Source organism: Phalacrocorax carbo, chromosome 15, assembly GCF_963921805.1.
Source record: "Phalacrocorax carbo chromosome 15, bPhaCar2.1, whole genome shotgun sequence".
Taxonomy (NCBI): domain Eukaryota; kingdom Metazoa; phylum Chordata; class Aves; order Suliformes; family Phalacrocoracidae; genus Phalacrocorax; species Phalacrocorax carbo.
The window spans coordinates 12,064,307-12,208,485 of NC_087527.1; the positions used below are offsets into that span (position 1 = coordinate 12,064,307).

The 144,179-nt window shown below is 41.5% G+C and overlaps 3 protein-coding genes across 4 annotated transcripts in view; 1 reads left to right on the plus strand and 2 right to left on the minus strand.

Moving 5' to 3' along the window:
• Positions 1 to 23,112: 23,112 nt before the first annotated feature.
• SLC15A4 (solute carrier family 15 member 4) lies at positions 23,113 to 53,784 on the minus strand. Its single transcript, XM_009507959.2, has 8 exons — positions 53,114 to 53,784; positions 44,731 to 45,026; positions 43,707 to 43,875; positions 42,588 to 42,665; positions 37,752 to 37,920; positions 33,309 to 33,464; positions 27,872 to 28,030; positions 23,113 to 24,505 (listed from the first exon to the last, which is right to left on the minus strand). Exons 1-8 carry the CDS (start codon positions 53,681 to 53,683, stop codon positions 24,357 to 24,359), a joined length of 1,746 nt encoding a protein of 581 aa, XP_009506254.2. The 5' UTR covers positions 53,684 to 53,784; the 3' UTR covers positions 23,113 to 24,356.
• Positions 53,785 to 53,965: 181 nt separating this feature from the next.
• GLT1D1 (glycosyltransferase 1 domain containing 1) lies at positions 53,966 to 113,501 on the plus strand. 2 transcript variants are annotated; one of them, XM_064466400.1, is made up of 12 exons: positions 53,966 to 54,597; positions 65,397 to 65,545; positions 69,065 to 69,170; positions 74,061 to 74,112; positions 78,981 to 79,017; positions 80,207 to 80,263; positions 88,194 to 88,289; positions 89,364 to 89,413; positions 96,307 to 96,350; positions 97,875 to 97,995; positions 104,923 to 105,021; positions 112,020 to 113,501. In XM_064466400.1, exons 1-12 carry the CDS (start codon positions 54,521 to 54,523, stop codon positions 112,164 to 112,166), a joined length of 1,035 nt encoding a protein of 344 aa, XP_064322470.1. In that variant the 5' UTR covers positions 53,966 to 54,520; the 3' UTR covers positions 112,167 to 113,501. The 2 variants fall into 2 exon arrangements, with proteins under 2 accessions (XP_064322470.1, XP_064322471.1); XM_064466401.1 differs by lacking the exon at positions 53,966 to 54,597 and adding an exon at positions 57,618 to 57,792.
• A 29,199-nt stretch (positions 113,502 to 142,700) lies between these two features.
• TMEM132D (transmembrane protein 132D) overlaps positions 142,701 to 144,179 on the minus strand; it is a 274,171-nt gene continuing 272,692 nt past the window's right edge. Inside the window, exon 9 of the mRNA XM_064466406.1 lies at positions 142,701 to 144,179. This exon is cut by the window's right edge and continues 1,417 nt beyond it. The gene's annotated coding sequence lies outside the window, so the exon portion shown is untranslated.

Below are 144,179 nucleotides of genomic sequence, written 5' to 3' on the forward strand. Positions count from 1 at the left end.
AGCTTTAGGTTAGAGAAGAGCATGAGCTTCTACCAATCTTCTGCTTGGTGGAAGGGCAAGAGTGGTTGAAGGCAGAGCGCTCTACTCTGTCATTACAGCTTAGGCTTTAACTGTGTCACTGATGACCCATGACTTGCCTGTGGGTTCACAGCTACTTAGTCCTTCTTAAACATCCATTTTGTCTAATGGATAGATTTACTTTTTTTGCGAGAGAGCATATGTGACCGTGTGCAATGATTTTCCTACAAATAATCCCAGTATCTGAGTGGGCTTTTTCTTTTGGGTACTCTGGCAGGATTCAAGCCTTCATGGTCCATACCAAGCAAACCTTGGAAAAAGCGTAGTGATGTGCTGTTACAGAGAATGGTAAGGGAAGATCCAAAAAAGAGGCAAATTAGAGCTGGGGCGGGGGAAAAACCTAAAATGTAAAACAACCCACCATGACTTTTTCAGGAAAGCTGAAATGTGATCAGTCTTCTGAATTTTGATTGCCGCTTCTGATACTCGATTGCGTATCCTCTTCCTGACTTCACGTATTTCCATCATCTGATCTCTGCCCCAGCTGCTAGAGTATCTTTTCCTCCTTTTTCCTCACTGTGCTCTGAATAATTTTACATTTTTATTCTTTCTTCCATTCAAAAATTTGGTTTTTGAATATAGATGTTGGTCAAAACACTCAGATGCTGAACGCCTCCGTGCCAGTCTCGTGACATTTGGTCACCGTCTGAAGCTCGCTATGCCACTCTATCCCCATACTTGGCTCTTAGTTCGATCTTGTCCGTGGCATCTCTTGGGGTGTTTCAAGGGCCTCGTTGTAGGCAGGGTTATTCAGCCAGTGCCTGTAGATAAAGGAACGTGAAGGCTGGGCCCTGAGCACGGACACATTTGTCTGCCTCCTTCCTCCTGCTCTCACCAGGCTCTGTTCAATTGCCCTTGTCGCCGTGTCAGTCTCTTCTGTGTACCTCTGCCCTGGACGCTGGCTGTAATTACTTTCACCCAGGGTCCTAATTCTACATCTCTGCTGTGTTCAGAGAGCTTGCGGCAGCGTAAATGAGACCTATCTACTTCTAGTGCCCTGTTACATGGATGCTTAACTCGCCTGAGCTCCAAGGGTGGCATATGCTAAGTGCATCTGCAGTGTGTGTACGAGGTCTGTTAATTCCAGGAGAAAGCCATGCGTGATGTAAGAGACGAGGCAATAATTTAAAGCGATCCAGGAGGCCATGTAGCAAAAAATTTGACATGTTTTAGAAATATTCTAAACTTCCATAGCTTTCCCAGGAATGATTCTGAAATCTTGCTCTGTCCATATTGTTGTATAAGAAGTATTATTAGAATATGGTTTCAATCACTCTTGCAAGCAGAAATTAGAGTCCTAAATCACTCATCACTTCCAGATTTTACTTGGAAATACGAGAAACCTTTCTTTCCAACTTCAGGATTACAGCTACAAAACTGCATTGTGCCACTGATGTGGTTTGGTAAGCAGGGAGAGTTTTCCCTAAGTCTTGCATGTGACTTTTATGGATGAATACTATCGCTTATTTAATTTGGCACTGATTTTTAACGTCATGTATAATAAATACTGAATTCTGCTATCGCCTTCGCTGCTCGGACTGTCAAAGGGAAGCCTTAGCCTGAACATGCAGGAAGCGTAGTGGGGTTCCCTCTTTCCTCACTCATAAAAGCTGAAAACTTGGCAAAACTTAGTAGCAGAGTGCTGCAGGTGTAGAGGAAGGGCTGCTCTTGGAGAACGATTCTGTTGCATTTAGTAATCAAGACAGGAAGGGAAGAGTCAGATACTTAGTCCCTCAAATCCCCAAGGTAAATCTGCTGCAGAAAGGTTTGTTCTACAATTTGTTGCCGCAAATCTGTGTGTGCATACATAAATATACTGGGCTTTGTTTCATTTTATGTTATAAGGAGTTGCAAAATGAAATCGGAAAATATTGGCCGTTAAAAGAGAAACAACTTTATGGATAAAATAGATGGTGTGTTGTTGGTCATGTAGGTATTAGCTTAATTATTGTGCAAGTGCTTTCTGAAAAGAATCATAGAGCAATCTGCTATCATAAAGTAGATTAATTTCCATACTGGAAGTTCCACGCTGTCTTTCTTAAATCACTTGTGGTGCATTAGGTAATAGAAGTAAAGCAATGGTTTGTCTAAAGGTATAATTCTCCTTGATGAAGCTTCCTCAGTAAGTGCCTTCTTGAATCTTGTCTGGCTTGCATTTAAAATCTTTGTGAATAAAAAATGCCTGCCTCAGACCAAAACTTTGAATAAAACAACAGCTTTTGGGGAAAGTTTGGGGTTTTGTAAAACTGGAGGGTTTGAACCTCTTCAATGTTTAGCAAGTGGCTGGAATGACAGAGCAAGTTTCTGGAGAGGTTCCGTGCAGCAGGTGAATGCTTTAGGGTTGACTCCGGTTTTATTGCTCTGTTATTTATTATTTTTTGTTTAGTCTTTAGAGATCTCTGATGCATCAGGCAGTGGATGCGATTGTAGGGTCCTTGGGCTACTCCGGCTCGCGCTGTTCTGGTCTAGCACGACTGCGGTACCCAGGAACCGCTTCCTCGGAAAGGATGCTGGTGGATGGTCAGGGGTGCGCGTGGGGGGAAAGCTTTTCCTGGAGAGCTTGCTGAGAAGTAGGAAAGCTTGAGGGGAGGCAGTGCTTGTGTCGTGCTCAGCTTAGTCTGAGTTTTAATTCCTGCTAGCCGGAAACACTTGTATTAAACAGCATAAAAAGCTGACTGCCATCTTTAAAATGAAGGGAAGCTGAGGCTAAGGTACAGAGTTAGTTTCCTCGGCAGCAGATGGTCCGGAGCTGCTCCAGGGTGAGGGTGTTTGCCTGGTCCCTGTGCTGTCTCCGTAGGCCTTGAGCAACGCTGCCTCTCGCCGCAAAAACGTGTTTGGATTCCTATGGCTGATCTAGAGCAGAATGACTTTACAGAATGTGCAGGCGGTACCTACCGAATATATTTTCACTGCGAAATACTCCCAGGTTCAGCTGCTGAACAGCCCCATCTAATCAGAACCTCTCCCTTCTCCTCCCCACCTGAGAGTGTCTTCAGAAAGATTACTGCCACAATAATTCCGCTCTCTGTCACAGAGGCTTCTCCACGCCGTAAAAATGACACCTTCTGTTGTACGTGTGGGCTTCTCTGACACAGGTACTCAGCCCCACAGGGCCAGCCTTGTTTCCCAGCCTCGAAGCATCGTCTTCTGTCCCTTTCGTACATCATCACCAGCAATGCACAGATGTTAATAGAATTCAGACAGAGAGGACAATTATTGTTGGTTATGACAAGGAAATTTAAATGGTTTTCCCTCTTTGGTAAATCACACGCGGCGGTCTTATGAAATAAGTTACGCCAACTCCCTGGGACCGGAAGGTTGTGACTAACAGCTGTTGTTTTTACAGAGAGACTTGCTTTGGCTGGAGGAAAACAAAGGCAGATAAATGTAATGCGATTTGCAGAGTTGCTTAGTGGAGCCTTGTCAAACGTGACCACCTAAAGCCCAGTGATAAACGTGGGCCCTTTGCTGGTTTGTGACCAACAGCAGCTATTTGTACTGTCAAGTTCAGCTCCTGCTTTGGAGAAAGCAGCAGCCTCTCATCTGGGAGCACCCTGTGTTCTCCCTGCAAGCAGCATCAGATGCTCATATTGAATTATATCCCACAGCTTTGATTTTGGAGGTAGCTGTGTCTTCGGGACATAGAAAGCAGATTGCAAGTGGTTTGCAGAAGGCTGCCTGGTACCGAGTGAGGAAAGGCCTTGTTTGGTACTTGCCTGGGGTCCTCGGGAGGACAAGGAGAGCTGCCGCTCACTGCTCTCCGAGACCGTGGCGGGGCCCAGCCTCCCCAGGCACGGTGGCTCCGCAGTGTTCTCAGTCGGGTGGAGTGTTTGCAGTTTTATTCAAGTCTAGGTTGCGTCTTTAAAAAAATACCTAGTGGGCATCTAGGACCACCGAATGTAAGACAACCTTCTTCATTCAAATATGCTGCCTGGCCCTGAGTTGTTCTGAATTCCCAGGAGGTTATTTCTGTTGTGAAGTATTGAACAAAAGAAAATGCAAATTACAATAAAACCAGGGATAGGAGCTTCCAGGCACTTTTGTCAAACAATCGCTTCACCTGTTGCCTGGGCATTAAACAAGGCACCCTTTCCTCCCAGCAGCCGCCTGCCCTTCCCTGTTCCCCCTCGCAGCCCTTCTTGTGTGCATCGACCCCTGCTTTGCCCAGCTAATATTTATTTTTAACCCTCTGTGCCTGGCATAATGTGCAACAGCCTTCACTGAGGTCAGATGCTGACAAGCGCAGAGTACCTTTTGGCCTCTGAACTCGAGGGAGCTCTTGTGGCCGGCTCCCTGCTCGCCGCCCGGGGAACGCTGCTGGCGCTGGGAAGCGTGGACCTGGGTGCTCATCTCGCTGCCGGTACTCCAGGCTCCGGTGAGCTCTGGGAGAAGCTGGTGATCCGTGCTGCTTGCTCCAGGCTTCTCTCTTTCACGCTTATTTGCCACAAGCAGCTCTAACAGCACCTTTTGCTCCCCGCCCCGTCGTTTCATTAGGTAGTGACAAGTCATCCAGGCACTTGACTTGGAGACTTTGACACTCAAATTGTTTCAGTGGTAAACTTGTTCCTGCGCAAGAGGCTTGGTGCCATCAAAGCTTCTTGTAAACAGTCTTGGTAATTACAGCTCTCTACAGCTGACTGAATTTTCTGCTTGACACGCTGATGGCCTTAAAAATTAGGAAAGGAAACAATTGCTAAATAACTAAAAGGCTGCTTTCTAAAGCTTTAGCATGTCTTATAGCTTGTTGATAGGGTTGTATTAGTAATTCAGTTTTGTTTTTCACTCACTGACCAGACTGAATAGTCAGGTGGCTGGCCAAGGGATTGTATCTGGGGTGAATCAAAACCTACTTCATCCTCCCCTCATCCATCCCACTAAAACATGTCCTCTATAGGTTCATTGTTTGGCTGGCCTCTTCTGAGGTGAAATAAACTATTAAAATTCTTCTTCTTTAAACCAAGACCATTCCTAAGCACACCTAGTGTTTTGATAGGGATTTTTATCCCCCAGTCCTCAGTTCAAATGGCTTTAGATATTTTTTGTTTTGTTTTGTTTTAAAATGGTATCTGTCAGATGGTGGCTTTTCAGAAGAGAGGTCTCAGACCACTTGTACAGAGGCTGATTTGCAGAATGTGACCCGGCAGATTTATAGCTTGTGCAAGACCCTTCTCCATTTGTTTCCCAAGTGAAGCTGGACTTACCCTTTTGCTTAAAAAGAAAAAAAAAATTCCCTTCTCTCTCCCAGGTCTTAACTTAATATCCCATTGGACTGTTTGGTCTCAGCAAGCAGGACCACCTCAAGCTTTGTCACATTTAACGTAGGGTTAGCGTGACTTGCAGGAAGGGAATTTCATGGCGCATACGGTGCATACGGTCACCGCTGCTCTCCTCGAGCACGCGGGCTCCAGCGTGTGCCGCTGCTGACCTTGCAGGGGGATTGCATTAGGGCATGTTACTTCCATACTGAATACTGTTTTGACAGAAGCATCCCCCAAAATCAGACGATAGCTGTGCTAAAATATTCAGGCTTGTAAAATGGCAGAGGAGGTAAAGAACTCATAAATCTTGTGACTGGGCTGATGGGGAAAGGCGTGCACCTCAGGACTGCTCCTGATTAACTGCTCAAACCCAAAGGACCCACTCAAAACGTTACGGTGGCTCCCCTTGTATTTCAGCAGCAGCTCCGAGCAGCAGCAATGCAGTCAGCCAAGTGGAAGAACGAACTGAGCTTTCATTTCTGAACTGCTCCCCAAGAGGAGGGGAGTCGCTCGGCAAGGTGACAGCAGAATGGGAGCTCGTAGTGCGGCTGCACATCTCCATGATTAATAGTGCACTGCAATTTCAAGAGCTGTCAAGCAGGCACCTCTTGCCTCTGCTAAAAACCAGTGTTTAAACAGGGCTTCTTGCTGTCAGTGTTCCTGAGCCTATTTGGTATTCAAGGATGCAAAGAGGAACATAAATAATTTGATATTCATACTGACAACTCCAGGCGCTGCCATAGCCCCAATTTCAACAATGTAATGGACAGTATGTTATCTCATAATGTGTTTTGAGATCGGAGCTGATTTAAAGGTTATTCATCGTGGGAGAAATTATGCTGTAATTGAATTTATCTTGCATTTATCTATTCAAGGAAACATAACTACAGTTTAAGGGAGAAAAATACATCGAGGAGCTAAATTTTTATTATCAGTTTGTGTAAGAGATAGAAATTATTCCAGCAACCTTCCTCCACTGAGCTGTGTTATTTGTTGCATAGTCAAAGTCCAGACTGGAAAATAGAGACTTCTTTCAGCAGATAAAGCTCTACACCTTTAACTCAAAGGATGGCTGAAGACGATGGCAGGGCGAAGCAGCACAGAGCGTGGAAATAATCAGGTTTATGTAAAATGAATTAGCAAGTAGCTGTCTAGGGTTTAAGGGAAAAATAAATGTTCGGCTGTGAAACGCAGAAACTGAGCTATAGCATCTGCAGCTTGTGAAACGGGACCTAATGCACTTGGTGGAGGAAATGAGTAGATGGTGCCTCCCGCCCGTTAGCTGGCCAGGACTAGGAGCCCTTACTCAGGTGAACAGATGGGGAAAGAGCGTGTGAGAAGCCACCGAGTTCTGAGAGTCGTGTCTCAGGGCTGCTCGTACCCAGCCTGGTCTCCCTCTGGGGCACGCACAGTCTCCCAAGCGCGGTGGCCTGGAAATGGAGCAAGAAGTGAGGTTTGAGCATTGTTGCCCACCCTTGGCAAGTACCGCAGCACGCGGCAGCAGTGGAGCGAAGCTCTCCCTCTCGGGCACCTCTGAGCACTTGACCAAAGTCAATGCGATGAGTGTAGTGGGGTGAAGGGACAGGACCAGGGACGCGTAGCAAACCTGGGGCGAAGCTGAAGCTGGGGTAGGACCAGGCCGCACGTGCACTGCAGGCTGCACAGGGCTTCACTAGCTTCGAGTTGCCGAAGTGGCGCGGGGTGCCCGTGGCACCCGTCTTTCCAGAAGCTCCCCGAGCCCTGGCTGTACTGTTTTCCCACAGTGGCCAGGCCTGGCCTTGAATCACGGGGCTTTTGCTTGTGAGCCCTGGCAAGTGGCTCAGGGGAAATGTGAGGGTGCTCCTCTGGGCGCAGCACTGTCCTGGCAGTTTCCTGGGGGGCTGTTTAAGCACATCTAGCTTTGAGGTTTCACACATGGGAGACTCGGAGCTCATACAGACAATGTTGAAAAATACTGTGGAAGAACTGGGCATCGTTCCCGTGACCGTATTATCTCAACAAGCTATTTTTAAAAGGAAGATTGCCCTTAGCTGATCAAAACACTCCTGAATGTGGGTGTCTATATCTTGGTTTCCTTGCCCAAATACTGCAATTTTGATAAGGGGGAAAGAATTCATTTACCTCTGAGAGAACAAATTTTATGCTAAATTTCAGCCAGATGGTACAGAAAACAGCTGAGAGATTATAGCCCCCAAACCAGGCTTTAAATAGAAATGATAAGTTGCTATAAAGCTGCCACTAGCACTGTTCTAACAATGGAAGAGTTATTTCCCTCATTCACTTTCCCATTATTTATCTTCCTGTTCTTCATTATCCATGTTATTTCACTTCTCCTACAGCTCGTTACATCAGAGGGAAGGACTCTAGCCTTACAGAGCCTCAGGAGCAGCAGAATTTTATGCTTTGCTTTAAAGTTTTCTTCAAAACTCATCTTTTACTGAACAAAAATATTCTGAAAGATGCAGAAGCCTGGGACGTTGTGCATCAGATTTGCTCTGGTACCAGGGAAGAAGTTGCTTGGATGGTCTTGGTGGCACTAGCCCCACTCATTGCTTCAGGAGTTACTTGTTTCTGGAAACCTGCAGCCTTTTGGGTTTGCTCTGGCCTCTGAAACTCTCCCTTCCTGGGAGACTGGCTGTGAGTTGCTGGACACAGAGCGTGCTGGGGACTGCAGCCCCCCGAGAGGGCATCTGCTTTTGGGGCTCCCTCTTCTCTGCCCTCACGCTCCCTCTAACCCAGACTCTTTCCAGGACCGCACACGAGCACAGTCTGACACCCTGCCCTTCATGGGGCCTCTCCTGTCCTGGCCCCATCCCGCCGCTGCTGCCGGGCGCCGGCTACTCAGGCTTAGCTCTCCTCGGGTGTCCCCTGCCCCAGCGCAGGCTGCCCAGCCCCTCTGAGGTGCCAGGCTATAATGCTGCGGGGTTCCTCACTTGCTTCCCTCCTTTCCTTCATCCTGCTGAGGATTATTTGTAGGCCAACCTGTGCTTCGTGTTCTCAAGTCCTGCTCTAACACTGACGGTGGGACAATAACGCTCTTCTCAAAGTGCCTTTTTTCTTTTTTAAAAGCAGCACTCCAGCAAAATATTTATTCTCTCAGAGAGCTTCCACAGCCTGAAGTGATTGCACAAGCACTGAATGTTATTTTAGTGGCACTTGAGCACAGTCAATATTTGGACAGTACCAAGAAAAATCCAGCAGCCTGAGCGATGCTTACATGCCGAGCGGGCAGAGCAAGGCTGCTGTTTGTCCTCTGTGTTCGGGGGTGCTCCCTGGTGAGGCTTTTGCCTTTGTGAAGACAGTCACTATGAAAATGAAGTGTCCTGAAAAATCCCGGCTCCGAGAGGTTTTCACCTCCATAGAGATAATAAAAAAGGAAATAGATGGCAGAGCAGCCAGCAGTCCTGTGAGAAACCTGCCTCTCCTCCAGTGCCTGGGGCTGAGCCCTCAGAGACACACTCAGAGTTAAGGAGACCCCAGGCATAGGCGTGGGGATGTGCGGGGGAAGAGGAAGGGCAGGGAGCACTAACCAGAGGTCTAGGAGAGCTGACTTGAATTGCCCGTTTTCCTCCAAGCTTTCTGGGTGATCTGGACAAATTATTTACCCCTTGGGTTCCTAACATGGGATGGAGATATGGTATGTGCTCTCTGACTTGCCTGTCTGATGAGAAGTGACTGATGAGGTTATATGCTTGTAGAAGGTCAAGCACGATGAGACCTTTTATTCCTAATCTTAGGCTTGAAACTGGGGCGTGGGATGGAGCTGAGTCTTGCCAAACTGCCCGACCAAGCCCTGTTACCTGCTTGGAGGTGGTGGTACTCTGCTTCTACCTGGTTTTCCTTGCCAGCTTAGGTTACCCCACGCTCATATCCTCCACTCCTGCTCTTGAGCCTTGCCCCTCTTAGTGCAGAGAAAGCAGGGTGAGGGTGATGAAATGCAGAGATGGTCTGACCTTGTGTTAGCAGAAGCATAGGGCGATTCTTTTGAATGTTTAAATTAATTTCTTCCCAAGAGAGAACAGTTTAGGCTTCTGCTTCAGAAGGTCTCTCCCCGTTCCCTGGGGGATAAGCGACAGAGAGGATCGTGCCCACCCAGATTTCTTGGAGCAAAATGGGATGCTGTGACCCCCAGATCTACACAAGCATCCCCGATCAGGCCGCTTGTCTCTGTTTTACTTGTGATACAGGCTGTGATTGCGGTGTCACGGCTATGAATGATGCAAGTGAAGTACGCGTGGGTGAAGCCTAGGCTTTGTTTGAACTGGGGGAAAACCGTTCATCTACCTCTTTACTTGAATGCATCGGAACAGTTAAAAATTCCAGGATACTGGAAGTTAATGAATTGGCTGAACTGACTTGTGCCGCTGGTGGAGCTCAATAGTCCCCCAACCTTTTTTTTTTTTTTTGCAACCAACCTTTCCAATATTATTCAATAAAACAGCTTTCCAATTTAATTTATCATTGCCTCTGGGTGACCATAAACTCTGAAAGTACCCCCAAAGCCCACAATGATTTTTTTAATATTTTAACACATGTATTTTCATGCCTTGGTTCCATGAGTTTTGCCTTGTCTGTGTCCCTTCAGGTGACAGCAGCACTTGGCTTTGCTTCATGGTTCTTGCACCTTCACACAAAGCACAGTGTACCATGGCTGACAAGCAAGAAATAGAGAAGCAAATGCACTGACTGATACAGAATACAGCTGGAAAATCAGCTTGATGGAAAACAAAAGGACAACACCTCTCAGTATAATAATATTTGCTAGTGGATAAGCAGTTATCACCTGAGCTGTCCTGGGGGAAAAATGAAGTTTGATTTCCCAGCTGGAAAATTTCACTATGATGTTAGTGAAGGGTTTAGGTGGAAACAACTGGGAGGAGGGAGAACATATTTCCTCCAAATGCTTCCTAATGTACAGACAGTGGACTGATAGCAGAGACTCTTACTCATTTTCTTTTCTTGAATTTCATGAAGTCTGAGAAGACTCCTCCTGGGAGCAGAAGCTGCTTTTGCTGTGCAGAAAGCAGTGTTTTGGCCCTGGGAATCAAATAGCAAATGCAATAGGTAGGATGGTGCAATTGGTGCAAATCTGTAATTTAAGTATGACTGTTAAGGGAAAGCTGGATTCCCCCTTCCTTATCACTAAAAGAAGGCAGGAGAGGAGCACTGCACTACTTGGGAGCAGTTCAGGAGGCCCCTGAAGATGCTGCGCTTCTCACGGCAGTTGATCCAGGACCTACAAGTTGGGTGCTACTCCTGCAAGTGCTTAACCGAGGGGCATTCACAGCATGCAGGATTGAAGTCCAAAGAAAGTCCTGCCGCAAACAAAACCAGATGATGTCCTATAGCTGGTGTTTCTAGAGGGCCTGACACATCCGAAACACAAACAGGGTTCCCTGCAAAAGCCAGCAGCTGCCACCATCGCTGCGCCCAGGGGAGGGTGGGACCACCTTACCCGGTGAAGCGCTCCGAGCTGGTTCCACGCACGCTCCAACGGCAGTTAAGGTGCCAGGAGGGCGAGCGCTAGATGCGAGCAGGGGGGCGGTCACAGTCCCTCCCTGACGCCGGCTCGTCAGAGTGCGTTACTGGAAACCGGCTTGGTGTTTGGGAAGAATGATGCAAAAGCAGACCATCACGCAGGGCGTACTGAAGCAGAGCCAGAAAGGTCACGCGAATGTGCGATTCGCAAGTGGGAAAGTGTATTGACTGTCAGAAGTTAACACCGGGCCAGGCTTTGCCTTACGTTTATTCACAAAGGTAAAGCTTTTCTCCCTACCAAATCTGGCCAAGGACCGTTGACGCGTGGGCTACGTGGAGGGTTTTGGACTGGATTCCCTGGCACAAAGAAAGTTAGAGCATGTGTGCTCTGGACTTGCCTGTTTGGTGTGGAAATCCTAAAAACTCGTGTGTTGCTACACCATGGCCTTATCCCTATTTCTAATCTACTAAACCGTACAATAATCTAGTACTTGTTACTCAGTCTTGCCTCTTTGCGGCTGAAGGTTGAAATGCTCGCGGCTGAGACACATCTGATACACGACGGATGGTGCTGAGTGTACGTAACGCGTGTCGTGTGGTACGCAGTTGTAAGCTGCGGACTGGAGAGTGCAGAGACTTCTGTACTCTAGTTTTGGATGAGAAGAGAGTATAGAAGAGGTTTTGGTGGCTAGTGAGGTGCTGGGCTCCATGGTTAGACTTCAATTTCCAACAGGGGTATGAAAAAGCTTTAGTTGCTAGAAGAGTTTCACCTGTAGTTATGCTAATTATTTATTTGTCTGTTATTTTGCCACACTTCGAAAAGAAACACATTAATTACTTAGACCTGTGATTACAGTTTACGTGAAGAAGTCTTGAATCTGACAAGATGTTGATTCTATTCTTAGTTTAATCCCTTAAAACAAACACTCGAGGTGTTAACACATCAGTGAATTGAACAGAGCCTCAAAATGCCCCATCAGATAAATCAGAATCATTATCCTCATTATACAAATGAGGGGAGCTGAGGCACAGATAATTGCAACGGACTTGTTGTCTGACCTTGACAAAGTAATGTCAGGTATCAAATTGAGGTCTTCCCCATCCCTGCGGCTCGCCCGAGGCACGCGGTGGCCTCAGACGATGCTGCAGTGCGAGGGCCCCTCCGTCAGGCTCTGCACAGCCTGTGCTTTCATGCCTTGGCAGGTAAGCCTCGGTGGGTTGCGGAGGGACTCCCGCAATCCGGGCTAATAACACAAGGCCACTCATTTCCGTAGTCACAGCACTATTTCCACGGTGACAGCAAGAGTAACAGTAGAAGGGAGCAAAAAGCTGGACCTCGTGATAGTAAGTAAAGGAAAGGATGTTGCTGAAACTCACTGTGGAGCCGCATCCTGGGCTACAGCTGCCGCCAACCCTGCAAGGACGGAGAGGCAGTGAGAAAAGTGTTGCTTTCTGAATTGCAGTCGAGGTGAATGGCGAATCGCTCGGTGGCTCATCATGGAGGAGTTGCAAGACGGGTGTGAGTAGGTGGAGACCATTCTGCGGTGGGAATTGGGGGAAGGGGGATGTTCAGCTCATGCTGAGCACAAGCTTTTGTGCCGTTGTACCACACTGGTACGGGGACGCGAGGCCGCTCGCTGCCGCTCCAACACGTAGGAGTCTGCTAAGCTGGAAACAAGACAAAATGCGAATAAACCAGTAGGACTGGTCGGTCTCAAATGCAGCCTCGGGCTCGAGACTCCCCCATCAGCGGTACCGTTGTTTTGAGGAGATCCCTAACAGGCACGTCAGGAACGTGCTAAGCACTGAACAGGCAGAAATCCTGAACTGAAGGGTCTGTATTTCTCTCTAGATGCACACTTGGCTAACAGAAACGCGAGTGCTGGGGAAGAGAGAAGCAATGCCACTTAACAGCTGAACTGGTTGCCAGTTTTGGGTTTACAGGTATCACAGGGATAAGGCGTGAACTAGCAGAGAGGCTGATTTCTGGGAAAATATAAATGAGCGCCATGTTTTAACTGTGAGCAACTGACAGACCCAAAAGAGAGGGGATGGATGGGGAAAAGGCAGTGGTTCACTTCTGTCCTGAAAAGCTTCATCCCTCAGTGCCACTTAAAATGGCTTGGAAGCAACGGCCGGGGACAGCTGCAGGCAGCCCGGCGGTGTTACTGCACAGCAGTAAGAGCTGTGAAGCAGGACCCTGCTGGGTGGCAACATCCAGTTCAAATGCAGTAGATAGGAGTCGGTGGCAATGAGTTAAACCTCTCTTGCAGAGGCGCCGGCAGGGCCTCGGGCCCGTTCCCCTCCCGCGCTGCGGTGCTGAGGGGCTGGGAAGCTGAGCTTGAAATAACGCCACTGCTGGCACGGGAATCGGCGTTCAAAGGCCGACTTGCCCAACGACAAGGTGTTGGCCTGAGTAGGTGTTACTTTATCTCAGTTCGTACGTGAACAGAATTCAGTTGCTTTTTTTTAAGGAAAAGCAGCCGTGGAACAAATGGGCATTTTCTAATACCATTTGAACCTACTGTCTATTTTAATTTGTACCGCACGCCAACAATGATGGCTTAATTGTACCTGTCAGCCCCTCGGTGCGTAGTCGCTTTACTATGCTCACTATAAACAAATCGATTTTAAATCCTGGCAACTAGGGGCAAACATCTCTATAAAATATCTAGAGCTGGGCAAATGCCTCAGCTGGTCTTTTCCTCCCCTCAGTAAATTGCACTCGAGCACCGCTCCGGCTACGCTCACATCGCTGTTGTGTTCTCTTCCCACGGATGCTCTAGTTTTGGTTTTTTGCTGGCACGAACAGGGCTCTTAAGTGGGCGTAAGGAAATGTTAATATGAAGTGAAGTGTTTTTCTTCCATGCCTGTCCCTGAGCTCCCAGCCTCCATCAGAACTGGATGAAAAATGACTAAAAATGTTCAGCTGCCTTCCTCCTCCCCATGTGCTTCCCCACAGTAAATATGAGGCATTACCAAACCTGCTGTAATTTCAACAAAGCTTAAGGGAAAGCAAATCACCGTATTTCTCCAACACAACCTCGTTTCCCACATGAAAAAGAAAAAGAACCCCAAACCCACCCCAAAACAGCTTCCTCATCCCCAAACACTTTTTTTTTTTTTTCTTTTTTTTTTTCCTTAAGGAAGCTCAAGAGCTCTGGCTACAGCAGACAACTGCAGGGACTGCAGGCTGAGCTCCTGTGACTGAGAGAGTGCCTCGGCTCCTTAGAGTCTAGCACTTGACATCTGGATGGGTTTCAGCAGTAATAACCTTTTTTTTTTTTTTTTTTCCCCTCCTTTTTTTTTTCCTGGGCAGACCTTTTTCTTTTCAGGTACATGGGCCGTCAGGCAGGCTTGGTTTCCCCTCTGCAAAAAACCCTTTTCGACAAAGACTCTGTCACCTCTCGCGTAAAATTGGATTGTATAAAAGATGACTCAAAACAATACGAAGTGCCTCTCGTTCATAATAGCCAGTAGCATCCTACTCCTACTAGAGATGGAAAAGACTAGGAGCAGGTCTGGCGCTCTGTTAATTGAGACTTGCTTTAACCGTCCCAGGCGCGTGGATCTCTCGGGAGCCCACGTCGTTCTGGCAGAGGCGGGGGCGAGTCCCGTCTCGGTGCTCTGCCTCACCGCGTGCCCTCACCCCGATGTCGTTCTGCGGCCAGATGCTCTCTCTCGCTAGACGTGCGTCGTGCTTGGTGCACACGGAAGAGGCTCCTTTCTTGGCGAGCCCGTGGCTGGTCTCTGCAGGGGAGCGGGACGAACGCTAAGCAAACACAACGAGGTACACCCGTTGGCGCAGCGCTGCTGCCCGCCTGGAGGATTGTGAACGCGGGGTCTGTCCAAAGGGATGACGCCGTTGGCAGGGGCTGGGGGCTGTGCCCCCTTCTCCAGCACTGCTCCTCTTCCTTTGCAAGGCACGGCGTCGCTTGAAGCAGTTTCCATGTGCCCCTTCACAGAATGAGGAGAAGGGAGGGCTCACGAGCTCGGTGGGCACGCAGGGGAGCTAGGGACCATCAATACCACCTGTCCCTGACTGCTTGTATCTGGAGCCCGGCTGCAGCTCTAAATTTGATTTCATAGGCATGTTTTAAATTGCTACATGTATATGAAACGCAGACAATAGGGTTCTCTGCCTGCCAGGGACACAAATGAGGTCAGGGAAGTGAGAATAATAAAATTTTGTTTAATATACTGCAACAGGCGCAGCAGATGTTTAACTTACTTTCAATAAAAATGACCTCATGTCATTTTATTAACTTCAGGGATGCTTTAGTCTCTTCTTCAGAAGGCAGAAGAAAATACATCTATTGTACCAAAAATTAAAGAGGAAATTGAAGAGGATGTTATCGTGGCATATTTCCCCACTACACAGTCTGTAGGGCTGAGTGATGCAGCAGCACAATTTTAATTAGAGGCAGCTCTTGTCAAGTCTTACTCATATGTGCAAAACTAAACAAAATTAATTTGAACCCTGAATTAGCCATCTTTTCCAAGAAACCTGAAAACCAGGCAGCTGGATTCAGCATACATTAACTGCCGAGAAATCATGTAAAGTTTCTTAAGGCTCTTTTGGTGGCGGCGCGGGCAGGCACGCTACGTGTATGGACGTAAGACATGGTAAGACCATGTAGTTTGGTGACAGCGAAGGGTGGATAGGTGTCCATTGACAGCCAGCTGCTGTACCGGGTATGGAGAGTTGTCAGAATTAGGACCATGCAGAATCTGCAGATTATGTCATATTTTCTTTCACTGCAGCAGAAGGAGATACCAGGCTGCGTCGTTCGGTGCTTGAGAGTGCTCCCCTGCGCAGCTGGGCTGACTGTGAGCATGAACTCCCACTAACGTCAACTTTCCGTGGCTTGTTGGAAGAACTGATTAGGCTGGCAGCCCCCAGCAAGCCACAAAACATGCTGGCTTTGGGGTCACAATTACCCCAATAATGAAGCAAACGCTTGTCTGCAGGATCAGGACCCAAACTCCGAAACGCGTCCTTAAGGGACAAATCTCTTGCTTTAACTGCATCAACGTACAGACTTTTGCTTCAGAAAGCTGCGAGCTGGAGACAAGCTGAAATTATTATTTTTTCAAGATGCTCCAAGTGCTTTTCTTGCTCTGTGGAGTGTGTTTTGATGTCTTCAGCTTTTACTTCAAAAGGCTATTTGACCGCATTCCAGTTTGACATCCCTATAAAAATATTTCAAGTGTTCCAGCCACACGAGAGTGCTTTGCAAAGCGCCCGGCTATTTTAAATTGTTGTAGCACTTCATGCTTTTATTGGTACTTGATTTTGGTCCATTCTGTATCATGTAGAACAATTTCATAACATTAGAGATCATCAAATTTGATGAGTTATAATTTAGAAATGATGAAGATTGTGGACATGCACAATATAATTTTTGAACTTATTAAACTTTTGGAAAACTGTATGGCATCAGGGACAGGCTTTACCCACCATCCTCCACTGTTCCTGGGCTGGGTTCACAGCCGTAGATGGCTCTAGACCACTACACAACTGAAGTGTAGGCTAAAGTGTAGGCTATCATAAGACAGTAAAGAGGGGAAAAAAAATGTAAACACTAAACTACCAAGATTCAGGTCTGTTGAAACAGGACTTAAGTCCTTTAGACTTTTAGTGTCTGTTTGGCCGCTCTACACTGCAAAAATGCTTTAAAATTCACAATTTTGCTTATTTTCTGGTGTAATCACTTGTCTATGCTGACTTGCTACGTTGACCCTTTAGGTTCAGAGACAAGACTGGATTGCAGCACTTAAACAAGTTATCATATGTCTGTTGAGGTGTCATCAGTAGTTACAGGAGGGCTCTTACCCTGCCCTCTGCGTGATTCGACACGAGGAGGATCCTTGTAATACAAGGGAGAGGGTTGTGTTCTGTTACATTGCTTCATAATCAGGAGATTAAAATGACATGCAATTGGCAGGGGCTCAGCTGGTGACCACTGAGTGTCAGAGACGACTCGTGTCTCTGAGCTCTCCTTCGTACTATAAATGCGTTTCTCATTTAAATTAATCCAGATAAAAATGGCTAAAACTGGTAAGAGTGGTAGTCATACAGAATGAGTATCGATATGAGGAGTTAACATAGAACAGCTATTGATGGACTAACCTTTTAGATGCGTTTCTAGATACCTGCCATTGCAGACAATCCCCAACATAAGCTATTTAGACTTTTACTCTATGCCTATTCCCTCTACTTCTTTCTCCTGGTCTGATTTAGAGTAACTCTTCAAGCATCGATTTTTAAGATCTGAGCACTGTGCTCAAATCTACTGCTAAATCACAGCAGAGACCTCCTGCACCATCATATCCAAACAACCTCCTAAGTAATTATTTTCATAATAGCTCCACCTTTGACGGATGGGACAGAGCAGAGGTGTAGTCCAATGGCCCATGATTCCCGTCACTACTTAACTTACAAATCTATGGGTTTGTATTTGAATAAAATTTACTTTTATAATCTGTGTAGCGCAGGGTGTTCACTAGTAATTACCCTAACGAGGGGCTGTGTAATCTACAGCGGTAAGAGAAGGCAGGTATAACTAATCATGTAACATGACCACTACTGGCTCATACCTCATTGTAACTGTAGGGAAAAAAAGCCCAAATACTATCTTTATCTGGTAGCACCAATGTCAAACTAAACCAAAGCATGGCGGGTGATCTGTGCGTCTTCTGCAGCGCAGCTCTGACAGCCCTCTGGAAGTATCTCTATAGGATTTTTCGCGTAGCAACAGCGAAGAAATCAGAAGCTGCAGTACTAATTCATACGCTCTAAAGCTACTCAAGTTTTAAATATATATGATATTGTAAAAGCTTGGGTTACAGGAGAGATCCCTTCTGCTGCTTTTATTCTCCTTTTTTTCTGCCATTTTAGGTAATTTACCTCTTACAGTGCTTGTGCTGTATTTACAAGCAGAAGAACACCTGGTTCATGTTTCCGAGTTATGCCTTTGAGGTGAAATTGTCTGCTGTTTGACAGAAATCATCTGCCTCCCTTTAGTCCTTCAGGCTTTTAAGTAGAAATGTTTGGGTTGCTTTTAATTCATTTCTGGAAGAATCAAGATGAAATTTATCAACTCTTAAATTGCAGGTTGCGGCATCTAGAAGGTTCTTTTTCATGCCGAACAGACAAAATGCACAACCAGCTCGCTTCATCCGGGCCAGTCTGCAGGGTTTCAGACCTTCTGAAATTCAACCTTTTGAAACATCATCGTCAGGCTTTTTTGCCTCAAGACAGACATCTCAAGACATATTTGCACAAGCTGCCGTAGAAGTTGAAAGCGTTTGTCTGCAGCGAGCCCAAATGACATGGTCCCATCCCTCGGGTCTTGTTCTACCTAAACCTACAAACAGAGCCCCCCCAGAGGATCACCTGTCCATTTATTTAATTTCTTGGAGGAGAAGGGGAAGGGCACATTCCCCCTCTTACCCCAGGAACTCTAGTCTCAAACCCAGACTGTCACCTCCCTGAGAACCCGTCTGCCATGACGCTGCGCCGCCGCTCAGGCCGCCCGTGCCAGCTGGTGGACAGAGGCAGCAGGAACAACAAAAATCGCCACCACCGATGAGTTTTGTAAGTAAGTGTTAATTGAGTTCCTCCCATCAGTGACATCTAATACAGTATTAAATTCTGCATTAAAAACGTAGGAAATTTTGGGACACCTACCAAACCCCGCATTTGTTTTGTGATGAGCTGACAGATTATTTAGATGGTACGGAGGTTATCAACCAGTAACGTCGTAAGAATCAAGCAGAAAAATTCTTCATGTTTAACATATAAGCAATACTGGAATTTGCTGAAGCCAGTGAGGGCACTCACATTTACCCAGCCAAGAGCTCAGAGAGAAAATAGCTTCACAATTGGAAATGCTTTATTAGCGTAGCTTGATTTTTTTAAGCCTCCAAACAAGAGAGCCAAGCCAGTGCCCTGCAGTCATCCCAAGGCTTTAGACAATCTTCTAACGTGACAGAAAAAAAGCACCTCCCCCGAAGGAGGCAGAAAGAGAAGCATCGTACCTGTCGTAACGTCACGTGAAGGTGTGCATCTCTACCTCTGCTGAACGCCCTCCTTTGACCAACTGCTTTCCAGTTTCTGTTACTCCCCAGAGGCAGCAGTGTGTCAGGAACTGAGGGGACAGAGCTTATCAAACGCCTGGGACATCTTTCAAAGGAAAGAACAAGAATTTAAATGTGAAGTTCCACTTCGCAGGCGTCACCAGGATCTCACTTACGTTCCTTGGCTCCAGAACTACTGCAATAGCGTTATCCTCCGCCTAGCTACGAGCGGGGTGAAAACTCACTTCAAAGTCTGCCAACGTGTCATCTTAATTATTTCACTCTAGGAACTTAATCCAGCTTTTCCAGTGCAGGATATTAATTTGCCAGACGACATTAGGAAGTTGTGCTTTAACTCTGGATCACTTTGACAAAGCTCTAAAACATGAAATTAATTAATGGGAACCCTTCCCCACAATTTAATTATTGCAGTGCCTGCATAGCAATCTGCCTAAAACTTGGAGCTATCCGCCAGCCCTTAGCATCTTCTCCCTCAAGCCCCTTCATCCTAACGCTGAGCAGAACACCGCTCGGCACAGCTGTTCAGCGCGCAGACTTGTAGCTTACGGCATCTTGCCTGGCAGCAACGCCATTTGTCATTATGATCAAGTTAATAGTCATTATTACTTTAATATGCTCTAGTCATTTTGTGTCGATACACGGTATTAACCAGTTTCCATAGCTACAGCAGACAGAACAATTCAAGACCTGAGGGTCTCCTGAGAGTTCAGAGCCAGGAGAAAACTACTCTTGAAAAGGCGACGGGGTAGGTGGGAGGAGGTTGCAATGCACAGCATCGGATGTGCAGGCAGGGAAGTGTATCTCACAGCTTCCAGAAAGCATGCTGTCTGTCTGCAGTTCCATCTTCAAAGGCTGAGCAATATTTACCTTGGTTTCCCTTGCTCATTAAGGTGTTCCATTCCCTGTCAAAAGTGATCTATGGACTTTGTGGTAGCATTAAATCTCATTACCGACTAACGCTTCCTAGTGAGGGGGATGAGAAGCCTTGTCAGCAGAATACTGCGCGGTAGCTTCGCACGAAGGGAGGAGTACGGCGCTGGGGTGTGCCTACGCCGCAGCCTCGCTGCGCCCGCAGTTTGTGTGGACGAGACCTACGACTGCTGCTTGGCCGCTGCGGACGTGCACCTCTTAGGCAGCAGAGCCAGCCAAGGTCCGTCCCAACCTGTGCTGTAGCTCTTCCCATCGGGAGCCAGCTAGCTCAGGCCTGGCTACGTAAACTGCAGCCACAGCTCAGCCGAGCGCAGAGATTCCCTCCACTAAAGGGCGTCCATTAACATGACACACGTGTTTGGAACTTACTGTAGGAGAATGTCCTGATAAAAGAAGCATGTTTAAGAAAGATAATAAAAAAGACATATAATGGGGTATGGAATTAATCAAAGCCTGGCAAGAAAAGCAAGCTTTCATCCTTCAGGCGATGAAGTAGCCACTTAAACTTCCTCGTTCTTTCTGTTCTGCTCATTCCTCAATACGCTAGGTTATTTTAACCTCCTTTTTCAAGCCTTGCTACAGCCCCTGGCAGAATGAAGGTAGTGGGATGGAGTGTAATTAATTCCCAATTCAGTGCTTTAGAAGTGTAATGTTTTTCATCCTTCATTATGATCTTTTAAGTCCAACAGACGGTAGGTTAGAGATTACTAGTCACGTAGTAAGGCTCGTTTGAAAACCACTGTAAGTGGATCCTATTACTGCACAACTAGGTTTTGACAAAAACTATTCTTTCCACTGACTTAGAGAACAAAATTTATGCTGTGAATACTGTAATGGAAAAATTAATTCCAAGACGGAAAGGACTATTAAAGCATATTGTGTACATGACATGAAAAAACAGCCAACAGCCAGACTTGTGTTAACTGCCGCTAGGCAATGCTGGCTGAAAGCACCGTTCATTGCTATTCTGGACTCGGTGCTACCTGGAGCAAAGTGTCTATTTACATACTTATCATTTAATAGCTTCTGACCTTAGGTCTCTTCTCTGTTCTCTCACTGCAGTTACATCCTTGCTCTGGGGCCAGCAGGTACCATGCTCTCAGGTATGTGCATTATCCCACCAGCAGTGCCGAGCGTTGGTCTACACATTCTCTGTTTCCTCAGAGATTAATTTGTACCTCAAACTATTGACTCTTCAAATGGAAAGCATTGTAATCTGTTTCCCCAGAGGCCTTGTCTGCACTAAAGTATAGCTTGCCCTGAATATATATAAATATAAAAAAAAAAAAATCACTAGGATAACATTTTTCAAAAAGCCATTCAAACGCACACACAAAAATGGTAAGAACTCCACGCACCTTTTAATACAGGTTTATTGTTAAGCTGAAACATTGTCTGATGAGCGTCAGCCCTGAGCGACTTTTGTTAAAAAAAGACACAAAGAAACCAAAAACAACTCACAGAGCTGACTACAGCCTTTTAAGGGAAATACTGATGGACGCCCCAAATACTGTAATTAAACTCACTCTGGAGGTTTATATAAGCAGTAGAAATGAAAAAAACCCTCCCCTTTTCTGTGGAGGGACAGTCAGTACAGACTGTAGCCTCAAAGGCACGAGAAAACCGGTCTTGAAAGATCCACAATTGGAGGAGCAAGGTATCCACCTTACACCCGCCAGTGAAAGACAGGGGCCAAGGCAGCTATTCTTCGTACAAGACTAGATGATAGCTTGCACAGGCGTTGTAAGGTACACGCTTATTCTCTTCATAAGTCTTTGAGTAAAAGTAATGAACTTTAATAGATACCTGCTCTCATGTAGAACAAGCCCTTACTTTCCAGTGTTGTGCTTTGACTCTAAGACACCTGGAAAGTCAGAAGCTTAGAAATGTCCATTGGGGTGAATCCTGGCAGACCTTCCCATTGCGCTGGAACAATCTATGAAGTGAATGTAACTAAATTTAAACTGTACACTTCAAGGTATTTCATTAATGAGGTGCAGCGCTCAGTCACAGAGCTAATTGATTAGTCTTATTTCTGTGACTGGAGTGGAAACATTAAAAGATAAGATGGGGAGGACGAATCAGCTAAGCTTTTGAGTCACAAAAAGGCCTCATCCTTTTGATGAGAAATGTCAGATTAATCTTCGTAAATGGTCATAATTACTTGTGCCTGGAGCTCAGCCAAGTCATTCCAAATAAAAATTAAATTATACAACTGATTGCATGTTCAGCCTCATCTTTAGAGTGTTAGAACAACCACAGCCCTTGAGAAACAAGCATTTACTGTATGCTTGTAACAGGGTAAAAGACATTTGCCTAAATAGTGAGCAGGCTAACCTAGTATTTATTGATTATATTTTTCCTTAAATAATAGTTTCAGTAAAGCTCGCCTACACGGACTGTCACGGGTACTGTTAGATACCCAGTTTCTTTGGTAATCTGCAGATGACTCTTCATTCTTCATTAACCTCAGTTTTCACTGTCATCGTCAGACCCATGTCAGATGGGAAATTTATGAATTCTGTTGAAAAATTTCAGATCTTTGGGAAAAAATAGTGACCTTAATGAAGTTCACTTACAGGAAAAGGGTTAAGTATAGAGACACCAAAGCTGATGACATCTATCACGAGAAGCAACGCTTGTCTTGGAGGTTCTGAGAATAGCTAGTCCTTCAGAAGGAGGAACACTTCTAAAAGCAAAATCTTTAAAAGTCTAGTAGAATGCTGCTCAGTGGGTACAAGCCAGGTCTCTCCTGTGATTATATATGCTTGGGAAATTAATGCAGTAAACATAAAACACCACAGATGCATCCCCGTATCGGAAGCCTGTGACTAAACCAGTCTGCAATTCAGGAAAGAAATTACTTGGTCCCTGTATGCTCCTTGTGCAGCTCATACCATCTTCATATTAGGTCTTTTTAGCTGGTTGTAAATAAGATATTCCAGACACATGGCACGTGGAGCTTTTAAAACAAAGTTAGAAAGGGAAACTAGCTTGTCCGCATACGAGGTGTTGCTTCCTTATTGTCTGTAGTTATTCCAATTCCGTGTCACACTAAGTAATGCAATAACTGAAGCATCTCCACTGATTTATCTTGGCAAAGACAGGACAGCTTGCTTACTGCGATAGTCTCTGGCAAAACTAATAGGATGCCAGTGTACATTTACAGACCTAATAGAATTCCACTGTATATTTAGAAAATAAAGGCTTAAGAACAAAATATTTGTAGTATAATGTTATTCACCTAGAAACAAAGGGTGGAAAGTCACAGCATGGAAGTTCATTTTATTTTGTAAACTCATTAAAAAGATGTCCATGTACAAAAGAAGGACATTTTAACAACGTAAATGCAGACAAAGGAAACTATAAAAATTCAACACATAAAAAGTTGAGTTTTTAATTTTCTTTCTGCAAAATTCCTTGCATCTTCCATACCAGTTTGGGCACAATCTTAAATACAGTTGTTAGAATCGTTAAAATTCAAGAGGCTGAACATAAAACCATTTGCTCTGCTATAGGAATGTGTCACTGAAAGATACAAACCCTGTAGCATGTTAGCTAGAAGTAAGACACAAGACTGAAGGAACTCGCTGAAAGGCTTCTAAATTGTTATTGCGCATTCATCGTCTGAGAATTCAACCTCAGTTCTCTTTCTGCAAATATTTAGAACATTCCTCAGGGAAGTAACAGCATTAGACTGAACAGTGCTTTGTCAAAAGGTGGAAGTTTCCATATTGCCCTAATACATCTAATGCAGATTAAAAAATAAAAACAATTCTGAAGTAAAACAATTTCAGTCCCAATAAGTGTTTATTGCGCACCAAAACTTACAGCAGCTACATGACAAGCTACTGTGACATGTAACGCAGTCTTCAGGATTGGATAATCCTGACTGCAAGTCTGGACTTAAATCCTTGAGACACTGCTGGCGCAAGGTCAGTTATAAAACTACATTTCTTTTTCATCTCAGCTAATCTGCAGTTTAATTTGCCCCTGTTTCTCCCCCAGAAATGACTCTCAGGATCGAAAATTTCATTCTTGTAACCATTACTTGAGGCTTCTGTGAAACGTTTTCCTTCTGGTGTCCTCAGGGTAGGCTTGAGACTGTCGAGTGTGTCCCTAGATCCACTGTTCTTCACTAAGCAGAGTTCTTCAGTCAGGAACAAGCCGGGTCACGTGTGACTCATTCTCAATTTCCAAGCGTAAGTGTCCCAACTTTCAAGAGTTCAGTAAACATCTCACGATTATTAACAAAGAGCAACTTGAATGCCTAGAGTTAACACACTTCCGAGATTTGTGTTTGTCCTCCGCCTGGACGTAGTGCAAGAAATGAGCCCCGCCAACATAAGGCACTTACCTACGTTACACGAGAGGGGGCAGGGGCGAGAGCTCTTGTAACATGCAAGTCTAGTGAGAGTCTCGCTGGAGAAAACGTAAGATCTCGCGGAGTCAGGGTGCGCTGCCACTTCATTGCGTGCTGCTCTAACAAAGGCTGCTCTGTAACAGGTATCAGATCCGCCCGTTGGCTGCCACTTCATTTATCTTCGATTTTTGATGATCGTATTTCACAGAAACAATAAGGAAAAGCAAGAGGGTTGCTCCTTGGATAGCAGCCAGCAAAAAAAAATAATAGTTTAATTGGCAGCCGTTAATATTACCTAGAAAGAATTAGGGAGAAAAAACCACCATTAATAAATCAATATACAAATAGCAATGTCAATCCCTTCAAGCTTAAAGCAGTGCAGACTTTTCTGCAAAACACGGGCAAAACCGAACCAAATCACACTTCCATCCGACAGCATGGTTTTGTCTTTAGTTATCCAGAGCAAAAAACGGAACTTCCAGGGAAGCTGCGCACAGTACAAGGATCGCTTTCTTTTGTGCTTCAGTGACTTAAACCAAGTCACGTCCCTGAAGAAGCTGAGGCGCAGTTACCGCAGGATTTCTTAGTTATAAAAAATTGCCGGAAGCTCCTCCTACCACTGTAAGAGCTTTGTGCAAAGACCACACACTTATAGCAGTGGGCATGTTTCATGAAAGTCAAAGCAATTTTAAGAGGCTAACAGGCTAGCAATCTTCCGCCCCCCTCTGCTCCCCTCCCCCCTTTGGTTTTTTTTTCTTAAGTCTGGTTGCTATAATGCAAAATTGCAATGCTTTGCTGACCTCAGATAAAACAGCTAGAAATGTCGGTGTGTATTTCCATATATGATTTACTTTCTTCATAATGTAAGTAATAGAGATCACTTCTCAGTTTTTGAGGAGACAACTCATTTCAAAAGCAAAAAAAGAAAACATCGCTGTGCTGTGGCCACTAAATGGGCTTGAAAAAGAAATTTCTGCAATAAAGGCCTGGACTGTTCAGAAACAGCTCCCAGTGGAATGCAGCGTTCAAGATGGAAGCAAAGCTACACTCATAGAGGCTAATAACTTAAAGCCTTTACCATCTTCAGTAGATATGCTTTGAAGGAGCCTGGAGAATAGAGTGAAGTGATAAGGCTTTAGTCAAGGGAAAAAAAAAAGTGTCTTTTACATTTTACAACTTAATTGAAACAGGTAAAAGTATGATTATTTTTGTACTGTATATACTAGAAAGTCCCCTCCAGCAGCCTTTTCAGCCCTGCTTAATGTTATATGGTTATATGTTACATGGTCTCTCTGCATCGGGAGGCCTTCTCTGCTAAATCAAAGATAAAATAAAAAGAATAAAAAGTGAATGCTATTAAGGAAAAAGTTTGGCAAATCTGTAGATATAAAGAAAGCAATTACTGAGATTTTCTCTCAGCCTTCTTTTGAAACAAAGTTTAGAATTCATGAAACCACACATGGTTTCTTTTGGGTTCAGTTCACCTTTAACACTCCCTCAAAGTTGTTGTAAATTAGTGATTTGTACCACCTCAAATAATGTTAAATTAAGAAAGCTGATTGCTAAAACATTATTCCTCTATTAAGAAATGTGCACTAACTATTGCTGTACTTCCAAGAACAATATATTGTGGCTCATTTCCAACATGCCACATGAGCCACAGCCAATGGGACTGTTATGATTATCAAAAAGGTTAGAGAGAGTAAAAATAGTGACGTATACATCGATCCTCACAAGCTGTTCATGCAGCATGCCTATAAATGCTCTGATTAAATTACTTTAATTACTGAAACTTAAGATTCAATTAAATGAACTTATAATAAGATGCAATAAAATTAAACTGAGTCTTTCCTTGACATTTAAAACACAATATACATGTGAATCTCCATTTCAAGAGCAGACGTGTTTAAAGAGTAGTAATTATCCTTTATGAGATGGGATATTAAACCCATGAAATCTCAGTTTTTGTCAGAGAAATAACAGTCATTTCAATGGCAGCAATCAACACTGAAGTGCCAGCAGAGAGTGAACTTTCTCAGTAGTTTCTGGAGGCAGTCAGTTACCTCAAATGATATCATGAGTTAGCATAAATAGCAGAAACTTGGTGCACATGCTTACAGTTATTATACAGCATCAAATGAAAAATTCAGAAGTCATTAATTCATAAAGACGACTCCTTACAATTCCTACCCTGGAAGACCTAAGTAAATTTTAGATGTGACTTTGATAACTTTCAATAATGCTATACCACATGAAAATTGAGTTATAAACAGTTAGAACAGTAGTTACTGTGGGTGCTACAAATCAAAATCACCCACTGAGCACTTCAACCTTGAGCCAGACGTATAGCTGCTGAGGAGGCGACTGTATATCAAGTCTTTAGACTAAGAAAGGTAGAAATACCAGTTCTGAGAGCTGTCCAAAGGACAATCCACTGAGCTGAGTAGCTTATTCAAAACAGATGACCAATGAGTCACGAAAGGTAACATCTCACAGCTCTAGCCAACTCTGGATATATTTAGCACAACCTAAATATTTTACAGGGAGAATATTAGGCCCTGCCTTCTCTTAGGCTGCTTTAGAAAACAAAGGCAAGAGGCTTGCAAAGCACCATCAAGTATCACATATATTATTTTGTATGACATTATTATGCTCCTATTGAGACCCTATCAGCAGAATTATCTCTACATAGAATCGCAGAAAAAGATGCTCTTCTAATTTTGAAATTGACCGGGAGGGGGGGGAAGTCTCAGTGCGATTAGATTTTCATGTGGTGAGGACAATTCCATAAAGTTAAGGCCCCTTGTCATCTTTTGCAGTTTTTTAAAGAACAACTTGTAAACCAAAGCTGACAACTTGTGGCGCAGGTACCGTTCCAGACAACGTGACTTTTTGGGAGCATGCAAATCAAGCTTAAATGGCAAATTCTCTCCTACCAAATTTAAAGTAGGTTTAGGCTGCACTTTTAAGCCATGTATACACGGTAGGTCTAGCATACGTTTTAAGAACTTCTCGCACTCCTTCAGTTGGAACTAATTAGCCCATTGATGACGGTTTGGTTTTCTGAAATTCCCAAGGTGCCACCTACTGGTGCCAATAGTTATTTTTAACTTCAACTGGCAATACAAAGCAGACGATACATTGGGCTTTTTTAAAAGTATAAATAGCTAGCAGACAGACATGTAAAATTAACTCGTGGTAATTTCGATGAAGGCTCTTGAAACTAGGAAGCTGAATAATCACTAAGAGAGGAATGGGTACATTTTACTCCCCATAACCACAGAAAGTCATTTCAGTACTTTATACCAAATATATTCTTCTTCCACACATTATTTAAGTATTTTTTAACAAAATACAAAATTTTATAAGTAATTTCTAGTGATGAAATGCAGTACCAGCTGTGCAGGTAACTGACAGGCCTCACAGAGGCAAAATACTATGTGTGTGTTCCCCGTGCTTTCACAAGGGCGATGTATCATTCTGCAGAGTCACATTACTTCATACTTACATGCAAGACGAAACTTTGTCTTTAACAGTAGACAAATTTATATTTTTAAAATAATAACTGCTAAGACTCAACAGTTCCACAGCTTTGATGTTTAACTGCTTCTGAAGGAAGCCTTCTACCTTACAGACTACGAATATGCTGAAAATAACTTACCAAAATCCGTGTGATTACTCATCCAGCCAATTTCTTTCATAGACACCAGTGCCAACAATCCAGAGCCAACAAACGATCCAATCCCCGAAAAGAAAAAGAACAGACCCATAATAGCACTCTGCATAGATTTGGGAGCAGCTGAATATGCAAATTCTAGACCTGTATTAAAAGATAAAAAAAAAAAAAAGCTATTGGAAGAAACAATAGTAGTTCATTCTAGTTTCATCTTACAGGAGTTACAGATGAATACTACTTCTGGTATGTTAAAGACCTAAAACTAGCTTTGGATTTCAGGAGACAGGGAACTGAGCTGTGAATCCCTGTCGGTTCCCAGTTCCCTCTAATCACTTTATGGACCGACCCTGTTAACCCATTACATGGACAACATTTGAGACACGCACCTCGGTCTTATTAATATTACATGTGTAAAATCAAGAAATCTTCTGAGGCGGCATATTTGTTTTTCCATCTAAAATTATTCTCAAAGAAATTTATTAAACTAGCTCTAACCTGGCAAGTTCTAGGTTCCCCATTTCACTTGTTTCTGTATCGCATGTATGTTGTGCAGTATTTACAAAGCACGCGGCATTTCCTACCGAGAGCAAAGTACTTGGGAACTGAAGGTCACTCTTGCATTGACCATTAATATTTATTTCTCAGACTCAGTGTCTGCATCTCTGAATGTGCAGATAAATTAATTGTAGGTGGAAAGGTAGTAATTAGTTGTAATTCAATTTTGATCTAGAATTCTCCACGCTCATTGCTTGCTGGCCTATTCTTTTTAAGGCTTGCAGAAATGGGGCTTCAACTTTAAACTATCCTTACTCAAATGTCTACCAAAAAAACCAAGAAAAGATACCGGTGACATCAGTCTGTGCCACTGAAGTTTAGTACCAACAGAACACACTGGGTTAGGCTCTGCCTTGCAAAGACTAATGCCCATGATTAAGTCTCCTTTTTAGAATAATACTGCTGTCAAAAACCAAATGGGATTAGTCACAAGAAACAGTCAAACACTTTCTTTGCAGAGCTTTCTCTCTGACAGGTGAAATACTTGTTTCAAAACAGTCTGCTTTATACTGAAAATTAATGCTACCTCTTCTAATATTTTTCTTGCCAAAGAGAGCATTATAGACCTGAGAATGTCACAAACCTTATGTCCTGCATAATAAAGGCATGCTTTATTTTCACCATTACTAGTATTTGACTTTTGCTACTCCAGACAGAGTTTAATAGAAATACACTGGCATTTCTTTTCAAGACAAGGCTTAACACTTCAAGCCACGTAGGTCAATTTGCCTGTTGTGAGGGAGGAACTTTGTTCTTGTAAGAGAAACAGAACTGTATGTTCTGACCGATCTCACAGCATCCTGCACTGCCACCTGAGAGACCTCTGATTACCAACACACTGCTTCTCTTTTCCTTTGCAAAGCACGTTAGAGTGGGCCAACAGCAACTTGTCTGTGCTTCTAGAAGGGAACTGAAACATTCTTCGTGCAACTCAGCTGTGTGGGTTCCTGTAAATTCAGCCGTAGCGGGAGAATCGCTAGAGATGGAGACACATCTGCAAACAGGGGAGGGGGGGTGGGGGCAAATTTATATTTATTTTGAGAATTTAAAAATCAAATTCTTTTTCTAGCCTTTGCCACTAATTTAACAATTCAGATTTTTCAAGGAGTATTGATTTCGCCAATCTCACTTAAAGAGTTAAAAAAAAGTAGACTACTCTTGGGATACAGTAGCTTGTTTTTTACCACAGCTGCCCCACGTCTCCAGAGTATCAGTCACATTGTGGTCACTAGGCTTTTGTACGTTCTGTACAAGTTACGCTCAAGTATATCACAAGAAAGGATCTCGCCCGTTTCTTCTCTGTTCATTTTACAGATATACTGGATGCCAGTGTAACTGCTGGAAAAAGATCTTAAGGCTCAAAACAAAAACAGATATACCACTATGCACTTTTTGCAACAAAATAAGGCACGTTTCTAAGCTTGAATAATGTTTCCAGCAACCCTAATATTTAATCTGGCATAAAGGATATAAAATCTTTTCTTTGCCTTCAGAGATATTTTGCCTGCTGGCAGCCATTGATAACAATTTCATGCTACCTCAAACAAGCGGTTTTGAAATTAAACCCTCTAGTTGCTGTTGTCATGTGAGATTACGATTCCCAGTTAAATAAGGGTGCTTTAAGAGGATTGACAGAATAATACAAAAGATTAATACAATGTGTGTCATCTTTGTGAAGGTACCTCAAGTGTAACTAATGTGGCTTAATAAGAATGTGCTTAGTTTTACAGTAAACAAAAAAAAACCAAACTTATGTTTCTGCTCTTATGATATTTAGTCCCATTTTGTTCACAATAAACATTTCCAAACCACTATAGTTTTGTAACCATTAACACTTTTGCTTATTTTAAAGCTAAATTTCATAGCACAATAAATGCCTTGATCAACTTTTAGTATCAAATTGGTAAAGTACACTCTATTAAGTCTTGAGAGGCCTTCTTAAAGATACTAAGAATTCAGTTTAGATAACAATCAATCAGAAGGCAGGAAAAAAAAGCTTTGTAAAGCAAATCAAATGACAGCGTAATAGACAAAGCAATTAAAATCTGCATAGAATTTCTGGTTCAAAGAAGCATTTGCACGTTGCACCAACAACTTTTGAAGTTGTAAAGCTGTTGGTACAGACCCAAAAGTGCAGAACAGCAGGGCATTCACATAAGAATAGCGTGAGCCTGAAAGGCTTTACTTCTCACGAAGAAGTCCACTAAAGCAGTTGAAAAAACCAACCCTCAGTTTGGAGTTCAACAAAAAGAGAATGCATCAAGTCCTTGACCTTTCCACAAGATGCAGCTAGGTTTGTTTCCTTGCAAACACCTATAAACGAGGGACAGTGACTGACAGAGAAACAAGAATGTGTAAGAGGGAAGAAATGTATTTATTTTTGCACGAACTTTTGTATTTCTGGTAAGTCAGTCACCTGTTTGAGTTCAGATTTAATTGGCACAATCCCTAAGCTGTAACTAATGGTAAGTAATTCATTTTACTATTTTGATAAAAATGCTAAATACAGACTTAGTTTTAATAAGTAACTCAATTAAATAAGACTTCCATCATCAGATTTTCGTGTGTTAGGACTTGTGACGGCGACTGTTCACCCATAATGAAGTGTAATGTAATACAGGGCAGCATATGACTGCGCAGATACATGCTCTAGCAAAGGATGAATATTGCTTGCACAGCTAAAGCACTTTCCATTTAAGAATCTAAAGTGTTTAGCATCTTGAGTCTTAGTGTGCTTTAAAGATAATGAACTCTCCCCACATCTTACTAGTTGTTAATTGAAACAAATTAGTTCAAGGACTTGCCTATACATCTCCTGGGGGGAATGGGACCCTCATCAGATACCAGTGACCTCAGACCTTCAGCCATTCGGCACTTGCAGGCGCACTACAACACTGACTGCTGCAGTACGGAAAGTGAAGAACTAGGATCTCAGCTGGTACGATCCAGTAGGACCTTACGTCTGTTTGTGCTAGGTGCTGGTTTCCAGGTACATGCCGTGCATGCATAGAGCTGTTTGTTGGAGGACCCTGCGTTCACATTGCAAATGGGACACTCCCAGCAACAACCTGGTGAGAGACATCAGCCAACCACGTACCAGGACGGAAAGAACACACTAGGGGTGCATTTGAATTCATTCCGCAAAACTATAAATACACACCAGACAAAGCCATATCTAAAAAGAATTCCTCCAACATACGAAATAACTAAGGTAGAGTTTAACACGTGATGGATCTGTCTAACTCTTCCAGTAACGTGAATTCCCAGCTGGAACAAAAGCAAATGAGCAGATATGGGGGGGGGGGGGGGGAACCCCAAACCACCCAAACCCCACATTTTTTTCTACTCGCCAAGCAATCCAACTACCTTGTTTTATTTCCTAACAACTGTGATGACAGTAGAACACGTGTAACCAGAAACCTGATGGAGCAGAAGTTCTCAGTTCCACTAAGAGGGGAACAAATGGGCCATGTGACAGCTGGGGCTACCGCCAGCAAGATCTTACAGAATTAGAGAATCTCATTTTAACCCACTGTGCTTGCCCAGCATGAGGAATGAAAGTAACCTCCTACAGGGGAAATGAAATCAGGAAATTCTGTCATACGGAATCGAAGAAAAAGCTATATGTAATGCCGGTTTGAATGGATGATCTTTGAAGTTGAGTATTCTGAAACGGTATTTCAACGCATTAATAAGTAACTATAGTTAAGCAAGTACTATATGATTATTAAATCAAGCCACTGGAGGGGTTCCAATATATTACATCAGGTAGCTCTGCAATTTGATTTCAGTAGTATCAGAACAGCTACTTCTACGACCATGAAAGGTTTCAGTTACTGGTAGCTAAGCATCGCTCCCAAGCGCTAGATATGTAAACACTGTGCTAAGAGATTTACAACAGCATTTCACTTGTTTAATCATAGTAAACCAGTGTTAGGCATACCGCAGTGACAACAGAGAAATTGCCTGTGCTTTCTTCCTGCTAATGAGCCCTGCATGTACAGGAAACAGACCAGAAAATAAGATTTTATAGTCCTATTCACCCTCTCCTCCCACTTCACTTTCAGCTTAAAAAAATCAATATGATCACACAGCTGTCCACTACATCACACAGAACGGTATTAAGAAATTTCAGATCTCTTGCATTTTTCAAGAGAAGCAAGATTTCAACAGTGTTTCAGTTTGTCTAGTACCCCATTGAAGTACTAAAACAACTACAGAAAATCTGATCTATAAATAAAGCAGATAAAACTGTATTTAAAAAGCTGCTTCTTTATTCATATTCACAAAAATACCCTAGTTTAGTTTGAATGTCACATAACTTTTCTTATTTCAGAGATGTAAAAACTCAAGTAACACGAATTTAAACTGGTGATAAATCTTTCTAGATGGTTTACTTCTCCCTTTTCCCTCAGAAAGGGCTTTCCATTTACTAATTGACTTTCTAAACCGTGATCTCAGTTTTTAAGCCAAAAAAATTACAAAGCACAAATTTTGTTTGCAACACAGAGGAATATTCAGAGGAAACAATACTGCATTAAAACTATTCTTTAAAATACAATACTGAAAGAGTACATTGTTTTCCATTAGAGCTTGCAAATATTCAATGCTAACTGGAGGACACGCAAATATTTAAATATTGGTATGCTTGAAATTCCATCTTGAAAACATATTCGTATATAGCCAATTTCCAAATGTGAACCACAGTTGTGTGCTTTGCCACTTATACTAAGTTATGTTGTTTAATATTGTATTTGGGAACATTAGAGCTTATTTATAATGATTTGAGAAGTAAATATTCCTTTTCTAAGAATCCATCATTTACGATAGATAAGAAAGCAGATTTAAAACACACACAGACTCTTACCTGCTATACTTGCAAATATTTCACTGAATCCAATCAGCACATATTGAGGAATCTGCCACCATATTGGCAAATCTGCAGCATGGTATGTAACATTTCCAATTGTCTGATTAATTGTTTTAACCTTTACAATTTTCAGTCTGTTGCTTTCCAGAATTCCTACATGGAAGGGGGAAGGAAAAGAAAGATTGACCTAGGATGCAAACACTGTTTCTTCATATTGAGAATTAAATTATGATTCAGTCCTGCACTGCAATTCCAAATTATAAAACGGGAATATGTATTTCCTTATTTCCTAACATAAAGCATTTCAGACTACTTTTGCTATTGCTATTTCAAGACGTACAGTTGCTCCGCCACAGAATTAGTGATCATATTCAGTAGCAATATTACACAAATACTTAACCCTTTTCCAGGGTTAGCTGAGAACTTTCTCATACAAACTATGTTGGTTTTTAAAAAACAATCTCATTTTCACAAACTACTACTTTGCAGTATTGAACCATTGCATCTGCCACCACAGTATTAATGAAGTAGAAACCATTTTGCTTATTGAAATGGCTACACTAGTCCTGCAGAACTATGATAACCCTCTATGAATATAATCATGACATTTCTATGACACTTATCATCCCAAGAGATCCAAAAGCTCATTACAGCTTGATTTAAAAGCAATACGCTGCATAGAAAGCACTTCATGTAGAATGAAAAATACACAATAGTGTAAAATATAACAATTTTTAGCTTGCTCAACACAACAGTTTAGAGTAGAAAGTGCACATCAAATAATGCTGTAGGGTTTTTGTTGAAGTTGCCCAGATTAAAGGATTTGCCTCACTGTTACATAAAATGCACAGAATAGCTCACAGTTAATACAACTCCCTGCTTCACCCAGAGAGGGCTTCAATAAAAGAACCCTGAATATCCTTGGAAATAAGGTGAATTTATTCATCACCAATTCAGAGGAGCAAGGCTGAGTCAATGACATTACTTCCTATAATATACGTTACATACACATGGCCTCCCACTTAGTGCCTGCCAGTTTCAGTCTCTTTCTACTTACTGAGCCAAGATCTGACCTAATCTTGGGGCACAAAATATCACTCCTGTTACAAAAAAAAAAATTGCACAAGGCTTAGGTGGCAGATGCGATGCTTCATGGATATCATACCATGTACAAGTGATTAGATCTGCTTCCACACTTCTAGCCTTTTCTTTCCCAGAGGCAGCCAAAGGACGACATTCAATATGATGTTGACTGAAGTTATTGACACCACTTTTCATACAAACAAGCACAAGCAATTTCTGATGCGATACAATATCTGCTTTCCCGTTTCTTCCCAAATTTGTGACATACAAATCTCGAGGGGGCCAACCAGGTCACCATCTCTCTGCTAAGTGGTGTTCCAAGGGAAAGGGCTGATGTTTGCCAAAACCACCTCATACCCACAACATGCAGTTTCTTACTAGTCCTGGTCATGGCAAGAGACCCAAGCTGGGAAGAAAGCATGAGGAAAGCTCCCTGTAGTTCCCCTATATAGTCTGTAGGTGAGGCCATGACTAAACAAGAAGTTCTAGAAATAACATGTTTAAGAGTAACATCCTATTTCATCACAGTAGGGCGTTAGAGCTAGAGCTCTGACAACGAGGCGGAGGCAGCACACATTAACAAGTGACTTACGGAGTACTTTGAAAAGGATGGAAAGCTGCATTTGTATAACCCATGTTTACTCATTCATAGCATTTCAGAATCTACTCAAGTATGAAATCTCGCAACAGCTCTACAGTTTAATCTTCTGAGACAGATGAGTTGTAGAGGGGGAAAAGTTAGAATTACTCAAGCTTGTTTAAATACTACCTCAAGGCCCCAAAATGTTTCCTAAGAAGAGTGTTTTCCTTAAAAACACCTGTTTATGAGGTAAAGACTGTTCTGAACTTAGTACCTCTTAGTGCCAGGCCACCACATTTTCTCTACCTTCCACATGTCTTTTTAGGTGACCACTTACCCATTTTAAGTATATTTCTTTAGCTCTTCAGCCACCTCACTGCTCTCTGAACTATGAAAAGCTGATGTAATTAAAATAAAGCTGGATTTCTCAATGTTTTTGTTTTAATATAGCTGACAAACATTTTAGAGTGGAACTTAATGAAAATGTAAACAAAGCAGAACAGTCAGCTAAGAACTCAGCCATCATTTCATTCATATACATTCAAAACCAGATTACTGCACCTCAAAACATCTAGTGATCCTTAATGTGTTTGATACTCTTCACAATATAAGCAGACTGAGGAGGCATTTAGCCACAGAGGAGCATAACTACCGGATACCAAACTTTGCCATAAATTTATCTTCAAAGCCAGGTACTTCAGAATCTACAATCTATTGATTCTTTTGGACTTTGATAGACAACCTTCAAGTTTAATCTTACAGTTTTAGTAGTTAAAAGAATCTTAAGTTCTTGCTATAATCGTTTAAACTCTATAAATGAAGTAGATTTTCCAGTTGAATAACCTTAAATACCGCTACTCAGAATTTACGATAAAATGCATGAAGCACAGCAGATGTTCATTAAATCTAATCAGTTGTACTCTCACATAGTTTATAAGGTATTTAAAATAATCTAAATAATCTATTAGGCAGCCTAAGTAGTGTCCAGAATTAATGTCGGTTAGGTAAGTAAGTTAAAATGGACATATGGCACAAAGAAATCATTAAGATACTTCCAACATTGCAAGTTACGATATTAACATCTTCATACATTTTAAGATTTTAAACAGTATCTCTCTCTAAGACAGAAATGGATGGAAATAATGTTGTATTTTAATAATATTAAAATATGGCTTCTATAAATATCATTTAATGAGAAAATAAAAATTTTACGGAGCACAAAAACCAACCGAAGCTTTCCCACCTGCTAGAAATAAACAGAGTTTCCTCTGCCCCAAATTTGTCATAACTGAAGCTCCTAAATTCATGTCATGATTAAGGGATGTTAAGTTACTCCAAAAGGTTAAACTTTCCAACCAGATTGCAGATACCCACCCAAAGAATTCCCCTTCTCAGTTTCTTCTGTGGAAGAGTTAGGGGAGGATCAAACCAACAAAAAGCATGCATTACATTTGTAGGTGAACAGCAAACAAAGAAGCATCTGAAATGTTTAAGAATTCTGCTATATGAAACCATTCCCAACTCAGCTATCATAGCTCGATATGCTTTTTTCCCCCAGTACTAATAAAGACATATATTGCTGTTTTTGTGAGCCAGTAGGTTCTATTTAAAGAGCTGACATTTAAGTGTTTTACATCATCATCTTCTTTTGCTGGTAGCAGTGTCCTAAGTAACATGGAATAAGAGAAACATTCCTATTTTAAGTTTAAATGACTTTGCTTTAAGAACTTTCCTTGCCCACATACAAAGTGACCTTGGCCTAATAAGGTAATTATCTCTCTCATTGAGAGAAATCTTAATAGCCGTATAAAGTGTCCTTCCCTCTAAAATATAGGAGATTACAAGTGCTGAAATGAATTTATTTAATGCTATAATGCTTTATCAATATGTTCATTACAGTGATACTAGGTGAAGGCTATAGGTTCTATGAAGCATTGCTCAGAGATGTTCAGTTCCACATCAGCAGTGCTTAACAACTTTAAATCATCTCAAAGGCAGCTGATTTATCGTTCGAGCAGAGTTGCCATCTTTTTCCTTTCATGCTATGGCTAAGCTATTTTACACTACAGTAATTCCCAAACATTAGGGAACATTAAGGCAGGGGAGAAAAAAACCAAAGCAGGAGGAAACTCTTGTTCAGCCATAACCTAACTTTATTATTTCAGATAAAGGAAAGAGTTTTAGGTAAAATTTCACTTTTTTAATACTTGGAAGTCCAACTATATGAAGGAACATACTTATTTCTGAACTATTTTGTTTTTCAGGATAAAAAAATTTTCAACTTCAAGACAAACGGTTAATAAATCAGACAAGATGGACTTCCACATTAGCATCACGCTTATTTTAGGAGGACTAACGGCCTTATATCCAAATGCTGGACACTTTGTTCAGGCAACCCAAACCCTGATCATGACGCTAAGGTATTTGCTGAGAAATATAGTCAGAAAACAAATAGTTCTCCTCTACCAAGTGTACTAGAAAGTAACACTGTATGTGAAAACCTTAACTAACAAGTTGGTTTTAAAAGGTATACCTGAAGTATATTTGAGGCAGGAAAAATGGTCCAAAGTTTATTGCAAACATTCAAAACAGTTCAGTAAGTTTTGAATAAAATCTCCTTCATTGTGGGAAATGCGTCCATGCAGTTGCATTCTAACTGTCCCATGAAAACAACTGCTGCATAATCTTGAATTACAGATTCACGAAGGATTTTTAAAAATGCTGCTGCAAGTAGCTGAATAAATAGCTATAGATGTAGCTCTCAAAGTTGTTCTTACCTGCAGCAAACGCAGAACACATTACAAAGAACATTCCAACTGCAATCCTCTTCAGTGAGGATGGGAGCAAGCCATTCCTCTTTAGAATGGGGTCCACCAATTTATCTTTTAAAGGTATTAGGATCAGAATAAGCACTGCATCAAACATAGTCAACCAGGCTGCTGGAAACTGAAAGGATAGATGACTTAAGTTAGCAATTTCATACTTAAGGGTTGATTTTTATTATTATTTAACAAAGGAAAAATATTCTTCCACGAAACACTGAGATCCAAAACAAACCACAGTGCACTGATAGACGCTGGGAGAAGAAAAATAAGAGTGTGTAAAAGCTGAAGAAAACAAACACTCCGCTATTCAGGTTTCCATTTGGCAGTTCATAGTTCTGTTAGCTCAGAAACACAAATGGTTCCTCACCATGGCAACTCCAAGAGTGTTGCAAATTCTCACTTTCAAGATGCATCTCCAGCTATGCTGAGGTGGTGGTTGGGGTTTTTTGGGAGGGTGGGCCTGGGGTGTAGGTGCTTTCTCCTAGAACTGAAGAACCTCAAGTGTTTGTTCAGAGCAAAAACGTTCTTTCCACAAAAGCGGATAATACTGCACATAGTTCCAAGGAAAATGAGGAATAAGAAATTACTGGGCAGATGAAGAGAGTACTCCGAGAATACAAAATGTAGAGCTCAAAGATGTTTTGCCAAGGAGGTTTTTTTTTAAAAGATTTCTAAGTTTCAGAGGGCTCGTAGTTTAGATCCTTACTCTGATTTAAGTTTTGTTAAAACAAAAGTTTACTATCTAAAACTATATTAATTCCTGTTGAAATATGAGATGGCCATTAGCATTACTGCAACATCTGAGTTTTTCTGCATACATCCTGAAATAGGTTTAATGGAAAAAATCACTGCCCTTTGGGAGCTGATCTGCTTTTAAGGTTTTTTTAGTCATAGAACACTTGTCTGAGGAATGATTGATTATGCCACTCAAATCCAGTAACGAAAATTGTGCAGATTGTTTAAATGAGTACATCCCAAGACACATTTTTAAAAGCATTTGAAGTCTAATATTAATGACACTGAGGTCAGGAAGTGATTTAGTGCAATTAAATAGTCCCTACTATTGCGCTTCCAGTGATATACTCTGGTGTAACAGAATTAAAATTTTTTCCTACTTCAGTCATTAAAAATATTTAACAGCCAGGTTTTGTAGACCTTCTATTATTAGGCTTTGAACTTTCAGAAACATGCCACAGAACAGTTGAAACAGAGTTTTACTAATGTAATACAAAATCCAATTAAAATTAAATTACACTTATCAAATGAACAAAGAGTATTATGCAATACACGCATCCTTTCTTACTTCCAAGATTCAGTAACTGACAATAAGATTCCTGTCTACATGAATGAGACAATTTCTACCAAGCTTAATAATATTCAGCATCTGTTTGGGCTAACAAACCAAGACAGTACAGGAATATGTATAAAAATGTTCTGGTTTGGGGATATTTTTAAAAATTGCATTTAGAAGAGTGTGATACTGTACTATGCATCACAATGACTCTTTGACCCAAAATACAAGCACTGCTGGAACGGAATGTTTTGGATGCAGGTTCAGTTTTTGACCCTGAACTGTTTCTGTGTGTGTAGAAACTCAGGGTTAGAATAAATGAATACTTTCTAGAGATTATCCGGGACGACCATGGGGCCTGTGACAGTCTAAAGCTACAGCCACAGTAACAGGAAGATAACCACATTCCCTTAGGGATACAAATCTCAACCACGGCAACCCGCCCAATAACCCAAGCCCTCAGCCTCTCTCACGCGTTGGGCGCGCGCTCCTCATTGCGGGCGAGACCCCTATTTCACTGATCGGTTGTAATCACCCCAGTACGGCTGAGATTATCACAAACTGCAAAACCAAGAGTTAGCAAAACGTGAACCTTTACTTCTTCATAATCAAAGCAGGAGTTTGCGCCAAGAGCACCAAAGTCTTTGACATCAAGCCATATCTGTATTAGGCTTCGTCAAGATCTCCAACTAGCATTAGCTGATGTACGAGGCACATTGTTAGCACTCTCTGCAGGCAGACATGTTGTAACAACAGTCATTAAAAATGCTATTGCTTTCTTGCTCTGCACTACAGTTGTCATTGCAGTTCTCCAAAGAACCCAGGCAGGTGCTGTCTCGTTCGCAGTTTGCCAACCCCAAGAATTTATGATGACAATGGTAAAACTGAATCCATCATAACCTCCCCTTAGTGTTTTCCAGGCATTTCAAGACCATGGATTTGAGAATGGAATAAACTGGTTTGGTTTTATGAAAATATTCAGCAGTTTGATACACAGGATTACATAATTGCTCCCCAACCTTCACAGACTTCACTTGACTGAGCTAGTCAAATTCTTGCTTACTTTGAAGTATTTAGCAAAACTTTAAAACGATCAGTTTCCGTCCCTCTCCCATGCGCCTTTTTGTTTGCTTCAATATCACACCAGCATTAACCCCTGTAACAGTTGTACAAGGACTGATTTGTGTAATTAGTCAGGCATGTAGGAATTTTTTGTCATTGCTAAATTTGATAAGAAAGACGAGAAGTAACAAATGCCTCTGGAGCTGCTGGATTTCATATGATCAATTAATTGGGGTTTGGGGTTTTTTTTGTTTAAAATGTATGCTTTTCCATTTTCTACTCTATCAGGAGCCTGCAAATTAAAAGGGCACACACATATTTCACCCTTTTTGTATCAAGAGAAAGATAAGTCTTTATTAGTATTTGGGCAGAGGTGCCTAGAAGAGCTTAAGGAAGACCTAGACCTGATGAGGTACAATGCTGCTCATGTAAGATGTTATATTACTGCTCCTTTTCTTAATTACCTCAAATCACTTCCATTTGGAGAAACCAAAGGAGTCAGAATTGCTTTCAGAGATACTGCCCACATAATGTAGATTGCAGGCCAGCATCCTTCAGGTAGACCACGTACCAAGGAAGATAGCAAAAATCACATTAACTTATTTGACTTTTGCTGTTAGATCACAGCAAAGTATTTCAAAATAAAACAAGAACACCACCACGACTGATGCACTGCAGAAAAAGGAGCCAGTCACTGTTATGCAAGACAGAAAAATCATCATTTAGAAGTATCAAGACAGTTTAGGACCATTGTTCCATTATTCCTGCCTCAAATTCTGCATACTTTAAGTAAACACTAAAAACAGGTAATTAACTTTTAAAGCCACACTTTTAAGTTAGAAAAAGTGGCTACGTGGCAGGAGTGGTGTTTTAAAGTCTTTTTGCAAAAAAAAAAAAAAAAAAAAAAGACAGACATTATTTTAAAAATTAATTTAATTAAACATAACGCTCTACTTACAACTTGAAAACAATTTTAACACCCAAAAAGGCAGTGAGGAAAGCTCACTTTGATAACCAAAGCTCCATGTTCATTTCTACACAATAAATATTCAGACTGACAATAGTTTTATTTCTAATATTCAGACTAACAATGGGACTCTGAAGTCCTGAATGCACTTTGTTAGAAGGAAGAAAATTCAATTCTCTAGTCCAACAATGACAGCATTCAAACAAGACAGTCATGTGGTTCATAGTAACAGAAATAACCTGAGTGCCCTCTCACATGCAAGCAATAAATAAATGTGAAAAGCTCAATGAAAACAGCAAAATTAGTCACATATCAAAATTTAAATGTACTAACCTGTATTAAAGTAGAATGAGGTATATGCTAAAAAAAATCAGCCACCTTGAATGTAGTCCACAATTAAAACTGATGCAACTAAACCAGAAGCCTCTGACTAGTTAGAATGTTTGAATAAGAAAGCACCTTATTTTTAAATGAGCATGCAACTCAAACACCACAAAACTGAACCTTGAAGTGAAAGTGGCAATGGCTTTCCGTGCCCAAAAGCTATGCAAAAAAACCCACACAAAATCAGACCTCGGTTTAGGAAATTTGCTTTAGATCCTTTTGTGGGTGGCACACATTTAACTGAAGAAGCCTTAGCCTACTCTTTTAGTTTTCTTAACTGTGTAAAAGTAACTGGCATTTGGTTGGTTTGGAAGTCTGTCTTAGCCCGTATCAATACCATTTAGCCTTCAGCTGTGATTCAGAAGCAACTCAGTTTTCACACAAGTTCAAAGAAAAATTAAGTAGAAGCATTTTTTATTTTTGATCTATGAAAAAAAAAAGACTGAAGCCATTCTGTCATATTGATATTAATTTTAAATAAAACAGAAGAAATTTAATTTTAAAAGAACATTTAGTAAGCCTGTTAACTTACATTCATACTTTTTGGTTTTACTTCTCAGTACTGTTTCTGCAATTACATGATGCCAGCCTTTCTTGAAAAATATTGATTCAACAACTTCCTTCAACAAGCTAAACTGATTCAAGGTAAAGTGAATATTGATTAAGCAGTATAAAGTTACAAACGTATCTCAGATTCCAAATTTGCAAATACTAATGCTTCAGTTAAGTATGGGTATTCCTACTGAGGTTGTAGGAAAGCTTCTGTCCTACCTACAACTTTGGAAACCCAGAGCATATAGGTTTATAAGCTTTCTTCAAAGCTCTGTCCACTGAAGGATAGACAGTCTTAATTAAGGCAGTGAAAGTTATCTCAACACATTCAAAGCAGGATGGTGTGAACGCCATATACCAGTAGGCATGCCAAAATCTCTGCGTTATGCGTCACGGTTCTAAATGCCCAGTGCCTGTGGCCATCAATTCCCCGCAGTCACTACCTTCACTTCCTGGAACTTTTATACAATATTTACCTATTTTGCATCTCAGCTAAAGAAAACATACTTTTCACTTGTTTTGCCCTGCTTACCGTATGAATAGAGTTGGTGTCATTTGATATTTCAGGAATTTTCAGATGGAGACTTTGCAATACGTATGTTGTCTGCATCTAGCATTAAGAAAAATGAGTTGAGATTACTTGGACAAGGGTACTGAGAGTAAGATATTTTTCCATTTTCAATAATTAACAAAGATTAAACCAAAGGTAAAGCGCTAATATAGCAAAACAAAGAGAATTACTGTTAGAACATTACAAGATTTTTTTTAACCCTTACCTTCATATTTACTAAAACCACAATCATTCATGCAACTTTAAAAACAATTTCTGCATTTTTTCCTCCAAAACACATTTGCTATCCCCATTCATCTCACTAAGACAGGAGAATCAGAAAGGACTTAATTAAAATGAAATCTAGAGCACTTACCCTGACCTATCTGAAGCAACTGCAAGATGAAACAGAGCGCAATATTTAAGGTATGTTAATTTGTACAACTCTTAGTTTTAACGATCATTTAATGATTTTTATTTTCTTCTTTATTAAGTCAAAATATTATTTGAAAGTATTCTTAGTAGCCATTTTTCATCTCTCAACTTCAGGGTAAGTTTCATATTTATGAAAGATGCCCCAGAAAGATGTGGAATTTGATACTTTGGCATACTGGTAAGCTAATACAGCTTTCCACAACAACTTTATCTAGCTTATAAAATTCTGAAGAAGCTACCATCACACAGTATTATTTTTGCTAATCTAATATTATTAAAATAATTCCTGAGATGCAACCCTAGGTGTGTGAAAGACAAGTAGTTAACAGTATTGAACACATGGGTGTTAAGTCAATCTGTCAATACCAGAGTTCTGAAAAATCCTTTTCAATATTCACCTTGTTCAGAATCACAGCTATTGAACGCTATCTGTAAGTAAACCTTATAGAACAGTTTGACCCCAAAAGCTTTTGTGTGTTTCTTCCAGGTAACTGCTCGGGGCAGGTAATTTTCAGACAGGAGTTAGATTCATAACATAGGCTCAGAATGCTAGTGCCCTGAGAGCTTTCAAATGCAACCCGGAGAAGAGCAAGTTATGGCCCTGAAATTATAAATTATGCTTTCTAGACATGTAAAATAAAAATGTAACCATTTGGAATGACTCACTTGAAAATACACTGTCCAGTAAGGTATTAAAGCCAAAAAGACAGGGATAATCTTGACGAGAGCTTTCACATCTTCTACTTTATCTTCTCTGAATGGGCCCCCACGAGACAGCTTGGCCATCTCAAACAGGCTTTGCTTGCGAGGTTGCTGAAGTACTCCCTGGCCTTCGCTTTTGAAAAGAATTCGAAACATTTAGTTAAACAACAACAAAACCTGATACAATTGGCAACCTTGTGACACTTCATTACAAAAAAGCTCATGCGTTTCCAAAATAAATTACTCGTGTAAGTTACAGGAAAACAACCAGGCCAGAATGGATCAGCAGCAGGTGGAAGCACCAACTGAGAGTCTCCATTATAAAGGTTTCCTTATTTCCCATCCTCCCCACACCACACATAAATAACCGGCACTGCAACATGCAGAACTTCAGAAACAGTATCACAAAATACAAGTTATTCTAATTCATTGAATTGTTTTGCAACCTGAACACGTGAAAGCCCGTTGCAGAGGAGGCACCTGACATCTCCTCTGACCAGTGACGACATTCACCCACCGGTATGCCATCGGCGTCTCTTAAGAGCAGAGTAACCATTTGGAAAGCAAAAAACCAGTAATATTTTGGCTGCCCATCAAGCCACTTACAATATTAAATGCAGATTATAGTGTTTTTCACATCAAAAAGCATCCCATAAACACATCTAAGCAGAGAAGAAAGTTAACTGATGCTTAAAAGCACCATGCTCGGGTTCCGTTACACTTTCAGAAACTCTGAACTGGCAAGACATAGCATTCAACCGAAAGCAGCAGCACAGAGATCCAGTGATCTCAAAATGTGCCTCTTTTTTTGTACCAGAACTCCCAGAAAATATCTCCAGGACTCCAATTTCCCAGTTCCAGTTCTCAAAGCAAAACTGCATATTCTAGTGTGTTCTCTAGCGTGACTTAGTGCCAGCTAGTCTGAAGTAGCTACAACTCTTAGGCTGGTTCACTGAATTCAGACTATACAAAAGAGCTCACTACAAACCTATTAGTTGAGCGCTCCACGTGTCTCTTTCTTGAGCAACACGAATATGCGAGAATTTTAAACATGTCTGTGAAGGCACTACCATCAGGCGGTTTGGTGATGAAGAAACTCTGACCACATAAGAAAACCATGAATGAAATCCCAATGCAAACTGTTGGGATACTATATCCAATAACAAAGCTCACGTTCTGTTGAATGTATGCAATGCCTCCCAGAGAGAGAATAGCTCCCAAATTAATGCTCCAATAAAACCAATTAAAAAATCTTCTTGTGGCTTCTGGACCCCGATCTTTGACCTGGAAAAGATTAAAAACAAGTCATTCAATTTCTGAAGAAAATGAAGCCTGTTTATTACAATTCAATCAAGTTCAATGCACTGAAGAGTTTAGGTTTAATTTAGAGTCATACTGAAATGATTTAAGTGTTTTGGGCTTAGCATGGTATTTGATGAAATGACACCTGACTGAGCTACCCCATTAGAGCATTGACCTTCTAGAAGTTCAGCATAGGGATAAAAAAAGCCATACAATACTAAACTGCATAGACTCCCCATAGAGGCTGTTGTTATTTCTACTGCACTGTCTCTCATTTGGCCATTTCTATAGACAAAGCTCACTCAGATTAACATTCCATAGTCCACAGAATTTGAAATAATCTTTTTTTAGTTTAAAAAAAAAAATTTAAGCTGCCTAAAAATTCATGTATTAGCAGTGTTGCAGCAATTGCTTCTTCCAACTGTATACACGGAACAGTTAACCATATTCCATTTTCTAACCCTCAAATGACTACTAGGTAATTAAAGCACAAATTTAAATTTTAACACAGTCCTAATGCGTCTCACCAGAACATAAATTGAAGACTTGTCATTCTGGTCTTAAAAAAAAAAAAAAAAGAAAATTAAATTTGGGTTGCTTGAGGCATCACAAGGTCCCAGTAAACATTTATCCCTCTACTAAGTCAGCACTGTTCACTGTGCTATTTTTCTGCTTGAAGCTCTCAATGTCTCTCCAGTGAAAACAAAGACATCTCTGCTTTATAGAATTACTCTGTACAGTTTTCACCATCGCTCTTTATTCTGTATTGCCTACCATAAGTCACCCCGTGTTTTGTAATTAAGTCACAGGAACCCAGCATCACTCATAAGATGTGATGTAAGAGAAATTACGCAAGTTAAAATTTGAAATACATTAAAAAGATCAACTAGTCTGTAGAAGAATTCATAATACCAAAATTGTCACTCGTTTATGACTGAAAGGCCATTAACAGTGACTAGCAAGTCAGTGCCATGCAGCGTCTTGCTGAGTCAGTTATTTTTGATTTCTAATTGCAAGTTTCCCTTCCTTGTTTGCCAGATCTTCAGGAAAGCAGTGTTTAGTTTGCAATACGAAAAGCAAGCAATGCCTTGAAATAAGTTTTTAACATTGTCAGTTCTGATTTACAGCTTCGAGTTTCTCAGCGGTGTACAAACCCATCTGTATCATTTAACCAAGCATTACAAAAGAAATATTAAGGCATCTATTCCTATGCATAGCGAATAGCATCATTAGGCATTCAGGTAGCTCTGTTAGCATGTCAAATACAATCTTGGAGCCAAAACCCAAGAAATTCTCCCTCTTCAGTGTCATCCTGGTAGTAATTTTGTAATTTTAACAGTCATCACCTGCAGTAATGTATCAAGCTAGAAATTCCTTCTAAACCCCAAATGGCAGCAGGATATTAGCAAACAACTACATCGTAAACACAGTGCTCCAGCTTATGTAAAGAATTAGCAATCTATTTTATATAGTTTCCATTTCTTCATGAGGAAGTCTCAGTTCTCTTATAATTTCTACAAAAAAGATTAATTCCCATCCTCCCTCTTACAAATGACCTTGCTCATGCCTGTACTAAGGAAAGCTGGGAGATGACAGCAAACTGATACAGGTAAGAACAGGGCAAGCACAGCATGATGCTTCTATCAAGTATTATCCCAGCCTCCAACCATTAGCCCCTGAGAAACTTCCTGAACCAAGGATGGCTTCCATCTACTATTAAATGCAGCAGATCTCTCCATGAACTTGTCCAGCCTGCCCCTGAACCCAGGTCAGCTTTCAGAATCCATAAGACCCTGTGGCAAAGAGTTCCCCAGCTAATTACACAGTGGGGAGAATAACCTCCATTTATCTGTTTTGAACCTGCTCTGTACTAGCCTCACTCATTTAACCTAGTTCCAGGAAACAACAGAGGGCAGCTGAGCTTTATCCCATCCCTGGTCCATTTCTGCCTCTCATCCCTGACCGTTATTTCCACAACCCACTGTCACATCTTCCTTCCAGCTGCCTTTTCAGAGATAGGAGGTTGTAGACTGTTTCATGATTTCTTGCATGAAAAGTCCTGATCATGCCTGTGGCCTTTCCCTGAAACTTCCTTCTCCATATCCAGTACCTTTCCTGAAACAGAGTGACCAAAAAGGAATGCAGTGTTCAAGGGACAGACACATCACAGACTCACAATGGAAACAATCCATTTTCTGCTTCCTTATCGAAGTATATATATGCACTAACAATGAATCACGGCCATGTCTGAAATGCCACTGTGGCATTTTATTGACAGACATTAATAACTTATAAAAATCACACTGAAGGAGCTGTTGGAATATCTTGTCAAAGTGGAAGAACTATGACGATGTATTACCAAAGCCAGAGAACATGGTAAAGTTAAAAGGTAATCCTTGTAGTTCCTCTCAAATATCACATTGGCTGCCCAAAATATTAGTTATATTACATTTACAGAGGACTACTCCAAGTTTCCCTCTGCTGGCTATTACTTGAGCTGTGTGACAACACAAAATAGGTGGATTTATTCTCTTCATAAGGAGACACTACATTTTAATATGGAACCAAGAAGAAAACCATGTTAGATATTTATTACTTTACTTTTATCAAGGACAAGTACTTTTCACAAAACTGCAGGAATTTTCCTTTTCCCCCTTATGCTTGCATTATTTTCCATCACCCAAGCAGAAAGAAAAATTTATCACTCCCTCTGCTCAGTTTCATCTGTGCTCAAGCATAGCAGCACTCTTTCCTTGTGGTACCAGCATCACCAGCCTCATTATATTCTTAACATCGTACCAGCAGCTGCAGCAGGAAAATGATGCACGTAAATGGCACAAGTATGGCATGGGTCCTGGATCGAATCTCTCCTGTGGGCTAAGGGTTCCACATCCCTGCACTGAAAGTCAAAATAGGCTCAAAAGATTTTGTCCCCATCAAAACAAAACACCTTAGGAACAGTAGTAGCATTTAAAAGGTAGGAAGAAAGCACCTTATTAGATTTAGTTTTAGTCTAACTCCTTACAACAGGAAAATGCAAGCAGTATCAGCAAAATGCCATGGCTAGAGTGCAAGGCTTCCTATCACTGAACAAAAACTCTGTAGTAAAGCCGTTTCAAAGGTGCCCTGGCTCAAATGAGCATTAGCAAGTATCTAATACACACAATTTATTTGCTCTAGGTAACACGTTGTTTTGCAAATGAGCTCAGATTCAGATATTTTCCACAGAATTTACCAGTGTTGGACAGCTGCCACTTATTTAGATCAACTCCTATTGCTGTCCTGAGCCTCCAGTTCGCTGCTCTGCATTCTTCAAGCCTTTCACACTGTTTTTCCTTACTAAATGGGATAGCACATCATTCTCCAAGAACACTGAGGAACAATCCAGTAGCGCTTCTACTTCAATAAAAATACAGAATGATCTACTGTACTTTACAAAGAGCATCCAATTGCCCTAAGTTTTCCTCTTCTAAACTATAAGGCAAATTTAATTAAAAAAAAACCAAATAAACAACAAAACCCAAAACTCCCACAAGCACACACCCCCCACCCAGACTAAACAAAAAAAAACCCACCAAAACCCCCACCAACAAAGAAATGAAAGAAATGAGCAACTCTAAGGATTGTGGCCACAGCTGCTTTGTCGGTCATTGGCCACATGTCAATGCTGCCTGCATTCAGGTGGGTATCTAAAGGGGAAATGAAATAATCTTGCCACTTTCAAGACATCTAACGTAGTTTTCGCAAAAGAAAATCTAGCCTAACACTTGATTTTTCTGTAGTCCAAAAGGTGTTCTTCTTGATACTATCTGATAATTATCATTTACATACAGTTAATCCAAATGCAGAAAGAAAAGCACAGTGACAGTGAGCTTTGTAACTGGGACACACACAGAGCTGGTTTTCAAAACAGTAAAGGAACAGTTCTCAAAATAAAAATTTCTAATACAAAACACTTACATCAGACTGATTATGGTCAGATGAGATGTAATTACGACCACAGTTTTCATGATAAAGAATCCTGAGCGCCTGGAACACTATGTTATGTGAACTGTGTAATCACTAGGTTATTTACAGCCACTTTCAATAGAGGACACATCAGCTGTGTAACTCCGCATGGCAACACTCTAAACTCATTTAGGATGTAAGGTTAACATCTTAGAATGAAAACAACATTTTAAATGCAACTAAAACAAAAAAAACAGAAAGAGTAACCAAATCTTTAGTTACAACACCTGATGAAAAGTCATTACAAATAGCAACTTCTACAACACAGCTGTCCCTAAAGTTAATACTTGGACATCAATCTGACTTAGGAAAAAGATGATCACTTGCTGAATTATCCCTCCCCTGGATTTTTCAACACCAACATCTTAGAAGATTATCCAAGTTCATACAGCTTGAAACCAAAAGCCTTACACAGCTCAAATATTAATACTCTCTTAGATTCTCCTGATTTTTATATAAAGAGCATCACTGATTCCTGTGTTTAGATGCTTTGCACTGTCATAGCTCTCTAGAGCTAGGGCAGTTTCAAAGAAACAGTTACCCACAGGATTTCATATTTTTGCCACAGCTAGTGCCTATCTGGTGCCTACCATTCCACTGTGGCATCTGGTTTCTGACATGACCTGCTACTGAACTCAAGTATTTCCTAAACCCCAACATTTCAGACTTTCAGCATGTCATGATCTTCCCTCTCTCCTTCACATAATGACAGATCCAAAGTGATGACCTCACATAAGAGGAAAAAGACTATTTAAAAGTTACAGACATTAGCAGTTTCCATCTGTTCCTGCAATCAACTGACAGTCACAAGTGACAAATGTAACAAAACCCACCAAACTTATCCCAGCCAACTGTGAACAGTCACACAACAGAGGAAGGATGAAAACGCAGAAGCTCGCGCCTGTCCTTAGCCTACAAAAGAAAGAGCAATGACAACAGTTTTCCGCAGTCAACTTTGCTCTTGCAGAATTCTGACCTTCTATGGCACCAGTTACTCCTGAGGGCATCTGGAGAGAGCTCCATAACAGAGCTATACAGCACTCCTCCCTTGCTACATAATATAAAATTTTTACACTGAAATTTGGCCAGTCCATGTTTAAAGTCTGCTTCCTGTCGCCGGCGTCACGTCTGTTCTGTTTCTGTCGGAAACAGAAACAAATGAGTACTGCCCATGTGAGTGCCACAACTTCAGTTTTCAAACTGCCTTCTGCAGAGTCTTGGACATCTGCAGTCTCCCAAGCCCAACAACACCACCAACTTGCAGTTAGTGACCTTCAATGCTTTATGCATGGTCCCCCATCCTTCCCCAGAGGCTGGGAAATCTAAGTTCTACAAATAAATAAAGGTTGAAAACCACTCAAAGCCGTCTTCATGCCAGCAATTTCCAATAGCATCCTGCCTCTGGCAATACAACAATGGTTTTAGCAAAGCTAGAAGATTTTTGGCAGGTTATGAACCGATTGATTTAATGACTATGATGGCAATTCAGAAGTAAGACACACTGTGGGTTAAAACTAGCATTCCTAAACACCATTAACCCCAAAACAGATTCCTCTAGCGTTAGAACAATTATTATGGCTGATACAAGATCAGTAGTCTACTACTAACGTTGGCTTCAATGCTGAAGCTAAACCAGCTTTCACAATAGCGAGGGACAGTCATATTGTTGCTTAACTACAGAAAGTCACAAACTGCTACACAGAACAGGAAGCGACTGCAGAACACTCGCACTGGAAAGGGGAACTGGAAAGTGCCAGGTTATACATATCACATGATTACAAACACTATTCTGAGAACCATCCGTTCAGATTTAGACCTATACAATGGATCAATCTGCAACGGCTAGAAAAACGGCTCTTGTTCATAAACACAGTTAAGTAAATCTGGTCTACACCTAGTCTGCAGTAGCCGTTGTTTTGCTAAGCTGAGTGGCGAAAGTTACTCTATACTAAGTCTACTTAGTCACTTGTAACAGCGCTTCTAAAAGCATCCATTTAACAGAAATTAAGATACTACTACTTTTTAATCTTAGAGGAAAATAAGTATTGGAATTTAGTTACCAATTTTCCACAAAGTGATTCTTTTCTTCTAAATAAAAAATATCTTCATTACATTTGGGTTCCCCACCCAAATTATACATCATCTGTTAAAACTGAAACATTTACATGGTAATTATTAAGAGATCTGCAATGAAACGTAATGAACAATATCTGAAAGGTGGTTCATGTCAGCTAAAGTACCCAATATACAATTCATATTTTCCTTTGTTTGTTATTTAAGGGAAAGAGGACAAATCTTATCAGCACACGTCCAGCCAAAACATGTTTGCATTGTATTCTGGCCTCCCGAGAATGTGACTCCGGGAGACAGACTTTATTCTCAGCAATATACATCCATCTGCCCAGCAGTTTGCTACACTCCTATGCAGGGAGAAAGCACCCAAGAGGGCCCAAAACCACACAACTAGGTAAGTGGTACACTGTAATATATTTAACAATAGATAAGCCAGAAAAACAGAGAAGGGGAAAAATTCCACCCTCAGCAGAGCTCTGCTGATTATGATGAACCAGAAAGGAGTATTTCTTTTGCTTCACCCTATATAAATCACTGTGAATTATCTGCAAACCTAGCCAAAAACTGTTTTCCGTGAAATCCTGGGGGGGAAGCCTGTAAAAAATCCAGCTTCCATTGGCATTGGTTCTTCTTTTGCTCTGTTCCTGCCATTATTTACCTCTTATATTTAATGTTCATAAAGCGTTCTGGGGATAAGCAGTCAGTTTTGAAAAACACCTTACAAGATAAAGTCATATTAAAGCTATTTCACTTGATGGGCTCATGCTGGCTTAAACAGAACCAATACACTGGAGACGCGCAATCCTAGGCTATAATCATGTTTTACATTTATATACTGCCTTTCACCCAGAACTCCAGAATTTATAATATATGAAATGCCAAAGAATGACAAATGTAAACTGCACAGCAGAGAACAGAGGTACGTTTGGCAAAGATATTGCGGTAGCTCCTACCTCTCACAACGAATTTCATGGCATTTCTGATACCTGCACTAAGCTGAATTCAATGGGCCAGTAAACAGAGATGCAACTGGATCGGAGGTCTTCTCCTTGCTTTGTCATCAAGAACGGTTTGGGTACAAAAGCTGCTCAGTACCTAAGCATCTGAAATTCTCAATTTGTAAAGCAGAAATTATACTCCAACATCCACAGTCAGCATACTACGTTAGTGTAAGATGGTAAAAAAATACATGCAACAATGCATTCCAGTCAATACTGAACTGTGAGCTGCCTCTCAAATATTTTCTGTAAAGCCACATGGTTCTGCAGTGATGATCCAGTGAATGATATTCGCGCTGAAGTGGATCCAAGTACAAGAGTTTGAGAGGACATGTCCCTGCGAGAACCGCCCAGGTAACATGTCTACGATGTTGAGAGCACCTTCCCAACTGTCATCTAGCGCAACGTTAGCCTGCACAAAAATATCACTCAAGGGCACAGTGCAGTATACAGAGAACACCTAAAGCATAAAAAACTGTTTGTTCTCTAGCCTTTGTTTATCACACGCTGATAAAGGCCTTTGGTCACTGCCCTAGAAGGCCCATGCTGTCTTTGTCAGAGCTAAGATGTGCATCAGATATTTCACCTGATGAGCTCTGAGGTCAGGTCAACTGGGTACAAATTCTACAGTGGAGTATAATTAACAATCCACTTTGGGGCCAACAGGTATTCAGCCCAACACCTCAAGACAGTGATGGTTTAGCAAAATCAGATACCACATCTATGACAAGGCTACCGGGAAACCAAGGGTCGTAGGAGATAAGATGACACACAGACACCGAAATTATATCAAATAGGGTACTTAAGAGCCTGCATTACGAAGCTGGATGACCTGATTCCCTTTGAGACTTAACACCTACAGAGATGTGAATCAGCAGGCGCACTGTCCATCCCACCAAAGCAAGCCCCTCCAGAGGCACGACTGACAGCCGTCCCCTGGCTCAGACCAGCACCCACAAACGATTCAGCAGCTGCCAAATGATACTTGACCTGGTCTGCCCCAAAAGGGGTGATGTTGGCCTTGACCGACCCGACGCCCAGCCCCACGAGGACCAGTCCAATGAAGGTGGCGGCGGCACAGTAGCGGATGGCTCCCGCCTGGGAGCAAGGTGCCAGGGTGGCGTTGGCCGCCGGAGAGGAGCAGTTCTCTACGGGGAACAAGGGGATGTCCCCGCAGAGGCCCTGGCGGGTGTGCGGCGCAGCGATGACGGGGAAGGCCAGCATGCCCAGCAGGTAGAGCGCCATGCTGAGCAGGATGGTGCCAAACTTGCCCAGGAGGGCATCAGCCAACCAGCCACCGAAAGGGGACACCAGGTAGGTGATGCCCATGAAGAGGAGCAGGGCCTGGCTGGCCTGGGCGCCCTCCCAGCCGTAGGGAGGCCCGTTGAGGAAGAGCACCAGGTTGGAGGTGATGCCGTAGAAGGCCACCCGCTCCAGCAGCTCGGCCAGCAGCACGGCGGCGCAGGCCAGCCGCCGCCCGTGGAACGCGCCGCTCGCTGCCCGCCCGCGCTCCCCGCTGCTCAGCAAGGGGCTGCGCTCGCTCGGCTCGGCCTCCTCCATGGCGGCAGCGGCGGCACTCCCTCCTCCCCGGCCCCGTCCCCGGCCCGGCCCCACAGCGGGCCCGCGACGCTCCCGGCCCGCCCGGAGGAAACTTGGCCGCCGTCGGGCGGCAGGACCCGGCCCGGCCCGCCCACGCGGGGCACGGCGCATCCCTATTGGCTGAGGGCGCCGTCGCTCCGCCGGCAGCGCCGTCACGTGGGCGGCTGGGCTGCAGGGAACGGCCACCGAGGCGAGACGAGGCGGGGCTAGCGGGGGCGGGACATGGCGGACCGGAAGCGACGGGGCGGAGGCTCGGGCCGCGAGGGGAGTTCGGGCTTAGCGGGCCGCTTCGTTAGTGTTGGGGCTGAGCAGAGCCTGGCTGAGACGCGCCGAGCCGAGTCTAGTCTAGCCCAGCCCAGCCGGGAATTGGTTACGCCTCGGGCGCGCGGAGCTTCCCGGCGCGGCACCTTTCTCCCCGCAGGTTTTCCCTCGCCGCTTTCATGAGGGGGCCGGGCGGGGGAGGAAGCTGCAGAAGGGAAAATTGGTTTTGTGGTTATTTCGTGCGTTAGTTCAGGCTGGGAATTACATTTTAGGCATTAACTGGAGCTGTGTGACTTTACTGATGACAGATTCAGCGCTGGCTTCCCCGAGAGCCCTCGCTTTCTCCTTAGGTTTATCCAGCAATAACAGCGGCAGCGGTTCGTTTCCCTGCTTTGCTGCTCGGGGTGACGGGAGAGCGCCGGCCGGGCCTGTGCGGTTGGAGGTCGGTCGTCTGAGCTGTCCCCGCCGTGGTAACACGGCATTAGGACGTTGGAGAATGACGGCTCTGACTTGAATGGAACGAAGCGTGTGATTAACATGAGAAGACACACATTAGCGGTTGCAAGGTCCGGGGCACTAAGATGTTCTCTTGTGCCACTATCGTGTATGTCGAGGTAAAGGTCATGAAAGTATGTGATTGTTTACAACAGCGGCTCTTAAAGTCATATTTTTTGGCTAGGACAAAGTGGGAAAGATACTCCTGGTTGTGTGTTTTTGATGAAAAAGGTAAACTGATTGACGTCATATAGTTACACCCAACATCCAGGTATGACTAAAAATTTTTGGAACAGCGTTGGTAATTGAGCAAGCCTTTGTAAATAACATGTGCCATAGAGATGACTCATTAAATATATTTGCTCTCTTAACTAGTTAAATTTCATTACAAAGGATAATGAGGACGAAGCAACAGAGATCTCTTCTTGGGAACTACTGTAACGTGACTGGTTCAGTAATTTAAAAAATTACATTTCTGCTTTGCCCATTTAATACAGTATATCATACCAATTGTGATTACTAGACCCCTTAAAAAATGTAGTATTTGCTAGAGACTACAAAGTAACTAAGCACACCCTGCATTATTGTGCATTTTAATTTATGCATTCTAGGCCCTTCATAACTTACCTTTGCGAGTGGGGTGAGATTTTTATATTGGCCTACTCAACCAGTGTTGCAAACACCTCGCAGTGCTGAGCAGTATTTGAAATGTATGTAATGAAATGTTATTTAAATCCTCAGGAATCGAGAAGTGGGTGCTCTCTCTAAAATTCAAAAGCTACTCTTATAACCTGAACATTCTCTCTGGAAGTATAGCACCTTCGGGAAGGTGGTTTTTAATTTTCGTTCAAACCAGAACATTTAGCTACGGTATATTTAAAACTTGATTGAGACACATCCATGACCCTCTCTTTGAATCCAGTGAACGCACCTATTGCTATACAGTGATGCATTACTGGAGGTGTTTTCGAAGACACAACAATACTTAATGCTGCAAAGACACGGAGATTTTAAATTTTCTCAGTCAAGGCTTACATAGCATAAAAACCAGAGTCACCATAAATAAAGTAATAAAATGTTAAGACTGCTTTGAATGTTTCCTTTATTTCCTCTTTATTTCCCAGGTGACTGGTTAAGTTTCCTCTTTTGTCTCATGAAGCCAGCCTTGTCTTACTTTGTTGTTTGCATTTTTGTCTTTTTTGTGTTACACACTGGATGTGTGGATAGTTACTGTCTGGTTTTAGAACTAGCAGTAGTGAAAAGTTACAGTGGCCGAGCTGTTGGTAATTAGGTATTTCATACAGGATACCAAAACCACAACTTCCTTTTAACCCAAAACATGACTTTCTGAACATTATCCCATATCCTGCTTTAGGCTGTGTGACCAGGGAACGCCCCCGTTTTGGGTTGTGTAGGCTGTTTTAGGTACCGGGCTGCAGCAAGAGGGTGTGTTCCTGGCTGCCAGCCTTTGGTGGTGCGATGCAGCTGGGCCATGGGTTGTGTGTGGGAGATCTCAGACCTGAAGGAGGGGCTGTAGGGAAAGGATATAGAGTAGCAACGTAGCCAGGGACTGGAAGGCAGCAGCAGCAGCTTCCTGCGGTCCCCGCGTTAGGCGGGCAGTTGGGCAGCAGCGACTGCCAGAGATGACTGGTGCTAGGTCTGAGGGTGGCAAGCGCTCTCAAAAGCCCAAATGTGCTTCACACAGGCCGCTTACAGCGAAATAAATGTCAAGGCTAGAATCCTGGCTGGATTGACAAAAGCCCTCTAAATATCAGTGGGGCTGGGATTTTGTGCCAGAAATGCTTTCTAAAACAGTGATGAAAATAGCCTACCCTTAAATTAGCATTTATGCTATTTTTAGCATTTATGCAAGATTTGTTGCTTTTCTAAGTTAGGCCATCTTTTTGGATTTGGGTGTAGTTTAAAATGGTCTGAACAATGTTGTGCTGAATTATTTCGAAGTGAGAACTCGGTGAGATGCAAATAGTTAAACGTAGCTCTGCAGCATGAAGACCCGTTAGCAAAATGTGAGCCAGCATTCCCAAATGCTTACAATTTGCCAGAACACACTCCAATATCTATCTTTATCACTTCTAAACCCTCAATTCCTGAATATCTGTCATCATCAGAGATCTACACAAGTTATTTGAAGAACTGCTATTTTAAAAATTAAAAGCCTTTCTCTGTATGTGGCATATTTTTCTCCCTCTACCTGACACAATAAAGAGGCACTGCAGTTTGCAGACCACCTTTCCCTGTCTTCTACAGCCTTGGGGAAACCAAAGCATCTGTGTGGCCCCGTGGTGATTTACCAGACGAGGTTATAAATATACAAGCAAAAAAGTGAGTTTTCTGTTAAATCGAGCCTTCCTTCTCATCTGCCTCATGGCCTTACTGCCTGCTGCCCCACCCATCTGCCCTGAGCCGTGCGCTGTGTTTCTGTTCATCGTTGGCGTTTATCCTGAAGAGTGGCTTGATGGTTTGGGATACAGTTTTCTTGGTCCTGAGTTCAGGCTATTCCTTTTTCTTTCCCCTGCTTTGCTGTACCTTTGGATTCTGCCTGCTGCTGCGGAGGCTGCAGTTCCTCACCAGGGCTTTCCCCTGGCCATACACACCTTTGGCTCTGCTTCACCGTGTAGCCTTCCTGACATTCAGCGTGGTCTTTGACCGTCCCGTTGCCTTGTTCTTTGGACTAGCACGTTCCTCTGGCTTTTCTGTTTGTTGGCACCTGATCCACAATTAGTTTTTTCTCCATCCCTGCACTGCATATGAACCACCTCCATCTCGGGAGACACGTGGCAACTGTGGCGTGGCTGGGAAACGGCCTCGGGGGATGGTGGCTGGTACCAACCTTCCTGATGTTCTTCTCAGGAGGCCTCTAGTGCGACTAGTCTAGCTCAAGGCTTCTCTGAGGCCGTGATGTGAGCGCATCACCTTCGTGGCTGTTTAATGAAACCACATAGCGCTGTTTAGAGCTGGGGGGGGACGGGACCCAAACCCACCGGCGCAGGACCGGCAGCTGGGCTCCCCGGTCCCTGTGACCAGGGACACCTGGCGAAGGCACGGCCGTCCCCGCGCCGGGTGGGTGTGCGGGAGCCCCTCGGCGGGGCCTTCCCGCCCCGGAGCGCGGCGGCAGGTGGGACGCTCCCCCGCGGCGCTGCTTCCGGGAGGCGGCGGGGCCGCGCCCGGGCCGCCGGCAGGTGAAGGAGGCGGCGGCTCCCGCCTGGGCGGGCAGGAGGGGCCGCTATGAGGCTGCTCCTGCTGGCGTGCCTCCGAGCGCAGACCGGCAACGCGACCACCGCGGCCAGGATACAGTGAGTGCCGCGCCGCCATGCCACGCGAGGGGAGGGGGACCCCCGCCGCCCGCCATCCCGCTCCCCGCACACGGGCGGGCCGGCTGGGACTCGGGGCCGACCCCCCGCGCTCCCCTCACGCTGAGGCCGCCGCAGCAGCGGGGGTGCTCCGCTATGGGGGGGGGCGGGGGTCCGGCCGCCATTCGCCGCCCCCGCGGGCGCACGGAGGCGGCGTCTCTCCCGCCCGCTCCGCGTGGGCGGCCGGCGGCGTGTGAGGGGGCGGCGGCCGGGCGCTGCGCCGGGCCCGCTCCGGCGGGGATCCGCTGCTTGCTGGGAGCGGGGCCAGGCTCGTGTCCGGGAGGGGGAAGGCTGTGCCAGGGCAGCGTGTCCCCCTTTGCCCGTGTTACTGGGGGGTAAGGGAGAGGGGGATCCGAGGGGTTCCCCCCCCAGAACCCCCCAAACCACAGAGAAGGCCGCTCTGCGCGGGGCAGTTTGGTGGCGCAGGGGCAGTTCGCGCTTGCCGCCTGGCCCGGGCTCGCAAGCCAAGAGCAGCGGTCCCCGTGCACCGCCGCTCATAGCGGCGCGGCGGGTTTGCGGGGCTGCCGGCTGCGGGGAGCCGGCAGGGCGGGATGCGAAGCCGGTGCAAAGAGCAGCGGGGTCTGGGAGCGGGAGCGGTCTGTGCGGGAGCCGCGCCGGAGCGGCAGTTGTGCCGGAGCTAGCGCAGTCGGTGCCCGTGCTGCGGGCTCCAGCATGCAGCGCTGCGGGGGTTACGGACGCGGACCTGGGGTGCTTTGAAATTGGACTAACAGAACTCCGCAAATACTCTTAAAGTCCCCATTTAACTCTTTCTGCGATGTGGAAAAGGGATGTGGCTGACAGCGTTTCTGACGGCTTTGCTGTGCTTTGTTAAAAAAAAAAAAGTCACCATAGCAATGAAACAATTTCCAAATGGTTTTGTCCTCTTGAGGCCCCAGATAAGGACTTGGTTGCTTCTTACCTGTCAAAGAATCATCGAGACTTTAGTTGTTTTTCGTAGGATGAATCTTTCAGGATAGCCTTCTGCTATTACAAGTTCCCCCCGACCTTGCTCTGCATAGTATCAGACTTTTAATGTTATGCATAGAAATAGTCCTCTGCCATTGTTCAGGCTTGCGCGCTAGTTGTGCCATGCCAAATTCAGTGTTAGATTCGTGCAGGGAGACCACATTGTGTAGGATAGCGGTGGAACATACCTGCTGCCTCATGTTAGTCACCCAGGCATTGAAGATATAAAGCAAATGGGAGCATAAAGACCAGAGAAAGCTGAAGGCTCTTGTATTTTAAAACAATAGTTATTAACGTTGAGATAAAACAAATATGTTCTTATGTTTGTAATATACGTTTTTATACCTGTACATGTCAGCACAGAGTTCACGTGTGGTGCTTTATGTGGCATTGTGCATTTCCTTTCATCCCTTACCTTTTGCTCTCACTGGATAACACAAAACTAGTTATTCTTGGTGACATCAATGCTCATTCTTCCTCCATAAGATTATTTATTCTACCTTTACAAATTAAATATTTACTTACCTTCATCTTCAAGGATAGTCAGACAAACAGTGAGACTGGAGCCATTCAGAGGTAATCTAGTGGAAAGCAGGCTTGGCATTATTTCTAGTTCTACTAAGCCTGAGCAAGCCAGACAAACAAATATCCGCGTATTATTTCAAATTGTCTTTTAACTACCCTGAGGTTGATGGTGATCATGTGAGCACGCTGCATCGAGACACCGCGGTTCAGCAAGGTGCCTTTATGTCAGTCATGATAACCAGCAATTTTGGTTAGCCCTCTCCAGCTGTGACTCGCGCACGGTGGCCTAAGATAACGTGTTTTAGTATGAAAGAAGGCAAAGCCTTCAACAGCTCAGTTGACAGGTGGTTTAATGTATGACCGTGTTAACGCAGTTGCAGCTATGTGAGCACATCTGCAGGGATCTGTGTAGAGTAGGCCAACTTGCTTTAGCACCCTGTTGCTTTAAAGGCATACTTGATACAAAGTGGATGCTGCTTTGTCATGCACATAGACCTTCAAACAGAAAGAAAATAATGACTGAAAGGTCGATTTAATTCATGTTCACAATAAAGGTGGATAAAGGATTCTAACAGAAATAGCGTTTGAGAGCCAGAAACTTATGCTGCGTTCAGTTGCTATCTTATCACCTGCCGTAAATGTTGTTTATGGTGATAATATAAATGAGCCTGTTCAGGGAAAGGAAAAGTCTAATCAGGAAAAAAAGTAAAGAGTGTTAGCTAGCAATTAAATCCATCTTCCTGACTAAAAGGCTAGTCAAGTGACAGCTATTACTAAAACCGTCCTACGCAGATACTTCCATCTGATACTGGTTTTCTTAAAACTTTACGCCATTTAAAATAAAACCAAAACAAAACCAAAACTACATGTATGGCCAAAGGCTTGGGCATGTCACTTCTTGCACTAATCTGCTATACGTGAGGTTAAGCCCCCATACGGTAACCTTTGTAGCATAGGTGTTAATACAGAGAAAATATCTATTCGAATTAAATATTTGGCTTCAGTTGTATCTGTGTACATGCTTACAAATTTATTTGTTCAATCTATTTTTTTATACCAAACCATGGCAACTTTTGGTTGAATATAAATGAAACAACAAAGTTGTCTCTGGTTTGGACACTTGCCAGCATGGACTAATTTTATGGCTTAATATCACTGGGTATACTACGTTTATGATACTACAGCTGTTCCTGTAACTGCTTCATATTTCATGAATAAGATATTCATTTCCTGAGTTTACTGGTGACAAAGACACCAGAATCTAATTTGGCTAGAAATCAGCTTGCTAAAACAAGTGATGTGATGAATGTGCTGTGGGCTTTATGCATATTGGTGTGCGTAATCTTTGATCACCTTAAAAATATGAGCAATGAGTAGAGAATAAAGCACTAAGCAAAAGTCCTGGGTAAGGCTGCCATTCTTCAGCCTGAGAAATTAGACCAAAGAGGGTGTTAAGAAAGAAAAGAAATTAAACTTCTCTGCCCCTTGAACTGTTCTGTTTAGCTTTTATTACTTGGTATTAAGGAGGAATATAAATCTTGAATTAATTGGTTAATTAGAAAGATTTAGCTAAGTATTTTGTCAACATCTAAGTACCTTTTGGAGAGGGAGAGATTGTTCCTGTTCTCATTTGAAACGGGACAGTTGGGATAGCCATTCTGTAAATCTCCAAGTAATCAACTGCAAGAGACTTAAACTCACAAATTCAGTAATGCTTATTGTTCCTCTTTACAATTAGTTTTCAGCTTAGACATTTATGGGAGTAATTCTGAGCCCTGACCTTTCTCCTATTTAGTCTTACCCTATCTCCTACCATTAAATCACACAGAAGAGCACTCGTACACCAGCAGATCCTCGTCTCTTCATGGTAGATCATAAGAGGTCTTTTCCCTACCTATGTCTCTTTGCACAGGTTCTGGTAAATTCCTGCTGCTGTTAGTGTGGCCGTTCCCCGAGCAGGACAGCTGCAAGGCAGGCGTTCATCCTTCACCCTTGGAACTGAGATACAATCATTTACGTGGCCTGCACTTGATCTATGCTGCATCCCAAAATGTTTTGCACGGCTAGACCTATTTATATGGCAGGATTAAACTTTGCAGAGTTGTTCTGTCCTTCCAAAGGGCAGTTACTGACTTCAGAACATAGAGACAGAATGATCCTCTCCCCACTTTGGCTCACATTTTTACTTTCTGTGCTTATTCACAGTGGATTTTATTCATACTTCATGCATGCCAACACAATTTGTCTGTGTGTTTTAAAGGAGAAGTTTGAGAGAGAAATAAAATGAAGAATACTTTGCTTTAACAAGTATGAAAAAAAGTTAAGATAATTTACAAAGAAAACAGAGAATATCAAGCAGGGTTTCAACTCCTGTAATTCAATTAACATCCGTGGGAAAAGCAAGTACTCAGCTCTGGCCGAGTTTCAGAAAAGGCAGTGGAAGCGATGCTGCTCACTTAATAAGCTTTGAATTGCGCTGTGTAGATTTAACAGCAGTTGATGCATAGCTGCTTTACGGAATAGACAGCCTAAGGAAAGAGATAATTAATATTTTTGGATGAAGCCTATTTTGTGCCATTCAAGAAGTGGCAGTGTATCTACCTACCAGGAACTTTTTGGAAATCAAACCTTAATTGTCTGCAAGTACTTCCACTGAAGTATCAATTGAGATTAGAACATAAATGTTTTTGAGAGGAAAACATCACAGAAAAGAAAGCAAGTTTCAAAACTATGATACTTCAGAAGTAAGCATACTTTAAACTTGCTTGTGTCTTAGCTTCAGCTGTGCTGTGTTTGGAACTATAAAAATGCTTCTGTATGTGAAGACCCGTGAACTACAGATTTGGGTTGAAGGAGGGAAGACTGCTAGCCAGGATAAGTGGGCAGTAGTGGTCAATAATGTTGGAAATAAAAAATGCGACATTGTAAAACATCACCTGGTATTTCGTAGGAGTGTAAGGGAAAAATGTTTTCCTATAGAAATCTTTAATAAAGTGAAAAATATGCCAGAGAAGGGTTGGACCTTTTCACAGTATCTCTCTGCATAAAGTATAGATCCAAAGCAGACACTTACAAGCTTCACCTATAAGCCTCACGCTTTCCAAAGAATGTAAAAAATAAAACAAATACGACGAATTCCTGAAATACTAAAATGGGTGGGGCTGGGAAATATTTTGTCCGATATTCAGATATGTATAAATATCACAGTATAAGCAGTGGCTGATATAGAGTACTCTGAGAAACAATCTTTCAAACCTACTGAATGACTGAAGTTTTCCGTTTGGGTACTTCCTAGCAAAACACCCAAAATCTGGACTCTGACAGACAGGCTCCATTTTAGAAATATTATTCTCCCCAAATAGTGGCATTGGCTTCCATTAGAGTTTTGGTAGAAGGGTGAGATTTGCCAGAGGAAGGCAAATTCTGGATCCAAGCAATAATCACTGGTTGTTAAGTCACTGACTTGGAAATATACAAGACACTGACTTGGAAACATACAAAACTGTGATAGAGAGAAAATGTAGCCTTGAGATTTAGCATTTTCAGTGTCCTCTTAGATTCACAAACATTTTTATTTTTCATTCAGAAAGTATTTGTTTGTGAAACGGCAAAATAATGTGAATACACAGTTGCCAGGAGGAGGAAAGATACTGGTAATGTATCTCTTCTGTCTAGGCTTGGTTCAGGGACATCTGTGACTTCATAGACAGATCAGCCTTCAGAAAAAAACTCTTGCCGTAGCTTTGCAGCGCCCTCTTATCATGTTCCTTGATAACAGCATATGTGTGAAAATCCTAGTCTGCTTTTTTTTGTGTTATAAAGATGAAAAGTCATTTAGAAAATATGAAAATATCACTGTAGATTTCAGTACTTAAATATTACCCAGCAACTCTGCTTCTCTGCACATAGATTTCCATATATGCATAATCTGAAGCCTGTGACTAATCACATTGAACTCAATGGTATGTTTGCGGGATTAAGGCCTCTTTACGTCTGGGAATTCAAATTATTCTGGGAATAATTTGATAATTTTTCCTTCTTAAATTGTATGCAATTTTTTTACATGCCCCTGAGTCATTATGTGTAGGAAAAAAAAAAATTAAAGTAATGGAGGTAATCCACAATTTCTGAGCCTTGGAACACTTGAGGGCATCCCCCTGTATTTATTGCAGAAACAGCTGACATTCAGCTGTGAGATTTGGAGCTGTGGAAACTGTGGAGGAAAGGAAAAGTATTCATTCCTAGTATATTGGAAAAAAGAAAGACTCTTTGGATCAAAATTCCTAGCTGAGATTCTTGATGTCCTGAGAGAGTTATTTTCAAATTAATTGTAATATGCAAACATATTGCTGGTACATGATAGTGATTTATGGTAATTGGAATACTGATTTAGACTATTTAATGAGCACCTGTGAAATTATGGAATGCATGCACAAGCATCCCGAGTATTTGCCCGAGAGATTTTCTTCCCACAGCTGTGAGATTTGGGCATCGTTATTTAGATATAAATTGAGGGCCTCTTTCAAAAGGCAAGCAGGTACTTGGTACAAGTTCGTGGGACAACTGATGTAAATAATTGCTCAACAGTGTAAATAAGGAGCATACAATCTGGCTGTATTTTATTATTTATTAGTACTTATTATAATTTATTGGTCTCGTTTCAAACAGTGAAGTTAAAAGTAAAATGAGTTTCTTTTTAGAATAAGGAAGAAATACAGCACCATATGTTGTGCCAACGGAGCTCTGTCTGATATAGTGCTAATACATTCCTTCCAAGGCCTCAAGACATTTTACAATGTTTTTAGCACCAATTTCTGCAGTAATGACTAACTTGTGCAGGACAGAAAATTACATTCCTTGGGAGGATATGAAACGATCAGGAAAGGAAAGAGTGACATTATCCAAGAAGCTATTGAGTTAGCGGGATTTTAATGCCAGAACAATTAATGGGCTATGAAAAATAAATCAACTGGAACAATGTGTAATAAGCAGAAAACATTCTTGTGGTCGTTTTGTGATATTAAAAATGTAAACATGACATGTCAGCAGATACAGTGTGCTAGTGTCTATCAAAACATGAATTTTCTCCAGTATGTTTTCTGGCTGATGTCATTGGAAACATTGATAACTGATTCTGGTTTTGGTGGGAGGAGTTATGAGCCTAGTGTATAGAAGGAAAAACTGAACCAAAGCTCACCAAAATGCCTACAGTAAAGCTCCCGGTAATCAATCAGCTTCTCGACTTTGGCAGTCTTTTAGTCAATGTTTTAGTATGAGGAACCACTGTGTATAAAGATGAATGGGTAAGCTGACACTAGAGTAGGTGGGGTTTGTTGTTGTTTGATTTTTTTTTTTTTTCTCTTTAGCAATTGAGATTTTTAAAAAAGACTGTGGAATTATTTGTGTAATTACTTCTGTGTAGGTTTTTTCTTTTATTTCAGTTATCCTGTGTCTGTTTTACAGATGGGTGACAAAGGCAAGAAGCAATTAAACCCACAATCAAACAGAAAGAGAATACAATTTAAACTCTCCAGTTTTATTCGTGGATGCATTTTTTTTGCATGTACTGTATTTTTAACAGCAGTGATTAGCTGGACATATTTGTGTTTTCTTCATTCGGTGGTGTTTCTCCATAACAGGGGTCTGAGAATCCGGAAGACCAAGGTCTAACACACTCAATTCAAAAGGAGTCCATTCAGCATATTAAGCTGAAGCTCAGTCAGGGAAGATCCTGTTCATGCTTCACTTCTGTTGATTTCCAAAGGTGGTTTTGATATTTTGTAGGTTTGGGCCTTAAAATGGATGCAGGTTATGTTGCTTGGCAGTGTGATTGTGGCTTTGCAATGGTGAAGGTAACATATTTTCCAGGAAAAAAAAAAACAACAAACAATGACTTATATCTTCATGGTTGCTTGAACAAAATCAGTATTAAGGTGAATGCTGGAGCAAAAATTATTAAGGAAAACCATTTTGATTAAGCTTATTTAATATACTGGCATGCCTACAACATTAATATCATCTTTTTTCTTCTTTTTCTATTTGTTCCCATAACGAAGGAATCATCTACATGCCGCAGGTCATATCTGTGTTCTTAAAGATGCTTTCATGTATGAAAGTCCAACTGAAATAGCAAATCTAACCTCCACGGAGAAGTTTAATGCAGCCCTGGCCATTCATCTTTATAAAGGAGGCAGACTTCTGCAAGGTAATCAATCCTCCTTCTATTTTGCAATAAAAATACCTCTTAAAATGGTACTGAAAGAGGAGAGAATGAATACAAACAGCTATAAATGGCTATAAATGTATAAACCCATACCTAATGTAGTTATTCTGTTTATCTACTTCAACAAACATTCAGAAATGCTGAAAATCTTTCTCTGTGGGAGATCTGATCCAGAGCAGAGAGAACTAAATAAATGTACTTTTAAAGCACATAGTGCATTTCATAATTAAGTACTTTAACTCCATCAAGATACAGCATTATAGTAACGATAAGGGGGTTTCAGCAAATGTGTTCTTTCAGAGGACAATGGCTTGGCTAAGTATAGCGGAGGTCAAATAGAAGAAAGCAGAGAGGCTAATTTGATATTTCTGCTCAAAAATGAGTCAGGGTTTTTTGGACATGAAATAACTTTGAGATGTCATTTGTGCCAGCTAAACTGTAGGAAACAGGATGTTATCAGACAAATAATAAAATTTTCTATTGTATCTAGCCATGTGGAACAAAATTTAGCCTGCCATTAATGATACACTGGAAGCACTGGCTTTCAAAATTACAGACACTGTCACCTACTGAAATTGCAAGCCTGCAACCGTTTTTGAGATCACATTTGTATTGTACAAATCTATTCACTTGGACAAAGGTACATAATTTGATACTTTCATCAGATCGTAGTATAAGTTGTGTTGTGCTAGTTTCAGACTTCAGAAGTCCCCCTGCAATTTGTGCTGGTGGGTTTTCAGAAAGCCTGAATTACTCTGTCTGGCATGCTTGTGTATCTTTCGTTTACAATGGAGTTCTGATTTCAGTAGGAATATATGTATTAAGGCTTCTCTTGTTGGAATATAGAGGTGATTGTTTTTGTGACAAGACCTAGAATTGTTTCAGGGGAGGCTTGTGGAAGTCTTAGAACTATCTCTATTTTTCACTAAGGAACAAAAAATAAGGTTGGATTTTACATTTACTGTAAAACTTCATTGCAGTTTTGACTTGCATAGCATTACCCGAATGCTGTTGTTATTAGCTTTTCAAAATCCCAAGTGACCTACAAAGCCTGATACTTGAATGATTTACAAAAGCTCAGTAATTTAAAGAAGTCAGAGTCACACTGTTCCAAAAAGCATCTGCGATAACTGAAAGAAAATAAAGCAGAAATCTGTGACAAGCAAGACAGTAAGTAGTGTGATTGCTGGGATGATCATAATGAAAGTGTAAAAGTTACGGTAGACTTCTTGAAGGAAAAAGTGATTCAGAGGACATTCCTGATTCTTGTAACATTTAATCTTTACATACCCTATTTAACAAATACCTTAAAGAAATGTAGTGCTTACAGTCATATTACCATTAGTACCATACTGCCAATGCTTTGGGCCTCATCCTGGAAACTTTGTTTACATGATTGGGCATGTAATAATTATAATTATTTACTTTTTTATTTATTATAAAGGCAATATATATTTTATATTGTATTACAGAAAGTCGGTCTCTTGAAGATTAGTGCTGTGGTGCTTTGATAATGCACATTAATTCTCTTCACCTACAGACATTAGAGTATAATCTCAAAAAATGCCAAGGAAAGTCTTTAAGTAGCCAGAGTGGCAATTAGTCTTTCATTCTTTTTGTTTGTTCTTTTATTTAGTAGTGAGGAAATTAGCAATGCTAATAAATCCTCATCTTACAGCTCACTTATGTTCCAAATTTATATTTGTAAATTATGTTTTCTATCTTTATCAACATATTTTTTGTTCTCCATTTGCTTTAAGATTTCCTTATTTGCTTGTTTATAACCATGAATTTTAATTATGGGAGTTCACTGAATTTAATCTATCGTTTCCCCCCCACCCCCTAAGACACTGTGGGTAGCTATAGAAAGTGTCGCCAGTAGTTTTCACAGCCATGAACATTCAAGGTCAGTTATATTATCTCTCAAAAGGAAGAACCTTCATCAACACCATAACCTCTAGTGCCCTGCTCGTTGGTCCAGTGCTGAGGACCGTTGTCTGCTGAGTACTTCATCCCTCTCCTCTTCCATCTAATAACAGCAGGGAAAAAACAAAGCGTAGTTTCTGCCTTTCATGAAGCACAGCGTGCAGTGGCAATACAGCCTAACTGCTTATTCTTGTTCACAGTCAGAAGGAAGCCTTGGCTTCATCTGTTACAGCTAACCGGAATCTGCAAAGTGCTCAAAATTCGTCACCTTAATGACAGGTTTTGTAGACTGTGTTACTGGAGACTGTTTCTTTTGCAAAACTGCAGTCCCATTTGGAATTTAAAACTATGTTCTGCATGTAGTAATTAGCCACCATGAGGTTGTTTATTTGTTAGCTTAATGTGGTGGAAAACTGACCACTTAATTGGTTTCGGCGCTGAAACAATCAACAGTAAACATTATTGACTGCTATCTTGATTAGTTTAAGGGGAGAATATTACTGGTAACTTGTCAGTTACTAAAAATAACCTGACTCCAAGAAAAGAAACATTATTAGAAAGGAATCTTACACTACTATATATTTATATTTTATGATTCTATGATATATTTATATAATATAAATTATGTTTTCGTCTAAGTAGTCTTTTGCCTTGTTCATGTTAGTCTAGCCACTATGAACATAGAATTGCTACTCTACCCTGTTTTGGTGGCTTTACACTTATGTAAATATGAATTTATTCTGATGATGTGTATCAAAACTAGGCTTTTACCTGAGTGCAGACACCACTAGGCTATATATGATTGTGCTGATACTCTAAAATGTGAATGTTGTTAAGGTTTTGTGCACAGAATGTCCCACAGCCAACTTCCTCAACTCTTACTGTTCTGAGCACTGTAAGGCATCCTAAAACAACTCTCATAACTTGGGTGATCACAGGAGGTCTTGGAACAACCAATTATAAGAACAGATCCACCTTTTGGGATGGAATGAGGCAAAACAACAGTTTTGCTGCAGGTTCACGTATACTGCCTTATTTAATTCGGTGACCTTTTCCAATGGTGTGGCTCCATCTGCATGTTTTGTAGCAGTAAGATCAGCTTCAGAAGTCAATATTTAAAAAAAAAAAAAATATTTCAGTAACCAGCTTTGCACTCGAACCGCTGTATTGGCATGCTTGAGGGGGCAGTGAGTGAGTGGCTGAGGCTAGATACCTGGGACCAAACTTGGCAATACTTCATCTTATTAAAATGTGAATAACATTTAAAATATATGTCCTGTTTGATGGGCTGCCAGGTGTAGAAACTAATTGATTGTTTTTACTAAGCATGGAAGAGGCAAAGCAAATCTCATAGCTACACAACACACTGACATACTGTGGAAGTGCATAGTTGGGGTATGGATTTGTTCAGTGTCAAAACCATAAAAATTCAAGTTTCTTCAGGTTTCTTTTTCAAAGGTTTTTGCTTACATATATGTTACAGTATTATCAATATACTTTTTCCCTCTTAATGTCTCCTTCTAGTCATTACCTTGACATGTTGGTCAACTTCTCATCATAGTTGTTGCTTTGCAGGTAGCAGAATTCCTTTTGGAATCATCTTTGGTGGGACAGATGTAAATGAAGATATCAAATGTGAAGAGAAACATCGGGTAATGGGAGCAGTGCTAAGAGAAGCCAGGTAAAAGCATGTGTGGAAGGTTTATGATAGGAAATCGCATTTTTTGTAACTGTTTCATAAATGCTTGGAATTACTGGGAGATGTGTAGGCCAGTAGATAAAGGATTGTCTACTTGAAATCCCTATGATCTCTACATATTATTTTTATGACTCAGTGATGGAAGTAGAACAGTTTCTTCTTAAAATATAGTCGGCATGCAGTCTATTCATTTTATATTTCCTCTGTTACAATCATTTTACCATATTTGTCCATTAAGAGTTGGCAGAGGTAGTGCTGAAACTTGGTCTCTTGAGCTGTGAATTTTCAAAAAGACTCAAATCCCACTAAAAGTTAATGAAAACTGTGCTCTTGCTAACTAATCTTGTGCTTTGTCTTCCGAATCATAACTGTTTTCTAGAATAATAGAACTATGCATGTGATGAGGATATAAAATTCTAAGGGAGGTGAAAGAAATGAGAAGAATAATAGCAAGAATACTTAACCTGGGATTTGGCAGCATATTGCTCTGTAGAATAATCTCCTTTATGTGTAGACATTATAAAGACAGCCGTTGATGGTTAGTATAACTGTGGGCTGTAGAAGTTAACTGTGGTTTATTTGACGTGTTTGTAATGGATACAATTTTATGCAATCAAGGTTTGATTTCTTACCAACATTATTTTATACTATTTATATTTGCAGAGATTTAGGTAAAGAAATTCACATCTAAGCATGTCCAACAATATCCATCCAGTTCTATTTGTATAGAACTATCTTGGCCGTGAAATGCCTGGTATTTGGTATCTAAATAGTGAGTCTTTAGTAGTGAAGGTGGTTAATGGTGAGTTAGTGGAGGAGGTATGAGTAGTCTCCTAAAATCTTATTGTAGTAGTAGTATTACTCTAAACAGGGTTGGACCCCATTTGCCAAGTGCTAAATGTTGCTCCATGTTGTTTGTTGTTGGTTTTTTTTTTAAACCTCTGTTTCTTAGTAAATTCTGGTTTATGTTACATATATTCAAACCTATAAAATATGCTGTATTGGAATTAATATATTTTATGCATTAAGTGCTATCTGCACGTACAGACTAAGTTGCCCAGCAGTGTGACTTAAGTGAGACGGCAACTAAAAATAACTGGCATTTGTCCTGTTGCATCACAGAATCAAACCTGTTCTTGGAGGCCTTGCATTTAGCTTGTTGATAGAGCGCTTGACTGAAAATCAGGTGACTCAGGTGTAAAGAGCTTTTGTTCTTCTTTCCTCGCTAATGCGATCCTTTCTCTAGAAACATGAACAATGAAGCAGAGACTGTAAAAAGTCCTGAAGCAAATTCTCTCAATTTTTAGGTGAATTGACGGAGTATTTTCAGGGTGTTTTAAAGTCTGGAAAAGTTCTAGTGACATGTCAGTGTAGTCATCAAATGTAGTTCAAGAACTGATCAGAAATCAGAGAAAATGACTAAAAACCAAAACGGTTTTTGCAGCATTTTTCATTTTTTCAACATCCCTGGAAAAGAGGTTTCCTCCTGCCAAAGGTCTGTTGACTTCAGCAGTGTTTGATCACATCCATGGTGGGCCAATAAGCCCTTTTCTTATTGGAAACTAAAGCATTTTATATATGTAAACCTTTCAATGGATGAAAATAATTTTAATTAATACATAGCCTCTATCTTGGTAAGCTAAGTTTGAGTTCACTCAGCCTCATGGAACTATACTGTGCCTGAGCTTCTGGTGACTTGAGCGGTCACTCCAGAATTGAGTTCCACATAAGCGAAGGGGTCCCCACGTGTACAAGGTGAGATGAAATTTAAGCTTCCCGAGTGTTTTATGAAATCCAGTGGTACTACTTGCATACTTACTCTCGGAGACTTAAATACCTTGCTGAACAGAGCCTGCTTGGGATACTATCTCTGCTCATCCATCACAGCATTCTAGCGAAGACAGATAGCTACAGTGGTTCAGGTACGGCAGTATGGATTTTGTTTCATGTTGGCAACGAGGAAATGCATACAGAATCTGCAGCAGGCTTATATCGTCTAGTTTTATCTTTGCTAATAGCGTTATATGTTCTAGCTATTATTAGCTAACTTAATGCTGGCGTAGATGTGCTGTTCTGTCCAGAGTGCCCTATAGAATGTGGTAGGTAAACAGATTTTAAAGACAGCACTTAATCATGCTCATTGGAAAATCATTAGGGCATGTTCTTACGTCTTAGTGTCACTTGTAGTTGAAAAGCAACCTAAGGCCCCATTCAAGACAAAATTTATATACTTGTTTACTTTTGTTATCAAATAATTGGAAGTTATTCTTTAAACAGGTCTGAAGGAAGAGAAAAAAGATATCTAATGTGCCAGTTAAATTTCCACACTACACAAAATGAAAAGTATGTAAAAACATAATCTCTGAGTGTGTCCGTTTGATCCAGTTCTGTGTGTTTAAAATATGATCTGTCACAAATATAACTAATAAAGCTTATGCAAAAACTGTGCTTTACTGAATGTTTTTAATGATACTTAAGTTAGGAACTTGAAGTATAGTTTAGCTTGGTTTTCCTATGTTTCAAAATATATTACTGCATCCTTATGCAATTCATAACATTTTCTCTGCTACAGGGAAAGTAATTCAGTTTTCTAGAAGTTATTCTGAATGGATCTCTTCTCCAGTATTATCACTAGTATTATTCATTGCATAGTTATTAAAAGAAGCATTGATTTTTTGCTTTCTTTATTGATTGCAGGGTTCTAAGCAGAAAGTATCATGAATTGTAGATTACTTGTCCAGTACCATAAACCACCACATTCCATAAAACAAAATATTGAACTCTCTCTAGCTTTATAATGAGTGTTTCGTTTTTAATCAAATTCCTCTAAGTGGTGGTTGTACTCCTCTAGGGTATTTTTTTCTATTGAACAGTGTTTTGTAGACTTAGGAGCAACAGTTTTTTCTGCTTGTTAATTTGATGTATTGAAAGTATAATTGCAAAAAGTGGAAAGGGAGCATGTGCAACTTGACAAAATGAGCATTTGCAAAGGCTTTAATAACCTTAAAGCTGTCAGGTTGTGTATGTGAAATTCATTGCAGTACTATAAAGCAGATACTACAAAACAAATGTTTAGGAATAAGGTTTGTTTCAACAAACAAAAGTAGGAGTTATAATTCAGCATTTATGTGACTTCTAATGGATGACTCTGATTTCATGCCTTCAAATTATAACAACATCGCCAAAGGGAAAACACTGTTCCGGTTGTGACTTAGTAATGAGCTTCATCTCTAACCATTGAGATGTCATAGGGTTAGCTTGGGACAGAAACATTAATTTTATGACAGAAAACCAACGCACCAAATCATAAGTGTAATATGTGATAACCTCTGTTTTACATTCAATAGCTGTAAAAGCAAGTGGAAAAAAAAGGTACTTTGCTGAGCAGACACACTGTGTGTCTCATATGAAGGAGGCGTTCAAACATGTCTGTTCCACGGGACTGGTAGTCTTCAGAAATGGTCCCGTGTGGCTGCAGTTAACACTAAAGTTCCGTTTAAGAACAGACAAAGCATGTGTTTATGTTTCATCACAACTTAAAAGCTACATTAAAGCCCAGCATGTTTTTAAGATCTCTTCTAAACAAGGGATTCTTCATTAGCTCTGACTCTGTATGACTTCTTGGTATTACACCAAGGTCCCAGTAAGAATAACTTGTTTATCTAGGGTGTTTAGAAATCAGACTTCTGTTACGTGGAATGATAGCATGCTGCATGCGTTTCTCAAAGGCGTGTAAGCAGAAGTCCAGAGGAGCCATTATAAACAGCCATAAGGGGAAAAGTGGAAGTAAGCTTGGGAACAGAATTGTCTTCTCCCTCCCAGATGAAAACCCTAGCTGTTAAGTTATTCAAGTACAATTTTATTTGCTTGTTCTTACTTTGATGTTATGATTTGTATACACTGCAGAGGAGGAGTAGATGGTGTCCATATACTATCCTACAGTTCATTCATTCATTTAAACGCCCTTCTCATAAAAAGAAAAGTATTAACCAGACAACAGTCAAAACGCCCTTCTATCAGTATTATGTCTGGCTAGTGTAACGGTCTCTTTGCCTGAAATGACAGAGGTAAATCTAATTTCTGTTCACCCAGTTCTTCCCTATTTATTATAAAGGAATATCAAGTGTCTAACTCAGCACTGCAAATTTCATCTCCACTGTAGATGCCTAACATCAGAGCTACAAAGCTGAGTGTCCCAAGTCTGCGAGATTGCAGAGTTGAAGCCCAGTCACTGGAACATCTGTTGTCTTTTTTTTAGTTTATTTAATTCCAATATTTTTCCTGAAGAATAAGATTTTGGTCTCTCAGATGTTTGTTACTCATTGACAGGTTTGACTACTTAGAAATAAGGAGAGAACATTGGGGAAAGGTTTAAAAAAATCCATCTGCTCTTTTGAATTAAACTCAGTTGCAGTGAGCTGCAAATAGTGGGACTGGGTATTGTCAGACAACGACAGTATGAAACTAACTGGACTTAAGATCCCTTCTTACCTAGCTTTCTGGTTGTGAAGAAGGCTATTGCACCTTGCAATGATGTAGAAACAGGAAATGCTAACTCGCTACTGCAGCTGTATGTATTATTCTAGATAAACTGGGGATCTGCCATTCTTTAGGTTTTTTCTTACTTTAAGAAATCCTGACTTTAACTTCCCAAGAGCTCTGAGTTGTAAAGCCTGGAGAGGTACCATTTGCTTAACCAGTATTTTCTGGTAAAACAAATAGAAAGCCTGCTTTCTTACTTTCCATCTATAATAATTTTTATAAGCCTCTGCTTTTTGTTCTTACAAAGATATTTTTTCTGAAGTACTTTTCTGTTTTTATGTTTAAACACTTTAAGCAGATGATCCAAACTATTTTTGTCCATTTAACTAGGTTTGCAGTGGCTTTCACGGTGAAAATGAAGGAACTGGCAGCAGCAGAGTGGGTACGTTTACATGATGATGGTGATGTGTATGGTATTAGCAGCTCTGCATTCTAAAATGTTTTCTAAATAATGCTAGAGAATTGTAATAATCTTCATACTCTCTATTCCTGTTTTTCCTTTCAGAGAAAGCATTTAACGTTTATGTACTTCGACAGGCCAAATAAATCTGGCATTTAAAAGCTGTTTAGTATTTGAAAAGAGTATACAGCAGTTTAGGCAGCGCTTCTCTGAAACATTTAAAACTAATCATTGCTGTTGTTATAGAGTCTCTCCTGATGCCATGTGCATATATTGTTTATTTTTTTCGTCATATAATAAACTACTTTATGTTGCCAAAATTCCACTAAACAGCTTTTCTTCCAAATTCTTTATTTTAAGTATAATTTGAAAATACTTGTTTTGTCAACACTGGAAATAGAATGAACTTCTTAAGGTGAACTGCAGAGGTAAAACTGAAGTTATGCTAAGTCCAGAAATAAGAGATATACAGCCCTGTCAACCAGGCCTTGAGGGATATGTAGCACATAAATAGCACTTAACTTTCTTAAAACTCATATCTGCCTCTGAAAACAAAACTAAACACACTGTGCTGAATAAAACATTGAAAAATACTGAATCAAATTTCGTCCAACAGTAGGATGGTTAAATACATTTGGCAATGTATATGAGGAGATCATTTAGCCAGCAAGGAAGTGGGAGTAATAATAGTTTGTTCTTCATTTAGTAGGTGCCATTGCATCTGCTGTATTGCAGGTCTACTGCAGACATTAAGTGCGATTATTTTTACTGATGCTTCTGTTTGAAAAAAGACTGGGTCAACATTTTCACCCTTATGTGGCCGAGTTGATGGCAGGCTGCCTGCGGAGAAAATTGAGACAAATCCTTGAAGTAGACAGCGCTCAATCCTGGTTTCTGAAGAGTGGAGGAAGACCATAAAGAGCTTCCAGCCATTTGAGTACAAGGAGTGCTTTTGGATAGTGTCAGGCTGCACTGGTGACCCGTGGAGAGCTCCAGACCAGGCGGCAGGGCTTGCAGGTCTCGCTTGTTAGCCTAGCTGATTTTCTGTGCAAGGTAACTTTCCAACTAACTCGTTGGCTAAAGACTTGTACTGGATCACAGAGGACTGCAATGAGCTCCAGATCTGGTGAAGGGTAAGCGGTAACTATTTGGCTGACAGTAAGGGGCAACACACTGGGATAAAAAGAGCGAGACAGGCCCACCCTCTTCCAGCTGCAGCAAGCTGTTAGCTCCACTCACCTCTTCTTGTCAAACGTCAGCTGAAAGCTGAACAATAAGTGTGAGAAGTAGAAACTCACTGCTTGGTATCTGTTCAGTTCTAAATTGCATCATAATATAATCGTTACTAAACCCTTGCCTAAAAAAAAAATAAATCAGAGTGAAGCTTGCACAACAGAACAATTTAATATTCAATACTCTGTTTCGGCATTAATTGATTTTTTAAAAAAATCTATTTGCATTAAAAGGATACATGAGCAGACATAGGATCTGCTATTCGCATTACAAGTATAACTTGGTTTTAATAGTTACTACAGTGAACTTCATGATGGGTAAACATGAAAGGGCACAGCTTCTGCCATAGACCTTATGCAAGAAAAGGACAAAAGTAACAGAGTATAAGGAAGAGAAACAAACTTTGAAATCCTTTTGAAATCATCACCTCAAAAGTACTTAACTTTGAGTGATTTTACCTACACACCTTTGTGCTCCAGGCCTATGAGACTCACTTGGCGTTTTGGAGAAGGTCTGTGGCAGACAGGGGACTGATGAACGCCAGTCTGTCAGGCCCTAAGCTGAAATACCACGTGCTGACCTGTCTCTTAAATGCTGGCGTTTTGAGTTCTTTTTCTAGCTTTATCTTCATATAAAGGGTGAGAGCAAATGCCACACATGTACTTTCAAACAGTGAAGAATAAGAATACATCTTTCCATACCTAGGTCGCAGAAAATTAACACTTTTTACGTATTAACTCACACTAATGTGAACTGCATTATTCCTCTAATGTGTGCTTTATTAGTTAGACGGTCAATTAGGAATTTAAATTATGAACATGTAAGCAATTGCACTGTGCTCAAGGGCTGTATCTTCCAAAAAATTCTTTTCTATTACATTGGATTAATTGTCTTTAATGATGAAGTACATAATACAGCATTTGTAATAATCTGTATTCCAAGCGAGTTTGAAATACTGTAAAAGATCTTGTGCTTACAGTCAGTGTTTTATTTCAATAGTGTAAAACTGGTGCATAAGAATTACCTAAGCCAGTTTTATTAGCATTCAATTTCATTTTTCCATTCTCCTCAAAACCATTTAAAATAAAGAACATAACAGAAAATTGATCTATAAAGTGTGAATACATCTGTGTGCCCTGTTACACAGTATTCCTGCTATTTTCTTCCTGATGATCCAAGCCCTGGCAGGATTATATTTACTCACTGTAAGCCATTAGAGGTCCAGCAGAGCATGAAACCAGATGCTTAACTTAAGCTTATTTTTGAAACTTAGTGGTTTTAGGGAACTAAAAGCCTATCTTCACCCACGAGAGTTTGAGGCAGAACTGTGCAGTATGTCAGCTATGGAGGCAAGGCTGGCTTAGGCTGCCCTCTGCCCCATCTGCTTCTTTCCGCCTTCTGTTTTGCTGCACCTGTGTCCTAGCACTGAGTTTCAGCTATCCCACTTACCCTGGAATTTTTAATTCGGAAGTTGGCCTCCAGCACGCAATGCCATTTCCATTGTTTGCAAGGATTTTTTTTTAAGATTGGAAGATCTGATTTCATTTAAAATGCTAGTTATTCATAGGTAAGAGAAGGACCAAGAAATGTTAAGTAATAAAATAACCTATTAAACCACTTTTTCTTATTTTTAAATGCTTTGAGCACAAAAGTTCATATAGCTTTTGAAAAATAAGGTCTATAAAATATCCTTAGTCTTCAACCATGCCATAAACAGTGCTATTTTCCCCCCACTTCATTTATGTGTGGATTTGCTGCTTGTTCATGTAGGTTTTGTGACTTAGCTAATTCATTCTGATTCTCAGAAACCACCTCCTTCCCATCTGTGAACCGCTTGTTGATGACTATTCACTTTTTTAATGACCTCTTTTCTGTCCATTTCTTCTCCCAGTTCATTTTTGATAACTAAAATAGACTGCTGTGGCTGGGTAGTGGACTGGAGGGGCAGCCACGTAGGAGTGATGGAGGAAAAACAAAATATTTGCAAGTAAAAAAAGCCCACTAACTTCCTTGGCTTCTTGTTTCCTGAGCTGACGGCTTCAGGAATTGGTTGCTTAACAGTTTGTTTCTGCATTAATTCTTGTTCTCCTAACACAAGTTCTCTTCCTGCCTTCAAGGCGTTATCCTGCAGGTGTGATTTTACAGTCTGCTAAGGATGGGGTGGGAGAGGAGAAGGGAAGACTAACGTGCAGCTTGACGTGAAGCACCAGTATATGCGGTCCTCTGCCTTTGTTGCCTCTGGCTGCGTTATTCCAACAACTTTCCACGTTAAGGGGCAAGTCTGCATAGCAATATTTAGCTTGAAGAGTTCAGCAGTGTATCCCACCATTCAAAAGAGGAATGGTTGGAGGGGCAATCTAGTAGTCCTTTTCCCAGCTGCACTTTAGAAAGAGCCATGGCAGGCAAATAGCGACTCAGGGACTCGCGGCCCACTAGGACTGTGCCTCTCTACATAATGAAATTGGCACTGAAAAGGAGGCAAGATTTAGCTTCGAGGTAGGAAGGACTGGTGCTCTAAAGAAGGTGGCTCATTTCTGGACGCTATGATGCTAAATTAAGCGATAGCATTAGCGGAACTGCTTGAAAGAATGTAATTTCAAACTGAAACGTTCAAGGTTGTATTGAGCAAATCTATTGGAGACTTCACCAGCTGAGTAATACCTTCCTTAGCTTCTCCGTCACAGGCATTGCAACCACTGCATGTCTAGGGATTGTCCGAACAGAAAGCTTTGCACAAACACTGTGAGCTCAAAAAACTCTGCTTGATTGCTGGGGGGTGTTGTTGGTTTTTTGGTTGGGTTTTTTTTCCCCAGCGTGGAAAGATCCCAAGAATATTTATATGTTTTAGAGAGAAAATATATTCCACAAATTCATGGTTGGAGTTATAGAAAGATATTGAAATAAGAACTTGCTTATTCAATCACCTAAATTAAATAGCTAGCACAGTAGCACTTCAGGAGTAACTTTGGAAATGTAGTAATTAGCTCTTTTACTACAGCTTTTAAAAAAAAAAAAAATTCTTATGCAATTTTTATTTCGGAATATTCTGCAATAACTACTACTGGCCAGTTTTCCTGTATAGACAAGTCTACATATATTTGACAGCAATTTTCGAAAAGGTTAGAGGTAAATGGGGTTTGTTTCATGCCTGATGTGTTTAAAAATTCTACTATGGATAAATGTAGACAGTGGTTTCATAACCAGCTGTAATTTTTCTTTCAAGACTAGCATTTTTGGGGAACTAGGGCTGTTCTGTAATTGAAAATCCTTTTATTCTAGGGAAATATTTTAATTTTCTATGCAATAAGCAGGTTAATGATTATGAGAATGGATACAGAGATAAACTATATACGTTTGTACTAACTTGGTGATTGTGTTAAATGGAAAATTGATTCATTGGTACTATAATGTTTATAGTAAATGTAATTTAAATTGCTGACTGTTGGCTTTTGGTGTTACTTAAATGTATCTTTTTAATAGTCTGTTTTAATTTTTAATAGTCAAAAGAAAATCATGCTGATGTGCATTTTGTTACACTAGTTGGTTTTTTTTGAAGATTGGACAGATCTTTTATGGTGAACTATGAAAGTTACTTTTTTTTCTCCTTCTCTTTAAAGCCAGATGCTAGGAAGAAAATATATGTCCAAACTCAAGGTGAGAGGCATTCAATGTATTTATTTGTTCAGTACCTGTATGATTATATATCTACCTTCTTTGCCCCAGAAATGTTTTGCTGAAATAGGTATGGGTTTGAAGTCCTGGCTCCACTGCAGTTGAGCCTTTTGCCGTTGACTTTAACTGAGGCAGTATTTAAGTCTCTTAGCCTAAATTTTCAACTCATTTGGTGCTTTTAAAAACATCTTTTCCCACATACCTTACAGTAGGAATCCGAAAGGCAAGGTAACACTGACCTTTCTCCAAAGCATACAGAAGTACTATGCTGGGAGCCTAGGAGTAGAACCTCACCCTGATTTCACACAAGATGCTGAATGATTATTCTTTGAAGCACCAAATTCTTTTAAATACTTCAAGCTGAGTTCCCAGAATAATGACGCCCAACATGTATCCAGTGCAAAGTGTATTACTGAAGAGAATAGTCTAGGGAACACACAACTCAGCATTTTAGATGTGATTACTTAAGCTACAGCTCCTCATTTTAGTTATATAAAAATAGCTGTCTACAGATTCCGAAACTCATTTCATTCTGTGTATTTCACTTTCAAAGAAAGTAAAATTCTTCTCAAAATGGTTATGTTGAAATAACTCATTGTGATGTCTGTTTAGCCCATATTTAGTCTATATCTAAGACCCTTGTGAGGTAATAGCTAACTAAGAGATTAAATAAATTAATAAAATAGTTTCATTAGTAAAGTAATTAATCTTTAACTTAAGGCAAACCAAGTACATTATTATTCAGCTTAGATGAATATTAATTTTTATATAAATTTAATTTCTTTGCCTTATGGTAAGGACTTGGGTCTCAACTGGCCTGCGTCTGTTTTGGAATAATGTGCTCCCTCAGATAATATTATCTCGTGTGTAAATTCTAAAAGGCCAAGTTTAGCATGATGTAAGTGAGCTTAATTCCCTGGGTTGCTAAAGAAGTTCATTCACTGTGTGATTGTGCAAAATTTTTGGTTGAATTTCAATCTGATGGCTACGGAAGGATTGTGGAGACAACCTGACATTGTTGGGAAGAGCAAAGCTTGAGATGGGAACAGCTGAGTATGGAATTCAGTGAGCTTGACAGAAATACTGCTTGCTTAGGGCAAGCTTCTAGGACCGTAGTTCAGCCATCCAGAGACCAGTCAAACATGTTGTGTTTCTCTTTTTTTTAATACAGGAATTAAGACTACACCCAGTGAAACATTTGACTGGTACAGATTTCTACAAAATGCAGGTAAAACTCACTTTGTATTTTTTATTCACCATATTTATTCTTAGTTGATATCAATGAAGAAAGACATTTGGAATGTGAAGGTTAACTGATTATGTAATAAAATGACTTAATGATAAGAAAAATTAAAAACTCCTAATATTAGATTCAGGCAGCATATCAGTCAGATTAGTCTGGTTAGTAAAATACCCAGACTGCCTCCAGATTTCTGGTCTGTCCAGGGCTGGATTGCACCAAAAGGTAAAATGGCCATGACATACGGGTCGATGCCCCCTAAAGGTAAGTTGGGCCAAAGCACCAATGCCTGAGCATGCTGTGCTTTACAGCTGCGTGGTAGAAACTGTGGATGTCTTTTGCAGAAGAGCAGGTGAGGTGAAGAAGCGGTGAATAAGGGAAATATGTGTTGATGTTTTATTATTTGCTCTTCATCTAGAGCCTGTCTCTGTTTTCACGAGAGTAATGACATGTAGGCAGACGAGCTAATTTAAAGTCACCTGATCTTGGCAATGCTTTAATTTCTACAGCTGCCTTTCCCCAAAAGAAGAATTCATAGGCATTTTACTGTGGTAAAAACATTTCTATATCATATTCATCAATCTGATCTCTGATAGTACAGCTGTTCCTCTGTTACAAATGAATCCTCCCTATTCAGTTGCTTTATCACATCAGTAAATGTGTGTCATTATTCAAAACCGGAGTCCAATTTTAAATTGAGCATTGTGAGGTTATTTTGTTCTCAGTAAATCACCGCACACAAGCACAGCGCCACTAAGATTAATAATTTTCTGAAGTGAAATGATTTGTCACTTGCTAGCACAGCCTTAGTGTTGATTGGATCTCATGTCCAACCATTTTATGATTAAAAGAGCAGTCAACAGATTGAGGAGGGGGAAGCTCCCCCTAAAGTGCATTTCATCTAATATATTAGAGACAGTTTTTTGCCTAATGTGTGCTAATGCAAAAGTGCAAAATAATTCATAATGTACACGAAAAGCAAACTAAAATGTGACTCTAACATCTGTGCCTGTTAAATAATAACTTGAAAGCTGGCATCAGGTTATTCAGTATTGTTTTTTATGACTGTCTCATCTCATTTATCTTATCAGTCTTGTCTCTGTTTCCATCTCTGGTGGCAGCCTACAATTTCCACTTCTTTTAATATTGCACATGGAGGCAAGCTTTTTTTGGCTGTACCTTTGCGCTTACCACAGGCTAATTAGGAGCTTCTACTGAATTGCTTTTCTGGGGATTTGCAGTCTTAAAGTGTTTGAAATTCTACTGAACTTAGAGCAATCAGTAGAAAGCTATCAAAAATAGAAGGCAGGTTTGCTCAGAAGAATACGATTTTGATAGTATAGGCTTGCACAATGAAGTGCACTTGAAAAGATCCCTAGCTTTTATGCAGATAAAGCTGTCCAATCTCATTCACCTTGTGGCATTTATGATACTTTTTTTTTTAAAGACGACTTTCTTTATGAAGTTCTAGTCCATATAAAAGGGCATGTAATGATTTTTGTGGAAAATATTTCTCCAGATAACTTGCCTATATCTTTAGCAGGATCCTTGAACATTTGTCAAATTCAGGATTCCCAGGACTGAATGCAAAGAAGTAGCACAGGCACTGCAATACAAATTATAATACCAAAAGCTAAGGAATCTCTGCTTTTTGTACATTTCATTTGGCAGTTTGGGTCGTTAACATAATAATAATTGCCTAATACAAACTGAAGCAGTGCTGGGAAAGGGTTTTTATTGTTGTTATTATGGGTGCAATACAATCTCGGTACAAAAATCATGGAATTAGTATTTTTTCATAGTCTGAGCAACAAAGTTGAGAGTTGCAGAGGTGATGTTTGTGTAGTATTTGTGTGCCAGCTCCTAACTGCAGTATTTTCAGTGGCTGGCTATTAAAACATTTACCTACCAAAAAAAAAAAAAAAGAGCTTTTAAAGTTAATTTGCATTCTGGTTAACAGTCAGCTTCACAGCCTTTGTCTACTGTGGATGAGACTGTAAACAACAGTAGCCAAACCAAAAAGCTGAACCAAGTGCAGATTTCAACACAGACTTCAAGAAGACAATGTTTTCAGTATATTTAGTAACTCAGGCTATTTAGGGGAGGTACTACAGCCTCTGTCAGTCTGGAGATCCAACCAGATCAAAATGTTTTATTCTGACCTTATAATACAGGAATCTATATACAGCATAATCAGTTTTGTTAGCAGTTTTAGATGCCTGTCTGTAGGCTTGAGAGAGACAATGAAACTTCAGGCTTTTGCTGAAAACTGTTTGACAGAAAATGACAGGACAGTCTTAAGTAAATGCCAAAACTGAGAGCGATCTTCTCAAAGAACTTAGCTCAAGGATGGAGCATAGCTACTTAACATCACAGACAGGCTTGATGTCATCAGACCATGATGAAAGGCTCCTTTTGATTTCAGTGGAATGTGGCTGAAGCTTGTAAGATGAAAACCTAATAAACACTTAAACATCATGTGATTAGAAGACATAGATAACTAACAAAGTCTATACTAATGAACTGAGAAAGCTCGTCTACCCAGCAGATAACACTGAAAAGTGGTTTCCTGAAAAGTGACAGAGAATCGTAGGATCAGAAGCTTTATTGCACTATCAAATAAAATATGCAATATGCTTTTGTAGTTTGATTTTTCTACTCTTAGGTAATTTCTGCTTCATAGCACGTCTGTCTTCAGATCTTGAAAAGTTTACATAAACTGCCATGACACAGACAGGGTTTTACAGAGGCATTATATTTTCCTAAACCTATGCTGGAAAAAGACCTACGTAAGAAAAATTAAATAGTAAAAGTTTGTGCAGATATATAGCTGACCATAGAAATAATGATGTGATAGCAGCAGTAAACTGTGTTCCTCAATAGATCTGAAAGCATAGGGCTTTTTGTTGTCTGGTCTGTTAGAAATAATGAGAAACAAGAAAAAAGGATTGCTGCGAAGTTAGAAGTTTATTTAACTTCTTTTGACTTCATGAACATATCAGCATCTCTAGCAATTATTCACTACTGAATTTGAATAGCAATATAAACAAGTTGGGTATAGTTATTACCTCCACTTCCCCGTAATTCCTAAGAAACAAATCGCTTTGTAAAAGAAAAGCTCGACTTTATAAAACATTAATAAAGCTTTGCGATCTGCAGGTGGTTAAGTATGTTGCTGAAATAAAACCTAATTGGAATAATAATTGCCAAGGTTCTGTGTCATCAGTGATTTCAATTAAAGAAACTTCAGAGTCAGTATTAAGTCAGGCAGCCTGTTGAAAGCTGTACTGCGGCAGGACACTGCCATATCAAACAAGGTGCAAAACTTGGCTGGTCTGAGCAGCTTGTTTTTAACAGCTGACTTTTGAAAGACAACGCTTCAACTTATTCTTGCCTTTCTTAGAAAAACAAAACCCTCACTAATGCTTCAGAAGTGATTTAGGCTTTTGTTAGCTGTGTTCATCCTTTGCTATCCTGGCATCTAAGTACAGGTTTTTCTAAAGGGTGAAGTGTAAACTGTCATAGTGTGTCTTAATAGTGAAATAGTTGATGTGACAGTGATACTGTTTCAGATAAGGAACAAAGTAGGAGCCAATGAAATCTTAAATAATAAACTGCTTATTTCCAGAGTTGCATTATGAAAATGTTTTCCACTTTTAATATACTCCACTCTCTCATTCTGTCTTGCAACTGAAGGCCTCAAAACAGTTTACCAAAAGTTAAACCCAGTGCCCTTGCTTCATGTCAAGTAATTACTATCCTGCTTGCAGATGAATGGGTAAGTCTAGATGGATAAATCCAGATTTGAGAAACTTTCTCTAGGCCATGCCATGACTCCGAATCACAGCCAGCAGGAGAACATGAACCCTGAGTATTAGTCACATTTCATCTATTAGCCAATATATTTCGTGCCAAGTTCCAATACCATCCACAAATACACTGGCACAGCACTTGGATACCCTTTTGATCATGCAATTCAAGTCTGAAATTTTAAGCGCCAATGCTACGTGGCTGTGTTTCACTTTTGAGCAGCGTAACACCACCTCTGCTCCATCATGACAAAGGAGTTGCGTGATGGGTAGTTCCATGTCAGTCTTAATCTTCCACGGTGTCTGTCTCGTTTCAGCTCACCTGCAGCTCATTTGTTTGTGGTCCTCTGTGGCATATCAGGACAGCATACAGTCAAGCTGATGAGAGGAGCGAGTTTTCATAATCCTATCAATCCCTGTTCTCGTTTTGACCTCTCGCATCTTGCTAAACAGGTGACCTGCTAAGCAGGCTCAAGACTAGCTGTGGCCAATGCGCAGCTGTTTTTTATAGATAAAGCCAATGTAACAAATCACACTACAGCCATAGGCAAATCCTGACAACATGTGTTTAAAGGAGCATCTCTTACTGACATTAAACAATTATTTTTGACACTGAAGGAGACGTTGATTACAGTGGCAAGACTTGACTTGCATTTAGTGTATAGTGATTCTGAATGATGGCTGGAAAACATACCGTGCAGTCTTTTTTCTTTTTTTTATTGCCAGTGATTATGTACAAATCTTTCCATTTTGTATTTTCTTTGCGAAGCAAACAGAAGGATGCATGAGCTAAGAGATAATGAAGCACAGTGTGCTGTTTCAAATCTTTGCTTTTGTAACAGTAACAGAAATGGGGAGAAACAGACACAAGTGTTTCTCTGTTATTTGGGTGTTTGCATGTCATTCAGACAAGATAGTGACACAGCGAATGTATCAACAGAGCAACTCAGTGGGTTGTGCCATACTGATGTATTTCCATTTCAGAACTGAGTTACAGGAGGCGGTAGTATCTTATTACAGATTAAGTAGCCTATGTAGGAAAGGCAGAATGATAGCAAAAATTCACACGCTGGAAGTCTTGTTTAAACTCAAGGAAAAAGAAAAACTGTCGTCTTTCAAATACCAGTTTTCACCCAGCTGAAGGCCATAGCTGGTAAAGGCAGCTACTGCAGTTATTCTCTTAATATGTTCCCCTTCTCAGCATTCCTGTGAGGACAAAGCATACTGAAATGATTGCTTTGTTCTACAAATGGCTACTTTTTTTTTTTTCTTTTTTCACAGCAAGGAGTGCTAGCAAGGCTTGAGAAGGCAACAGATGGGAAAAAACTGATGCAGGCACCATCTTGATGTGTGAATTTAACTGTTTTCAGCGAATGAGCAGAAAGCTAACAAGATACACAAGTGCTGCTGAAGTTTGATCTTAAGCAGGCAGAGAACGAGTAAGGTCCCAGCACTGAGCAGTGGCAGTGATGCGCTGGTAGTGCAGTCTTCTCAGGAATGTCTTCATATGCTTCTAAGTGGATGGAGTGGGGAAAGTCTGCCTGTAAAAAGAAATTAGGTGATGACTAAGCGTACAATAAAATAAAATTACAACTCATTCTCACTTCACTAAATTGAACAGCAGAGGCAAATCCTTTTTAGACCAGCTCTTCTATGACAGTTTTCAGAAATGCCGTGTAGGATCCAGTCTGTGGTCCAGTATACCCAGTATCTGCTATGTCAGAGAAAAGTGCATAAAACTTCATGATAGACAAGTAGGGCTTTGTAAAGTTGCATGAAGGGGATAGTCTGCAGTGAGAGTTCAAGCTTGTGAATGTATTTCCAAGTAATATATTTCAAATAGTATATTTTTAATTTTCAGAATAATAGAGGTCAAATAAGCGGGCTATTTCCATTAATAAATAGTATCTTGGGTAATTTCACTAGTGGAATAATTAGACTGTTATTGATGAGATTCCTGGGAGAAGAACCTTTAAACGCCTTTAAACACATGAACTGCATGGCAAAATCCAGATTACAAGGTATGATTACCGGCTGTAGGGCCGGTTTCCTGCTTCTCTCTCAGGTTAAGGTTTTTGTACAGGGAGCAGAACGGCAGCCAGGACTGCACAGAAACAGTCTGTTCGGGCTTCTCATTGTCAGAGCACTTTAAACCCTTATCTAATAAAATGGAAGACTGAAAGCTATTAAGATAGAAACTAAAAGATGTTAAGAGATAAAAAGAAGCAGTTATTTCAAGCATAGTTAATGTTGATTAATGTACTGTCACACCAAGAGTGCAATAATTCTAGTGTCTCTACGTGAGAAGAGGAAGACCTGGTTTCTCACTATGGTCTGAGCTTTCAGTGCTAACTGAAGTTTATTCTAAAATAGCCAGAGCTGAACATCAATATGTGGTAGTTCATAATTTAAAATGAATATTTGTGCCATATGGATAGTTAAAATGCAATCTGAATTTTGCTGACACTTTCTAGTAATCTGTTTTGTGTTTGTCATGAATTGAAAATGCTGCTGCGTGTCTTAAAAACAGTATGAATGGCCCATTGCACCAAAAGAATGCCTTTTTCAATCCAAATATTTGTGTATTATAAATTACAAATTATCTCTTGGTCCAATAACCAGTAAAATATTACTTACCGTGTCTTCAGCAGCTGCCTTTGGTAATTCAAGCTGTTTACGTTAAATGAAACAGTCTCAGTAATGAACCCTGTGACAGGGAGCATTTAAAAGTCCCTGAACTGGTTTTTATTTTTAAAGGCAATAGCATTTGCGTATGTCATGAATCGCCACTCTGTTGATTCTCCTCCTCGCACAAAATAGAGGTTTGATGCAGAGCTCATGTTAATGCAGTTACTTGGCATGAAGGGAGATATTCCTGGCATATTTCTTCCAGGACCTGGAGCAGACCCTGTAAAGTTATACAACACCATGAGGAAATGTAAGCCGGTACCAAGTTTGAGTGGTCTTGAATTACAAATTGCAGCAGCTCAATGATGCTGTATAAGCAGCTGAGTTGTTCCTGCAGCTGGTGGAGAGTGGAAGGAAAAAGGGAGGAGGCGGCGGCCTCGGAGAAGGGAGCTCTGCAGTGTTCAGCAGTGGTTGAACTGCCTGGTGTTAGACAATACGTGTCATCCGTCCTTGCCATGAGCTCAATAAATAGGTGAACTGAAGGACAGCAAACTGATTTGTTCAGTACGGTAAATCAAACATGAACATTTCAACCCCTCTAGTGTTTATTAAATTATGTTGTTGGTGTGTGTGTTCATTCAGCAATTTGTAAATTATGTTGTTTTATCGTAAACACATTTTACCAAAGTTCATCACATAGTGACCCTTCTCCAGAAGTATGTTCTGAATTAATTGTGCTGTCATAGACCCAATGGCAACTGCAATATCATACATCAGATCTTTTTTCTAATATAGCCTACAAAATTATTTTTATGGGTTGTTGCTGTGTATTTGCAAGAGAGATTTTCAATGTTAAAAACTCCCATGTTGATATTTTTCCCAAATTATTTTTTTGTTTGTGTTTCATAGCAATAAAGTTAAAATAAATGCTTTGCAGTAATTTAACTTCTAGTTAATTATTCTGTAGCAGGGCTGGCGTATTAGGGATAGATAACTATGGGATATTTACCTGCTCTTTTCTAACAAAAAGTGTCAGATCAAGAGCTCTAATCCCTACAGCCTTTGATTGACTAAACCTCAAAATGTCCTTGAAACAGGTGTTGAGTTATTATATGGATGCAATTTTTTTTCTTCTTATGGGTAGAAAAATTGAGAAACATACTGATTTGTATAGTCGCCTTGTCACTGAAAGCTGGGTTCTGGTGTTCAATACCAGCCACTGGCCATTTCTGCAAATCCTGCACATGCACTGCCTCTGGAAATAAACCCCTGTGCCCTATAAAATGGTGTGCGTGATTAAGTTCTCCACTGAGCTGATTTGGGAATAGATGCGAGGGCAAGAAATGGAGGGGACAATAATGGGAATTTTTCAGAATCCACCCTATTACTGCTTTTACCACTTTGTGTGCTCATTCATGAAACAATTTGGAGTGTTCAGCTTTTTTTATCTGCATTCAGATTTTTAAAATTATTTGTTCCAGACATTCCTACAGATACAGGCAGTTTACATATGTTTCTTTTGATCTGTGGACTTCGAAGAGTCAAAGACCCTCTGTACTTAGTAGACGCATTTTCAGGTAGGTACCTGCTATTTCAATACCCTTGTTTTGTCCCTGGATTCAGCTGCGTTTCTTTTAATGTTTGCAAGTTTGGCATAAGCTGTTTTATTCATTGCCGAAAACTAAATAACATATTTACATTTTAAAAAAAGAAATGCTCATGTAACCATTGATCTGTTCAACACATTATATCTGTACTGCGTCTTTTCCAGCCTGCTGGGAATAACTGAGCACTAAAATCAAAGCAATATTTGATGATTTTACTTGCTGGGAAAACTACATTGCTGTTACATACAATATTAATGGAAGACAAAAGAAGAGTTCACCTACTTCAAAATAACTTTTTTTATCTTGCTGCTCTGTGGCTGTTACACTGATTTGCATGTGGGCTAATTCACGTCACTGAAGTTACAAGCAAATTTACCATCCATCACTATGGCTCAACACTGTAAACTGGGCCAAAGTTTTCTCATGGTCACGTGGGTGAATGTTTTGCTAGGTTCTGTTTGTGTCTGTCAAAGGTTCAGGTATGCCAAGTTGGAAGTTTTGCCTCTACTATTCAGCTTACTTTTATAAGCTTTTACCAACTTGTGACGATTAGTAACAAATGTAGTTTATTAAAGTCCAGTAACTCATTTTGATCTGTTCTGGTATTGAACAGCAGATTTCTCGTGTGCATATAACTGAGTATTAATTGTAATGGTTGCAGTTGCTTCCCCATGTTCCTTTATAGAGAAAAAAAATGTTGGCTGAGTGGCCACAATCACTGCATTATATAGAGCATTGTTCTCTTGAGATGATTCAAAATTAATATCAGAGCTCCGTTAAATAACCCTTGAATCATAAGAGATTGCATGAAGCAGAAATGCTAAATACTGACTTTCAGATATGCTAATAGTTTGAATTCTGAGGAGTAATGTGAAGGCTGAGCATGAAATCTGCTACACATTCAGTCTTTTAAGTAATAATGCAATATTTGCCTAATTCTTTTTTATTCGTGCATGTATTTACATTGATTTTGGAGAAAGAATTAAATTAGACTAAAAATTAATAATTTTGGTTAATAAAAAAGATGTTCCTCTTCTGTTTTAGATTGGCACAGAAAGGATCCCAGTGTCCATCTGGGCATAATTGGACCTGCAGTAAGTTACTGTTGTAACTTTTGTTTTATTTGTATGTTTATTCCTAAATACTTCCATTTACTCACATCTGAATATCGCAGTAATTCTTTCCAAATGGCACCTGAGTCAGAGGAGTTCTCGCTGTTAGAGATAAGAAGGTACAAACCTAGCAGCTGTAAAGGCTGTTCACAGCAGGTCTAAACTGTGGAAGTGGAAGCGATTCCAGTCCTTGGACTTCCAAAGTTCAGAGTTCTGCTGTCGGCTAAAAGGCCTCCTCACTCAGCACGTGCTCTGCTTTTGCACTGCAGAAGAGAGAGCAGCTAAGAGGGTTTTTCTAAGAGGATACGCACTGAGATGGCCCAACTCTATTGTTAGGATTTTATTAATGCAAACTGTTATCAATACCACTGAAATAGAGTACAGCAGCTATAGATTTGTTTTACATATAATGATTTCTTTTTGTTTAGAAGACTTCGGCTAGTTTTATAATGGCTGTTTGCAGCTGGATTACTATAATTTTATGTCTAGCTCAAGCACATGCTATTAATCTATTATGGTCTCTTAGAGCAAAACATGTAGTGTTTCATGTGACTACAGAAACAACTTCTGAAAATAAAAAGTATCAAAATATTTGGATTCTAATATTGGCTTCTTTTTTTATACCTGTGGGATAGTACAAAAATTTTTAGAGAATCAGAAAGTACTAAAAATGTGAACTCTTGCAAATAAAATATTAGAAATGCCTATTTCAATATGAATAATTTCTAAATGAACCTATCAGATGTTTTGAAAAGCAACAATTGCCATCCAGATGATATTTTTTAGCAGGTATTGTTAATGAGAATCTTTAATACTGTGAAGGTGATATCAGATGCTCGTCACCCTTGTTCTTACATCTTTTCTTCACGTGGAGGATTGCATCTTTGTTCCATTGCATTTAGATTTTGATGCCATTTCTGGTATTCTCAATTCATACACAATTAACAGTTGTCAGCAGGTGCAGAATGATGTTAGGTTTCTGTCTGACACCAGACAGAAAGGACAGAGCTTGAGCTGACAAATAAAATTGGTGAAATCTGTTTCACATATAGGATCTGAGTGCAGTAACAGCTGGGATACAAATATCTGAGAGGGACAGTGGGGTTGAATAAAGTAAATAAAAATGAGAAACTAAGTCGTTCTTATATGTCCACGTCTCAGATTAAGCTTAGAATTGGTATCCTTCCTTCCAAAGGAATTCTGTGGATTTTGGTAAAAATGTTGGCCAACAAATTTGGAAGTTAAAACTTCTAATTCTCTTTCTTCACAACAGGGTCGATCACTTAAATGTCAGCTCTTCTGCGATTGCTGTCTCTTTAGATAAAACGTACGGTTGGGCTGCTGTCTCAAAATGGTGTCATGAGTTCTCAGCAATGGTTTGCTTTTCATGAAGCACCAGCTCCCAAAAGAGTTTAAAAATCAAAACTCTGATAGTCATTATTATGAAATAGTCTTCTAGTTCTGGAGAAAGGTCTGAAAACGTGGGCTTATGAAGCATGAAGATAAACAAGAACAGCTACTGAACCCTCCCAACTCCACCCCAGTATTCTTAAATCAAGTAGCGTGATTTTTGAGGGTGTAACAAGACCGAACTTCGCTGAAGAGGGAAGCACGCACCACTTCAGCCAAGTCTGAGTCTGTTTTGAATGCTTATAAGGGAGTAAAGGATTGTATAAATTTTCTGCCAGTCCTTTCCTTCCTAATGGTCTCCGAAAACTTGGTGTTTGAGTATCCACCATTATTTTCAGTTATTTCCAGTTTGAGATCTGTCTGATATCACCTGCAGAAACTGAGGCCTTTAGGAAGAAACCATCCATGAACATGTAAATGTTTTTATGATTTCTGTTAAGTACAGTGCTGAAAAACTGCAAAACTACAAGGTTTCATGGTTATTTTCAGAACCATGAGAGAAATATGAATATTTCCAAATCTCAGTCTAACCAATACCCTACCTAAATATTTGCTGTGGGCCAGGTCCTCAACAGTAGCGACTGCACTGTGACTTGGTGAGGGAGAGGAGGAAAGATGCCTCTGAGCCACTGAAGTGCTTCTCCGAATTCTGTGCAAAATGAGGTTCATGCCCACAGCTTCCCACAGCCCTGCACAGGGACCAGGTGGAGCTGCAGGGAGAATGTCCTGCTTATTCTGCTTCTAGTATGTTGCCTCTGTCAAGGGAACATACTTTACGCTAAACTAATAAAACTAATTGCAGGGCTTTTGAGAAGGAAATCGGTTGTGCTATATCCATAGCAGCAGAAGCGTTGAAAAGGCAGCCTGTAATCAAACCGGTGGAAAAGGTATGAGTAGGCAGCTGAAACAAACTCTTGCTGATGCTGAAAGGGTACGAAAAGCTTCACTGTTTCATCTGGGTAACGTGTTCGTGCCCCTTTAGAAGTCTCATCTCTGATTCATCTTCACATGAACCTGAAAACATGCAGGCAGCCTGCTTTATAAGAAAATAAAGAAAATCTGAATGGGGAAATAAGAACTATTTATCTATTTTCTCATTCAGTTTTGTTGTTTGAAAATTTTGGGACATAGAATTTTATTTTCAAAAGCTGTTTTTACATTTTCATTTTATCTGCATTTTTTTCCACACTAATACACAAAACGATTTGGAAGTCAACTGATGTGGAAGGCAAATCTAGAGCAGGTGTAATGAAGCTGTGCTTTAGAATCAAAAGATGCACTTGCTGCCTCCAGTGAGGATTTTAAACATTTTAGTCATCTTTTTAAATTTGTTTCACTTTTTCATAAGCTAACATCTTTACAGTAAGCTACCAGAAATAACCCTATGACAGTGCGTAGGCGGGATCAAGAACTGAACCTCCTTAAAACATTTTAAAACATATTCCTCCCATAGTACTAAGATATTGCTTAAGGATGAAAATAAGTCGCAGCTCTATTGGGTTTAGCTCTACCTTTCTTATTCATGCTACTTCTCAAACCACAAAATCTTAAAATCTGTGAAGCAAGTCATGTTTACTGTGAATATTGCAAAAAAGCACATTAAGATTATATTAGTTAAGAATATAAAGAGCAAAAGGCCCACACACTGGTGTCGGCTTTGCTTCCATAGATTATAACCTTTTCCCTGCATTTGCCACGCATGATTGTCTCCAACGGTGCAACCTAAGGAGTGTTGAAGGATGGGTTGTCTAGAATGTAAATTTTTTAGCATTTATCTCCTCTTCCAGTTTTCCTTTTGTTCATTTCTGTAATGAAATTTGAAAAAATAGCTAATTTTCAGCAGCTCTAAATTCCAAGAATACGAGCTTATGAAGCTAAAAAAGGCCACAAAACTTATGTCCAGCTGTTGGGTAACCTCGTGAAGCCCACTTTGTACTCTCTGCGTAATTCTTAACCATTCTTGTAGACTGTACAGAATATTGCTGTGTTTGTAATGATACTGCTTTTCCCTGAAAGCTATTTTTCATCTGTCCAACTTCCTTCTATGCCTACTGAGAGTTTTAGTCGAATATCTGCCTCCACAGTTGGAGGGACCTATCGGGTCATGCAGCCCATCTATTTATAATGGATGGCCGTTACGTACTGTATGTTTTCTGGGCTAGTCTAAAATGAAACAGCTGTTGACACATCTAAACTAAACAAGTCCAATAACCTGCTCCAGAATATCCTAGAGCACAGTAATTAGTAAAATCAGATAGGAAACAAAGATACAATTTCATAATCTTTACCCTGCTGAGAAATACGAAATTCTGCTGGCTACATCCTGAGTAAGTGTCCTACTCGCTGAGATATTTTTTAAAAGGTAAGAGCTACTGCTACCATTAATGTGACAACTCTTCTAAACCTTTGTTTGCTTGTTCTTCAAGAAAAACTCCTGGGAAATGAAACTTGTGTTAGAAATGTTGAAATGAGCTGTTCCAATATTTCTTAGAAAGGTCCTATGTTTTCTTAGAGATGAAGTTTTATTAATTTACGTCCTAGTTACCAAATTGTTTCATCTGAATTAAAACTACATTTTTTTTTTACAAGTTGTTAATTGTCCCAAATTGCAGTAGCAGAGCTACAGGTTAAGCCAGAAGACATAGAATTGCCTTGAGCATTTGGTGTCTGGAAAAGATGATGTAGAATGGCCGGGTTTAGTATGTTCGCAAGGATCATCTATTTCTGTTGCTTTTGCTGCAGGCCGATTTTATTGCCTTGCAGGCGAGAGTTGTGTTTTCAGTTGTAGGGGAAGCTCAGTCTTGCTGAGCCTATTCGACAATCGATCAGATAAAAATTGTAATGTGGGGTCACCTGCTGCTGCGAATAATGCTGATTCCTTTCACAGTGATGCTGCCAAAACCTCACAAACCCGAGCAATTGAGCAAATTCTTCCTGTTGGTATTGAATATAGTTGCAGATCGAGCTTTTCATTCTTCAGTACTGTGGGTGATATTCTGACAAAACTTTAAATGTACTAAGGCCTGGTTTTCCCTATGAAGTCTAGCTGGCCACAGTAGTCCCAGCATTATAATGAAGCTGTTTCTGGATCATTGCTTCTGTCTGAGTTGATTTTTATGTGACAGCAATTTAATAGTGTGTTTATAGAAGGTTTCCTAGATTTTGATCACGGTAGGCCCTGTGTTTAACAGGCACCTTCATCTTTGTGCAGCCTTTGATCTGTGACTTTCTGCACTGTCAAACATGTCTCAGATGTTTCTTCGCTGTCAGCAGAGTAGAACTTCTGAATAGCAGATCTGGTCCTGTTAGGTGTGGTTTCTTGCTGTGTGCCCACTCCCCATTCCATGTGTCATCTTATCTCATCTGTTCTGATAGAAACTATTCATGCAACGCAAGCTGCCCTCCTCTGATCTCTGCTAAATTGATGAAATGAGCAGCTCTATTTTTTAACAAAAGGTGATAGATAACTCATGATCGTATTTGCCTGCTACGTTGGTAGGTAAAAAAATAAAATCTGACAACAAACGCTCTACCTGTGGAAGAACTGGATCGTGGAGACATTTTGGGTGGAAGTAAGACACTTTTCAGTAGCTTTTTCTGAGTCTCCTAAGTTGCTAGGCATCCTGCCATAGTCAGTTGGCTTTGGAAACATTCACAACTTGTAAGTGCATTTCCAACTTACTGAACAGCTTATGTTGTATCTAATTTCTGTGATACTGAGCCTGTGGTTAGATAACTGTGCCCCCTCAAGTTACTAAATGTAGCTCAGGGGGATCACTTCTCTAAGTCATTGCTACACCCATCCTGAAAGTAATATTTAAAGTGAATTCTCATATTCAGGCCAGGCTTCTTGGAATATCTACCAATAGAAGAATACAGCTTGAAGGATTGTTCTGTTTGAGGCAGATGGCAATTTCTTGGCTTCCACAGAAGGAGATGGGATAGAAATTAATATCTTACAAATCTTATGAGTCATAGACTGTAGTTTTCCCTCATCCTTCTAAAGGTAGAAGAACAAAAGACCATATCCCACTGCTCATTGAATCACTTGCAAGTACTCCATTTATTTTAATGGAAACAGAGTATAGTTCCTCATGAGAGGAACTCAGCATCAAAATAGTGCTTTGGGGAAAAAACTGAAAAGTTATTTGTATAGAAATAGCAATTGTGAAGTTCATTATGAAATATCCAAGGAACCTGTAACATGACATGCTGTTAGCGTATTGGTCTGTTTCATACTCTGTCACCAGGATCAGGTGGTGCTTCAGGAAAGGGCACTTGTTTTCCCCCCCTGCTGTTACCAAAAATTCTTTCTTAAGCAGTTATGCAAGCCTTTTATTTCCTGCATTCTGTAGGAATTCATTCCTTGGTGAAAGAGTGATTCACTTGAATCTTTTAATTTATGAAGCCCTGTTTTCATGAAATAATTAATCTCGTGTTCAAAGTACACATAGTTATAAATTCTGACTTCTTTTCCAAACGAGTTTTCTGAAATGCTGTGTGTGTGTTCTCTATCTCATAATGTGGAAAAAACCCTAACCAAAACATTAACATGCATTAAAAAAAATAAGCCATGTTGTTCCCAGTGCTTACAACTGTTGCATGCTGTGCAAGCTATCATAAATTAATCTAATACAGTCAGTCAGCTGTAATAAAAAAGTCTAGTTCTGTTCTTCATGTTTAGTTGAAGATTTGTTTTATTTGTTTTATGAGTTCTGTTTATTTGTTTTAATCATGTTAAATGAAAATAGTGTAGTTAACGTTTGTAAATAAACCTGCTGGAGCTAATTGCCCAGCTTAGACAACTTCTTAATAACTATAGGATGACTTCATGTTAGAGTATATTTTAGAATTTTGTGTTTATTGGTTTTCAAACAAATGTTTCTGTCGGTGCATAACATCTGTGGGTTGCTTCCTGCGTTAACTAAAGCCTGAGAAGTTCCTTTCCTTCCTCACATTGGTTAAGGGACAGACACTTGCTTGGCACATCAGTGCATTGTTCCTCACTTAAGTTGTCAAATCAGTCATTTGAATCACGTTAGCCTTAGCAGAGCCATCTGAAAACAGTCATTCATGTTGAATAGATCTAGCTCTAATGAGAACCTGCAGCCAGAGGGATGTCAGGGGAGAAGAAGTGGAACCTCCCTTTCTGCCAATAGCCCAAAGCTGCACTGCATTAGGGTAGTCACTTAAAGGTTGAGAGCGGAGGACTCAATTCACGCTCCGCTATGCTGTGCGCTCCCCCCCTTAGCTGGATATTCTAAGTGCCAGTCGCTCACGAGAGCGCTCGTCTGAGGAGTCCCATGTAACTACCAAGTTACAGATCTGTGGTATGATTTTTGAAGCTCAGCATTTAAATATTTTAGTAAAAAAATATGCTAAAATTTATTTTTGTTTTCTGGGTATTTCAAACATGCTGTCGTGCTGAAGTAGTGCCATATGCCTGTGTGTGTATTCTTTTCTAGGTTGATCCACTTTTTACAAGTGAAGTTAAGGAAAAAGTTAAAAGGTAAGAAGTTAATGCTAAGCCTTTTATCTGCTCCAGGTGAAAGCGGTTGGCTGACTAGCTTTTAAAATCTTGTGTAAATGCTCTTTTGTATATACAGAGGAACATAGATGCACAACTCCATATATGACTAACAAACGTGTGCTGATTATTTGGCATGTAACATTCTCAGACTAGGTATTCTGTACATTTTAAATATTAGAAGAACAACTGGATCTCTTCATGTTTTGTGTTAAATCGCATCCAATGCAGTGTGATTTAACTTTATTATTCTTTTGGGTCTTTTCATTCTTTCTTTCATCCTGGCTTCTGCAAGTTTTTGCATGCTTGCTGTTGGGTAAATGAATAGATGGACAAGATAATCCTGTGTAGCTTTTCTTCTGTCTCTACTTTATAAGCTTCCTGATTGAAGGATATAAATGTTAGAGAAACGAGATCTATTTGTGTGTGTGTCTGCAGAACCTAGGCTTGTCTGACTTGAACAGAAAAACCATTTTATCTCTGATTGATAATATCTGATAATAAAATCTGCATAAAATACGTGTTTTGCAATTCCATTTTTTTGACCAAGAGGTAAAGTTTCTTGTTCTCTATCAGGTTATTAATGGGAAACAACTCCTATAATAATGCATTTATACTCCAGTTAATATAGTTATTTATCTCTACAGAAGCTGGATGTTACTGCACAACCAGAAAAGCAATGTTTAACAAAGCCTAGTTGACAGGGAGCTGCTCTTAATGTCAAATGCACTTGTGTTTCCATCTGGCTTAGTGATCTCATGTTGAGGTTAAAGAGGCAGGAGCAGGCTCAGCAAGCAGGGGGAGATGCTGGCTTTTCAAAATGATCACCAGTCTTAAAGATCTCATTTACTTCATCTGAGACTGAACACCTAATTACCCTATTTTTCCACCCTTCACCCTCAATTTGATTGACCCTCATTGATCTGAGGAAGGAAGACGAGGACAGTAGAAATGTAACCCTTCAGATCAGAAGAGTGCTTATAACAGAAGAAGAAGCAGAAGAGATCTTTCAGAACCACACTCCATCCCCAAAAGCCAGCATCTGAAAAGTCAGCATGTCCTGCAGTTGGCCGTTCTGATGGTGGCACTCCATTTCCAGAAGTATTTAAACTGTCTGTTTTTCTTAAACCTCTGCAGGCATCCTCCCTATACTACACAAATTCTTAAAGGGAAAATTGCACCCCTATGCACTGAACTCAGCTCCTTCGTTTATGAGGCTGATTGTGGTTAACAGAGCATAGTGTTGTGTGATCAGCTGCAGAACTGAGAACGACAGACGAGGAAGGGGCAGATAGCAGTGGATACTTCACTGAGCGTGTAGCCGCGTCTGTAGATAGAAAGCTAACACAAACGTGGTAAAGTGGCTTGCCCGTGGGCAAGCGATGGTTGGCATCAGAACCGTGCCTGAATCGCTCTGACCACCTTCCATCGTTGCCCTAAGTTTTAAGAAGCATTGTTAGAGCACATTCTCAGGAGGTGTCCTCTCTGTGTCCTTTTGATTTCTAGGACACCTGGAGTACATTTATTACAGGAGATACCACAAGATGATCTTCATGCTGCTATGAAAAAGTGCTTTGCTGTGGTGAACAGCTCCATTTCAGAGGGGATGTCTGCTGCAATTCTGGAGGTAATTGCATCTTAGCAGTGAGGTTTTTCAGTGAGGTTACAGTGAATCTGAAGTGGCCTTTTATCACTGGAAATGTGTGTCAACATTTTATGTCCATGTTTCAAAGCTAGCGAGGACATAACTAAAATATTTGTTTTTGCAATTCTTAGTAATTAACGTTTTCTTCCCTTGAACTGACATGTTTTTATGCTTTGTCTATTTATTTTTTTTAAAGGACAGGATGTAATTTTATCAATCCTGTTAAATTAACAATACAGACCTGAGATGTAAGAATCATTCTGATTTACTGGGGCTGTCACTATTCTTGAGTCAACATCCACTTCCTTATAATGTTGATAGAATAGACTTTCATTTATTTTTACATCCTTTCAAAAACCAATCTAAGAGCCATGTTTGGTTATTTATTTCTGAAATGATTAATGAATGAATGACACGCTCAGTTAATTTTTTTTGCCGTCAGTATTGAAAATTAATAACTAGGTTTATTTCATACCTGTCAAAGTTGGGCACTGCTTAGTATCAAATGCCTTCTAGGAAAAAAAAACCAAATGTACCTAAAGTGGAAGTTCTTTGGGCAGAAGCCTTTTACTATTCCATTTATTTTGGTGACTGCTGAATGTTGGTTCGTGATGATCTTAGAAGATCACAGAAACTACTACATGATTTGCATTAATGAATCTCCTATTTCCGTTTCAAATGAGTAATTTCATGTTGCGTTGCCGGCACGCTTTTCTTCCACACACATGGAAGTGCTTCGAAAGCAAGAGCTAAGTGTGCGTTGTGAGAATTATGGAAGTTAGGCGATGGTAAGATAGCAAATGTGTATTTCCTTCCTAAAATGCCAGCGCTCAGCGGTGGAAGCAGATGCTGTTTCACAGCAACAATACTCTATAAACAACAATTACTCCAGACTGTGACATTTCCAAACTTATCAGTGTGGCAGGCTAGACAAATTTTGTGTGTTTGGTAATTGAGATGGAGGGTACCAACAGAGTGCACGGCCACAACTAAGTCGGCGACGCAGAGGAGTAGAAGTTAAGTAACTGTCGCTTCCCCCTCACCTGCTACACGTTCCCTTCAGGACTACTCACCTAACAGTCGACCAAAACCCAATCTCATTTATTTCCTGAGAGTGTCAGTGATTTGGGAGGGGCGTGAAGCAAACCAGGTTGACTGTTAGGAGATGCAGCATCTGCAACAGAAGTGCAAATGTGCTTGGCCTGATACAAATTGTTATACAAACTCAGGACTGATGGGACAATTGGTATAGTTTTCCCCAAAATTTTCCCATTAGATCTGAGCAGTTAAAAGGCACTTTCCTTAGGTTTTTTCAGGAAAGGGAGCAATCTTGTCAGTTCACTGTCTTAACAAATATGTGGTAACTCAAAGCAAAAGCATAATGCCACTTTATTTCAGAGGTAATGTTGAGCCTGCTTCAGGAATTATTGATTTTTGCTCTCCTCTTTTGAAGTTGCATATCTGACAAGTTTTGAATCCGATAACTATAAGACTAAATTAATAAGGAAAGTTTTTATTTGAGCTCTTCTCTGTGTGGCTGAACTATTCAATTATCCTATCAGGGCTATTAAATAGTCAAATACCACCTCTAGTGGAAAGCTGTTCCTTTAAGTTTCCACTATACGGTTATGTTAAGTCATTTATTCCCAATTCATACCCAGACCTGTCAAAAATAAAAAAACAAACCCAACAACCCAATAAAAAATCCTCCAAAAACTGTTCTTCTCACTGAAAATTACTACACGAGCAGAATGGTAAATACTTCCTGTTATATTTCTCTTAGGATTACAAGACTATTCTGGCAAAAGAGCATTCTATGCAGGATGCCTTTATATACACTTGCAACATTAGCTCCCACCATTTTGTTCTTTTTCTTACATGAGAAAAAATTTTGTATTAGGATGAATCATCAAGAAGAATTCATTTTAATTTTTCATGCCGAATTTATTTTTTTATGTATGTATTTTAATACATATATAGTAGATTAGTCATTATTACTTCTAATCTTACATGTAGCTGTCCCTATCATGTCCTAGGCTAGTCTTATGGTTGATACATTTAATTCTACTGAAGACACTACCTTTACTAAAAGCAAAGTTAATCAACATTTAATCTACCTTTAAGTCTTAATCTGAGTATAACAGCTAAGCGTGCTAAAATAATTGACCATAGTGGAAAAATTAAATTGCTTTCTTCTAAGTGCAAGACCTGACCTAGAGCAGGCTGTTAGCTATTTCCTTGTACAAGATAACTTTTTAATAAAAAGGAGAGAAAAAGGTCCTGCTTTCCTTTCTTCTGTTGTAATAAATTTTGGTAGAATTATGTCAAACCTAATAGTCAGGTTCGATTGGTGTTTGTGCATAGTCATGTGTTGAAGATAAAATGCAATTTCAAATATTCTGAAGTGGAAGATTTCCTCCTGGAAAATGTGTAACCGTAGGCGTAACGCACTTCTTTCCCCCAGCCTTGGTCCTATATTATTGCTGTGAGACAACAGGTCTGGTCCCAGCTAAGTCAGGATTTTCTACAAGCAGAATTAGGTCTTCAGCTATCTCTTGAGAAACTACCCAAAGCTTGCCCTTTTTGGTACCTCAGACCTGTTTGAATTCCTCTTCTAAAGTTATACGGGGGTTGGTATTGTATGTCTGTTTATTAGACAGTTGTAAGTTGGGTTTTGATGAAATGCTTGTAAAATACCCTACTGTAAAAACCTCTCTCTCAGAGGAAGTGTGGATCTAATAACATCAAGTCCCTGCTTGACATGGGCAGCAGTAGGAAGGGCCACCTGTTAAGGTCTTGTTAAATTAATGAGGCAGGAAGCTATGTATAAAACTCTTCTGGTCCTTGGCTGGAGATACAGATAGCCTATATAAAGATAACATCTTGCTTGAATTTGGAAATGCAGCTTTCATTCTCTTGAAAGTTCAAAATTTAAGCAGCTCATGAATCGTAAACAGTGTTTTTGTATGAGATAAATATGTAATAGATAAATGAAATAAATATATAATCATATCTATTTCAACTTGCCTTAAGATATGAAAGAACTGGAAACCATAACTAATTACTTTGTTGTACTGATATCTCAGAGATTTTGCCTGATCTGTTTTTTTGTTTGGCATTTGAAGAAGAGAAAACAAGCATTATAGCAAGCATTTAAATGGCATTGTTTCCTCAGAAAACTCAGGAGCTCTACATGTTGCTGGGCATGTGATGGTGAGAAAAGCACTACTACGGGAAAATTTTATATGTCCTCTGTATAGTTGGTAAGAAAAAGGTTTTGACTCCAGCACCGTTTCATCAAAGAACTTTTTCTGTCCTCCCGAGAGTATTCCAGCTGTTGTAAAGATCATCAGATTGTTATGCTTTTACCGAAAATGTCCCAAGAACAAAAAAAACCAACCAAACAACAACAAAAACCCAAACAAAAAAAGTCATTATAGAAAATGAAGATGGCCAGGTTCTGTTTTGCTGTAGGGTAAATCTAGCCTTAACCAACATGTGAAGTACAGGCCTAGTAGTTTTGAGTAGAAGCCATAGCAAACTATGGGACAATCCAGAAGATAAAATAGTACATGAAACCTGTATTTACTGTATAAGCCTTATACTGCTGGTTAGGAATGCTTGTTGTGTAACATGCCTCCAAAGCTGAAATTTACACCCTGCATCCTTCTGAAATGGCATTAAAACACATTTGCAGTCAGAATAATGTAACAAAACAGATGGCCAATGGACTAAAATGTATTTTATTCTGTTATTTGTGGAGCCTAGGTCAGTAAATTATACATATTTTCAACAATGCAAATGATTCTTTTTACTGCTTAAAATAGACTAAGTATCTAAATTAAATTCTAAGCTGCTTCATGCAGTAATTATTTACAGCCCAATCCATTTGTTTAAGGCTGGCTGCTATAAAGCCAGCCCCTCATCTTATGTATTTGGCCATCTGTTCTGTCTTTCAGTAGCTATAATTCATTGGTACCTATGTGTTTTGGGACCTGAAAGTTTTCTTATGTAGCAATTACTGCCCTCTAACTCTATGAGACAGAACAAATGTCTTTCCCTTTAGAGTTCAGAAATTATGGAAAATGAAATATAAACTTAGTGATCAACTTCGGTGCGTCCCCAGCTACGCAGCGTTCAGAAGGAGTAGTGAATCAACATGTCCTGTGACAATCTTTTTTCAGTCTAAACTGCAGTAGAGCAATACGGTGCCAACCTAAGCAGTGGCACCATTAGGTGCAGCCCAACACAGCACTGCCCCGGGGCGCCCGCGTGCCCGGTCGCTACCCACGCGCAGCTCCGCGGCACGGCGCCCGCTGTTCGCTGCATCTGGCGCGCTCGAGCCCAGACTCCTCTGTCTGGCAGGCAGCTATTGGGATAGCGGCACTTCCAGCCGTCAGTCCTGGGGGGATGTGCTGCGTTTTGTGTGTTTTCTTTCATTTGTCCTTTCTTTCTTTTTTTAATGGTGCCCTTTCCCTTGAATGGCCAATAGCTTGTTTGGAAAGTAGCCAGACCTGAAACACTCTTACAGTTTTGTTTTTTAAAGGGAGAAATACAGAGAGGTGAGGAGAGGGCCTTAGGCAGGTGACGATGAACGCTGACACACTTCACTGCCACTCTCAGGCTCTTGATTTTAGTTTGGAAGTTCAAGTAAAATACCTTCATTCCCTGTTCATTGAACGCGCTTGAATGAGATCACCAGCCAGCAGGCTGAACGCAAGGGCATATAAGCCTGGCAATAGGAAGGGCTGGAAAAGAGCTGAATCAGAGATTGTGGTCTCTGTGAGTTGGTGCTTCTGTGGGAACCCCGTGTTAGGTCTGTAGCTGCGTCATTAGAGCTGGAAGGAGCTTCCCCGACCTGCAGATCCAAAACCTGTCAGGCAGAGCAGGGCACCGGTGTCTCGTTCCCTGCGTGAACTGTGGAGTTGTATGAACGGTGCTGCACCGTTAAGTAGAACCTGTCAGCGTATGGTTTTGTAAATCTACCTTTGGAAAACAGATTTGTTTCGTTTAACAGTGAAGTCAGAGCAAATTACAAAATAGTTTGTGGATGAGCAAAAACTGTATTTCCTCTCACTGAAGTGACTTTCTTTTTTAATTTAAAAAAAAAAACACACTGTATTTCAACAACTTTAGACATTTAGATAAATTCAGAAGTGTGGTCTGTAGTTTTTATGCCTCATTTATTATGGTTTGTGTTCACTTCATTAATTTAGTTGTCTGAATTACCTCCAGCTGATTCAGTAGTTTCTGATAGAAAGTGTAGAACAGGTTATTTCATTAAGGGTTATTATTATTTTTACAGCTAACTGCTGCAAAGCAGATGTTCGTGCCAGAAGGACTATAGAATTTCTTTGTCCAGAGTAAATTAATCTACTGTGGTGATTTAAACACTGTTTCTCTTGGATATTTTAAACTATGAAGACATGTTGCTAAGTCACAGCAGTCTCTCACTGTTCAAAACATAATTGGTTCTGAGCATTATCAGCCGGGTTATTTTTGTCTTCAGTTTTGTCCGAACTATAAAAGAGCATGGTTTTCTCTCGGAGTTTTGTTTTCTTGCTATGTAGACTGAAGCAAAATTGCTCCCCATCAGGGAGTGTAATGACAGTAATTAAAATGCATTCACTCTGAAGTGACAGGGAATCAGTATGAAATAGATTGAAGTTTTGGGGGAGTGAGTTTCTTTCTCTTGTTTGACACTGTGATAATTGTACAATGAGTATTTCTGGTTTTACAGTCAGTGCATCTCAAGACTTCCAAATTCATCAATAGCAATTACAGTTTCAGATCAGGATATGCACGGATAACAGTCGAGCGGCCGGGGTTTGCACACTAGTTACTTCAAAGTCTAAGCTGTATTTTTAAAAGTTGCCAGGCGTTAGGTGTCTTGGAAAGGATTTACTAGCTTTGAATGGGTGCTGTGCTGCGTCTCCGCTCCTGATTCTGCAGGCAACCTGAAATGTCACGATGCTGAGACCCCACACTTCCTTTCCTTTTTTTATGTATAAACATACATATACATACAAATAAATTAATAAATACATCAAGCAACCAGCCCATAATTTATGTGGAATCAAATCATACTTTTTTCAGATGTATTCCTTGCCCTCTGAGGAGTCCCGTACCAATAGCTTTGTAGAGAATACATTTTGAAAGCATAATGTGTTCTGAAAGCATAACCTTTTCTCTCCCCTCCTTGGTATAATTCATCATTGCATAGTTCCCTGCATCCTCCGAACGCTCAAAGTGCAAGACAGGCGATAGTAACAGATGCTGTCAAAAGGAGAACTTCCAAAGTCCTGTATGACCAGCAGGAATCAGAACTGAGGAGAAGGAGCCAAGTGATTTCCACGGTCACCTTCACTGTCATTAAACTGCCCACATCTCTCCAGTTCTGCACATTGTAGAAAATCTTTGAAAAATGTGTTTTACTGGAGCAAGAGAACAGCTGCTTTTTTTGGGGGAGAAATGGCTTTTTGTGCTGTGAACTGATCTTCTTATCTATGCACAATAACGGTGGGAGTTACAGAGACAACCTTTGATCTGAACCTTAATTTTGTCCTCTTCAAGCCTGCCATATGTCAGGGGCTTCCAATGGGAAACAAGCTGCGCGCTTTGAGGTGGAAAAGAATAAAGGATGAAACATCTATCCGCTGACTTTCTGAATTGATTGCTTCTGATAATGGATTCAAAGCTGCAGGACTAACAAAAATATAAACAACACATTTTAGGGAAGTTCCACAGAGGAGATCACCTTAGACATGGTGTTTTTCAATTAAAAAGTTGGAGAGATGGGAAAAAATTTTGGTTTGTTGTGTCTGCTTTTCAGTTTAAAACTGTTGTCATCGACATCTCAAAATCCCTGAATCTAATAAACTGTTCTTTCCTTTTGCTATATTCCTCTAGGCAATGGATTTAGATATTCCAGTGCTGGCAAGGAACATTCCCGGGAACGCAGCAATAATAAAACATAAGGAAACAGGGCTGCTGTTTTCAGATCCCCAGGTAAGAAAACAACCCATCCTTAGACCTTTCCCTTCCAAAAGGTGGGTTCATTTTCCGTTACATGCTTACGTCTGTTTGGAAACATGGCATTTACTCTCAGCAGTTTTTCTCAGATTCTCCTAAACCTCTAGGCGTGAGACTGCCTTTCTTGAAGCTCTGCTGTCGTCTCACACTCGCTTTGCAGTTCACTAAACTTTTACTAGGTGTCAGCCTTGCTGAATGTTTGTCTGGCCTGTGCTGCTTCAGAGCCTGCCGTCAGAGCGGGGCTCTCTGCTCATCGACTTGTTGCACTTTAGTTTTGAAGGTTCCATAAGCAAACCCTGGAAGGGACGCTAGGCATATGTTGTATTTTCCTTCAAGTACTAACTGAAATATGAACTCGTATCAGACAAGCAATAGCTAACCAGAAGAGAACCATGAGCCTTAAGTTTTACATAATACATTATCTATAATTTCTAGCAGTAAGTGTTAATATAAAGCATTATTAGGTCCGAGGTATTGCTCAGTCAGAAAAGAATGACTAAAATTAAGCAAAGTGTTAGAATGGAGTTTCTGTGAAGCTAAGCAAGGGTGGGGAGAGCGGGAACACTACCTATATTTAAATGATGAAAATTTTCATTTCGGTTTATTTTCCTGCGTTACGGCTTTGCTGTTACATATTCGCATATGTTGTGGAAGATGACTCACACACAGATTCCCTCAGTGTTTTTATCCAACTCAGGATTAAAAAAACCTTAGGAGAAAACCATTTGATGATTTTGCAAAGTTAGAAAATTTATCATATTTATTTACTTTGTGGAGTGTGTGATTAATGCATCCTATCAAGTTGTGTTTCAGAAAAATGAGTTCGTCCTGTTAGTTTTGGAGGCTTTTTAATTAAAAAAAAATCTTGCAGCTCACGGTTTGGGGTTTGCGTTGGGTTTTTTTCTTTTTTTTTTTTCTTCTGGAATATTCAATGTTTCCAGTGGTTTCTACAATGAAATATCTTTTTTGACCTCTGGAATTTATTTTGTTGCAGAAGTAGTCCCTCTTCTTGCCATGTTCCTTGGAAATGGGGTACTTCCAAGCTAGTGGAGGCTGAGATGAAAAGCAATTTGTAAAATTATTTGTGCATGTATTCCCTGCAAAAAGCCCATTGAATTCCATATGCTTCTTCAAAACTTGAAGGATATATGATTATGTTGAATGCTCAGACTGATGGCTCTCCCAGTATTAATTCTGAGATATTCTGTTGTTTCCCTCAACATGCTGGTTATATTTGTCTTGGATTTCAAATGGATTATTCGTTCCAGACCCAATTAGCTTCATCATGCATCCTTGTAAGAAGCCTCTTTTGTGATCTCCAAGCATCCCACATTCCAAGTGTTTATTTGGAATTCAATTCAAAATATGCTATATACTTCCTTACTTAAAGGAAAGCACAATTTTAAGCACAGAAGTAGTTCCAGTAACATCAGTGACTCTGTACAAATGGCTAAGGACTTTCTTTTATATTAGAAGTAGAGTCACAGGCTGCAAATATGTCTGGACCGCTATAACCTTAGTTTATATAAACCCCATCTGTCTGCGCTCCCTCCTCTGAACGTGCTGCGCCGAAGATCAGAATCCCCCCTATTCGGCTGCTGCTTGTTGGCTCCCTTTTTGCTGCTGTTCTCTCTCTGTGGTACGCAGAATCTCTTACATGAAGATGGTAACTTGCATTACCTTCCTCAGCTATCATTAGCTATTATATTAGCTATCATACTCGAGGTGATACTTCTACTGGAATCACTAAGGTATGTGCACTTACCCTGTCTTAGAAAGGAAGGTAATATCCCTGCTTTCTCTGTAGAACAGCAATTGTATCTCATTTAATAAAAGCCCTTTTATACTTTCATTGGTGTCAAATAATGTATATTTATGTATATATTAAAAGTTTGAAAATGGGTCAGGAAAATACTTGTTTGCAGGCTAATACTGCAGAGCTGTTGAAAAACTTTGTTCTTGCAGAGATGAGCTCAGAATGCCGATCATCATCACTCATGGTTTCAAAGATAAAGTAACCATTTACTCTTGTTCCTTATCTCCCCAAACCATATCAAATACAGTTTTTAAACCACTTACACAGTCTATCAGAGGTTGAGAGTTATATTAGATCAAAGAAATGCTGTTAAGTTAGAACACGTATTCCTCATATTTTTATTATTGGAAGAAGGAATGGTCTGCCCGTGGCACTTTGAATACTGCCTTAGAAGAGTCAGTCTGACAAGAGGGATGGGAAAATATATATTCTAAGAAGAGGTTTTCTGTTTTTTTTTTACTCTGATTATTTGACATCTTAATTATCTGGTAAACTACTTTCTGCTGTAACCTCGGTTGCAGCAGGTTAGTTAGGGAAAATGCTTTAAGCGTACAGAGAGATCCGTACTGTATTGGGGTGCTTGGGAAAGTCTGTCTCTGTCTTGAAGAGTCTGGGCCACCAAAGACTTTAAAGAAAATGTGAAAGAAATTTTCATTGCGAAGTTTAGTGGATCCTGTCTGGTTGTGATGGTACAGACTGTATCCTAGGTCAAGAGTAGAAAGCATTGCTTATTTTCAAGTTGTTACTGATCTGGGGAGGGAAGGCTTTACAATACGGTTGGTTAGCTTAGAGATGAGCGCTTGTGTCCGGTTTGTGGGCCGTCTTATCTTTTGAAAGCTAAATTAGAGGGATATAAATTGACCGTTACACAATGGGAATCGTTTTAAATTGTGAATGCCGTTGGTTTTCTTTTATTCTTGCTGAAAGTGAGCTTTTGTGGCTTACAGAAAAGTAGGAAATTATGTGCGTAATTGTAGTCATCGTTAACCATTTGCATGTAGGCTGGGGCTTCGTGACTGGAAATAGCGAAAGCCTTGCCAGTCACTGCAGACAGTGCTCAGATGGAAACAGTTAATGTAAAAGTGAAAGCTATGAAAGGTTTTGTCCTTGATACTACATCATCTGTGCACGTTACTTTTAAGTCATGGTTTGATCCTGCCACTGCTTGAATTTACAGGTTTATGGAATATTTGACACTGGGTTAATGGGACCTGAAATAAAAAAATAAGTGAGAGACAAGAATAGCCGGTGGCTTTGGGGCAATAAATAACGCAAAACCATATTAAAAGGGAAGGCACAAAGAGTTTATTAAGCGTCCTAAATTTCAAAATTATATGTTCAGCATCTGTGAAAGCTCACAGAAGGAGCTAAATAAACAGGAGGATGTAAATAACCTTCAGCGCCAATAAGAGAGGGGCCAAGCATAGACAGAGCTATGTTTGAGAGAGCAGAACCTGGAACGGCTACTGTTAGCAGAGACAACTTTTGAAGTGGTAAGAGGGAAACTCGGCTCAGCTGAGTAGAGGCAGCAATATATTGAAGGTACATTGGTCTCCTCTGCCAAACACGGGTCAATGCCATCTCTACTGGGGCATCCAGCCAGAATATAGCCGAAGTTTTTAGACCGTTGAACCTTCACGCTGAATAGACTAATTTGCAATTGTTGGCAGTGCCAGCAATCACTGTTTATACTCCCCTAGAAATACTGGCCCGTTGCCCTGTGAAGTACACAGATGTGCCAGCTAACTTCTGAGCTTTGCCTGCCACTAGGTAGGTCTGTCGCTATTCTGAATTTACATCTGGCGTTTGCCTTCCCTGGGGTGATTCGCTGTTTTTTAAGGATCATGTTCTTTTATCTGCTGAGGCTGATATGAAATGGTTTAATTGCAGACTTACTTTCATTATATAAATAATATATTAACCATGCATCTTATTTTCATTATGCAGGAGCTGCAGCACCGGTGTAGTTCTTGTGGTAATTGAAGGAATAGTCATTCTTTGTACTCAGTGCACTCATTTTCTAGCTTTATCTCCCAGATACCTGTATTTCTGGGTCTCTGCAAAATATTATACAGAATTTCTTTTAGATACTATATAAAGAAGCTTGACATTTTCTTTAAAGATGATTGGTCAATTTACCAGGAGAAAAATGTATTATGGATGTTGCTGTTGAAAAATGCCTGTGTTTGAAGTGAAATACTACCCATAAAAAGGGCATGTGTAAAATCAGTTCTGAATGTACATAAGATGATCTTCTCCCCCGTTTTTTCTGGGTTGCGGCTAACTACTGAGGTTCAGCTTTTACACTGTGTTTTTCTGTCGCATCTATAGTAATTATACCCATTTCTGTATGTGAACAAAAGGCTTATTAGAAACATTGATGTCCCCCAAGGAGTAAGTTAGCATGCATATCACCACCTTCATTTTGGCTGCTGAAGGGCATACCCTTATGTTTGATACTTGAAAAGTGACTTGTGAATTTTGCCCTGTTCACCAAAAGCGAAGCTTACTTCACATCTACGACAAAATACGAGGCTGCACAAATATTTGAGCAAATACCACTTGCACAAATACTTGCGGCATAACAGCTGATAGAGAGACGTGTTATCACACCTGAAGTAATTTGTATATCATGGGCTCCTAGAAAAGAAGTAGTAAGTGCTGGATTTTCTGAAAGAGCTCCGAGTTCTGAATGTCTGCATTTTGCAAGTGGGAGCCCAATGCTTCAGACTTTCCACAGAACTACAACTGAAATGCAAGTCAGTTGGAGTTAAGGGAAGAACCTGAAAAATGAAGTTATTGCTACCTAAAGGCGAGCATCCAAAACCGAAAACAAGCGAAGCCAGCTGCTCGAAGAGTATGAGGCAAAACCCAGATAAGTCATAGCGAATCTTCCCATTGGCTTCCAGTGAGATTGCAGCTGACTTGTAGGTGGTCACATTTGATTAGTAGAAGAAATGGGGATAAAGCTGAGAAGTCCTTATTCTCCATCTCCTGGTATTTTTCCATTTGCTCTTTCTCCCTCCTGCAGTTTCTCAAAACTTTTATGCTTTGGACTCCATTTGGCATTTTCCTGAAATTATCCTGAAATTATCCCCAGCACTAAGTATTGTAACTGTGAATAAGGATCTAATTTCTTCTATCATTTACATGTTTCCAAGTTTTTGTCCTCTATATCCACATTTTAAAAGAATGCTAATAGGACTACCTGTCAAGAAATGTTACATTGCCGCTTCTGTTCTTAGGTAATTTACATAAATTATTTTTAAACATTACTTTAAATAAAATCCTCCACAGGAGCATAAAATTAAAGTTGGAATGTAGTTCAGTGTGAACAGTATTTATTACTGTGATTATACAGGCAATTGGATGAAGCCAGCATAAGTCATGTAAGACTTTCCCACCTTCCCCGTTCTGAATTCTTGGCAGATATGGAGGAAGGAGAAGAACATGTCTCTAAACTTGGAGTCGTCGGCTGTATCTGCAGCCTCTGATAAGCGCAGCCTCAGGGTACGCTCTAGACCAGACTCGCTCGTCTTCTTTAGGGACAGTCTCACAAGCAGTGAGAAAAGACCCTCTTCAGACCGCATGGGTCCCAAGTAAGGAGCTGAATGTGCCAGATAACGTAGCGCATACCTGAACGCAGGGTAGTCGTGGGTGGAAAGCAGGCCGGGTGCGAAGCATGTGGCCCTCGTGGCTGTTCCAGAGGCCTCTCTTTCGGCGCTGTGTGGACAGAGCAAAGATTACAAGAAGTACTGATTTTATGTGAAATAAGAGGTTATCATTAATGTGCGTGTATGAAAATAATCTCCTCCTATTACCTAGTTACAGACGTTTCCGACACAACTGATGTGCCTCTTTGGCTGTTTAACTTTCATGGCAGTGATGCATATATTGATAGTTTGTCTTGTCAGTGAGAGTCAAAGCAGTGATTGTAACACATTCAAAGTGATTTCACGTATCAGTGTTTCCCAAGGGTCACGTTATAGTTATGTATTATGCATAGCCATCACTTGGGTTACAACAGCAACATTGATTCTGTGGTAACCAAAGATTTTATATCTGTGTGTGTATTTATATACACTGTGTACTTCGGTTTTCAAGTATAGTTTGCTAGTTAACCTAGTGTTGATATGAACTCCGGTCTTATTTGTGATATTTGCTTTCAGAGCTGACAGATTGTCTAAATAATATATCTCCTTCTGCCGTCCTAGTTGTCCCCCATGTCCCTATGCACTGATCTTCACTACCAATTGTGTAGTAATGTATTATCTTAATTTTCCATTGACACAACAGCTATCTGCTTCTCTGAGCTGAACCAAGACACTGTTTTGCAAAGATCTAAGTACATTTGTAATCAAGCTGAAGTATTGGAAGTTGTCTCTTGATAGAAAATTAGACCAGCTGCTCAGAATAGATTAGTTTAGACATCAAATCTCCTTTCACATGTTTGAAGTTCACAATTTCTCTTCCCCAGACTAAATTAGAGTGGCAGAGGAGCAGGCAAAGGAACAGTTGTAATCTGCAAAGTCTAGTGTTTTGCCCAGTAAAGTTAAAGGAAATTCATATATGGCTTTTTTTGCAGCGCCTGTTGAGCTAACACTGCGGTATCTGTAACTGCCCAGATGCAACTGCTCCGGGAGAGCTTGGTGCCGCGTGCCTGCTCTTAGCTTTGTACTGTGACTATATTTATGTAGTGAGGTTTTTTTAGTCTTACCATAAAATTAACTAAAGATGTCACAGTAGCAATGAGATACAACTTGAGCTGAGCTGGGATCAAACAATCTGATGCCAGCTGTCCTCCATGCAGGAAGCCAGGTGAATTATTTAACTTATAACCAGCCTGGTTTTCTAACACTTGGGTAAGCAAACAATTTTTGTGTCATTAAATTTGTTGCCCATATTTGCCCTAATGGTCTTGGGATTGTCTTTGATTTTAAATGTCTTGGTGGGCTGCATAAAATAATATATTAAAATTTAGTGATCATTGTTTACAAATGAACTATGGTGCTTGACCTTAAAAAATTATTTTGAACAGCTTCATATATTGGCTCAGAGTTGAAGTGCTTTAACGAAATCAAGATACAGGTACAAGCTGTTTCAGTATCATTAGAGCTTCAAGGAACTTTTAATTTGTTATTTTCTTTATCTTTTCTAGGAGTTTGTTGTGCTGTCCAAGAGTTTGATGAATGACCCCATTATGGAAAGAGAAATTGTAACAAGGGCCAAAGACTATGTGAAGAAACATCATTCTTGGGAAAGTGAAAGAAAAGCCTATCAGAATCTTGTCCTGAGACTCCAGTGAATTGCAAGACTACAGCTGATACCCAGCAGTCTGTGTAGAGCACTTTAATGATGGATATGTAATTAGATTTGGGTTTCTCTTTATTTCTATTTCGAAGAGATAGTAAGACATGCATTATTATTCTATTCAAACATACCAGCATCACAGGAGTTGCCTGCTACTTCAAACTATCAAATTTATCTAATTCAGCACACTGTCTCTGCCGTACCAATTCATCAGACCAGTATCGTTTTGCAGGATCACACAGGAGAAATATACTCCTTGAGTAGACACAAATTTTTGTTGTTATAAGGCCTCAAAGAGAGGGTGATTTCTTGTACACGGTGGGGGCTCCACCACACAGACCTTACATCAAATGTTCTGGTCGTGTTGTACCCTAACCAAGCTGCAGCAGCAGTTTGCTTTCCAGTTAGACCTGTCTGAATGTACTCGGGTACATGTGACATGCACATACATGTCCATAAAGCCAAGGTTAGTTACATATACAGAGTATAAAATTATTACGCTGAAAGCTTTCTTAAGGCTGAAAGATCAGCATGTCTATTGACTGCATAATGATCAGGGGGCCAAAAAGCCAATGGAGCGTTGATGCTTGGGGAAAAAGAGGAGTGTAGGGCATGTTTTGTTCTGCCCTCCAAGTACCCGAATTGCTTTCAGATAAGCTGATATGGCCAAATAGTCCTATGCCTGCATTTTCTCTTGGGTCCTGGGACTAGAGCAGACAGGCTGGCACAGTACCCGACAGATTCCAGAGCGGCACAGCGCTGCCCGCAGCAGCGAGCCGTGCTTGCAGGCAGAGGGGATGTGTTACGTAAACTACCTCTTCGCTTGCCAGTTTCTTTGGTACCTCTGTGGTTTACTTATTTACTATAAGATTTATGAGAGCTGTAAAAAGGCAGGGGGGTAGTATTTTCAATTTACTATGTATTTTGGTACTGTTCATTTTCATTTCAGGCTTTCAGGGTATATTGTAATAGAGCACAGCAGGTTATTTTAAAGTGAGGCTCACCTGTGCTTGAAGTCCGTGCTAATCATTCCTGCCAGCCCAATGATTATGGATACATCTTTGAATCCATAACTGGTCATCCAACGACTTACATTTATAGAAAAAAAAAAAAAGAGGGTCATATTTTTAACTACTTGTTACTGGGAAACTGTTTGCCTTATATACGCTTGATCCTGCCACCGTGAGAACTAGTGAGAAATTTTCTATTGGTTTGAATGGTTGTATCAAACTTTTCTTTGTAATAATGAAATTCACTATGTATTTTAAGCTTTCCTCTTTATTTTTGATGTTTTGCAACTGTTGGGACAGTAAACAGAAAGTAATTTGAATGTCGTATATTGACTTCTTCAAAACTTTCCCTCCCTTTTATTGTAATGGGCTTCTGCTCAGCCTCGCCTTCGATAACGCAATCGCCAAGGGCAAAACCGGCCTGATTTCAAATACGAGAATTGCTACGTTCCCTTTTGAGCATGTTTTTCCCGAAGATTTCTGGTGTGTCCTTTGACATACTGGCATGTAAGTACCTCTGCGCTGGCTCTCAGCTGAAAAGCCACCAGCCAACATCTACCACTGAATAGTTTCTAAATCTGCCAGAGTCAGCCCACTGGGGTTTCCCTGCTCTCTCAGGAGAGGCCGTATTTCTCTGGACATCTCCGTTACCAGTGGGTAGTGAGGCCTCTCCTGGATTGCAGTGTCTCTTTTGGCCACAGCAAACTGTGGAGGAGGGACCCCTAGAACACAGGTTTTCCACATGATGTGCGTGGTGTGGGACCTTTATAGGGAACAGGACAAAACTGACCATTTCTAGCTGACTGCAGGGAGTCCTGTTCTTCTCAAAACATCTTCTCACGGCTCTCCTCTGCCAGGGTATCTCCGATAATCTGCATGTTTGGCTTTGATCCTTAGCCTTCCTCCCGCCACCCTTCCTATAGTATCTGTTATCTTCTGAGAAATACAGATTATTAAAAACAAATAAACAAATACATCATGTGGGGTAGAAGACTAAGCGTTGAGCTAATGGTAAATTATCAGTAATAGTAATGATTAGAAAGCTTTTTCTAAAGTGTGATATATTTATTACCAAGCTTGAAGCAACTAAATACATTAATCTGGAATTTGCGCTATTTCCAGCAAAACAAAACATGTTCAAGTGAGAAATTCTGCTACACCCTCAGAATGTAATTAACATAGGATTTTTCAGGCTGTATTTAATCTATAAATATGAAATCTGCATCTGGGAAACAGCATGCTCATTTGCATGTGATAACCATACCAGAAGCACAAACAACCCTTCTGCAATATATGCAGTAAGGAAAAAAAAGAAAACAACCAAAATAGTGGTGAGATCAGCCCTCAGGACTGCTTTACAGTCATCAAATGAGGCAACGTTCATCAATCAAGGGCGTTCAGCTTTGATACCATTTATCACATGGGCTTGTGTTCTGCAACGCGAAGCTTGTCTATTAAGGCTTAAAGGTTGGGGCACCAACTGCTAGGGAATTTCATCGCAATAAATTGCAATTGAATTTATGTTTTAAATTTCATCCAGTGTTATGTACCAGGTCCATAAATATTCAATGAGTCTTGTAAGTCCTTGTAAAGAAAATATTAGACCCCATGCAAGCAATCTGAGGTATAATTATCTTTCAAGCAACTTCACTCAAATGATTTTGTGTTTAAGAATAAGCCTTTTGTTGTCCTGTAGTCCTAATTATAGTATTTTTCTTCCCCCTTCAAAGCCCCATTTCTTACCCTAGCAGCTTTTTAAGCAAGGCACACCTCGATGAGATACAGATACAGCTCTAAAAATAGCACTTGTTCTGCTCAGAGGAAAAACCTGCATTGTGCATTTACCCCGCGGCTAACGCTGTATCTCAGGAGCTTGAAATGTACTGTTAATTAATCCTATTACATGCATGTTATTTTGCAATTAATTCTGCCATTGCATCCGCAGGAACGGAACGAAAGTGGTGGACCTGCACAATGGGTACCCCTATGCCGGGTCCTTTCTTGGCACGATTACTTCAGAAGTGGAGACAATCTGGTGGTGTGTGGCAAAGCCCAGCGAGAGCCTGCGGTGTGTGGAATGAGTGCTTTCTGAATTCAGATTTCATGTTAATTAGCCCTAAAGCATACATTTTCCAGTTTTTAGAGTTGGTTTCTACATTCCCGTCACAGCCTTCACCAGTGTATGCTCTAAGAACACTGATTCTGAGTTAAGTCTTCCCATTTTTGTCTGCTCGCAGGCAAAAAGCTCCTGTTGGCTCAAAGCAGCGAGGATTTACCAGCGCCCACCCCCGGCCGCGGTCTCGGCTCTGCCACGCTCCCCAGGAGTGGAGCCAGTGCTGCGCGCCCGCCTCGGCTTCTGCCCTGCCGGGGACAGCACTCACAGGCGATGGGTCTTACCCTTTACGGAGGGGCTCGGTACGACGTCAGGGTGACTTCGCTTCCTAGAGAGACCACAAAACCTGTCAGATGCCTGTGCTTTGCCAATAGCTCAGGCACCAGCCGGCTCTGACCACTGGCCTTTGGAAACCAGAGCGTGCTCACCTCTACTGGCTTACCTTAGCCATAGCCAGAGCACCTTAGTGGTGGGCTGTACCACGTGTCTGGAGGGAAACCGTGTCGTCTGGTAGACTTGGGGAAAAGATTTAGATATATCTCTCTCTGAGGATTTAGAGAAAACAAAAGTCAACCTTTCTCTTTGGACTCATTACAGCTCATTTTAGATGTTTTGGAGTATTTCAGACTTCAGAAGGTGTAAGGGAAACAAAGCAGCCGTGGAAGGAACCAGAGTATGACTGCGGCTGTGAGTTAGTAGCACTTTCTTTCAATAGTTTAGAAGCGGCTGTATCTGGGGACACTTATCTCCAAAAATATTTACTGATGTGGCATTTAGAGCATTAACATTTTAAATTCAGCTTTTGCACATGGCAAAAGTTGACTGTTACAGCAGTTATCAGGGATGCCAAGGTTTGCAGGACTTCTGCATGGTCAGCCATGATCGCTTCGGTAGCTTGGCTGGCACAACAGATTAATTCAGAGCCCCTTGGGATGCCGCTTGCACGCTGATGCTGACCATCGTGAGCTCAGGTTCTACCAGAACCTCAGAGCTCCCAACAGGCAAAAGGTAGTTACTTGGTGAGCTCAGGGGAAACAGTTTTGACATTTGCCATTAACCAACTTGAAGACACCTGTCAAACGAAACTGTTAAATTATATATTGGAAGTTTTAAAAGTATTTGTGTTTCTGTATAACTTACCATCAACATAGCCTGAATATTAAGCAATCCAAACATCAGCAAATGCTACCTTTATGTTTACCGAACGCACAAGTACTTACAGTCTTTCAACATACTTTCTCCTGTCTATTGGGCTCATAATCCGTTCTGGTCCTTTCTCCCCTCAGTCTTTTTAATCTTTCGGTCAAGAACCACACCACATGAAAATAAAGAAACCGCTTTGTCACAGGCGTGTCAGAGGAGATGGGTGCCTCCATGTGGAAATCAATCATTTAATGGCTCAGTGGGATCTGAGCGGTTTTTTCATTAAGTTGTCCAAAGTCATTTCATCACTCCTGACTTTGTCTCGCTTCCACCCTTCTCTCTCGCGTTGGGCCAAGCCCAGTTGCTTTAATATTTGAAACGTAAATCCCTTAGAAGAGCGGGTCTCTACAGCCCGAGCTGCGATTGCCTGCTACCGCCGTGCACGTGCCCCCGTGTCCCTGGGGCCGCCGGGACCTTAGTTCTGGCTGATGTAGCCAAAGGAAAGTCTTGATCTTCCAAAGTCTTAATTGCATTTAGAATTTTAGAGTAAAGGATCCACTATGAAAGAAAAGGCTCATGGTCACCGATATAGGAACAAACTGAAAGATAAAACTTATTTTTTTAAAAACAATCTAATTTTTTTCTGAAAGGGGTGGATAATTTTTATGTGCAATTTAGTCATCTTTAAATGAACCATATTTTCATCACTTAACTATTCCATGTCATTCCTGTGACAACTAATTTTACGTATTAAATATTGAGGGCACCTGAACTCTGTCATCCCTTCCAAAAATGTAGGCCAGCATTTGTTTTGTCCAGTGCCTGAAAAATTATTTTAGAAATTCATTTCCCCTCGAGCATTACTATTAAGCTAATTTAAACATTTGTTTAAAATCAAACAATACATTTTAATAAGGACGGCAGAGAACATCTGGTTACTGAGGAGCCACAGCTGTGAACACCTGACCTGAAACAGCCTTTACCGCAGCCCTACAGCACCCCGTTACCCGTCCTACTCCAGAAGCGAGTCGTATCACCTCACTGGAATGATATTTTTAGCACGCTTTTACATTGCAATTTCCATTCTTGTGTACTTCAGCACAAATCTACAGACACAAGCCCAGCTATAACTATAACCTTGCTAGATAGAGGTCACTTATTTCATTTGGCTGATTCAATCAAGTTACATCAGGCACTGAAACTAAATGCCCCTGTACTGCTTCAGAAATTAATCCCTGCCATGGAAAAGTTGCGCTGTTATTTTAGTGGCTTTAATGAAGTGAAATGAGTTATGGAATCTTTAATTTAACTTGAGTAATATATCAAAAGCTTATATGCTTGGAGCATGGCCTTTACCATCCTTTACAGCCTCCTAGCTGCTTTCCTAGCTTTTTTTCCTTTTAAAAATACATTTAAGTAAGAAATCACCTGAAATCACATTAAAAAAATACAGAAATCCCTGCTTAACCTGTGCACATGTTCACGCCTTGCATCGCCCGCTGTGGTGCGGCCCGAGTCACCGGAGTACGTTTGCTTTCCAGAGGCAGCGCTAACCCACACCCTTTGGCACTAGGGCCCCGTGCTTTTGAGGAGGGAGGAGGCTGCAGGCTACCCGGCTGGCTTTCAGCACGGTGGTGGTCTGGGCTGCAGTAGGAATAATAAATACTATTGTCAGGAACTATTTACGCACCTCATATAATCCAACAACAGTTATCTGAAGAGCGCGGTAAGGGTGTAAAGGTAACACACGCTAAGGACATAGTAATGCTCTCACATATTGGTACACAATATTAGCGCTTCGGTCCCTGTTTAGGAGTCGACTGCTGCATTCAGAGAGTCACACCGTGACACCGCCGTGGCATTGCCTCTCACTCCTCAAACAGCACCAGCAACTGTTGCAGTACAAGGTGCTCTCTGATGTGAACGAAGGCACTAAAGGCTGCCTCATGCTTTGTAATGTGGTTTAAAACAAGTTTGGCTTGGCCAAGAATTGGTGGCAATATAGCTATTTACGGCCGCGCTGCAAGTCGGGCAAAAGAGTTGCGTCTTGTTCTGTATGAAAGTACGGCAAAGTAAGAGGCAATGGGGAAATTTAATAACCATCTTCTGGAATAGGAGAACATTAGTATTACATGTTCTGAATATTCATCATCTTTTAATACCATTTCACTGCGCTGTGATCTCAGTATGACCCTAGTAATCGTTCTGTTCTGAGCAGGTTTAAAGCCTTTCACACAGCCTGTAGCTCATCTTCAGTTTTGTATTTACTGTTTCTTACCGATTGCATCTCTCATTGTTGTAGCCTTGGGAAATGCTCCGAGGTATCCCTGGAGTATTATGCAGCTAGTTCCTAGAGCAGCTTCCATCCTTTTGAGTTACTTTTCTGTAGCTTAATGAGATCATTTTTTCTATCCCCGCCACTCTTAAAACATTTGCCCCTGCATATCATTTTCTTGAAGAAATCATCAGGATGTGTTTAAGCTTGCACGGGAGGCCGTCTCCAAGGCATCATTGTTCCACGCTGAAGCTCCTTCTCTCCTTTTAGCCCACTGCTTGCCAAGCTCAGGTCTTGCCCAGCAGCAGCTCTGCAGCAGGACTGAGTCACCTAGCCCGGCTCGGATACGGCATGCCCTTTGCAGCAGTGGCGCAGGGCGCGTTGAGAGGTGGGCGCCATACACGTGCCCATGGACATATAGGGAACACTGCAAATGAAAGGGGAAAGTCAGCCAAAGCAGAAAGGAAAGGTGTATCCTCAACCCTTCTCTCTCTTAAGCAGGGGGAGCTTTGAAGGCTTGTTACTGGTGTCTTTCAAGAAGTTTGTATTTCTTTTGGGGATAAGTAGAAGACCAATTTGTAGAACTGTAATTCCCTCCCCCAGCAGGTGAGACTGCAAATCAAGGACTTTTCCTTTTTTCTTTTCCTTAAAAGTGCCTTTTAGAGTCTTTGTTCTGTGAGGCTGGGATCTCCAGGTGTCCGACGGCTGCACTTGCCTCTCCAGGTCACTGCAGGAGCTCCAGCCTCCTAATATTGTTGTAGCACTTGCTTGAGTTTTGCCAGTGCAATGCAGCATCGTTCTAAATGTCACGCCAGGAGACAAGGGAGCAGACTGGGAGGGGCTGAACTAGCGGGTGGAAAGGAACATATCACACAACAAGTCATTCACTGGCCTAGAATAGATCCTCTAGTCCTGGACTGTGGTCGCTCTGCAGCCCAGTGAACCACAGTGAGGGTTTTTTTTTGTTGGGCTGAATGCAAAGGTTTGTTCATAAGGACCAGGTTGAGACAGCTGAGACCAGCTGCTTTCATCCCCTGGAAACAAAGCTTCATCATACAGCTGACTGCACTGCAAGATCCCGGCTTCATCAAGCTTTAAATGGAAGGACCGTCTAAGAGACTCGGTCTCTATTGTCACTACACCCCTACCTCATGCTGCTAACACCTTTAAAGTTAAATCCAATTTTTAAAGAGGAAGAATTGATCCTCATGGCTGTAGCTCTTAAGCAGCAGTCACTAATTCTCACGGATGGCTCCTATTTATGTGTCTTGTTTAAAGTCTCCAATCCCAGCCCCAGGCAGTTAATTGAACCAGTACATTAAAAGCCACGTAATGGAAACGTGCCGAGGTTCACTTGGCGTCTGTAGAGTCAGTGGGCAGCTCAGGAGGGAATGGGAACGTTTGATGCAACACTGACCTAGCTCAGAAGAGGCCAAATTCCTGAATATGAACTTCAGAGGCAGAGAACAGGCGAGGGTGACGTGCCTGAGCCAGTCTGGCACGGAGGGCAGTGGCAGAGTGCAATTAGTGCCGGTGATGGACACACACAGCAGCTCAGCTGGAGAGAGGGAGACCGAGCGCTTATCCTCACTGCAAAGAAACAAGTGGAGGCAATCCTGGAGCCATGGAAGAGAACTCAATCCTCGGGAGGGGAATGTCTGCACGAAGCCAAATAGTCAGGAACCGATTTCCTCTAAAGTGCTGTATGGTTAGCAAGATTAATCTCACCTTCATGTAAGGATCTCATAAATATAGAAAACTTTTTGTCCAGATTTCCTTCGTGGTCACTGGAGAGTCCAGCCCTCATCAAAATGGTAGTTCGTCAATACAGCCTTCGGTGAGGATGATCCGTCCACTGAAGGTATTTGCCTCCACTGGGTGAGACCTTTCCGACACCCGCGTTTCAGTAAGATAAATTCCATCCCAGCTTCAGATACTGACTTTCTGACAAGGAGTTTGGGACTGGAGGACAGAATCTGTTTGTAGGCAAACACCTGAAGGAGGAGCCACAAGAAACATACCCTGGAAGCAAGAAAGCTCTCTAAGACCTTGTGAGCTGTGCAGGGGAAAGCAATATCCTGCCCGTGTGGCATGTGCAGGTTATTGTCATGTGCAGACCGTCAGGACAGCAGTGAAACTAGCTGTGGGGCTCTCTGCTGCTCTTGATCTGTGCTGGGCAGCTGTGTGATGCAGGGGTACAGACGGTCTGGTGGCAACGCTTATCAGGAAGAGCAGGCAATGCCGTGTGTCCATCCCGTGAACGCAGCTACAGATCACAACCAACAGAAGCCTTCCCCAGGCTTTAGCCACAGTCCAGCTTGCATTTTTCCCATCAACTGTCCTTTGTTTCTTATGTTTCTCTATTTATATACATTTAAAACTATTAATAAATGCGGCATTTTTGCTATAACATTTGGGGAAGGAAATGCAATCTGATTGCTTTATAAAAGATAACAATAGGTAACTTTTGACTGAAGAAAATTTTGTTTCCTGAATCACAGCAAACCAGTGTTCTACTTTAAGCAAAGAAAACGTGGTGGCTTGACCTTGTATCCCACAGAAACCGGTGTCCATCCTTAGCTTTGCACAGTGCGGGTGTGTAAGAGTCACATATACTTACTGGGACCTTCCTAAAGTGTCACAGTGGATCACCTGATGTAAAATGCATTCCTGCTCCACTACAGTTGCCACACAAACAAATACCATGTACATGCAAGGACTTCCACTAACGTGTCTTGATAGTGGAAGATTTCTGGAAAGACAGAAGTTTAATCATGGGAAGCGGGAAAAAAATGAAAGCCTGGAGATGAAGCAGGCACTTCTGCGATGCTCTTTCAGAAGCTGTCACGCAATACAGGTGCTATTCTCCCCGGCATCTTCTTAGTTTTGCCTGTAAATGCATGTGTCCCTGTTCCCATCTATTTTTGGTAGGGCCAGAAGTTGCCCAGAGCACTATAATTATCTCTGTCAGAAATGTCAGAAGAGTTTACAGCTGAAGTAGGTGTCTGCCCAGAACAGGAAAACCAGGTACGCCCTCATCTGCGCCGGGGAGGTATTAAAATCAAGTTGCTGCACAGAGGTTCCAGGGAGCCTGGCTGTAGTAGCGGGAGAGCTTTGTGCAGCATCTCTGCTTTAGAAAATAAAAGCAAATAAGTCATATTATCCCTCTGGGCTTTAACTTCAAGCCATTAAAGACTGAGCAAGATAAACTTATTTTAAATAAAACCTTGTTGCTTCAAATGTTGGAAGGGAGAAAAATAGACAAGCCCCTCATCAGAAGTGCAACGATGAGGATATGCTGGTGATGCTTTCCCTGCTTTTCCCTTTTATTGCCAGTTTTCCCTGCGACACATTCCGGGGTAGAACCTCTCTTCTTAGTTGTCTGAAATGAGTGAGGTTTTACTTTTAATGAGAAAAGTCAAGTTTTGTTATGGCAGCGTTAAAATTCAATTCAATGAAGTTTTAACGTGTGACTGAGTATCCACATACACGAAAAGTGAAAACTACATTTTCAACCACGTATGTCAACTGGCAGTAGCTTGTTAAGAAATGTAGAGAAAAAAAATTATTAAATTGGCTAAGCCTTGCAAAGACATTTTGGAAGGGCATTAACGGCTAAGACCTTGGGTTAGTTCAGATTTGGGGCAGGCAGACTACCAAACAGATGCCAGGCTACAAGCAGCTTTTGTCTGGGTCTCTGCTCCGAGGTGCCAGGGCCTGGTTGTCAGCGGAACGCCCGTCTCCCACTGATTTTATTAAGAATATTGGTTGCACGGTACCCCTCTGAAATCAGGCCTTTGTGTCATAAACTGGGCACTCAACACTAACTACTGCTTTAAAACGGAGTTTAAAAACGTTCCATCTCTTTAGTCCCCCTGAATTTTTCAGGCCAACAGAAAATTCAGAGAAATGACAGATTTTGCAAAAAAAAAGACTTGTCATGACAAGTGCGCTGTCATTTGTTCGTGACACCACTTGGCACGTAACGGCTCCATCTCTGGCCTTGGCTACACCGGCTGCCTCCGTGAGCGGGGGATAACGGGGGCTGATACAAAAGCTGCAAGTACCATTCACAGAGGAGGCAGATTAACACCCTAAGCTGCGAATAATTTCTGTTGTGTGTATATGCAACTGTGTGAGCAAAACACCCGTGTTTCACTGCATATTATGCTCCATTATTTTTGAATACAATAGTTCTCTTGGCATTAGTACTAAACGAATGGTAAGTTCATTTCATCTGAAAGCCTAAATAAACAAGCGCTAACAATGAGAATAAATCAGATTGCTGCAGTACTTTCAAGTAGCTGGTAAAAATAATATTTTAATCAAATAACTTAGCTGTTACTGCCGTGAACTACTGGGAAGGTTAAGGCTGTTGCTCAGTATTCTAGTGAGAAAACACACAGAATTATTCAAAACATGCAGTTTCAGTGCCACTGCTTGACTCAAAATAAAAGCAGAAGATGGCAGTCTGAGTTTCTATCCCTACTACCAAGTTGAAGCCACCAACAAAACAAAGGTTAATGGAATATTCTGAAAGACAAGCCATTCAGCAAGGAAATGTAATGCAACATAAAAATAACTACAGCCAGACTGGCTTGGTTGACTCCAAAATAAAGATTTTGGTTTTTGTTTATTTTCATTTACTCCAAAATGAGGAATAAGCTCACATTTAGGACTCTGAACTACCGTTTGTGAGATGTGATTTGAGTTCTCGGCTGCAGCACGGCCTGCCTGGTGTGGCCAAGCTCGCACAGGAGACGGAGACGGCTGCCCCTATTTCATGGGAGTACTGCGAGGCAAGGATTAACTGGGAAGTCTGAGCTGCTCAAACACAGTGATGCTGAAAACCAAAGTGACCCGTGCAGGTAACACCAGCTGGCTGTGCTCTGGGGTAGCTAAAATTAGAATTTAGCTCTGAAGGCTTTAGCGCTCACTGAAGTCTGCGGGAATCATACTTCAGTGAACTCTGTCAGGCCTTTTCATGGGCAATGAGCAATATATAGTTTGAAACATATTCTCAGTTAACCTCGGTGAAATGATAAATAACATGACTGCAGTCCATGCTCTTGCACCAGTCCTTAGCATGCCTTAGATATAACATAGTTCCTGTTCAAAGGAATTAAAGCTCAATAAGAGCTAAGAACCTTAAATTTTGCCTTTTTTTTCTAGAGATGCCCTTAACCAGGGACTGCTGGATTATTTTACTGAGACCAATAAAAAAGCACCATGGTTATCTAGTTCAAACTCCTGCAGAGAAGACACCTTCTGACTTCCTACATCCATCCCAGTGGCAGCACCTGAATCAGAACACGGCTTCCAGAAAAACACCTGAAAACGCAAGCGATAAACCTGTTCCAATCCTTGGTGACTTGTTCCCTCGCCATAAGAAACTGGTTTCTGGTCTGCATTTGTACAGCTGCAGCTTCACACCCTGATGGCCATGCCTTTGCCTATGGATCAGTCTGTTTGAATTTATATTCACCGCATACGTACTTATGGGTTGTGATCAAAGCACCACATAAGCTTCCTTTGATACACAGCATGGATCGCGCTCGTGACTCTCTCTCTATGAGATGGTTTCCAATCTTCTAATCATTCCCCTCGCCAAATCCTCTCCAGTTCCTGGGCCAGCATGATTGGGGGCAATGGCTGGAGCAAAGTGGATGATAAAGTCCTACACTTTGGAAAATATTTCAATTCTAACCCTTTTTTGGTGCCCAGCACCTGCTAGAGACTGAAAATTCCACCCAGCCATGCAGACTAGACCGGTCTGGTGAGGGCATCGGCGTTAGCAGCTGCTGGAGGACCAGACACCCGCCCCGTCTCTGCTTCCCGCGCTGCGGCTCGAGTGCCAGCGCTAGCAGGTTGGGCTGGTAGCCAGCTCGTAACGCCATGCACGGCCACGAGCGCCGCTCTCCAGGCACCTGCCTGGGACCAAGTTCTCTCTCCAGTCCATCGGTGCACGGCCGCTAACCTGAACGTTGCAGCTCCAAAACCAAGAGGGAAATTACCTCCCCAACAGCTTTTAAAAACACAAAACCCGCCCATCTGTGGCCAAGACCCACAGCCCTGCTCTGCACCTTTGGAAACAGGATCCAACAGCAGAGGTAGCGCACAGGCGTGTTGGCAGAGGCCTTTTAAGTCTGTTTAACAACCTGAACTCTTTGCTAGAAAACATCTGGTACCAACTAGACTAAACTGAAATGTATCAAAAGGACTCAGTAATAAAATCTCATTTTGATTGTAGACACCGGCACAGAGCTAGAGGGTAATAACAGCAATGATAGCTATGGCTTCAGAGGTAAAAAAGGACTACACCAACAACTGTCTTGGTAGTCATTAAAAAAAAAAAAAAAGAGAGACTTAACAAAATGGTGTTTGCTGGGCAAGAGGCCAGCTGAAACTGTTGCACTTCCCTGTAATAATGGAAAGATCATCTTCCCCAAATCAAACTGCCTTGCAACTGAAACAGGCGCTTGTAACTAAAAGAAAAATCAGCAGGAAAAGCTATTGCCAGTGGTGCGTGGCTGCTTTCCCCCCACCGTTACGCTGCCCACCCTCACCACCTCACCGGGGGCCCCTGCCCGGGGCTGGGGGGTGGCTGTGCCTCCCGCGCTGCCCCCGGCCTGGCCCAGCCCCAGGGCTCGTGCCCCTGCTCCCCTGTCCGTCTCTCAGAGCCCGACCCGGGGGAAAATCAAACCCACTGTCCTCTCCCTGCCTCCCCAAGCACATCTGCCAGCGGGGTGCAGCACGTCGCGGGGGTGGCGGGGGCTGCGGGAGCGGCTGTTGGCTGCTGCGGCGGCTTGGCGCACGCGGGTGACCGGTGCTCCGGGCGTCAGTCAGCACGATCACGGCTCGGGGAGGGTGAAAGCGGTGACTGCAGCTGCACTGGCACAGGAGGGCCAGGGCACCCCTGCGAAGTGTGTAAGAAAACAGGCTTGTCACTGGGGAGCTGACACCTCCTTGCGGCTCCGGCGCTCGCCCTGCGCCCGGCCTCGGCTCAGGCTGCGTTTACCTGAGGGTTTTGTTTGTTTGTTCTCTGCAGGGGCAAATACTGGTGGGGAGAGGGGCGTCAGCCCATGATATTATAGTTTCCCTCCCTTTTGTCCCACGAGGCATCTGTAGGTCTTGCTTAGAAATGGGTGTGCGCATAAGCACGGCCGCAGCCGGGAGCCTGCGGGAAGGCCTGGCTGCAAAACACCGCCGGCCGTGATACGGCTCACAAGGCTTTAAAAAACCAAGTAGTTACTATATAGTGATATTGAATATACTAAAAATTTGAAAAGAATTCATCTGTCACTGGCGTAATTAAAATAATTGTCACCACAGTAAAAAGCTCTGTGGAATATTACTCCGTATTGACTTTGATGGGAAACAGTGTTTCTACAACTGATAAATCAGGAGGCGGCTTTTGTCCCATGAACCTCTGCTTTCCAGTAAGGTCTTTAATTGACGTCTACATAAAGATTATGAATGAGTCAGAAACTGGTCTATGCTGCAAAAAGTGAAATGTTCTTTTTTCTCTTCCACACCAAATATTTAAATGTCAATCTAAGAACATAAATTGCCTGTTGGAACTAGGGCTGCCTTTGGAGGCTCTGTTCCTTATTAGCCCTTTCCTTGTCCCGCTATGGTAATTTAAACTTAAGTACACTAACATGTGGACAATTAATTCACTTACAAAAAAAAGCATAACATAGTAGTTTTAATTACCAACCTCTATTATTTCCACCAGAAAAACTTAATTTGAACAGTTGCAAATGAAGCATTTTGAGTCTGGCTTTACCTAATTAAGCTTATTTAATAGGCAAAAAAAATCCCCCAACTCTCCAAAATGTTACAGAAGAATTCTCATAAGACATTCCTGAACTCAAAGTATGTTATTTTATATTGAATATTTATTTCCATAAGCAAAATAAAAACCCTTTTAAAACCCCAACCACATGGCAAATCAAGACTTTATGAACTGAAACTTCCCCTGCTTTGCATAGCGATAACAACACCTGGGCCAGCCTGCCTCTTGCATTTTGGTGTCTCATGCAGCTCAAGCGCTCAGATCGGATAGCAGCAGCAAACATGGTAAAAGAAAGGAACAAAAAGCAGGTGGAAGTTATTACTGCCTTGCTCTGTCTTGGTACCACATGTAAAAGCAACTGTGATTATGTCGGATTCCCCCAAACGCAGCACAAGATGCTGAAACGTCTCAATTAAGAGAATTGAAACGCAACAGCTGCCGCCAAAAGAATGGAAGGGAAACCCTAAGATGCTGTCCTATATAGTATGCATCGTATAGGAGTTAGAGGTCCAAAAAGCCCTTGCAAAGGGGGGGGGGGTGTGCTCTCTTTTATCATCAGCGCTGTCCTCCCCGAGCTGTCCCCAACTAGAGCTGCCAGCGACCACTGAACCACTGGTGCAGCCAGCCAGGCACAACTTCCAGGGGGCTCTGTGAAGAACGGCAAGCCCCAAGCCCTTCCTGCAAGCTAGTAAAAACCTGGCTCCACCAAGAAGGCAAATAATTAACAATAACCTTTAGAAGCTGACGTTAATAACTTGTTTCCAAAAAACTGTCCCAGCATCTTGACTAAATGCAGCCAATGAATCAACACACAAGGTTCAGGTATCAACCGTGCTCTGCATTTAGGGCAAATATAGTCTAAACAGCCAAATAATCATGCTACGCTCTCAATACATACAAAATTTATGGTCACTGCAATATTTCAGCAAAGGCATTTTTTTGAAGGAGGAACAGGCCGCAGAGCAATTAGGATGAAAAAGAGTTTTGCCTGCCTTTGGCTCAGCGGATCTCATCTGTCACAGAAGGAAATTTATGCTGCTGCAGAAAGGCCGCATTAGAAGGCTGGGTGGAGAACACGCACCCCCAGCTCTTGGTGTTGCACTGGCCAGAAGCTTCTCTGCAGTGCCAAAAATATACATATGGAAATGACAAGCTTTTATTGGCGCTACTTTCATAGAAAGTAACAAATAATCAGGTCTTTACCTCTCCCATCACCACAATTAGTTCTTTCTCTCTTGTATTTACAGGAGTTGTCCCGAGGGTTTGTAAGTACATTGCATTAAGCAATTCCTATGGTTTCCTCACCTCTGTGGCTCCTGCTCGAGACCTACTGCCTTGATCCCTACAGGAGTTCAGAGCCCGACTCTGCTGCGGCTCTTCCAGGGACAGTCCAAGAAAGCATGTTCCCCGCAGTTAAATTATAGCTAGTTGTTTCTAATTCACTGAGTTCTAGATTTACCCCCAGATTGCTATTTATTTTCCAGTCCAGACAAGTGCGTACCTTTCCTCGGGTGTTTTGGCTTTGGATGATGAACAGCAAAGAGAAATATAAGGACAAATAGGTGAAACCTAATAGCTATTTACATATGTTGGGTAAACATAGGACTGGCTCTATTACTCAAATAAGCTTAACTATGTACTTAAAATGAAAAGCATGTGTGGTTGCAAAGCCAGAGCCTAATCTGGAGACACAGTTCACTCCTGAGTGTCCCCCAAGGCACTACCACAGCCCCATGGGTGCAATGTATTTATTTGTTATTGTTGGGGTTTTTTTTTAGTCATTGCTTTTTATTCAGACAACCACCCACAGAAGTCTCTGCTCCAATTCCCAAACGGCCAACACACACTCCGTCAGCTGTGGATGTCCCCAGAGCCACAACGTTTTGACATTTTAATGTTAAATTGCCAGAAGGCATTTTTGGTGGCATAATTCGTGGAGCAGGGCTGGCTTCTCTGCAGCACAGCTGGGCTTCATGGAGGCGCCTGCCCATCACTCTCTCCACTTACGTGGCCTCATCATTTCTTAGCCTGGAAAAGTTTTGGCTTAACTGATGGCTCTGACCTCTTCTTTTTTGAATTATTTTACTTTTATTTCCTCACTTCTCCTAGCTGCCGCTGTTTTACACCAGTCACAACAGCAAGGTTTCTAGCAGCACCCCCAAACTGCAGGCAGGACTCCTCGCAGTGTACCAGGCGCTCCAAACCCTGTGAGGTCTGGTGGCCTGGGGCTTGCCCTCACCAGACGTGATGCCACTCGTGCAGATACAGCTGTACCATCCCCTCAGCGCAAACACGGTCAGGCTGGCCCACGGGCACTCCATACCCAAACAGGGTTATTCACATGTGGGAAAGGAAATCATTTAGTGGTGTGAGGCCTTATAACGTTGTGTCTGTTCATAAAAGGGACTGAAGAGCTGAAAACACGTTGTGTGTTCCTCCGAAGCTAAAGCAACGTGGAGAGCACCCCGCGGCTGAGTCAAATGCTGCTGCTGAGGCTTGACGCTATTAGGTTCCCGCTTATCACTATCAGACCCTCCAGTCTCTGGAAGATCGTGTCGTTGGTGCTTTGCTGCTCCTCAGTGTGCTCGGTCCACGTCTGTGAAGGTCCTCCAGAAGTCTGCAAGTGCTCGCCCTTTCAGCCGTGAGGGCCGGGGCAGCTGGAGGCTGCTGCCTTGGCTGCGGTTTAATGAGGAGGTGTGTGGGGACAACTTGGCGGGAGGGGAAGGACACAGGCCATCTTGTGAACCTGCTTAAAATGGAGCCATACAGCAAGTGCAGGGGAGCCCTTATGCCTTTGCATCTTAAATACTGCGTGGACTATTGTTATGAGGAGACAGGACAGAAATGCTGGGAAAAAAGTCACCTTGGAAGAATCGCAGTGGGTTAATTTTCTGACCTCTGTTGTACAAAACTCATTTCTGCAGCTCACAGGAGAGTTTGAACTGCTGAGCCCAAGTCTACCCCTTCCCTTGGAGCAATTTGCAAGCCACACCTGAGAGGAAAGCTCCCTGACATCCCTGGCAGCTCTGACAAATTCTGTGATGCCAGGAAAACAGCAGGCCCTGAGTAAAATGGAGAGGCTGTGTTACATCAGTCCCTTCTTGGCTCACAAGCAGTTGGAAAATTAAAAAAGAAAAAAAGGTGCTTCATGAGTCTGATCTGTTGCATCTATGAAAGCACTGAAAGAGGCAAGAGGCTGTAGTTCATTTTTCTATGCTAGTAAATAGGTGTTTATATATCCTGGCTTCTGCACTGTCTGTAAAGCTTCGTGTTTTCTTCTTTGTTCAAGACTTAACTGTCCTGAGCATTTACTGCCCATCTCTACTACCCTCAAATGATGTGTTTCAAGGTAGTTGCATTCATTTTTTGGGGGGGAGGGAGGGAGGGAATCTGGAGATCAATAAGTCAAGTTAAATAATTCATAGCTAGCCCCTTATATAGAATACAAGCCTATTCCCCCACCTCCCCACACGCCATATTGTTGTTGTTATATTTTCTGTATGAGCCAGGCATTGGCAAGGAGAAGGGGGAAAAAATGACAGGACATTGTAAGAGAATTTAATGAAGTGGCTCCAAATATTGTATCAAAATAAATGAAGTGAATAATGCAAGAGCTCATTCCAGGTCCCTTCTACAACAATAACTATTGTGTGAGCAGCACATCTGAGGAGATGGGGATGGATGGCTGAATACAAAGGTGCCACTCTGCCACATTACAGAGCAGGCAACAATGGGCAGCCTGAATCGCTATATTTAATTTCAGTAATACTTTGAGTCTAGATACTCAGGAAGAAAATAACAGGTGGTAAAAGAGGAGGAGGAGGAGGAGGAATTGTCAGCCTTTCTGATCTCACTTAACTCTTTTGCTTCTGCTTAGGATGGAGGAAAATCGGGCTGATTGCCTGCCTGCATCTTTGAAGCCCTGTGCAAGCCCATCATGTGTTTTGAGTAGCTTGATGACAACCATCAGCAAGCAGAGCTGCTGGCCTCCCACTAGGAGGAAGACACTCGCTTGGCACTTCCACTCACAAATTATCATCTGCCTTTTATTAAAAATATATGCAATAGTATGCACTAGAAATGGCCCCGAGCCAGACCGCTCGGGCCTGCCGCTGCAAAGCTCCGATGCGCAGTCTGGTCCGGGCCCAGCTCCAGCAGCAGATACAACTGGCCTTATCTTCAGGCCTGAACCTGCAGTGGGTTTGGTTCAGTGGACCTTCTGGGTTTGCCAGCAATCACAGCTGCACTCAGCAGAGACCTCAGAGCTTGGCATGGAAGCAGCAGTCCTTGCTAGAGCCTTGCTTTTGCAAATGAGGCTGCTTATTCACGTCCCCTTGATGACACAGGGGGAGCGATCCCCTTGGCTTGTGCAGTTGTCACATAGGGACGTTTATTTGGACACAGAAGCAAGCACAAGGATTCAGACATTGACATGTTACCTGTTCTCAAATTACTGTGCTTTCCTGTCACTGTCAATAGCTAGGGGACACTTGCTATTCTCTGGCTGTTTGCAAAATACCTTTTTATTTCTCCTTTCTATGTGAAGAATCCTTTGTGCTGGTACTGCCTTTCTGGGAACAGCACTGAACGCTCAGGTAATGCCCAGCGCTGTCAACAAAGCGTTTCTGTTCAAGCCAGCACCGGTCAGTGTTGGCACTGCGAGAGGCTTCCCAGCTGCTCCCATTCGGGTGCGGGGCACAGCCAGCGGCACAGCAGCACCTTCCTGCAGAGGCCACCGTCGCAGGAGCACCGGGAGACAGGGCGCAACAAGTTCCTACCAGCTGTGACAGCCAGAAACAGGGCCATTAGAAATCCAGGTGGGGAATCAGCAGAAAAGCCATTACACCTGTTATCTTTGCTTGTAAACGCTCTGTGTGCCTCTGCTCTAATTTTGTCTCACTATGTTCCCTGTAGAGCTGGAAGAGAGAAAACAAGTGGTTGGCACCTACCTGCTCCCTCCCAGATCTGCCACCCACGGCAGGCTCAGCAAGCATCCTTCTCTCCTTGGGAGACAGATCCTGCACCCATCAGTGCTGTCCATCAAGGCTCTCCTAACCCAATTGCAATTCACTGACAGCTTTACTTGCAAATTCCCTCTCTGCACAGCTCATGCTAAGAACCTTAATATTCCTGCAGATTCAGAAAGGGGATTTCCAACAAGCATTAGGAAAATTAAACTTCTCAAGAGCTGTCTCAATCTGACAAGCTATTTCTAGCTCTTCAAAGTACGGTAAGTGAAAATATTAAAATGGGGGATGGGGAAGTTGTAGTAAGCAAATGATGAATTAAGGGTAGAAACGAGGGCAGCACAAGTCTACTTTGCATATACGTAAGGCAGACATACGTGTATACGCACACACAAATACAGAATATGTATTGTTTAAGGCTTCCTGCTGCCTTATAACAGAAAATGATAATCTCCCACCCTGTGCTTCCACCCAAAGCCAAAGCAGCGGATAACACTAATGAGTGGGGCATTTCCCTCAGAGATTTGTGCTTGCGCCACCGCATTAACCATGCCCAAGCACCAGCCCTCTCGGGTAGCAGATTGGGAGCTCCTGATTAAATCACCCTTTTCACCAAGGGCATTTACTCCGCTGGAGGGAGCCTGAATCCGGCCCAGCCGATGCAGGCAGGAGGCAGGTGAGACAGCCTGGGCCCCTCCCAGGCTGAGCTGGGGACACTGGGCTCGCCGCAAATCCTACCGGAGACTGCGCGGCTCCTCGCAGCTCGGGTCTGCTTTCAGGGGTAGGCTGAGCACCCTGCAGTACGCAGACAGGCTGTTTACAGCTCATGAAGCCCAGAAATAGCAGTGTTTATTGCCATTCCCCTTCCCAACAGGTGATGCTACAAAATGCCCCGTGTCCCAGCTTAGCTACATCCCCTTTTGCTCCTTTCGTCCCCTCTCTGCTGCTTTCTCTTCTTCCATCTCCTGCAGAGCTTCCAAGCCTACACCCCAAACAGAGGAGAGGCTGTTTATAGCCCAAGCCAGTGCTGGGGGGTGTGTGTGAGAAGCTGAACCAGGCTTTCAAGATGTAGGGGTGTGACTCCGAAGGAGGTGAGGGTGATGTTATTTTTTTAGGAGCAACAAAGCGGCATAAGGCATAATTTAGCTGTAGGCAAATTTTGCTGTGCTCTGGCATGGGTTTTGCTCCAAAACCTTGAAATTCCCCCTGCTTTAAGGCCTGATTTGAGTAATGGTGCTCAGCTTGTCTGTCTGTCCTCCCTTTCTGCTGCTGCTTTGCAGCAAACATCCCCAGTAGGAGTGGGGGACACCGGCCCTGTACCAAGCCAGGGGACAAAACGATTAGAATAGCTGATTAAAATCTTACTGCTCTTCAGGGGCTGGCACGATTGTGTGAGGGCTATGTGGTGCGATGAAAAAAAACCTGAGTTTGCACTCGCAACCTGCCAAAGATTCCTCTTCAGCTGTGTAAATTGGTCTTGCAAAAGACATGGTATTGAGTGCTGTATTAAATCTACAGTCAAGGCTGCGTAAAGAGCTAGGTACAGAGTGAGATCTGATCAATACTTGGGATTTTTCAAAATTACAAAATATTTTGCATTAAGACGTGGCCGTCTGATACCATTTATTTAAGGGAGAAACACAAAAGGGACTGATTTGACCTTGGTATCCTGACTGGCAGAACAGAAGGGGATGCCAAATGCTAACAGCAAAGCTATTGATTAGGCCTGAGAGGGAAGACTGACAAAAGAAAGCTGTAAAAATTTATTAATGGCAGAGAGGAGCACAGTCATTTAGGTTTTTGGCTTGATGATAACAGGATGGAAAATGGGCGCCCACAGTCAATCAGACAAAGGATTTTCTGGAGAAACAGGGAAGCATGAGATGCATCTGTACTGGTGGGAGAATCCCACCGGGAGCAGAGCACATGGATACAGATCATCCTGTCAGGGAGCGTCTGGGGCAGCAGCAACATCGCCTTGCACCAAAAAACACGGCCCTGCTGTGCACCAGTGCAGGCAGGGCAGAGTCCTGCAGACTTTAATTTAAGCAAACAATCCAGAAGGTGCAATAGAGAAAACAGAGACACATGGATTATGAGAGCTGGGTGAAGAACTAAAGCTCCTGGGGACCAGTCTAGCACCTGCTGTTAAGCCCACGCTTCTCTATTAATACCCAGTGAGATACCAAAGAGCTTGGGCAGCCCTGAACGCTCGCACAGGCAGAGGTAGGTGGTGATACCTGTCAGTTCTGCAGTGGAGCCACGTGGCATAGCACAAGGGTGGAAGGAGGGGTGACCTGCTCATGGGAACTTCTGATTCTGATGGCTCACTGAAAGGCGGTTGCTCTGTGCTTGGCTGCTGAGCACTGCCACGCACACTGGGGCTCCCCGGACCAGCTCCTGGCACTGGCCTCTGTATAAGCAGGCTGAGATACAAACATGCAGGAGCAGATGGGGGACAAGCTGCAATGAAAATCTGTAGCTACCGCTGGGCCCATGCTTCTGCCAAAGGCAGCTGGACGCATCCAGCGTGTGCTGAGCTGAGCAGTGCTCATGGAGAGTATAGCCCCTGTGAGAAACTGAACTAAGGTATTGTTTATTAAGACTTATGTTAAGCTCAATGTAAAGCATGCGAAGAATACCTCCCAGGCGTGCTTATGCAAGATAACCATCAGATGTCCAAACCTATCGACAGAGATAAGACAAGCAACCCCATATCACCAGGAAGCAGGAAACGACCCCCTAACAACAACTGAAGCATGCGAAAAGTACCTCCACTATCTCATTGAACATGGAAGTAAAGATGTATAAAGAGAGACTGTTTGAACTGCTCAGTACGGCAGTTGGCGGAGCGCAGACTCCCCTGCCGTCCAGCGCTGTATTTGCTCATATTCTACTTGCTACAATTAATAAAATTCTAATTGGATTATGATCCATTGTGGTCTCAATTTATGACAATTTGGTGCCGTGACTCGGATAAGGAACGGTGAGCTTCTGTCCTCCGGGGAGGCGCCCCGCGGCAATCCGCGGCCCCGCGACCGACAGCTTACCTCAACCTTACCGACGAACCTAAATTCTAGAATGATGAGCAAAGGAGAAACCGGTAAAATCCCATAAAAATTCTGTGCACGGGAGTCCGGACGAAGACGCAGGGCGCGTAAGTATATGGCGAAATTTGTTCGCGGGTTTACCGTTCGGGCGGGATTGGGTTTCCTGGAATATAACGAGTGAGAGGTTCGCTATATTGAACCAGGCGAGTGCGGACCCTTAAGTACTGCGTTTCCCATCTCCCGCGAGGGACTGGGCCAGGAACAAGGGGAACGAGTGAGTGCGCGCTTGTGGATATTCCAGAAGATGGGGGCGAAGGGCAGCAAGCCTTCGACTCCCATGGGAAAGGTACCCACTGTACCTAAGAATACCCCTCTGGCATATATCCTAGACAATTGGAGATATTTCCCTGGAACCCTAGGGAAAGATAAACAGAAAATGATAAAATATTGTACTAGGATATGGGGAGGGAAGAAGATTTCTAAAGATGTCGTTTGGCCAGTCTATGGGTCAGAAGAGGATTGGGTCAGACAACAATTAAACCTCTGGGTTAACAATAAAAAAACCCCTTAACCCAGAAGAGAGTCAGTATGCGGAAGTGTGGCTAGAAAGACCGAGAGCTAGACTTTATCCACTGAATGAAGTAAAAACTGAACAAAAGAAAAAGAAGGAAGAGTTAGACGAAACCCTTCTAACCCCCCCTCCTTATATTTCTCCTCCTGCTCCCGCAGCCCCTTCAGAGGTCCCCAGAGTGCCCACTCCCCCACCAGAATCGGAACAAGGGTCTCCCCCTCCTCCTAGACGCGTAACTAGGAGTCAAAAAGGGGCAGCTCAGATGTATCCTTTAAGGGAAATGCCCATGGGGGGACCCCAACCTGTGATTGGATATATTTTTGTGCCCCTAAGTTCGGCTGACCTACGAGATTTTAAAAGAACCGAGATGGGAAACCTAATTGAAGACCCACTCGGAGTGGCAGAAAGATTAGATCAATTTTTGGGACCAAACCTTTATACTTGAGATGAGATGCAATCTATCCTTGGTCAATTATTTACTACCGAGGAAAGAGATATGATTAGACGAGCAGGAATGAGACTGTGGAATGCTCAGCATGCCCAGGGACCCCAAGCAGATATTAAATGGCCACTCCAAAGACCTAATTGGGATAATCAGGATCCGGTGCATAGAACTCATATGCAGGACCTGAGAACTATAGTAATTCAAGGGATTAGAGAAGCAGTACCCCGTGGCCAGAATATCAATAAAGCATTTAATGAAATACAAAAGAAAGATGAGAGCCCTACTGAGTGGCTGGAACGACTGAGGAAAGCCCTTCAGCTGTATTCTGGGGTAAATCCAGACGACCCTTTAGGGCAAGCGCTCCTCAAAACTCAGTTTGTGGCAAAATCATGGGAAGATATCAGAAAGAAGATTGAAAAGTTAGAGGACTGGCAGAATAGAGGGTTGGATGAATTATTGAGGGAAGCTCAGAAAGTCTACGTAAAGCGGGAAGAAGAGAGCAGCAAGCGACAAGTAAAAATGATGGTAGCAGCAGTCAGAGAGGATCGCAAAGGGCGGACTGGTGAACACAGATCTGCTGGAACGAAACAAGGGAACGTGGTAGTAAAGAAGGAACAGAGATGTTGTTTTTACTGTGGAAAGAAGGGACATATAAAGACGAATTGCAGAGAAAGGATCAGGGATGAGGAAATATTAAAAACGGAATAGGAGAGTCAGGGGCTCTATATCTTAGGGGACCGGAGTCATCATGAGCCCTTGATAAAATTAAAAATAGGTCCCCATAAACAAGAGTTCACCTTTTTAGTAGACACTGGGGCTGAGAAATCGACTATTAGGCAAATACCTGAGGGATGTAAAGTTTCCCCTGAAAAAGTACAAGTAATTGGGGCAAAAGGAGAATTTAAGACAATAGAATCGGGCCCCCTGAGTGCCAGCTGGTCGGCTCAAGCCTGTGAGCTGTACGCATTGTGGAAAGCCTTAGTGTCACTGAAGGGAAAGGATGGAACTATATATACAGACTCACGCTATGCGTTCGGAGTAGTACATACCTTTGGGAAAATATGGGAGGAGAGAGGATTTGTTAACTCACAGGGAAAAGAACTGATACACCCAGAATTAATTCGGCGAGTTCTGGGGGCATTGAAAATACCAAATAAAATAGCAGTTGTACATATAAAGGGACACCAGCGAGGCACGAGTTATCAAGTTAGAGGAAATAATGCAGCTGATACAGAAGCAAAACGAGTAGCAGGCAATTATAGTACGATTTTGACTATGCAACAAGTACCTGTTAGTAATAATTTGAGTTTTGAGTCTGCAGAAAAGGAAAAACTAGAACAAATGGGAGCTAAGGAACAAGATGAAACAGCTGTCTGGACTGCTGAGCGTGGATGGACTCATGCTAGTCGCATTAAAGGCCCAGTGACGAGACCCCACTGGAAAGTAATCAGTACTCCAGGTGACACCAAGATAACTCTGAAAAGATAACGTAATGATAAGAACTTTAGTTGATTATTTTGCCGCATTACCTTTTGGTATAAAGTGTATATTGCTGTTTATATTTGCTATAATTATCTTTTTTTAATCTATTATATATGGAAGCGTACAAAGTGTGTTGAAGGAAATTGCTAAACTTATGTAGTAACACAATATTGAATATAGAGGAAAAGCTAATAAGCACTTTAGATATACAAATTAGATGCAATCATTTGAACTGCGATTGTTATCCATTTGCTCGTTGCAAGTGTAAGGTATGCCAGGATAAATGGTGGACACACTGTGAATATGGATACCCTCCGATAGGAGTTTGCACACAGTGTTGGAAAACCCAAAGAACTCTCACTGAGTGGAAATTAAAAACAATTAGAGTCGGAACAAGAAATTATTCGAGGATCCCATGAATGGTGGAAAGTTTTGCCAAAGGAATAAACCCTTAGTATTATTGTTACCATTCCAACGAATCAATCCCCTTTGTGGTTGAAATTTTGGCTACAAAGTGCAGAAGGGAAGTACTAGCTGTGTCTTGCTTAGTCCCATTAGTTAAAGCTGCAAAGTGGGAGGCCTATATAAACAGGCAGAAAGCCCGAAACAGCTGTTCTCCTGAAGATTTCCCTTGCTGCCAAGAAGATGGTACACCCCGTGGCTCGAAGCAACCGAGTCGACGGGCGAGGCAGAGGAGGAACAAACTGTGGAGAAAAGAACCAGAACAATGAGACGCAAAAGCAGCTATGGTCGAACTTCCCCAAGACTGGTAAAAGTGTACTTAAATTGGAAAAATTGACAGACACCCTTTTTCCTGGTATATCGTTAGTTTTATTATCGATAATAGCCCAAACTCCGGAAAAGGTTAGAACAACGTAAAAAAGATCGTGAAGCGGGCAAGTTATGGTATGAAAGCTGGTTTAATGTTTCACCTTGGCTAACCACTTTGTTGTCTGCTTTACCAGGACCGCCTATTATGTTGATTCTGGGACTTATATTTGGACCTTGTATATTACGCTGTATTTTACATTTTATTAAAGAACGGTTTGACCCAGCTAAATTGCTTATTTTGACTACAAGGTCTGAAGCAAAATATAAGAGTGTATCTATTAATGAAGATGACGATTGTTGTGAATGCATTATGCCACATAAGAACTATGATTGTAATTGTGAGATATTACCTTGTGAGTGTTATGATAAATGTCGGAATTGTGGAAGAAGATTTGCCTGCAGTGCCGAAAATGAAAGTAGTGTCTAATAAACAATAATAGGATAAAAAGAAAAAGGGGGGATTGTGAGAAACTGAACTAAGGTATTGTTTATTAAGACTTATGTTAAGCTCAATGTAAAGCATGCGAAGAATACCTCCCAGGCGTGCTTATGCAAGATAACCATCAGATGTCCAAACCTATCGACAGAGATAAGACAAGCAACCCCATATCACCAGGAAGCAGGAAACGACCCCCTAACAACAACTGAAGCATGCGAAAAGTACCTCCACTATCTCATTGAACATGGAAGTAAAGATGTATAAAGAGAGACTGTTTGAACTGCTCAGTACGGCAGTTGGCGGAGCGCAGACTCCCCTGCCGTCCAGCGCTGTATTTGCTCATATTCTACTTGCTACAATTAATAAAATTCTAATTGGATTATGATCCATTGTGGTCTCAATTTATGACACCCCCTTCCTCCTAGCCTTATTTCTTCTCCGCTATGTTCATCTGTGCTTACTGAGCTCAGTAAAATGTTGAAAATGGGACTCCCAGTCATTCTTGCAGTCTCATATCATCAGGGCTGAGCAGTGAAGCTCTTTGCATTGGCTTTTAGGTCATTGATATGTTAACTGACTGTAGGACGCTCTAATTTAATTATTAGGAACAAAGGTCTGAACATGAATAAGCAAAGTCCCTGTTACACTTCAAAGCTGCAGCTTTCTAGTGCTGGTAATATTGGCTTGAGTTCTGCCAGCTGTCACAGACTTCGGGTACCAAACAGCTAATATCCAGCCACTGCCAGTGAGCCGGCACAGCCTCAGCCGGAGTTCTCAGAGCTCAGAGAAGCATCTGTGATTGCAGAAGGGGAAAAGGCAACAGGAGGCCTCATTTGCACCCACCAAAACAAGGAGGAAGTGAGCTCTGGTAGATGGTGCAAACAAACGTGGTTCAGTGCTGAACGTGTCCCTCCAGGCTCTGGGGGCTGTTTTAAGGAGACAGATGCAGCAACTTGTCGTATATAATCTACCAGCCATCTTTACAGTGTGACAGGAGTTTCTTAACAAGCATTGGCAGTACATACAAACAGAGTAGCAGTGCTGCTTCTCCAGCCATTAATATTACATATGTGGGCTGCTTAATTTGCTGTTCCTCACAGAGACGGAGCAGGAAGCCTGCATAATGAAGGATTTGTTGACAGAGGTCTTCATATCAAATCAGCAAAAAGATAGAAATTGATCTAGTTTCAGGCATACTGCTTGACTCATGTAACCTTGGCCCTTCTAACACTCCTGATTACGGGCACGATATACCAGGCGCTCTGCTCTTCTCAGGCCCTTATTGCTGCCACTTTTGAATTTCTTCTATTAAAGCTTTCACCAAGAAGCCAAACAGCACGATAATACTCTCTAATTTCACAGGAAGGAGGCATTCTTTATGCATAAGGAAGATGATGGCTGTTGGAGACCAAACACCCATTCAGAAAGATGCTTAAGCATACACCAGGTGTTAAGTGCATAATCAGCCCCTCCTGAGAGTTTTCAAACAGTGAGAAATGAACGGGAAGCAGAACACAAATCCTATTTCCTCAGCACTTTACAAGTGATACCCTGACTTGTTTCAGAGCTCTCTTGGTCTCCTGCCCGTCCCCAGAAGGCAGCTCGTTCTGGGGCCAGCCATGGCAGTGAAGAGTGGCTAGTCCTGCTACCCCTGTGTGGGGAGCTCACGTTGGCACCATGAAACTCTCCTGCAGGCCACAAGCCTTTCCTACTGCAAACAGGTACATTATCTTGTGTAGTCCTGGTAGTATCGGCTGGTAGTAATATTAATCTGATTTTATATGGTAGGCATTGTACTATAGGTAATAAGATGTGCCACTGCAGTGCTCTATCGCTGTGCATGAATAGGATATGATACTACAATAAACATATAGAAATATGTGAAGGAGTTCCTGGGCTTTCAAGGGCTAAATAGTTTTTCTAAAATACTCGAGGCATTTTCTACATGCAACATTTGGCAGCGATAGCTCCTTGCCTGAGTTAATTCCTCAGTGACGCCTACTGGACTTTGCTTGATCAATACATACATGAGTCCAGCCAACACTCTCCCCTAAGTGACATGTGAAAGACTCTTCTAAGTTGTAGTACATGAGTCCTTCAGCTCTTGCTAAGGATATTCCACAAAGCCACAGCTCACAGACCACAGGGGGATGAGAACAGGCAGTCTTGGAGAAGCTGAACATACACAGAGCGGAGCTAAAGTGTCTCCAGTGTGCTCATTTCATTTACATCTCATTCATTATGGAAACGAGCTGTGAAAGTAGTTTCTAGAGCTACTTAGTGCAGGCTGCACATCGATTTAATACCTATTCTGGTTTTTCAAGTCACTTACCTCCATAGAACTCTTGTTCCAAACCAATTATTTAACTGCATTACCCAGAATTTGAATTCACTGGTGTATTAATGCAGCTTGGTCCAAACCGCTATATATTTAAGGCTGCTGAAGGGGAAGCCTTTAAAATGAGGGAAGACAGTAAAGACCCAGCTTACCTGATTTATAGGACCATCAAGTTTCTACTCATTGTATTTATGCATGAAGTGTCTAAAAAAAGCCAAACTGCATCAGACACATTTTCTTTTGTTAACACGCCTGTATCAGTCTATCACTCTAGCTACTCACATGAAAAGAGACTCAAACATGAAAATAAGGAGGCAACTGGGGAAAAAAAAAAAGTAATTAATAACACTCACTGGAGACTGCTTGCTATCAGCTGGGCTCTTTATCAGGCTTAAGAGATTGCTAATCGGAGCCACAGGTGCAAAATATTACGTGTATGCAGCATCTAAACACCATCACTGCTTTTATGATGGGGAACAGAATTTAGCCCCCTTAATTTGCCAAATGGGATTCTCATCTGATTGCCTTAAACACAAGCTTTCCCCCTTGAGATGCTCCATGGTGCAGAAGCTCTCACTTAAAAGTCTGGGCCCTGTGTAGTCAGAAAAGTGAATAAACATAAACACACACACCCCAACAGATAGATGCATATGCACAAAAATCTCTATGGGAAGTTGATTTATTCTGCTATTAGCAGATTAATTAAGAGTGTTTGCTTGCGTACAGATGGCCACAATCCACTCTGGCTTCTCCTTGAGCAGAACTCAGGATCCTGCCCAGTGACTGTGATACATTAAAGTGTGTGTGGGGAATGACGTCTCCTTCTGGATTTGCCATAGATTTCCTATGTTACTTTGGGCAAATTACTTAACCTTGGCGTTCTCCATGTCAATAAGGAATCCACCTTGCTCAGAGCACTTTGATATCTGTGGACAAAGAGCACTCTAAATACGAGGTATTATTTATAGTATTGCCCTATGGATAATAGCAAGCTACAGCTGTTAGAGACAGCAGGGACCTCTGAGCAAGCAGAAAGGCATAAATCTGAATGTCAGTATCCTTCGCATTGTAGCTGGCGGCTGTTTTGTCCTAGGAGAACATTTCAGTGGTTTGTGGTACCAGATAAACTTGCTGTTAGTTCATCACGTTCCCCAGAGGCAGCTAACGCAGAAATCTGGATTTACCATAGCAGCTCATTGGTAAAGCGATTCTGACAGCCTGCTCCCAGCGTGGCTTGTACCTGCTCTTTCCGAAGGAGAAAGTTTGGCCATGCAGTGACACTTTTGCAAGGCACCCTTGCACACATGCACGCATCTGATCTGCCCAGACTGCTAGCTGAGATCTGGCCACTTCCACCCTGACCGCTGCATTACTAAGGATACATCTCTCTGGACACGGTGTAGTGATGTGTAAAAAGCACCCAAAATAGCTGCAGAACTGGAGGCAAGACTGTGGGCTGGAACACTGCTGAACCTGCTGGGAGGCTGCAGTGCTTTGCACCAGGGCTGCTTCCTCACCTGAGCACTCACCCAGAGCTAGTCTGGGCCCTGCACTGTGCTGTCCTTGCCGCGGCGCTTTGTCCTTGAGCTTGCCTAGGAAGGAGTAATCCAGGCCTCGATGAGAGGTGCTGAAAGAAAGCAAAGACCACCTGATGCGTAAGTATTGATGTCCAAAGTTTTGGGCACATTTGTCCTATTTACACCAAATTACTCTCTTAAAATTGTCTTCAAAGGCATTTAGCTAAATCCGGATCTTCCCAATAGCACCAAAATCAGAAACTCACGTATCAGGCTTTCAGGCTAGAAATATGCATGTGGATTTATTTGCAAACGGTTTCAAATCTTGGAAGGGTGACTTGGTGCAAATACATTTGTAGCATAACATGCTGTTGATGTTGTATCTTCTCCCCCCCCCCCCCCCAACATTGCACAATGTAAAACTTTGTGACTAGACTGTGCCAAGAGCCTTAATTCACCGTTTCATCAAAGGACAAGTCTCCATATTGCTGCCAGTCTCTTTTAGGGTAAACGTTCTGACAGGGAAAGGAAAGAGGCGTTCAGAGTAGGAAAAAAGATGAAGCCACTAAAATGCAAATTTTATTCACAGTTGGCATGTTTATAAATATATATATTACATTCTTACAATCTACAGTACATTCTAAATATAGAGGGATTCAATCGAAGTGTTTGTGGGAGGGCGGGTGTGTATTAAACCGAGCAACCTAGATTCAATGACAGAAAGAGACTTAATAAAAGGAGGGCAAGGACTCACTCTGGAAAATAAAGAAAAACTTGAAACATAAGCTGGATTTTAGATAGTGCTCTGGCACTTTGCCACTGGTCATTGGAGACTCGTTTTGGACCTCACAAAAAACGTCATGGTTTTAGGGCCGGAGGGCACATCGGATGCAAAGGGTAATCACCGAAATCCTACCGTATGTACATCCTTATCAGAGGAAAACAAAAGATAATCATCACCTCTGAGAGAAACAAATGTTATCTACCAAGTGGAGCTGTTCAGGTTTCAATGTCAAATGTGCAGCACTTCTCTGTGACCTGCAAGTGCCCTCTAAATGTGCTGACCAGGGGTCTGAAGAAGCATGAGCAGGAGGAACTGAACAACCTGACCTCTCCCAGGGAAGGGGATGGACAAAGAGGCAGTTGCTCTTGGTGCCTGAGTTCAGCACAAGTTACACTTACCCAAGAGAGAGTGGCCAACTTTGGTAAATGACAGCATGTAAAGCAGGTACCAGCATGATACCAACAGTGTCTGTGCTTGGCAAGAGCACACCGTGGAGAAGAGAGAGTGCATGGAAGGGAAAGAAGAAAGAAACCACATGCTTGCAAAGTTGACTGATGCTACTAAGTGCCCTCAGGATACCAGATGGGAGCGCTCCAGGGAAATGGCTGGGAATACAAATTTGAAAGAGGACAATCAAATAAAGTGGGCTTTTAAAAATAGCTTGTTCTCTCAAACTTTCCAAAACAGACCTTCCTTTATATGAGTGATATTCTCAGTATAGATAATATCTTCTCCTATTTTACAAATTAAGAAATACTGAAAATTGGCTGGCAAAGTTTATTACCTTGGCATCTACTTAAAAAGAGAGTTTCAGTTTTAACTGTATATGTGTTTCCATTCTCAGTGCTTGGGAGGCAAACATGCTGGTTTGTAAACAGCCCAGTTACTCCTTCTTCCCCTCGAGATTCTTTGGAAACTCATGACTTCAGCTCTAGGAGCTTCTTTGCTCACACTGTTGGGTTTTGTCAGCATTAAGTTAATGTTCTTGGATGGATATTCTCTGCATGTGGCTTGAACGACATGCTGTCTTCGTAGATCTACTTATTCTGAGACCGATTTTTGGCTTTTAACCAAAGCTTGCAATATTGAACAGTAGAGCTGTGCGAACTTTGTAATATCCAAACTGCACTGGAGTTTGTTATATTTATTGATTTCCTGGGAAAGCTCAGAGAATGAGACCGTATTATTTTGCTAAGTTTTTTTTTTTTTGTGTGTTACCATGCATTAAAAAACCACACACATTTC

Excerpts from the sequence above, each read along its gene's own strand:
- GLT1D1 (XM_064466400.1), top strand. The coding sequence starts at position 54,521 with ATGAGAAGACACACATTAGCGGTTGCAAGGTCCGGGGCACTAAGATGT. Across the intron at positions 65,546-69,064 it reads AGGAGGCAGACTTCTGCAAG|GTAGCAGAATTCCTTTTGGA; the intron begins GTAATCAATCCT and ends GTTGCTTTGCAG. Across the intron at positions 105,022-112,019 it reads TGCTGTTTTCAGATCCCCAG|GAGTTTGTTGTGCTGTCCAA; the intron begins GTAAGAAAACAA and ends TATCTTTTCTAG.
- SLC15A4 (XM_009507959.2), bottom strand. The coding sequence starts at position 53,683 with ATGGAGGAGGCCGAGCCGAGCGAGCGCAGCCCCTTGCTGAGCAGCGGG. Across the intron at positions 42,666-43,706 it reads ACTGGACAGTGTATTTTCAA|ATGCAGACAACATACGTATT; the intron begins GTGAGTCATTCC and ends TCTTAATGCTAG. Across the intron at positions 28,031-33,308 it reads AATATTTGCAAGTATAGCAG|GTCTAGAATTTGCATATTCA; the intron begins GTAAGAGTCTGT and ends CTTTTAATACAG.